This window comes from Puma concolor, chromosome A1 (assembly GCF_028749965.1).
Source record: "Puma concolor isolate L17-30 chromosome A1, mPumCon1.1.hap2, whole genome shotgun sequence".
NCBI lineage: Eukaryota > Metazoa > Chordata > Mammalia > Carnivora > Felidae > Puma > Puma concolor.
This window is the reverse complement of record NC_141667.1, coordinates 238,336,158-238,458,053: the sequence shown is the minus strand read 5'-3', so window position 1 is coordinate 238,458,053 and position 121,896 is coordinate 238,336,158. Positions and strand designations below refer to the sequence as shown.

General features: G+C 45.3%; 1 protein-coding gene across 5 annotated transcripts; it reads right to left on the bottom strand.

Annotated features, from left to right (window-relative positions):
- Positions 1-389: 389 nt before the first annotated feature.
- SACS (sacsin molecular chaperone) lies at positions 390-86,010 on the bottom strand. 5 transcript variants are annotated; one of them, XM_086715173.1, is made up of 11 exons: positions 85,897-86,010; positions 71,330-71,861; positions 41,774-41,924; positions 37,094-37,181; positions 36,120-36,205; positions 32,490-32,601; positions 27,839-27,985; positions 23,725-25,207; positions 23,012-23,103; positions 17,340-17,366; positions 390-13,303 (listed from the first exon to the last, which is right to left on the bottom strand). In XM_086715173.1, exons 2-11 carry the CDS (start codon positions 71,347-71,349, stop codon positions 1,746-1,748), a joined length of 13,764 nt encoding a protein of 4,587 aa, XP_086571299.1. In that variant the 5' UTR covers positions 71,350-71,861; positions 85,897-86,010; the 3' UTR covers positions 390-1,745. The 5 variants fall into 5 exon arrangements, with proteins under 5 accessions (XP_086571299.1, XP_086571302.1, XP_086571306.1 ...); XM_086715176.1 differs by lacking the exon at positions 85,897-86,010 and adding an exon at positions 85,674-85,771; XM_086715180.1 differs by lacking the exon at positions 17,340-17,366.
- Positions 86,011-121,896: the final 35,886 nt, after the last annotated feature.

Sequence of the window (121,896 nt, the reverse complement as noted above, 5' to 3'; positions counted from 1 at the left end):
TGTAAATTAGCCCCAGACATGCGGCCCTCTGCTGGGGCAAGGTCAATATCAATTCGGCCTCCACCTATGGAAGAACCGTATTTACTGGGTGTACTTCCAAAGATACATATGTATATATGTATATACACCCATACTGTATATGTCAGCTAATCATATTCCCTAAAAAGGAAAAATGAAGTCTTAACAAAACCAATGAGCACCTAATAAACTCAGTATATCTCAAGTACTTTATATTCAATCATAAAAAAGAGCCTACTAAAATGCTAATATAAAATGTAATAAAAAATTCTATCCTAAATATTTCCAATAAACATACATATATGCACATATCAAAAACTTTATATAGGAAGGTACTAAGTTTGCTTTTCAGGAAATACCAGTTACAATAATTTCATATGTACATTTGCTTTATTAAAAGTATGGCACTTAATATAATAGCAGAAGTAATTACATAGCTTCACATCCAGAAGCAATACAATAGTGGAGGCACAAACATTCCTTATTACCAATAAAAGTAAAAAAGTTTTAATATGTTCCATAAGCCCTTAATCGCATAAAATATTATATTTAGCATCATTTACAGCCAGCACGCTTATATAAACTAATAATTATCATTACCTCTCTTTTACATTCTGCCAAAGAAATATGCCGAAGTGAATACAATATAGGAGGACACTCAAGCATGAGAAAAATCAAATGTCAGTTCTGAATCATTCATGGGGAAAATGCAATAAACTGTCACAAGCTACTGGACATTGTCACAAGGATTTCACACTGATTTTTTAACGTCTTCAAAAGTAAAATCCAAGAAACTCCACTAAGTGCCATGTGGAAAGAAAAGCTTTGTTTTAACTGCAGCACCTTTAGACAACAAAAGATTGCATCCTGTTCAGTCACACTATATAAATTATGATATTTGTGGAAAATATGTACAAACAGAAAGTGAATGTTCTAACAGTTGACAAATGTCGTTTTGGTACGCAGTTCTTGGACGCGATATTAACATCTGGTGATGAGAACTGCCGCCGTTTTGAGTTTTCCAAACATCATCTTCATGAGATAAGGAGCCTGTAAACATAAGGTGTAAAAAAACCACTTAAAAGAAAGATGTAAAGTGCACTCAGTGCACCCTAAGGAGTACTATGTGCATACTCTTAATCAAGTAATATTCAGGATTAAAATACTGTACCATTTTTTAAATGTACTATTTACGATGTAAAATTGCAACAAATTCATAATCAGATCCAGCTGATAATGATGCATCCAAAAGAGGAACTAATTAAAGAAACGATCAGCTCCAAAGACTTGATTCCCCTTGTTTGTTGAAACCAGTGATATGTCCAGTGTTTCATAAGCTCCTTCAAAAATACCGCGTTAAAAACATAAAAGATACCTCCATCCTGATCACGGACACACACAGACTCGCATCGAACAAACCGCTAAGCTTTGGTTACATAAAGTGCAGTTCAATAACGTGCCATCCTAGCCATTCAAACACATCTAGCAATTCTGCAGCTTACCATCTGCAAAATAATTTTCTTTTAAAGTCGGCTAAGGTCCTCTGTTGATATGCATGTTGACAACAACTCCAAAGTTCTTCCCAGACAACCTGCAATGTGCTTTACCATTCTTAAATAACTAACTGGCAATGAAGCCTAAGGACGTACAGCATTCATATTTGTGCTACAACACAGTCAAGGTCTGGCTCTGCTTTTTTTTTTTTTTTTTTTTTTCCTTTAAATACCTCACACCTTCTGTTGTATAAAATTTTCAAGTTTTATGATGATACAGGCGGTACATTCCATCACCCTCATAGCAACCTCAGAAGTGAACCTGTCGTTTGGGATCTGCGGGAAAGGAAGCAGATCAGGGTATCTTGTTTTTAAACTGTCTACGCCATAGGCCTCCAGCGTGTGGACATCATTCGTCAGTCCTTCAAGCTGCTGACTGTACTCCTCTATTTTCTGTGCGAGTGCGGTGGGCTTTACGTCTTTATCGGACTTCCCTCTCACAGCGTAGTCAGCGGCGATCAAAGCTAACTTGGTAGAGAGGTGACATTTGAAGCACACCCATTCATTGGCGTTTTTATGAAGGTCATTCCTGGCTGCTGAAAAATTTGCTCTGGCCTGTCTTAACCATCTACGCGCTTCAACCGGATTGCCAACTGACTTGAAAGTGGGAGGGACAAAGAACCTCTGAGAGTAAGTCTGTCCAGCTGAAGGTGTGCTTTTTTCCTTATTTTGTTGTTGCCTTTCAGATTTATGGCTCGTTGCTTCTTGATTCCATGAAGTATAAAATCTTTGAAACGAGTACTTGTCTGACTGAAATCGGGATGCTGAGGTTGAAAATGTTCGCCTTGAGGCTCTGTCTGCATTTTGATCTAGAAAAGTCTGCTTCTCTAGCCTGTTGATTTCGTTCTGCAAATGTTTAAAAACTTCATTAGCAATGTCATGATTCTCTGGATTTTTGTCAGGGTGCCATTTCAAATACAACCGCCTAATAATCTTTTTCCTTTCCGATTCTGGAAGCTTCCAAGCTTGCTCCACCACTGATGTCACTTCTTTTAAAATTTCTGGTAAAGAATTCACCTTGAGCTTTTTGGGGGACGGATGCTTCGAGGATGAGGTCTTTTGGCTCTCTCTGCCGGAGAAAAGAGGAGGAATGGTTCGTAGACCAGGGGCTAGGAACTCGGTAGGGCTGGTCGGTGTAGAAGGGGCACTGTCTCTGCTTTGAGAGCTTTCCTCGGGCCTTGAAAACTTATAGAGATCGAGAGAGCTAACTATTTTATATTCACTGTAACCAATATCAATCTGATAGATCTTTCCCAGAAAACTAGAATTATCAGCATCTTCTCTTTCAACTTCTTGTACGATAATTGCATACGTATACGTTGGCTGGTACGATCCATAGATATCACCACCTTCAGCATCAACAAGGTACCCAACGTATTCTCCCGGGTAAAAAACATTCATTGGATCCATAAGCAGAGTATAATGGATTTCAGCAGGTATTGGAGTGCCGGGCATCGGAAGTTCAAGTTTCGATGGTTCAGAAGAGTCGTATTTTACTCCTAAACTGTCAAGTTTCTCACTGATCCTGTAAATATCATTGCAACCTAGCATAGCAATTAAATACGAAGTGTCAGAGATCAGATTGTCCGTCGCAGACTTCAGCGTCATTGCCAATGCTAACAGGAAGTTAATGTCCTTGCTGTCTGAATGCTGTATGTATAGCAGAATGACCGCGTTGCCAAATCTCTTCAAAAAAGCGAAAGTTTCACTTCTGCTGTGGGGAATAGGGTTAAAACCTTTAACTCTCAGTGTGGTTTGAAGCTTTTCAAAACAGGACACTTTCAATCCTTCTCTTAGGGCTTTGCAAAGTCTTATGGCTTTTTCTTCATTGGCCAGGAAAGCATTATCATTTTCATGCTTCATAATTCTAATCAGTCCTGTGATGAACTGTTCCGAAGACAAGAGTAGCTGCAATCTTCCCTGAAGAGAACACAATGCTCCAAACTGACAAACTTTGGGAGTCTCCTCGTCTAGCTGTTCTTCAAGTATACTGCTCAGTAAACGAGGTCTAAGTTTTTGAGGAAAGAGCATTATCAATTTAGTGTGAAAGCCATGGTCCTTCCCTAGGTAGCACTGGCTAAGGTCAACCAACATCTGCACGCCGATATTCCCCTGGATTCTACTTTTGTAATGTGGCGCGTCATCAAACACTAAGATGCTCGACTTCACCAGTCTGCCATCCTGGCTTGGAAGGTACAGCGCGAGGTCTCGGACGTTCTCGAGATCACTCCTCACCTTGACCGAATCATTTTGCAGACTCTTGAACAAGCCGGAAACTACTCTCTTAACCGTGCGCATTTCATTAGGATCTAACTGTTTTCCTTCAGAATTTTTGAATATGCGGCTCAACACTTCAACATATTGCTTGGTTGAAATAATATCTTCAGTACCTAGGTGTTTGAACAACTGGTGAAACGTGCCAAGCTCTAAAGGCAGCTTGTACAAGTAAGGTTTAAAATCGGATTCGTATTCTAGATTTATCACTACCTCCTCAGGCTTCAGGAGTTTCCAACCATCTTCCACCATTACAAAAGCAACACCCCGCAGCTGAAACCGAAACTCCCTTTTTTCTGCACTGAGAAATTCATATATGCTCCTTAAGACCTTTGCTCTAGTTTTTACCATCTCTTCATCCAATGTTGTTATGTTGCATATGTTTCTGCAGTTATTAATGACCTTATCAAGAGGAGGATCCAGGTTAACATTAAGCATACTTAAAACTTGTTCGAGCTGTTCCTGCGGACCAAGGTCACTACCTTCTTGTTCTCTGATGCTCAAGGGTGTGGCCTTCTCTGGAAGAATAGGGCAGGATGTCCATAAGAGCTGGAGCACATCACACTGCTTGAATTTGGGGTTTACTTGTGCCCCATTGAACTTTATGAGAGGAAGCGTTCCATTGACCTCTTGATATTGAGGATGAAACCTAATGAACTCTGCAGGGGCCCGCTCAGGACACAAGAACGGTATTAGAGAAAGTTCTTTCAGAAAATTGCCAGATAACAAATCCATTCGTTCTTGGAATATGTGATGGAGAAGGATATCAACTGTATTTTGCAGTGTTTCCTTAGACCAGTTTTCTGTATTAGCTCTCACGCTGATTTCCTTAGCAAACTGCAGCAACTGTTGCTGAGATAGGATGTACTTTAGTCCAATGTTTCTCAAGAATTCCACCCAGGAGGTCATAAACGTGGCTTGATTTTTGGGCTTTATAAGCTGTTCCAATTTTTTAAAGAAGTCCTTAGGAATAAACAATTTTTCAGGAAGCATAACTTCAAAAACTCGCACCGTTCTATCATAAAAATGTTTCGCTTGCTTTAGTCGACTGTTCGCATCGTGGATTATCAGTAAACTTTCCAGTTTTTCAAAAAGTTGTTCCTTGATCTCTGACAGTTCCTCAATACTTGACAGCCTATTCTTAAGATAGATCAGGTGCTCCAATTTTGCATCGTAAGAGAGATTTTCAATTTTGGGTAAGAGGTGCTTCAAATATACCTCAAGATCATCTACAGGTACACAGCCAAGCAACTCATAGAGTTCTTTTAGGTGTATTTTTTCTTCAAGAAATGCAGATGATGACGACTGTGTCCATTTTTCCACTTCAGCTGAAGGAATACTTTTTGTGAGTACATAGCACGTTCCAAATTTCGCGATGCTCATGTAGCGACCACTGATGGATTTGTAGCATGGAAGTGACTTTAAAATTTTTATGTCGTCTTGGGACATCAAGTGACTAAGATTGCAGTTGAAATACATCAGAAGTGCTTCAAAGTCATTTTCTACTAATTTTTCGGTTCTAAAGGTTGATGTTTGAACCATATAATGTACGGCCTTTAAAATGCTTGTGGGGCTCTCTATGTTTGCAGTGTGACGGGACAACAGAGGAACAAGTGCACTGTCTTTGGAGCAGATTTTGTTCAAAGCAAGCTGGATACAGCCAGCTTTCATGAGCGCGTGAAAGACTTTATCGCTCTGGGCGTTTGGAAAAACTGCAATGTGCATGAGACTCAGAGGAAGCAGAACATCACCTTCAGGGACTACAAGCTGGTTGGCTGAAACGGTGAACTTTGTTCCTGGAAGCAACGCCCAGTCTTTTAGGGTATCGACAACAATGTCAAATGTTGGTTGTGTTTCTTCTTGATCTTCTTTCACGTTTACAGCCTCGCTGATAAAATGCCACGCGTTCTTCAGCCAAGACTCACTCGCAAAATTGTCCTTCCACTTGGTACAGTTTTTGGTCTTATACTCACGAGGCAACACAGAGGATAACAAATCAGCGAAGCTGGAGATGTCAAACACTTTTGCAACCTTACAGTTCAATAAAATATTACTGTATTTCAAATATAACGTATTCATGAACAAGTCTTTGCGGGATGGAATCAACTCATGGTACGTTGTTAGAAACTTGGGTCGTTTTGCGTCAAAAGTCTGCAAAACACTGTCCAGTGTAATGAGAAGGGGCAGTCCCTCCACTTCAATCTCATTTTCTTCTGCGTCCTTGAAACAATAATCCACTAAAAGTTTCAAACTATGAAAAAGCTTTAGGTTAGTCTGCTGGAGACGACAAGGCAGCTTCCCAACGTGGCAATTAGTGTCAGGAGAAGAAAAGGTCATTAAAAAAGATCTAACATCAGCAGGGGTGACGTAACTAACAGGGATATCCGCATCTATAAGGCAGTGGTACAGATTGGCAGTTTCATCACAGTTATAAACCAAGTTGAAACCGATTTCTAAAAGGAGGTGTTTCAGTCTGTAGACATTCTCTGCCACCGTCTTGCGGGTCGTGATGTTATAATCTGCATTCTTCAGGTGTTGCAATTCATCCTGCAGTAAGTTGTCAAAAAACGGTCTGGTTTTATTTGAAGTAGACATATTAATCCAAGTAATTATAACCGCAGAGTGTAAATCCGAGCCATCGATATTTGGAGCCCGTACAACAGGTAAAAGGCGTTTCATGTCTTCGTGAATGCAGCTGTAAAGTGCTTTCACTAGACAATATAAATCTGGTTGTAGGTCAAGCCTGTTAACTGGGAAAAACGATAAAAACTTCTTTAAAGTATCCTTCACCACATGAATCGGTGTGTTCTGCAAAACCGACAGTGTTGGGTCAGAACCAGGGAAATAGCGCTTTTTTAGCTGGATTAGCAATTCAACATATGCAGGAGCTATTAATGCTGTCATTAAACTGTTATTCCAGTCACTGCGAACACCAACTCCATTATCGTCCCGCCACAGATTTCTTCTGGCTGAATCTAGAGCAAAATGGCCGTTCACGTGGAACGGCAATCCCGTCTCTAAAGAGAGGGGCAAGAAACAGAAGGCCCTGTGGGGTTTTTTGTAGTTGTGAGTAATGCAGGCAGCTACTCCGCCACGTGGAAAGAGAGTAATATCTTGGTTCTTGTGAGCCGATATAACGCTCTTAGACACTTTTTCCATACTTGAAAAACCCGACCTATTACAAATTAGCCACGTAGTAAGATTTCCTTCGGAGTCTTCAGTATCCATAGTATAGGTTATCTGTTGGACTGGTATGTCTTTGAGCTGTCTCTTTTTCGTAACACTATCGATTACAGATGCGTGAAACTGTTTCCTTTTCAGTCTGTCCCCGTCGGTGATTTTGCCCTTTACAGAATACAGCACATTCAGGGCTCCAGTACCTTTGTCTATTTCACAAATAGAAATCTTTTCCATGTGATTAAGAAACATTAAAAGTTCTGCCCCATCTGACCGCAATTTGTCCAAAAGGTTCTGGACCATTCTGTCTGATGACGGAACTGAAGAAATTTCCGAAACTTTTGCCATTTCTGCGTTACGAAGAGGAAATCTAAACATTGTGCAATTATCCAATTTAAAGTGGGTTCCCAAGTAAAGATCCAGGACATCTGAGAACTGTGTCCTAAAATCTGCATCCAAATCTCTAAACATGCGTCCAGGACTAACGGATGTGGCTCCTGGTGCGTATCTGGCATGAGGATCAAAGATACACAGGATGTCATTGCCAGAAATGAAAGAAGGGCAGTCGGTAATATGATACACAGAATTGAATCCTATTCCGTACTGCCCAGTTTTACAGGGATTTCCTTCTTTGGTGCCTTTTCCAAGGTTCTGAATTCCCCTGACGTCATCCTCCGTGAAAGGTTGGTTGTTGTACACACAGAGCGCTGGCCCTTGCAGGGGGGCCCACTTATCATCAAATATTCTGTCAACTGGATGCTGTCTAGGATCAAACACAAAACAGATTTCTGTGGCCTTTGCATCATCGGCATTCTGAAGAAGTTCTTTCAACATTTCCTTTTCTGAAGGATAGGCATTAAGGATACTCTTGATTCTGCTGGTCAGCTTCTCTTTCTGCCCAAATTCCGTGCCAAGTGTCGTGAAACAGATGTTGGAGGCGTACCTCTCCAAGGCTTTGTGTCGCTTTGGGACCGCTCCTAGTTTCACAGCTACTTCCCTGGGTATATCAGCATGACAGTATTTCACGGTGGTGTCCTTAACTTTTATCCAGGGACAATCGTTGTAGCATAAAGATTTAGCAGGGAGAAGCTTAAGATTAGTATCTGGCAGTAATATTTTGCCATAATTTTTCTCACAAAATTCTTGTTTCTTTTCTCTAATGAGACTCCATATTCCTTCACTAATTATTCGCCGGCAAAGCTGAAAATTCTCTTCTGTTATTTGCTTTGTTCCTTTCTCCTGATCAATAGATTCCAAAACAAGGGCAAAGTCCTCAACAGTAAATGACTGCCGCACGCCCACACTTTCGAAAAGCTCACGGAAATTGTTTTTGTATTTATTAGGCAGCTGATAAAGGTAGGGTGCTGCCTCGAAATTCAAGTGAAAAGACACTTTTTCTGAGTCAACATATGCATTCTCAACTAGAATGAAGCTAAAGGGCTTTAGCTTTTCAACAATTGACATCTTAGTGACCTCATTTTGCATCATTGCATCATGAAGGTATTTGTAGCAAGCATTGGTGATGTTCTCCTGGTACAATGTTATCCCATCGTCAACTGACTTTGCAACTTCTTTCAGCTGGTTCACAACCAGATCAACTGTCGGCTTCCTCAGTAATCCCAAAAACTCCTTAACAGCCAGTGACACCGAACCACACCCCCTGAAGGAATGTGAGTTTTCATTTAGAATTGGTTGCAGGAGACAAACTATATCTTGGTGCTCAGCCGTGTAGAGATCAGTTGCTGCAAACATGGTTTCGGGCTTAAAACTGTTACCTTTCCAGTCCAAAGAAAATCCTGCCGGCTTTGTCAGAAATGGAAGGAAGGGGATTGTTTGATATTTTGCAGCAAAATCCTTTGCCCTAGGATCTCTGATTTTCAGCTTTTCATCAATGAGACTTAACAGGATGCTACTTCTCAGACAAGCAGCAGCATGATCGCTTTTATTAATTTCAGCCACTGACTGTGCACGTTCTAGCATGTCGTCCCACAGAATGTCATCTTTGGCCATACCTAACTGAACCAGCTTAATCAGAATAATAGGATTAAGATAATCCTGAGTGGAGCCATAAGGAAAGCGTCCATCTTTAGTATCAAACAACTTGGCGACGCGTCCTTCAGGGTGGATTAGCCTTGATGGCAAAACCAGAGGATGCCCCTGCAAAGAGCAAGGGATACATGGGGTAACACGAAGAATTCCTGAGAACTCATCAATTTTCTCATTTAGAACAAAGTTCATTAAAGGATCTCTGAGCTCTGCTTCGATTTCTTGGATATTTGGGAAAAACACTTCAGAAAAAAACTGCTTCTCTGAAAAGGTATTTTCAAGCAGTATCTGTTTGCAGCCAGCTTCTTCAAATCCTGCTTTTACTGAAGAAGGAAGTTCAACAGCACAGAGGTTCCTTGACCCGGTCTTCTTGAGGTATTTCAAAAATATCTTGAAGGCTGCTGGGCCAACATCTTTTCTTTTAAGTATAGAGTCATCCAGAAATCTCACGTTCTTCATGGAAACCCACGTAGATCCGTCAGAGAAGACTTTGGTCAGTTCTTTCCCTTTTCCATGAGCTATATCTTCATAAAATCCTTGGCAAATGACAGAAAAATCATCATGGACTAATTCAGGATCGGGCCACACCGAGTAGTAAGTATAATCCATTAGCTCCCCATTAATAGCCAGGTCGCGTAGGACGCTGAGGGCCTCCAAGTAAGCCCGCACAATAACATGCCTCATGAAGGTGGCATTCCATCGTCCTTTCGTGTCTGTCTTCCAGATTTCTTTTCTGTTTGAAGTAACAGCGAAACACCCATTGATGTGAACCGGCAACCCTGTTTTTATTCGTAAGGGTAAATAGCAAAACACTTCTCCCACGTGTGGCTTCACAGCCCACTTCTGGTCCTGGATTTCGGACAGCAGAACCCCCACGGCCCCACAGGGAACCAGCCCTAGTCTTCGCCCACTTTCATTCAGGGAAAACTTTAGAGCCTCTCCTGTGTCCATGCAGGTGCATATCAACCATGTGGTACACTCTACTGTTTTTTGAGGCAACTCATCTGACGGCTTTTTCGACTGGCCAGACTTAGCCATCTCGAAGAGAGCCGTTAGGTCATCCTCTGGACCTCTGAAAAGCGGTGACTGCAGATCAGCAATCCTCCTGAACACATGGTGAAATTCTTCAACTGTGACCTGAAGAATGCAAGACGACTTGGGGGCATCGGCAGGAAGCTTTTTATTACTGCTGCTGCAACTCTTCATGAGCCTAGAAGCTTCTTTTAAAACACTTAAGACAGGGGCACTCACTGCTTTGGAAGAGCAGGGGCTTTTCTTAATGATCACCGTATCTTGCGCCAAGCTGGGATTGCTCTCCTCGATTTTCAAGTACTTCAAATACATGGAGTTCACACTCTGAGTGAAAATGATAAGCCTGTGACCACAGAGACTAAATTCATCCACAAGAGAGTAAATATCTGCCGTATTGTAGCAAGTACTACTAACTTCACTCACTTTGGCTTCCTGTTGCGTTCTAAAGGACAGTCGGAAAAGAGTTCCATCGTAGCTGTAAGGGGCTTCTACGGTCAGAGGTAACCGACAGCCAAATACGTCTATAAATGGTTTGAACTGATTGGGAAATTTCCGAAGTCTTTTCTGCTGTTTACTCCAATTAATCTTGATCCCAGGATTAGATTTGTCTTTAATGTGCTTACTGATGTGGTTTATGTTCGGATCGAACATTATCATGAATTCTCGACTCATAATGATGGGAATGTCGGTGATATGGTACACGGAATTAAATCCCAGACCAAATTTTCCAACTTTGTCAACCTCTTCCCTCTTTAAAGATTCTCCTAACCTAGTTATGTTCACAAAATCTGAATCGGAGAATTGAGAATTATTGAATGACCACAGAGCAGGTCCGTGGCAAGCCGCCATCCCCGGGTCTAGAAGATTCTCTCGAATGTCCATATTTCTTCGCATATCAATCATGAAACTGCATTCTGTTGCATTTGCGTCATCGGCATTTTGGAGCAGTTCTTTAAAAATATCTGACACTGATGGGTATTCTTCCAGAATATTTTTAATTCTTACAGTAAGCGGTTCTCTCTGACCTGACTGCTCAAATCCCATGTTCTCAGGATTGATCAGTCTTGTGCTGAGGCATGGAACTTTCAACCATTCTGCAGTCTTCATGGGTATGTCCTCGTGTACCAGAATGATTGGCTCCACCGAATCTTCCAGTAGATCATTGAGGTCATCAACTTTGATGTCACAGTAACAGCATTCATGAATTGGCTTCATGACAAGTTTAGAAGGGTTTTTGCTGTGATGTATAGGAACTGGTGTGTTGGGACTGGCTGGAATCTGATTGCTATACAGCCACCTGATGATATTCAACATAAGATGGAGATTTTGCTTGCTTTCCTGATCGCTGAGATCTTGGTCACTTTTGAGATATACCTTCTGAATAACTACGGAAATATGATCCGACGTCAACTCCTCTATTGAACCACAGACCTTAAACAGTTGGTGGAATTTTGCCATGGTTTTAGGCACACCGTGCAAATAGGGCTGAAGATCAAGATCATGGAATGGTTTTATCACAGCCTGGGCGAGGGGACAAAATTTCTTGCCAGTCCAAACCCACGGAAATCTTAAGGCCCTGAAAGCATCCTTCCCTTCATTTAAATGATCATGCATGAAGCCGTAAATTTCCAGCAAAATATGTTGAAACTGATAGTAGTCCTCATCACTAAAGGTTTTCGAAGTATACCAATCAACAACAATTTTAAAGTGTTTTAAGACCGCACTGATGCTAGGTTCTGTGAAGATGCCCAAAGCTTTTTCCAAGTTCACATGGACGCTCTCAACAAGAGGAAGTGACGAGCCAACCAGGATTGCATGGGCTACATCACACATGTCTGGTGGGGCACAAAGGTCGCAGACATCTCCCTTCCAGACTAACGAGCCTGGATAGTTTGGTGGCCTTTCCTTGCAAGCTGGGACCCACTTTATTTTCTTCAGGGTCATCTTTCCTTCAGATGACTGCAACAGCGTATGATTCTTGTTTAAAACAAGTAAGAGTGTTTTGGCTTTCTTTACAAGAACCTCCTGATTTGGACAAGAACTGACCTGTAAGGCTTCGATTTTTTTTGCCACTTGCACAACATCAGCTTCTTCGAGGCTGGCTTCGTTTTTTAAACCAATCTGTCTTAAAGAGTGCAGGATATCTGGTGAGGTAAAAGCTGCGGGTGGGAAACAGGTTTCTTCTTCACTATAAAAGAGATCCTTTAGTACTTCTAGATCAGGATCAAAGAGTTCGCCGGCTGACACCATCCGATCCTGCGAAATCTGAATGAATTTTAATGGCCTTAACCAATCAAGCACATTCGGATTCTCGTTTTTAAGGGAGGACAGATTCTCAAGGGTCCATAACATAAGGCGTGTCAACTCATCATGTGAATAAAATTCATTTTCAATATCTTTTAAGATGAGCTTGAAGCAACTGGTGGTCTTTAACTTCTCTATCTTCAACATGTTTGCCAAGCGAATGGTAGCTTCGTCACTACTGTCTATGACTGAGAGAGAGAGTCGCAGATCTGGTGGAAGCTTGGCGGTATGGTGCAAGACCTTACAGCCTTTTAGTTTTGTATATGAGGAAATGCCCTGACCAGACAAGTGGTTAATCCGCTTGAATATTGGCAACTCCTGAATTATTCTTTTCTCTTTTTCACTGCTATCAGTTAAGGTAGCTAAAAACTTCCTCAGGGCATCTTTGTGCGTGGGAAGTAGCGAAGCTATCTGATTACACAATTTCTGCAGCGGCATCTTCTCCATTATCTGCAGCACAGCACTTGGTAACGGCGAGTGAATGTATTTTTTAACAAGTGGATGCTGTATGGAGGCATCTAATTTCTTAAGGACAATCCCTCCAAGTTTCTGTACGATATCTGCTAAAAATTCAGGAAGCTGTGCTTCGGATTCATCATCTAAAATGACTAACGATGGAGTCCTGAGTCTAATGAGCTCCACGCACGCCTGACCATCTTCTAGCGTAGTTCTGGGGATAAGTGGCATCTCATCAAATAGAGTCAAATCCTCTGAAAAATGTATATAGAGATTCTTCCAAACCATTTTAAGCCAAGAAACAGATGGGTGATTTTTGTCTTCATCAGATGGATACCACTGAACAATCAACTCTCGGCCAGGCCAGAATGTATTCATTACTTCTTTGATAAGACGTGCAAATCGTTCTGGATTTAGAAGCTGCAGCTGGGTACACGGTCTTCCTGTAAATCATACACAGAGATGTTATAAATACATACAACCCTACTCTAACTTGTCTAGGCTTCTAGTCTTACAGATTACGTAGTACTACGAAGCCATTTTTAGAAGGTTTAAGGACACTGTAAAAATGCGAACATTCAGCATAACTGGGCTAAAATAAGTTTTAAGTAACGACAGAGAATCTGCATATGCACTTGTATTTATGGGAGAAGTGATTCTCTTTGGAGAGTGCTTATTTTAAATCAATCCATAAAATGCATTTACATGCATTTTTAAAATGATCCTGTAAGTTTCTACAAATAGAATCAACACAGAAAATAACTTTCAGTGGTTATCTGTCCACCAAAAAAAGCATCAAAGAAAATGTGGGAAAAGCTTAAACAGGTACCATTCTACTTAAGGCTAAGTAATTTATAAGGAAACGCAATACAAATTTCCTTTCTTCGTGTTTCCAGGAGCTGCGCAGGATGAAGGGAGGGGCATGATAATGGGGTCCCAGATGCAAGTGACCAGCACTCTCTGAAGCTGAGGCCGTGAGGAGTCTTCCACAGTTTCCTTCCACGTACTAACTGGATGCCTAAGGTAGGTGTCACTCAATCTTGTGGGGCCCTGAATCCTCTCATCCGGAGAGAGGACGTGGATGAGGTTCTAGGTCCCAAGACTGCTCCGTTCACATGCCCGAGTATAGACCACATTCACAACTTTTCCCGGCAGCTTTTACCTCTCTACTTCTTACTGACTACGGTGGGCTCTTTGGAGCCCTGGGATTTTGTGGAAATGCTTCGGGGAGAAACAAGTGGGGCAGCCAGGTGCTGCTGGGCAGGTGGGACTGTCCCCAGCCAAGTGGCTCTACTTCCAGGTGGTTTATAAATAAGACTCTAAGATTTTCGTCTCGGGGAAAAGACTGTTGCTGATTTTTTAACCACCGGTCCAGAAAATAACATTCGGGCTTGCCACGGCTTGTGTACTTAGCGCACAAGCATTTGCACCAAGTGCATTTAGTGCCTCAGAGTAGTTATAACACCAATGGGAAAAAAATGTTTACATAATACTGTGTACCTATAGGTATGTGTCAGCAAATAAATAAATAAATAAATGGCATTTCAAATTCAATCTTCTGGAAACCTAACAATTTTCTTCCAACGTACATACAATTTCTAGACTCTAAAAGGGTAATTTTGGGGAAAAAAATGATAAAAAAAAAAAAAAGGGCACACCTCAAGCCCCTTGAAACTCTGGTTTATCACTATTTTTTAACCGAGAAAGGACACCCTTACCTCACAGTCTTACACCTCAGGAAGATGACTTTACCTTCTACCAAGAAAAGGATCCCTCGTGTTACAAGGAGACATTTTAAAACGACTGCCACAGAAATTGAAGCCAGGGCACAGTTTTGCAACCTTTGGGAGATGTCAATACCCAAACGCTGAACACTCTCAGTTTCTACATTGTGTCATTTAGGGTAAGTCACATAGCTACACTTAAGAAATCCTAAGAGCTCGTCAGCAATTGGACCAGTATAGCCTCCTTGACCTATGGGCCCCATTAAAATAGACTTTGTATAATTAAGTTTTAACAACAATGTTCTTAAAAAAAATGTTTACTGAATTGAGCTAATAGACTACCCAAGGCAAGGATATGATTTTGCAAGGGTACAAAAAAGAGTTAGAAATTAAAATTCAGAACACTTTGAAACGAAACATTAAATATGCACCACACTGTTCTATGTTAATAGGGGCCACATGACGTGCATTTTGTAGATACTCCCATCTAGTATCCTTGCGCGCAACCGGCAACTTATAAACATATACCCACCTTCAGGAAAAGAATCTAATATTAACATATAAGTAAAATGCCAATAAAGCACCCACACCACATATAACATGCAACTAACACACCAGTCATGCTCAACTGAAAAAACGTACAAGAAAATAAAGGAGAGAGAAAATGAAGTTAAGACACAATTCTAAGTGCTTCAGATAGATTCAATCTGAAGTCCCGATTTCTATTTAGTTTGTATTTAAGCTTTTCACCCTCAAGTATGAATGTTAACGCAGAAAAACATCTTCACGCCCCGGGTCAGAAAGCCGCTGAAAGGCTGAAGCGCCTCCAGTGGGATCAGCCAAGTAAGTCTTGTGCCATTTTGATAAACCACTTGGCTTTTCTCACCTCAGCCTTTCAAATCATCAGCACTGTCAAAAGAGGTCAACTGTTCAGGACTCAAGGAGTCCCTGCAGACAGAAACGTTTCACCTAACCTGTCATCAGACAGGACTGTCTAACTCCGAAGTGACTCTTTTAAAGAGCGGTTTTTGCTTTACTGTCCATCTTTCCAAACTAGTAACATCAACCCGCTGAATCACTCTTCAAAGACTGCGCTGATTTGTGTTTATATTTGTTCACTTGTTCCCGTTCACTACTAACTTCGGGACACGTTTGTGACATGGACAAAAGGATACTATAGAGACTACTCCAACGTTTACTTTCCAAGAGACCCAGTCCTGAACGCTCTCCTCAACTGGGGGCTCACTACACTTGCGCCGACTGGTCGGAGGTGCAGCTGGCTGGCCACTCTGTGCATCGCGGCCGCGGGCACGGCGACAGCTTTCCGTGCTTCACTTGTACAGAAGGCGGCTGCGGCAGCTCTGACGGCTGATGGGTTCTAGCCACGCTCCACTGCGAAGGGACACCCAAATCTCCCTGCAAATACACATGCGAGTGAAAGTCCAATGCAACGGTAAGCTAGAGGGGGGGTCACTCCTTCCGAGAAACAAAAAGGAAGGAGGGGGAGGAAGGACCAAGTCAAGAAGGGAAAGGGAAGCGCCACGTCTGCCCACCATCACTCCATCTGGCACCGGGCACGTCTAAGTGGCAGCACCGCGGGTGCCACGGGGATCCGGGGGGTCGCTACTCTAACACGGGCCACGCCAAGGTGGCTCAAAACTCGCACTGGTGACCAAATTTCTTCCCGGGAAGTCCACGCTGACACTCTGCGGCTGCCTTCCTGGAGTTCATCTAGAAGAGGTGAGTGACCGACTGGAGAGGTCACTCGCCGGCATCACCCAGAGCGCCCCCACGGCAGGCGGAAGCCACGCCGCCTACTCCTACCGCCGTCGCGCTTTCCTCTTTGATTACACCTCAAAACTACAGGCCCCGTGAAGGCTTCAAAATATCTAGTAATAGCAGCTGTGGATGACACATCACTTACGAGCCAGAAACCAAATTTCGTATTTATGGGAATCGTCAATATAACCAATGACTTGGTTTCCCAATCAGTTTGAGCACGGGTATAGTTACTTCAAAGAACTGAGCCACTCCAAAAATAGTATTTACCATAAAAGCAATTTCCATAAAGCAAATCTTGCAACCTCTAATTTTCCAGGTGAAACGTGAACTGGGGGAAAATAATACCAGCTGGGTCAAAATATTTTTATTTAAAAAAAAAAAAAAAGACGGTCCGTAAAATGACACACTAGGCTCCGTAAGAACAATCGGCCGACTGCTCCTAAGGAGCACGGTGTCAGCCACTTTGCTTTCCTCGGGCGGGGGGGGGGGGGGGTGCCGAGGAGCGGGTGCTCTCTGCCATTGCCGGCTGCGGCACAGCGCGCCAGGCTCCACCAAGGGCGCCGTAGGGTTCCTCCCCACGGTCCCTGGTCCCAGGACTGGCTCCCTTCTAGCCTTTTTAATCGCAGACATTTATGTGTATCATGTAAGAAAGGGGTGTTCACTCTCCTACTCCCCCACTAGAAACCACAGCTTAAAATACAAATTTCAGCAGAATTCTTTCATTTGAAACTAAGTGTTCTGTGAAATGGATGTTTTCAAGTCATTTAGGTATGGTTTTACTGTCATATGTCCAACCCCCATCTATACACCTATATTGGTACAGTTTCCTCTCTCCTTTAATATTTATTGGCATCAGAAAAAAAAAAAGTTAACATAATTTCTAGCTACTTAGGTAAATGAAAAAACAAGATTCAAAGAATCAAATGAACAAAAACATCAGGCTACAAATAAACACAACATTCAGTTATCATACCTGAATATCCCCAGAGTAGTTGTTGTGCTAGAATACAATTAAATCCAGTCTTAGAAAATGCCAGAATTGTCACAATTTCACATGATGGCTACAGAAATTATTCTATATCTTAAGATAACACTGTCTATGGAATCTTACACAACATATGTAAAAGAAAAGCCATACACACAAGTCCAAATATAGCAGAATATACATTTAAGATTTAAAAACGTATTTCAATGCAAACTAAATCCAAACTACATAAAGGTGGGGAATCTTAGTTTAGAAAGAGAGCAAAGACAAGAGCGGTAGGAACTCAGTATGTATAAATTACATTTCAACCACATAAGTAAAGTCATTTGATAAGCTCCCAATGTACTTTTGTACAGATGACCATCATGTGACATTCAGATATACTAGGTAAGAATTAAAAAAGGGAAGACGTGTGATTTGTGGAGCAAATCACTCCATAAATTGGGGTGTCTCTACAAAGTAGGTACACGAGTTTTAGAGTATCTCTATGAAGTAAATAGAATTCTGACTCCACGATAAAGTAAGGGAGGCTTAATCATACATTTTCACCGCTTGCCTATGGTAACCATAAATAATTTCAAACTTCAAAGAGCTGCTCCATGGCCATCGAAGCCATGATCAAGTACGACTCCACAGCTCTGTAGATGTGTGCATATTTGGGTACCTTAGGCTACACTTGGCAGCTAACACAGAGAACACGCTCTTACCAACGGAAGTTAAGCTCTCCTAATCTGAATACCCTTCCAATTACATGAGACGCAATACTGACTGTTAGAGATGGAGAAAAAAACAAGACCTCGCGCCACGTCTCACAGTCTAATGGGGAAGGCGGACCTTAGACATGATTATAAACGATTAAGCAGGTACACGGGTATGGGTACGAGTGATACGAGGAGCTCCGTGCTCCATGGGGACACGCGGGCCATGAGACAGACGAACACGAGGGAGCCAGATGGGGGGGGCAGAGGAAACCAGGTGCGCACCTAAGGGAGGACAAGGACAGGCTGTCTCCCAGATATGAGAAAGATCAAGGGAGACAATCAAGGAGACTATTAATAATAATCACAGTGCCAGCCAACACTGATAGACCCTTTCCATGTACCAGGAATCTTTAGAACACCCAGAAAATGGAACCACATAATGCAGGGCCTCATCAGAAACGTTAAGAATTTTGGCCTTTGTTCAAAGGAAAAAGACAGAAGCCTTTGAAAGATTTTCAGAGAAGAAGTGGGAAAAACATCAGAAAGATCATCGTAGCCATACTGTTGCTGTATTAACTAGAGAGGCAAGGCCGGACGTGGGGAGACTTTGGTTATGCCGTATTCCAGGTGAAACATAACGGTGGCCAGAAGGAGGGTGAGGTGGGGTTGGGAGGCGTCCTAAGACAGGGCCCTTCTGTCCAAAAGGCAGCTGTGAAAGTAGGAACCTAGAACATCCTCACGGCACAAATCCTGCACCAAAATCTTTGGAATACTGCTGATCTATGTATCTGAGGCTGGCACCTGAAATTGCTTCTTCTGAAAAGTTCTGCATATATATACATGTATACATATGTGTATATTTGTGTGTGTATATGTATACACATATATGTATATGCATATACATACATACATACAGGACTGTCTCCACAATGAACTGTAAATCATTGCAAAGTAGTGTCAACGTGGACCAGGGGAATACACAGCCCCTCCAGACACAACGTCTGCAGTCTGTCCCCTGAACGTCTGAGATGGAACACGGGGCCAGCTCCTCCGTGAGGTCCCCCACCCACCCCGACCTGCCACGCCCTGCTTGCACCGACTCTGCTCTCAGTGTTTGACACATGACCCGTCACACTAACTGGCAGGGTTATTTGCACTGCTGTCCCCACTGGGTTGTGAGCTCCTTCACTTCTACTCTTCTTTCTGTTGCTTCCGTTCAGCATGATGCCTGGTACCCAGGGAGAAATTCAGACAAATGGTTACTGGGAGTCTTTGGTCATGGAACGGAGCAAGGCAGGAGGCCATATGTAATAAGCAAGTATGAAAGAATTTTAAATAACAAATAGGATCCTGCTGCTAACCTAACAGGCTTTCCTACCATTTGTCTGACTTAACTGCTTTTTCCCTCCTGATGTCCTCCAAAATCCATCTATCCGCTCTTCTAACTACTCTCTAAATTCTGACAGTCAAGCGTTTACTCGAGCAACGTAACACTCAAACGACTCCAATGAACACGACAATATACGGAGAGCAAGTGAGAGGACAGAAGATGTTCGTTTGAGGATGAAGTACTAAACCACGGGCACGACCCCAGGGATTCCTCTGCCGCTTCATCTTCGCGCTCCTGCCTGCTGCAACACAATCCCCAGCCCCGCATACGGAAGCGTGAACGTGTCCAAGCAGACTTGTCAAACGGGCACTGCGAGTGAAACAAAATAAGGGATCGTCCCTGCTCTCAGGGATTTTCTAGCCCAGCACGGCAAAGTTAGGACCGTGAGAAGGCCAGGGGGACTAAAGGGACCACGTCCTGAGCTCCCCGAGCAGAGGAGGGGCATCTACCCCCACTGAGCAGGGCAGGGCATGCGAGGGGCGGCCCACGCGAGGGGCGGCCTGTTGGAGACACGTGTGGGCTGAAGAGTAGGCGACGAACACAAGCCAGCGGGGCAGGTACAGGACGGGGAGGGTGTTCCAGGCAAAGGGAACGCGGTGTACAAAACCCCAGACACGACAAAACTTTCACTGGGGTAAAAGCAATTACCGAGCGGCCGCCGTGACACGGCTCTACGTGCTACGCGGCGGTGGCAAGTGTCACAGGGCACAGGGCCCTGCGCTCGCCGAGCCTCTCAACCTACAAGTGCTTGTGACGGCAAGAACAGAAGGGGGACACTGCGGGAACCAAGGCAGGACATGGCGAGGTCCCCACCACAGAAAGCCCTGTCGCCCGCACGAACCACACCAGGTCTGCCCGGGAGGAAGCGGCATCCGCTGGGGATCCCGAGCAGGGGAGGGGTGCGTTCGGTGAAGAGCGAGCCCGGGAGCAAGGGGCTCTGTGAAAAGCCGCCTCGGCTACCACGGTGGCAGCACAGGAGGCGGAAGCCGGATGGACAGAACCGGGAAGCAGGGGCAACGGATCTGGGGGAGGAGGACTCGAGTCGTGAAAATGTTGATTTCGAGACACTTGCAGACCTCCGAGTCCAACGCGGCAACGGCGGCTGTTCCGTCGGTACTCACGACGAGCCCGGGACGGTGCTGAACCGTGTGCACCGCGGACACATCACGCCGCGGTCACAGTCATGACTCCTGCGAGTGAACAGCACGGCAGAGCTCTTCTCATACGAGCCCTGCCGCGGCACCGCAAACGGAATAAAGTCCAGGTAGTACGTTGTGACTGCCTGCCTTCCCTGACCCACCCCGTGTTTGCCTGCCATTAACCTTGAAATAAAGCGATCTTGCATCGGGTATCGCTGAATCTTGAAGGCCTCAGCTACGCCCTCGTGGAAGGATGTTACTGTATTACCAGGTTACTGATCAGGAAACACAGGCTAACTTGTTCAAAGTCACACAACGGAGGAGGCAGGAGTGAGCCCAGATCTGCGTGACTCCCAAGTCCTGACACATAACCACTACGCCACACTGTCCCTCCTGGGACTGGGATGCTAACTGGAGATCAGCGGCTCTTACACACACCTGGCAGCGGGGGCCCGGGGCCGCCTCACTCAAGGACAGAGAGGAGCAAAACAGAAGAGCGCAGAGGCGCCTGGGTGGCTCAGCTGGTTAACTGTCTGACTCTTGATCTCGGCTCAGGTCATGATCTTTCAGTTCGTGAGCTCGAGCCCCGCATCTGGCTCTGCGCTGATAGCTCAGAGTCTGCTTGCGCTCGCTCTCTCTCTCTCTCCCTCTCAAAATAAGTAAACTTGAACAAAAAAAGTCAGCGCTGAGAAGAGCTCCTGAACTAGCCCATATGCGGTGGATAAACTCAGGTACAGAATTCACAAAGAATTCTGGGAAGCAGGCATAAGAACAAGGACACAGAAAGAGAATGGTGTCATAAAAGCCAAGGAGTTCAAAGAGGGTGTGAGCAACAGCATCGAAGCTTCAGGGAGATGAGGGAAAAGTGACAAAAAGTCCACCGGATTTAACAAAAAAAAAGTCATTAAAGGGTGACCTCGGCCCGGCAATTTTATCAGAATGCTAGCAGAAGCAAATGTTCATCTGCAGTGATAATGGATGATAAGGAGGTACAGACTTGATAAGCACGCCCCACTCGCTCTAGAAACTGGACCGGGACAGACTGCAAGAAAGGAAATCAAAGTCAGGCTTTGTTCTGTTTTCCCCAAGAAGGAAGAGACTGGAACACATCCACAGCTAACAGTAAAGGGGCAGTCGCAGCAAAGAGTGAAAACACAAGCAGTAACTTAACGTTTAGCTCTGGATTCTAGACGTGATACAAGTAAAACTATCAACTGAGACAGATTTTACTTGAGCTATGAAATCAGAGAAGTACACACGGCAGAGAAAAAACCCTCATGTTTTAATTCTATGCCCAGAACTTTCAAAAACGGGCAACGGATGGTTACTGAGAGTCCAGTTCCTGGTTCACAGCTTTAGATCCTGATGGTAACAGCACTGCACACTCATGGAACTTGACTCCTGGAACTTGGACTCATCTTTAGTCTGCCACCCCCATCCCAATTCCCTTCCCTTGTATTTAAATAAATACGTGTATGATCGGTAGCAACTTGTCCTTTACTCATTATCCTCAAAAACACCATATACTTTAAAAGACACATCACAAAGAATATGCTTTATACCCTTAACCAACGGGACGAATCCAGAATTTTTCAAGCCAATCTCCAACTTCGAAAAAGTTCAGGCAACAGTTCCCTAATGGAAAAGATGCTGGTGGAAGTTGAAAGGTGACCTTAAACTGAGAACCATGGTGATTTTGCCCCCGAAACCCTTCTGTCTTTTCCTAAAAAGAATTCGCAATATAAAGGACACCCATCCTTTGCCAAGACCTCAGGAGCCCCCTTTCCTGACCCTTCCATCTGTCTGCAGTCCCCGGAGCTGACAACGCACAGCTGCACACAACTCGGGAGGGCAGGGCAGTATGGGTGACATAAGGCTGGTGGGTGCGAGACCTGAGCTCTGGGCACACGGGAGCTCCTGACCTTGAACCGAACCGCTCTCTCCTTCCTCTGTGCAATCCAACCGACCACAGCTGTGCCCACTACTACACAGGCTATGAGATAGGAGACTGGGGGGGAGGGGGGGGGAGGATGGGGTGGGGGGGCAGGGGAGGGGTCACGTGACAAAGGAACTGGGAAAGCATTAAAAAGTTGTGTAAGAAATTACCATAAACGTACACCACCCGACCGTGACAGGAGAGGTTCTGAAATACGATACCTGCCACCTTTCAATTCTTTTAGATGTCAGAGTGTAGCACTGAAACACCTTAAAATATAACAATTACAACAGGCTGAACCATCTGAAATCGTGACTTAGAGATCTAGAGTGGGGAACTCCGGGCAATTTCATATTGGTTCAACTTCATAGAGAACTTTTAAAAACTTTGTATTTTTAAAAATAGGTTTATGTAAAAAAAAAAAAAAAAAAAAAAACTTTGTATTTTTAAAAACAGGCTTATATATAAAAAAAAAAAAACTAAACAATTAATACCTCGGGTTTGGGCAGCTTCCTTTAAAGCAGCTATAAGATGAGGCTTCAGGCTATCCAAAATGAACCTTCCTTCAAGACCTGGGAAAAGGGACCTAAAACGTGAAAGGAACACAGCAGAGATAACCTTCTAACAACTACCACATATTCATTTATTATGTCATTTCAAGGCAGTTAAATGTGCTAGCTTGCATAAATCACACTGCCCGCAGTGTGATCACACGGCAATACCTTTTGAGCAAATCTTAGCCAGGCTTCACTAACTTAAAATGTCGGCAGGCACCAAACCCAAGTCCAGAGGGGTCTAAACATCTCAGAATTCATTTTGTTTTCTGAAATGTCACACACACACTCAGGTACGTTGACTTCATGTACTGTTCCCATTCAATCGAATTGCCTGAAAACAATTCATCGCTAACTCCCCTTACTTCGTTATTCCTAGCACTTTAGGACCATGGCTTTCAGTGGCCCGCGCCTGCCACTCCGGAGAGCAGCAGCAGCTCGGGACACCCTCCGGCGGGCCCAGCCCCCAACGCTTTTGCACTTCAGCGGGTGCAAAGGGACCCTCCCACGAGTGCAAAGGGACCCTGCGGCACGTTAACAAATGCTTCCGCCAGAGGGCCCCTGACCGCCGCCTCCCCGCCCCCCACGCAGCCGACAGGTGGATTCCCACTAAAGGGGTCTGGGAGTCGAGGCGGGCAGGGGCGGGGCCGTACCTGGGATAGTCCTCTGAGGTAATGTAAATAACATCTTGATCTGATACAGATGACGAGAAGGGCACAAAGTTCCCGTTCTGCACGGGCAGCAGCTCCAGCCCCAGCAGCTCGCTGTAGGCCTGGTCGGAGAGCACGAACTCCAGGAGGTGGAGCTTCTCCCGGGCCCCGCCCGCGGGCGCGCTCTTCCGCAGCACCTGCCGCACCCACGCGGGCGTCACCTTGCGCACCGGCTTCGCGGGGGAGGCGGCCAGCTGCACGGCGGCCGCCAGGTTGGCCGGGACCTTGACGATGTGCTTCCCTGAGCTCTGGAGGTAGTTGAGCACGGCGGCGGTGCACTCCGCACTCTCGTCCAGCTCTGAGAAGTACGCCTGCTCCAGCCGGACCCACTGGTTGCTCGCGGAGTACAAGACCGCGTTCTGGAACAGCTCGTTGAACAGAGGCTCTAACACGGGCTGCCAGTGCACCTTGACCTTGCCGGCGTCGGGCCAAAGCCTGTAGATGAGGTCCGCTGACAGGGGGAAATCGGCGCTCCTCTCCGTCTCCAGGCGCTTGATGGAATCTAGGATGAGAGTCGCGTAGGCTTTGGGGATGACGTCCACGACCAGAAACTCGTTCCACAAGGCCGCCGGGTCTCTCCACTGGTCCAGCTCCCGCCACTTGATGCTTCGGCGATTGTCGGTCAGGCCAAAGAACCCACTGATGTGAACAGGGAGGCCCGTTTTGCTCTCCTCACCCGGCGGCAAAGGAAGAAAACAGAAGGCTTTTCCTGAGAGATCAGCTGTGGCTCCTTCTTCGTCACCGTCTCTCGATAAAGACATGGCTATTCCAATGATGGGGACAAACTTCAATTCGTCGGCTAAAGAATCAAGCTTCCCGCTGATCCCTCGCCCGCCCACACTGTTACACACCAGCCACGATGTTTTCTGGGCGTCCTTCCTATCCTCATCTTCTACAACTATATTTATATGATACGTGACACAGGTGATGCTGTTGCTTGGGACCTTCTTACAATAGTTGCTTATGGCAGTCTCCAGGATCTTCACAGAATTCGGCCGCTCATGTCTCAGGGCCTGATTCTCGCTCGCAGTCACTCTGAACACCAGTTTCTCGGTTCCGTCGGCCTCTCGGACGTGTAAGGAGACGTCCTGCACGCTTTTCAGGAAGAGCAGCACCGTGTCTGCGTCTGCCCTGAAAGAGTCGAACAGCTCGAGAACCTTCTGCTTATTGTACAGGTTACTGCTAAGCTGTGAAGGCTGGAGGCGAAGGGGGAAACGGAAAAATGTTCCCGGAAAATTGGCATTTACAAACGTTTCCTTGGTGCTTCCAAAAATGCCGATAAATGGCGCAAACTGGTCTGAAAGTTCACTCATTTCTTTGCTGTCATCTTTGAGATTCCAACACTGGCCTGATTCGTGGGGACCAAAAAGCGTTTGATGAGGATCTAACATCCCAATCTGGTCACCACTAAAGATACAGGGAACATCTGTAAAGAAAAATTCGACACTCATGAACAACTCTGAAATTTGATAGACAATTATAATTACAATGCAGACTGACTATCAAAGCATTACGTGTGGAAGAGCACAAACCATAAAGAGACTCTAATGCGGATTTATCTAAAAACAAACTAAATTTAGCTTCAGAAATTAATTTCTCTGAGCATGAAACATAATGGTTTCTCTTTTGATTCCGTAAGTATCAGGCAGGGAAACTTCTAATGATTACTGAGAAAATGTAAGATGTATCTTCAGACACCCGTTAAACGAGATATGCAACGACTACTTGGGTATTTATGCTCAATCTCCGCAGCCGCATGAGCCCAATTATGCAAAACGCAACTTCATCCCAGGCTCACAATAAAAATTTCAACCGCAGATTCTCTGAAAAGCGGGGAGAGAAAGCACAGCACAGCGACTGCCCGCCATGCTCCTCAGTGAGCAAAGGCCCCCGAGAGAGTCTGCAGTGAGCCCCGGGTTCGCCTCCACCCCCGGCCGCTCACACTGAGCACATCTCAGAACCACGCAGAACCCAAGTGCGGTGCTGCAGGAGGTGCACTGCGTGCACAGCGTGGCTCATAAAACTGGTACCAGCTGCTTCGCCTGTTTCTCAACCAAAGACGGAATGACACTTAGACACTGGCAAAACGACTAGAATGTCAGATGCTCCGTACCTACAGAAATTCTTCACCACGGTGCCCCTGTAAGGACTCCGTGAGAGTGATTTCGACACGTTTTTCCGCACACGCGGACGTTAGCACCTAACCTTCAGGCAAGACACACCTTCAGTATCAACGGTCACCAACAGCAGGCTGAGCCGTCACAAACACCGACTCCTAAGCTCTCAGGTATTTTAAGTATGAAATGTGATGTCCCCCAACCCAGCCACTAAATTGATCAACAACGTGGTCGGGTGGCACTCTTGTCTGTGCTCCCTTTACACCGTGTCCACACTCCCGTTGCTTAAATTATGTCAGGGAGACTCCTGACAGTTACAAAGCATGATGCCGGACCTTTGCAAATCCTGTGATTAGAGAATAACACTCCAGTTAATACTGTCCCACATAAACGTGCTCATTCTCAAACAGGGAACAAATCCACAGCATTTGCTGGCAGTCAGCTAGACTCTCTGACTAAACAATTCATTCCTGTACAACAGTCTCCACACTCATGCAATTCACGTCGGTGCCCCCATAAAATTGTGAAACTTCCGTATGTCAGGGACCTACGGGGTACCATGCAAATGGCTGAACACGTGAATCTTCGCATTCGTGTATAATGGTTATATAATGCTGTGATAGAGGATTTAGTGTATTATTTACTTACAAGACTATATAATAATATAAATGCAATTTAAAAAACAGGCTTAGTAAAATTGGGCTATATAGTGAGTGTGACCCTATGTCCCCCCACCTGCCAAGGGTAGTCCCAATTCAGGCCAGCTGGCCAGCTGTTTGGGAACAATACCACCCTCTTGTACTCTGACCAGTGTCCCAATGTGAACAATGAATTATATGGTCACCCTAGCGATAGCTATAGCCCTGCCCGCTCAATCCTTCCTTCTCTTTCAAGTTCAAAACGCAAACAGAGTTTTGAAACTAAGGTGCCAATTACATTAAAAACAAAAACCTTTTACCACAAACTACAGTAAATACCGAGAGCTTTGACTCTGGAAACATAGTCATCCATTCTTAGAGATGTCTACACCACAAGTTCCAAGTATTTCCTGCTCTAACTATGAACCAGAACCCTCATATTCTTTCTAGATTCAACACATGATTTCAAAGTAATCTTTAAAATACTTCGAAGCTGGGGGGCGCCTGAGTGACTCAGTCGGTTAAGCGTCCGACTTCGGCTCGGGTCACGATCTTGCGGGTTCTTGGGTTCGAGCTGGTTCGAACCGAGTTCTTGCGGTTCATCAGGCTCTGTGCTGACGGCTCGGAGCCAGGCTGCATCAGATTCTGGGTCTCCCTCTCTCCCCGCCCCTCCCCCACTCACACTCCATCTCTCTCAAAAATAAATATTTAAACAAGTGCTTTAAAAAAATAAATAGAACAAAGTAAAATACTCAGAAGTTTGAGAAGAGCAAAAGTTTTACAAGGAAAATGTAGAGAAGCCAGAATCAAAGATCTTCACTTTGGCCATCATTCAATACTGCTGGGCATTACACTTTCGTCTTTAGTCGCTTGATATTTAAAAACGTGTAAAAGAAAATCTATGAAAATCAGTTGGTCTGACTCAAAAGAGGTTCAGTGTGAAAATTCTGAGAGTAACAATTTGTGTAGGCATTTCAAGGGCTACATTTCAAACCTCACGTAAAGTGACTTAATAGATACTATCACACCGGTCCCACTGGACCGTGAGGACATTAACTTCTGGCATCACATGGTGACACTTCGGTGTGGCTACCGTGGCAACTTTAGAAAACCCAAGACACGCTGCTAGTTCACTGGCATATTTCTCGCCGCTGCCAGAGAATTCGGGAGATGCCTCTGAAACCGCTTTCATCTGGAAACGATGCCTTTAAAACAGTATCATCTCCAAAGTGAACCAAATAAATTACAAAACATAGGTGAAAATACTTGGCACTGGTGTGACAGAAAAGGCAAATACTCTACCTGTTATATGGTAGACAGAATTAAACCCGATCCCGAATCTTCCCACCTTCAGAGGGTCGTCCTTCTTCCTGCTCCTTGCGATCTCCTGAATGCCATGCCAGTCCTCGGGGGTGAAGACTGCATTGTTGTACACGTAGAGAGCCGGCCCTGCGGGGGGAATGCACGTTCAGGCGTTCAGAGAGAAGTAAGCCAGAGTGTTCGGCCCTCTCCCAGGAGCTTCCTCTACGTAAAACCACTTACTTGATGGCAAAAATGGAAAAAAGTGAAGGGGATGACGGAATTCTGCACCGTGATGCCAACATTCACGGTAAAAACAAAAACATAAGCTAACAGCAAAAATTATTAGCAGAACAAAACATTATGGCTGGTCAAAAACCCAAAAAGGAAAAATTAAGGATGTTATGATACTTAGACATCCGAACCACAGGGCACACAAGGAAATTAATCAGAGTACACTATTACTGTGCAACATTCCTTCCTAAATAGCATGTTTAAATTTTTGTTTTGTAAATGTGATAACCTGTACGTGTACGGGAGGCCTTGCTATCTACGACAACCTTGTTAATATATTATTTCGTAAGGAGGAAAATAATCCCTCAGTCATGTTAATAATCACCTTGTTTGTTTTTGTTTCCATCAGCCTTTGGATTTTTCTATTCAAGGCATTACTTGTCTAACTACTGTAATCATTAATGTGACAAATTTTAAAATCAGCACCTCAGAATAATGCTACCCTGTCTCTAAAGTAGTTCCTTTACAAAGTTCTCAAAATATTTGAATTTATAATCTGGATTTATAATTCAACATATTTTGGGGGCATCACTTTTTGAAACTTCTCTTCAGAATCTCTAACATTGTTTGAGTATGTTCAACTATAGTAATTCATCATATTTAAAAATAATTAACATTTTTCTTTTAAAAAGCTACTGAAGTAAACACACACACAGTAAAGTACAAAGACCTTACATGTGTGGCCTGGATGAACTCTGACAAAGTGAATAAGCCTGTGAAGCCTCCAACTAAATACAGAGAACATGCCAGCACCCCCCAGAAGCCTCTTCACGCGCACCTATAAATTCCAGCTCCGATACGGGGATGTTGGCCATTGCTCGCTTTACAAAAACGGCCCAACGGCTGTGTGCAAACCAGTCCAAGAAGGGAGATGACAGTTCCCAAGCTTGTCTGAGGAGGAGAAGCCCACAGCGGGTGAAGGGGACTCTGGGGCCAGGGGAGCTGGATGTCAGACCCGGATCCACCACTGCCAACTGAATCACTTCAGGCAAACTAAAGCCACTCAGGCTCAGTTTCCTCGTCAGTAAAATAAGGATGAGGACAGCACCGCACTCGCAGATGAGATCATACAAATGAAGGCCCCGGCCCAACACCTACCACAGAGGAATCACCTACACAGTCAGATATTGTTCCTGGTATGTACAAGTATTGGCGACTAACCAAACAACTGTTATAGGGATCTATAAAATAAGTATCGTACCACCCAAGAGCTCACGACAGCTGGTTTAGAATGGCATCCAGTGGGCAATGTCTGGTTCTGCCTCCTCCAAATCTCCATTAAACATACCTCTGGAGACACAGAAACGGGGACCACAAACACTGACCACACAGAACATGAGGACTGGGAGCGAGGCTCTTGCCAGAATCTAGAAAGAACGTGCGTAACCAGCAGGTCTACGGAGGGGAATTAGGAACCCAGCGGGAACACATCAGGTCACAGCGCCAGGAAGGAGGCACAGCGGGCCAGCCTGAAGGAAGACCTGCCTTCCTCCGCGCCAGCAGCCAGAAAATCCCTTGCTGCCCAGCTGCTTTTACAAAACATTTGTCAAGTTACCAAATAACAGATGCACGTTCGTACGAATTCAAGCGGAGTGCTTCACGGGAAAAGGAATTTCCTCCTCACATCCTCGATCTTCAGGGTTTACTGACACATCAGAACTGTTCTGATGCTATACATCCACAGGTGACAGACCCCCTGCACGTGGAACCGCCCTTACTCACTGGCTTCTGGAACATTCCTTCCACGAGGGCCAGTCGGTGTCTGAACGGGGTGGTGCACAGAGGAGCCCCCCCACCCCACCCTGCACAGGCAGCAGAGAACTGGGTGAGTCAGCTAGACGCATCGGTCCTCACGGGCCTCCACACCCAGCACGTATCACCCAGTTCTTTTTTCATGGTTTCGATCGAGGTGTTATCTGATCATACGCCTCCGGGACTCAGGAGGAAACTGTATGTATTCCACCTCTGTGTTCATCTTGAATCTCACCGAATCTCCGCCTCCATCATGCAGATCAATTTTAAAATACCCCAATCCGCCCTGATCAAAAGAACATCTCCTGGTTCTGAGAGTGAGATAACAAAACAATAAACCTCTTGAGAGAATTTTCTCTAACAAAAGTTGCAGTTATCTGGGAAGGAAAGGTTAGCAGCAGGCCTGCAATCTACTTTCTCCTTTTAAAAGGGAATATGGAGAGAGAAGGGGGGGCGAGGAGAGAGAGAGAGAGAGAGAGAGAGAGAGAGAGAGAGAGAGAGAACCCAGCCCAATCTCCTTGCAAACACGCTGACGACAGACCTCTGGGCAAACACACTCATGCTGTTTGCTAGCCGAGGAGTCTAGTGGAGGCTTCAGAACTCGATTATAAATAAACCTGGAATTTACAGATTTATGAGACACAACATCCTGGAAAACTCACAAGCTACTGAACTGTCAGAGAAAAACATGTACGTGTTTTATGACCGTGTAGGTGCTGGCCTTCGTGCATCATTCCGAGGCCACCTCCGCTAACTCCAGGCCCAGGTGTGCCCTAACACAGCACAAACAGACCCAGCAGGAAGAGTGGGGAGTCCGACCCTTCTCCAGCCTTCCTTCACCGTGTCTCTTAATTAACCACATCCTTGAAATCCTTACTGGTGGGACACTGGGTGAGATCTCCTCATTCTTATGCACCTGATTTGACAGAGTCTTTTGTCATCTGGTTATATAAAAATATAAGAACAAGAATAAGGTGGACTGAAAAGTTCTCATTTGCAAAACTAAGTATCGATAAAGGGGAACAAAACTAAGATCCAAGATGACACCGCCTAAGACAATATTCACATCTGAACATAAAAGACAAGCTCAAATATGCAAGAACATGTAGGGCCCTCAACAAGTATTTGTTAAATAAAGAGATCGGAGATCACCTCTACCTAGTTTTATGTGGCCAAGTTTATTTTAAATTGGCTAATCTGATAATGCTTTCAAGAGTCCATCTACGTATACAGCTGACCCTTGAACAACATGGGTTCGAACTACACAGATTATACATGGATTTTTTTTATAAGTTCTAAACATGTATTTTACTTTTCTTATCATTTTCCTTACATTTTCTTTCCTCTAGTTTACTGTAAGAATACAGTATAGAATATATATAGCATACAAAATATGTGCTAACCGACTGTTTATGTTACAGATAAGATGCTCTGGTCAACACTAGGCTATCCGTGGTTAAGTTTGGGGGGAGTCAGAAGTCATACAGGGATTTTTGACCGCACGGGGTCAACAGCCCTAACCCCCATGTCCCCCCAGAGTCAACTGTACTTGATTCGGTTAAATAATTTTTATTTCAAATACTTTTTCAAATGAGGTAAAGTCAAGGCTGGAAGCAAAAATCCTAGATGCTGGGTTGGAGTTTGAAGCAAAATACTTCTAGGATCTCCTCACACTGTCCCCTTCGTGCCTCTAAGGTACACACATAATGACTAATATCAGTGTGACACCAGCCGTAAAACGTTATCACACAGAGGAGCTCTCTTCACCCACAAAATCACTGGGAGGCAGGCCTTGTTCTTATTACCATTTCCAGGAGAGCAGACTGAATCGAAGCGGGGCCAGGCCGTCTGCTCGGTCACGGTGAGTGAGTAGGTGGATCAGAGCGGCCGCCAGGCGAACCGATGCTCAGGGGAGATGTGCCAGGGGGTGGGCCCGTGTGGGACCAGGACCTGAACCAAAGACCCTCCCTCCGATCCACGCCCGGTATCTTCCAACCACGGCTACAGGAATCAGGAATGCCAGAACCAGGACGCCTGACCCGGCAGCCGTCATCGTGAAACCGGACGACGGCAGAGGGGCCACCTGCCCCCACCACCGAGGCAGGGGCAGCCCGGTGCACACGGGCAGCCGCCAGGCATGGCAGGTCTCCTCGCGCCTCGTCACACGACACACACGTGCAACCTGCCTGTCCCAGGTCTGACCAGAGAACGATATATCAGCTCTAATAAGCGTTAACTATATAACGTTTACATAGTTAACAACAGTTTTGATCACCCTCCTAAATCCTAAAACATGTTTTCAAAAATACAGGACCTGCACCTCTTTAAAATATATTCAGGGATGTCAGAATCAATCCTTGTTATTTTCAATAACTTTCTACCATATATAGTCATATACAGTCACATATATCCTCCATCTGACTTGTAAGTTGCACTCAAAGTTATGAACGTTCTCTTGAACACAGCACGTCCCAGAGTAGGACCGAGGTATCTGGGGTCTATTGGTCACGGTTATCTTACTGTCTTACCTTTCGCTGTCCTTATTCCCTTGTCTCCTTCAAGCCCTCTTCCCACCCACATCAATCAATAACTGATTATCGATTCTTACCCTGATATTGTGCCATATCTTTTGACCAAAGAGTCTCCGTTCCATACTGAGTTTCATCGTATAAAAATTTAACTTCTGTGGCCCCTGCATCTTCTGCGTTCTGAATTAATTCCTAATCAAGAAAATACACCAAAAAATAACATTTAATAACACACAATCTATTGCCCATCTTTGAACTTCCTATACTATTTAAAAAGTAATTACATTTCAGTCACAGAAACCAACGACCGCATCATTACCTTTAAATCCGGTGGGGATATGACTGCAAGTAACTGTCACACGCATATGAGAGCACGGTTGAGAGCTCGTGAGTCCCTCTCCAATGACACACTTAACATGCAACTTTTAACTTGCCATCTCCTGTCCCCCAGTACAAATCCTGACACTGTTTACAACGCTGACTTACAATCTATACAAGCCTTCATTCAAAAGAAATGACTCCACCTCTGAAAGGTGCATGGGTGGTTCTGGTTCTGCGACGGGCAGCTTGTTCTCAAGCAGCTACCAAAGACAGACCTTTATTTACCAGTCCCTTACCAAACTCACCTTTTCTGAGAAAAAAAATGTATCGGTTTATATGTACCGCTTACTAGTCTGCATGCTTGAGAAGTTGCAATCTGACCCTGTCTTTCTCCTGCACTAAAGCTAAAAGCTTATTCGCAGTCAGGACTGACTCATTCCTTTCCCATAAAGAAGGCAGCAATGTTATTTGTTTGGCGGATTTGTTTGGTGATCACACCTCTGCAATGTAGAAAGGAAAGAGCAAACTACAAGGCTTACACACCCATCGGTAGTCCCCCCAAAATCCTTTTCCTCAACAGCCCCAATCACTCTGGCGTGCCCACCAAAAACATCTTGGGCTCTGGTCCATCTGAAGGGAGCTCTGCCAGACTCTGAAATAGGAGTCCAACTCTTAAAGCCAACACCAGCATCATGCATCTAAAGTAAGGAAAAGGCAACAGATGACAACTCCTGGATGAGCTCTGACACAGACTAAACCAAATCAACTGGCTTCATTTTTGATGGATGGGTCTTTAAAACACAGTAATTCCGTCTGTAGTATTCACCCTGAAGGAGAGGAGGGAGCAGTCAAGGATGGACGAGAAGTGAAGAGAGCTTATACTGATCCCATGGCAATGCCAACAGCAAAGCCTTTATCACGTAGGGAAGAGATACGGTGCCCACGGGACACGACACCACCATGGCCGAGTGAGGGGACACAGCAGAACTGGAGAGCTAATTCTGAGACCAGGGATGGCGTCAGGGTTCACCCAATGCACACCGAAAGGTGGGGGGGATCTTAATCCCACCTGCTGTTCAACCCCAAACACGAACATTTGAACCATGCCCTTAGCTACCTCCTTGTCATCTACAAATTCCTCCTAGTTACGCAACTGTCTATTTCTAAAAAGATTTTTAAGACCTATCCCTACCCTATTCAGTCTAAAAGAACCCCTAAAACATAGCAATCTTATTTACATTAGGAAATTATAATACAAAAGACAGAAATAAGAATAATCGGTAGCAAAATACAACGTTCACCTGCAAAACGAATAGCACTTTAGAAGCTGGATCTTGTTTCCATTTGGATTATCTGTGAGTGATTTCTGTGTATTTTAGGGAGCAGAGAGAAGGAACACTGGAGATAAAACCTGTTAAGTCCCAGGCCCCAACTAACAGTCTCAAGTTGAACAAAAAATAGGATGGGATGCTTTTTGTCAGGGGATCTCTTCCAAACTAATTCTGAGAAGAGGCAATAAATATGCCAATTTGCATATGATCTTGGGCAAGTCACTAAACTACGTCCAGATTTGTTCCAGCAAACATCACAGAGGACAGTGACCTGAGTGTAGGTAATTTCTATGATTCCTATTAATTAAATCTCTAAGTGCCGAATTCGACCACAATATCCAAAGAACAGAGATGATATTGAGCCGGCTCGCACACAAATGCACGCAGTAAGGAGAGCGAAGGACCGCGGGCTGCTTGCCAACTTTAAGGTGTACAAAGACCTCGCCCAAACCCCTGCCCTGTGTCCCCTCAGTCCCCAGTCACTTGCTTCTGAACTGACGAGCCCCTACTCCCATTACCACCAACTAAATCTTCACTTAAAGTCGCTTAGCTTTGGGGCACGTGGGTGGCCCAGTGGGTTACATGTCCGACTCTTGGTTTCGGCTCAGGTCGTGATCTCACAGTTCGTGAGTTTGAGCCCCACATCGGGCTCTGTGCTGACAGCGCGGGGCCTGCCTGTGGTTCTCTCTCTCCCTCTCTCTCTCTCTGCCCCTCCCCTGCTCACTCACTCTCTCTCTCTCTAAAAATAAATAAACTTGAAAAAAATTTTAAATGGATTCTATTCACCTCTGTCTACCCCCTGACAATCCACACTTTCCCCATACTGTCCTAGCATCCTGAAATAAAATAGTTTCCAAGCTCACTTTCTGTGAACCACTGAAGGTTCTGTGAACCTTCTGTGAACCTATGCTGAAAGATGACCTTAATTTGCTCCAACATACCGTCATTAAAATCACTAACGATGGGAGCAATCTGCAACCAGCACCTTTCCAAGAACAACTACGTAAGTTCAATTAAATACACCTAATCCTTACTTTCTAGAAACTTACCATCCAAACTAAAACATATAATGAAGACCAGGATATGAAAGGCAATAAACATTAAAATAAATTAGGGGGGAGAAAAATGCAAATAGTTGATCTACTTTTACAGTTAATTGAGCAGGTTTCTTAGGAAGCTTAAACACCAAATAATTTTTGCAGGTTCTTCTATTATGGTTGTTTGGTTTTTTGGTTTTTGGTTTTCAGTGAGTGTATTCAAACTAAAAGAATACACTGTAAATAGAAATAAACAACTAAAACCATTTTGTAGCAACGTGGATGGAACTGGAGAGTGTGATGTTAAGTGAAATAAGTCCTACAGAGAAAGACAGATACCATATGGTTTCACTCTTATGTGGATCCTGAGAAACTTAACAGAAGACCATGGGGGAGGGGAAGGAAAAAAGAAAAAAAAAGGTTAGAGAGGGAGGGAGCCAAACCATAAGAGACTCTTAACAACCAAGAACAAACTGAGGGTTGATGGGGGGTGGGAGGGAGGCGAGGGTGGGTGATGGGCATTGAAGAGGGCATCTTTTGGGATGAGCACTGGGTGTTATACGGAAACCAATCTGACAATCAATTTCATATTTAAAAAAAGAAGAAGAAGTAAACCTCTTTCTAAACCCAGGGGTCAAATGTGCTCATGGCCCCTGAATGTGGGTTTGCATTATTTTGTCCATTCGGTCAACCGGTTGGTTTGCAGCGGCCCCACACGATGTTCCACAAAAGTTGTAAAATTACATTATGTATTTACATAAGATTATTGAAAAAAGCGTTCCTAGAGCCACACTGTGCTTGACTACAGCACCCAGCAACTGAGCGGGCTCCTTTGCCTCTGAACCCTCGCGTCCTTACGACGGCCGCACTCACAGCCCGACCGAGCCAGCAGGCGTGGAGGGAAGGAAGTGCAGCTGTTCAAATCTAGACAACGTGTTTCAAAAGTCAAACGCCACCGGGACTCCCAACTCTTTTTTTTTGCCAAAGTAAATTCACACACGTATACAACACACGCCCTTACCTTAAGGATCTGTCCTCCTTCCGGATATCTTCTTAAAATGTCCTTGAGAAAATCAACAAGCGGGGGGGTTGTTTGACCAAACCGACCTAAAGCACAGAACGCACTTAAAAACTGATTTTAGAAGAAAAATCCCCCGGCTGTTGCCCACGTGCTGTTTGGTTCCAAGACCTAAGGAAACTTGGACAAGTTATGACTTCACATGAGCTGTCGCAGCTCTCGGCTCTGAACATCTACCTGGCCAGACACAGTAGGAGCAGAGCGGACTCATTTATCAAATCTCCACCTTTTTAATCAAAGTACAAAATTCGGTTTTTAAAAAAGGCTCACAAACAGACCATATATCACAAAAGATTATTCATTCAAAGACGGAGAGCATGGGGCAGGCTGTCGCCAGGCTCCAAAGCAAGCGAAGTCAATGGCAGTCTTTTGTGGGTGCTCTTGCCGCTAAGAAATAAGCCAGAGATAGTGGCGGCTACTAGGCCATGGTTGATAGTCTCAAACCCAACTGACGTTCCGATTACGCTGAAATCGGCCCAGTCACTGTCCCGATAGCTGTCCAGTTCAAATACCCTTAAGCATTTCCTCACCGAGAGATGCTTAGAATTGACTGACCCGGTGACCTTCGGAGAGCTGACAGGGAAGTATAGAGAGGACGGGGAAAGGGAAGTAACTTCTCAGATGCACAGAAAAACACACAAACAAAACTGGGCGTAAAATAGCGAAATCATCACTACAAATTTATCTCCATCGTCGGGGTGCAGCACCCAGCGGGCCCAAGCCCCGGCAGGACTCTGCTTCGCAGGGTACTATACCCCGCACGTTCTCATAGAAAATTCGCTAGCTCCGCCCACCCTGGTTTTCCAGCCTGATACAGCCTCATCACATCCCGTGGAATATACCTTCATTGCACGTTTAAAACATAACCGTTATGCAACTAAAAATGGCACAGGCTCCTGGTAAAATCAGTTCAATACCTCCCCCTTTTAAGCCTTTTGATTGAAGGTTTACAAAAAGATGACAGTTTCTGAAAGTCAGATCTCCAATCTTGATCCAGTCAGATAACTGAAAGAAAAGAAGAGAAAAGAAAACAGTGTGTATGAAGAGCAACGTTGTTCACTCAAAACTACTTCCATCGTTTTACTCACTTAAGAAATAATGCTTGTTGACCTTTCTTATTAGGAAATCAGTTACTGTGGAGAAGTGAACATTTCAAAGAACAGAAATTTAGTCAAAAAGTTTCCTTAAAACCTGACAGGACTTTTCCTTAACTAATTACAAAACAGATAAAGATACATATCTGCTTTGAAACAACATAAACTTTTAATGATAAATCGGGATCGTCAACATAAACAAAATCTTCCTTTTTACAGTTCCAAAATGTACCGCTCAGAGGCCAAGGCCAGATCAACCTTCTCCCCAGCATTCCTCAAGTGCTAAGATGGGATGACCTCTCACAGGTCAACAGCCTGCAAAAAGTCACCCAAAAGCTCACCTGCAAGAATCTTCATAACTTAACGCTCCCCGACAGGGTGCGAATGACCTCATTCACCGTATTAAAAAGTCAGTGTTTACAACTGTCTACCATCATCCCACACAGAGATTCTCCAAGGTTCCTAAAGCTCAACCCGCCAAAAGTGACCTCACTGGGTTTCCTTCCAAACCCTCCTCTGCTATCTTTTATTGTATATCTCTATTAATAGGGGCACCTTCTACCTCTGCACCTCGGAGGGAACGCGGGAGAAGCGCTCTCTCTCGCTCTCTCTCACTCTCTCTCGCTCTCTCTCACTCTCTCTGCAAACCACATGGCCAATTAACCTTCCAGGTGCTACCAGGTCCATCCCCAATTTCCCTCAGACCTAACTTGCTCTTCTCCGTTTCCAAGTGCTCATGCTCAGACTCTCAGTATTTCTTGGATTTTTATGACAATCTCTCATCTGGCCTCCTTACTTTCTGTGTATCATCATTCTAGTCCCCATTTCTAAAACACAAATACATATCATTTACATGTATTACATATTATATAGTATATATATAGTAGTATATACTATTATAGTATAGTATATATAGTATTATATACATATAATATATACAATATATGTAATACTATATGTATGGTATTATATATAATTTATATTATATATAGTATCATATATAATATACACACACACACACACACACACACACACTCCCACTGAATCTTAAAGGAAGCCTGTAAAAACTAAAAACTCCCTGCACAGGAAATATGAATAAGAATAATCCTAGCAGTACTGTTGCTAACCACAATTATTTTAGAAACAACCCCAATTCTGTAACATATTGACAGAGCGGAACATCATCCAGCAATGAAAAAATGGGTTAACTAAGCTGCACATAACTCTGGGTGAATATTCATAACATAATACTGACTTTAAAAAGATAATTCCAAGTTACCACATATAGAATAATAACCTTATAAAGTTCACAAAGAACTAAAAGTAAACAGTGTATCACTGAGGTTATAGACTTAGGTTACAGACCCACACATACACATATATGGATATATATGTTCTTAGGTATACATATGTACACACATAAATATACACACTTATGATAAAACGACTGAAACAACCAGAAAAAAGGCAACAGAATAATAAATGCAAAAGGGTAAGGGAAAAGAGGCACACGGGCTGGGGCGGAGAGGAGCACACAGGTAAATACAAACTACCAACAGTGTTCTTCTCCAGTTGGATGATGTCATCAAAGTTGTTCATTCCTTAGTTAGTTAATTAACTACTTAATTACTAAGTGAGAGCCATGCATAAACCAAGGATTACTAGTCCAATTTAGCACAGCTGAGGTTTATCTGAAGGAAGAAAGGCAGGAAGGGAGGAAGGGAGGCAATTTTTAATGCAGGAAGAAGTTTGCAGGTCTTAAAGAGGCCTTGAAAAGGAAGAAGACAGGGTAGAATCGCGTTTGTAAACACGGATGTAACTGGCTATGTGAGTCTGACAGCGAATGCTTTTGGTGCAGTGTCATCAGTGACCTGTCTACAGGGAAGTGATTCTCCCAAAGAGAAATCGAGCAGCACAGATAACTGACCTCAGCAGGGCTCTCAGCTTTCCCCTCCGGAGTCTGCCAAGATTAAGGAATTTGGCTTGGGCCTCTCTCCTTCCTAGACCCTACACCGCTCCAACCAAGCAAAGTAACATTGGTCCTACTCCTCTCCAGAGGCAATGAAATCTTAAAAGTTGCCCAGTTAAGTCTTTAGTATACAGACTTAGTATATAGACTAGTATACAGACTCCCTCAAAAACTTCAGAGATGATCATTTTCATGGACTATGAAACAACTCTTTCCAAATTACTAAGCAAACAATACGATATTAATTACAACCTGGATCTCCTGACCCTTCTTCCTTTGTTCAGTTGTCAAGGACACAAGGAGTTGTGAGACTCAAGACTCAAGAGTTGACAGAAAGGACATTTTTGATCAATTAAAAGACAGGAAAGTCAAATCATGCTTCACACCTCCTGGTTTGAGGCTCGACCACATTCGGTGCAGAGGAAACAGCTATAATGAGACAGTCTCTTCATCAGACCGGAGGCAAAGTGAAGAACTTAGAAATTCCACTTCCAGGCCAGGGAAGGCAAAAGAGGGACAAGGACAATGAAGGTGGCGGATGGCCCGGAAAGACTGAGGACTGAGAAAGTGCCTGATGCCAACTATGTCCCAAACAGACCCAAACCCGTGAGTGACAAGGAGTCGTCAACAGCTTTTGCTTCCTGCTTACCCAGACATATTTAGGATTCCATTATCTCTGGGTCTGACTCAAGGCTTGTGAACATCCCTGGCGAGACCTTCTGCCTCTCTACATCTACCCCTCTACCCTGCGCACATGCACACACGCACATCCATTTGTACCAACTGCCGTAATCATATCTTTCCAAAGCCTCCTGTATATCCTTTCCTTCTAGTTTCACTGTGACAGTCGGTCACGATCTAGAACCTCACTAGCTCAGGACAGCACAAGCTTCCTAACCAGACCCCCCCTCACCCAGCCACTCAATCTGAAACTCTCTATGCACCACGGCCACATTCACTATCCCATACCAATGCTTTGCACAGACACCTCCAAAAACACTTCTAGAGGCAAGACTGAGCCACGACTGAGCCTTAGGGTTTGACCACATGTAGGGGACAAGATGGCAAAGCAGACCCAGAGGAATAACCAAAGAAGTGGGTACAGAACCAGGAGACTATAGACAGGAAAGCTAAGAGACAGAGATGGGCCCAGAGAAAGAGGTAAGAATGACAAATATTTATAGAAGAATAAGCTTCTTAAAAAGTTCATAATTTGCTCCTCAATTCTGTCCAAAGTCCTCTAACGAGTCACATGTCTACGTGCTACCAAATACGTAAGAAGGGCTGAGCTGTGGAGGAACATAAGAACAGTTTAACTGTGAACCTGTGTCTAAGTGGTCAAGAGACCATGGTGTGGACCCAGGTACACAGACGGTCAAGATTACATTGAGGGATTGAAAAATACCAATGTTTGTACCGGATATAAATCCGATACTTGTAAGGTCATTCTGTGTGGCTCAGTATTCCTTGTATATCTGTTTAACATTTTTTTTGCTTCTTCTAAATCCTGGAAAGGCTCTTTTATCTTCTAAAAAGTGAAGGTATTTATTAGGATAAAAGAATGGGTTAATTTTCAGTAAAATGTTTCCATTTAACTCCTTTAAGAAAATTAAGTTTTTTCACAACTTAAATATATAGATCACAATATGAAATAGTCCCACCTTTCAGAGTTTTGATCGAAGCCATTCATTTGCACCCCAGAAATTTTAATGTGAAAGAATAGTTTCTATAATATAGTCTGAAGATCCTTTGCCTAAATTTCTGTGATTCAAAACTGGGGGGGGGGGGGGGGAGGGTAGGGGGGTGTGTGAAGGTAAGGATTATTCCAGTTAAGTATACAACACAATTAGAAAAATCTGGGGGCACCTGGATGGCTCAGTCGGTTAAGCCGCGGACTTCAGTTCAAGTCATGATCTCACCGTTCATGAGTTCGAGCCCGGCGTCGGGCTCTGTGCTGACAGCTCAGAGCCTGGAGCCTTCTATGGATTCTGTGTCTCCCTCTCTCTCTGCCCCTCCCCCACTCGTTCTCTCTCTCTCTCTCTCTCTCTCTCTCTCTCTCTCTCTCTCCCTCCCTCCCTCCTTCCCTCCCTCCCTCTCAAAAATAAAAGATTAAAAAAATTTTTAACACACAAAAAAAGAAAAATCTGAGTAATGGTTAAGTCACTTCAAAACAAGTAAACCAGCACAAAAACCCTCTGGCTACAATGCCCATCGAAAAAGTACCTTAATTTCAGGAAGTGAAGATTCAGACAAAACGGCGGGCAGGGGGCAGGGTGACACAAACGCTGAACCGGCAAATCAATTAAAATTGCCACTCACGAGGGGAAACCCCGTGCGCTTTTTGATCGTGTTACTCACAAAGCATCACGTCCCGGGTGATCGCTAAATCCACCTCTGCCCTCCACGACGCGAGAATGAAACCCGCCCAGTTTCTCTCTCCGCGAGCCCACTGACTTAGCAAGTGGATGCGCTACAACCCCGAGCACAGAGGCGGGCCCACCGTCCTACAGGGAGAGGGGACCGGCGCGCCGTACCTCCCTGTCGCCGAGCCACAGCCGCTGCTCCGACACCGGGAAGCCCGTCTCGGCCAAGATGCGCTCCTTGATGTCGCGCACGGTCCAGGACGCCCGGACGGCCACGGTCCTGCAGCCCACGCAGCCGGGGAGGACGGTCACCCGGAGCCACCTGTGCAAAAGGCAAAGGGACCTTCAGTGGGGGCCACGTGGGGGCCCTCCCGCGCGGGGTCTCGGGGGGCGGGGAGCCTCGCGGCCCTGGGCTCGGCTCGGCCCGGCCCGGGCGGGGTTACCTGTCCCCCATCGCGAGCGTCCCGGCCGAGCGCGGGCCCGCGTCCGCCCCAGCGCGCCGCGCCCGCTCACGGCCGCCTCCGCCGCCCCGAGAGGCCCGGGGCGGACACCGAGCGCGGGATCCTCATGGCGCAGGCGGGCGCCGCCCCGGCCCGGCTCAGCCGCAGCCCCGGGAGCGGCGGCACGAGTCGAGCTGGAAACGCGAGAGGAAGCGGCGGCCGCGGAGGCGGGGCGGGGCCGGCGGCGGCGGCGGCGGCGGCGCGCTCCCGGCCCGCGGGGCCCCAGGAGGCGCCGCCCGCGGGCACGCGCCCGCCCGCCTGGACCGTTAGCCGCGTGGGCGCCCCGCCCTGCCCGCAGGCCCCGCCCCGCCGCGCGCAGGCCCCGCCCCGCCGCCCGCGTCCGCCGAGGCGCCAAGGCCCGAGGACTTGAAACACTTAATAGACCGCGCGGAGCCCTCGCGGAGAAGGCGCGTGTGTTTTCCCCGGCGGGGTTCAACAGGACCGGGAGAGGCGGAACTAGACATTCCTGGGGCCTACGCCTCCGTGGCCTTTCATGACTTTTCATCTCTGGCAGCGTCTCCAAATAAGACTTCTGGTGGCCTCGCAGGCACAAGCTACCGCCGTGGTGGCTGCAAAAAGAAGAGCCTTTCGCGGTTTCGTGATTGTTTTTTTTTTCAACTTTTTTTTTTTTTTTTTTTTTGGGACAGAGAGAGACAGAGCATGAACGGGGGAGGGGCAGAGAGAGAGGGAGACACAGAATCGATAACAGGCTCCAGGCTCTGAGCCATCAGCCCAGAGCCTGACGCGGGGCTCGAACTCACGGACCGCGAGATCGTGACCTGGCTGAAGTCGGACGCTTAACCGACTGCGCCACCCAGGCGCCCCTTGTGATTGTTTTTAAGGCACAAAAGTAGGATCAGTGATTCAGTCTGCTGGAGGAAGGAGCAGTGAGAAAGTAATAAAAAGTAATAGATGACGATATCCATAGACATATCCTATGCCGTGTTGAAATATACGTAACTTATTTTGGCCATATTTTATGGTTGGTAGCCTGTTTTCCCATGACGCCTGCAAGCTCCTTGATATCAGAAACAGGCCTTAAGAGTCGATGGAGGGGCGTCTGGGTGGCTCAGTCGGCTAAGCGTCCAACGTCGGCTCAGGTCATGATCTCACAGCCTGTGGGTTCGAGCCCCGCAACGGGCTTTGTGCTGACAGCTCGGAGCCTGGAGCCTGCTTCCGATTCTGTGTCTCCCTCTCTCTCTTCCCTTCCCCCACGCACGCTCTGTCTCTCTCTCTCTCTGTCAAAATTAATAAACATTAAAAAAAAAATTTTTTTTAAAGAGTTGATGGAATCACCCAAGAGTAACTAATGTTGCCTTGTAATTTGAAAGCGTGCTAGCTTGACGAAGCTTCAGAACGTACCATTATTTTCCTCTGGCTTATTTCTCAGAGGTAAGGATGAGACACATCAGGAGCGGAGGGATGGGGGGGAGGCAACATCTATTGCGACAATTCAAAGGCTATGTCCTGAGGAAGTAAACTTGTGTGCTCCTTGTTTAATACCAGGAATAGAATTAAATTTTAGTGTTGGCGCAAAAAAAAAAAAATATTAATGACTGTTTTTCAGTTATCACTTTTCTCCCTCTTGCACAAAAAAATATTACTCAGAACTAGTTATCAGCAATAATAGAGTACCCATACAGAATATTCCATCCCTTCCTTCTAGCCACATTTAAAAAGGAAAGGCTGGGGTGCCTGGTAGCTCAGCCCGTTAAGGCTGGGACTCTTGATATTGGCTCTGGTCATGACCTCACCATTGGTGGGGCAGAGCCCCGCATCAGGCTCTCTGTTGAGAGTGCACAGCCTGCTTGGGATTCTCTCTCTGCCTCTCATGCGCGCGCTCTCTCTCTCTCTCTCTCTCAAAATAAATAAACATTTTAAAAAGGAAAGTCTGTAAATCATGCAGCTCTTCCCCTACTTGGACCGAGTACGCACAGTCAATCAGAGAAGAGGCCAGAAAACCCTAATGGATGAATGTTCGCTTTCTCAATCAGACAACACTGTACATGCAAATGCATTAGAATATCACCAAGGAGAAAATCTCACTGAGCTGGTGAGCACGATCCCCAGGATAAATCCTCCACGCATAAATCCTTTGATAGCCCCTGGGTCTACCTGCTTTCTTTATGGTCTCTCCTAGGGAGACAGGCAAACGTGATGTGGTACAGAGTTAAAGCCTTGAGGAAAAGAAAAGCCCCTAATGGAGGGGATTTCACAAGAAGTGAAGCAGATCTGGCTGGGAAAGGGGGCTGATCGTAAGTATCTTCGAACATCTGGAGTTCCAAGTATATTCAGGATACACTCTAAAGCGTTAGTCTGCATGGGAAATATAAATCTGGAACTCAAACAAGATGTCAAAGCTAAGGATATAGACTTAGAAATTATTTGTTTAATCATTCAGATAATATTTGTTAAACCCCTCCTCTGTGCTAGATGGACACATTTCTAAATGACGGGAATAAACAATGAACAAAACAAAGTCAACATCTCATGCTCGCATTCTAGGGAAGGAAGCCGATTAATAAATAGACAAAGGATATATGAATGCCTCCTATGGTGGCAGCCAAGTACGGATAAGTACTATTTAAAGGTGGGGGGAGGGAGTTGGGGCAGGACAAGATAAGAGAGGAAAAGAGCTAAGATGGTCGTAGAACTTTCTAAATGACATGTGAGAAGAGGCCTGAATGAAACACAGGAGAAGGAAGTTATCCAGAAGGAGGTTATATGAGAAGGAAGGGGGACAGAGCAACACTTGTAGCCCATGCATCCATCGTCTCTGACCTGGATTTGGGGTCATGCCTTCCTACTTGTTGCCTCCCTTCTATTTCTCTCCTCTCCAACCCATGCCCCAACTGGCCACAAAACCAAAGTTGGAACTGACGTCTGTTCTGTTTGCTGATAGCTTCCCAGAACCTAAAAGAGGTCCTCACACAGAATAGGTGTGCAGTAAATATGAAGAAAGGCAGGAAGTATTGAGGGAGGGAGGGAGGGAGGGAGGGAAGGAAGGAAGGAAGGAAGGAAAAACAGAAGAAGGAAGAAAGGACAGAAGGAAGGAAAGGAAGGAAGGAAGGAAGGAAGGAAGGAAGGAAGGAAGGGAGGAACGAAAAACAGAAGAAGGAAGGAAGGAAGGGAGAAAGGAAGGAAGGAAGGAAGGTAAGAAGGAATTACATAAAGGAAATGAGGGGAGAAAGAAAGGGAGGAAAAGGAATAAATAAATATCTGGAAAATACAGAAAAGTAGATAAAAGCTCAAACATTATACGTAATTCTAACACCCCAATACAAACAACATTTTTACGGCCATTAATTTAAGGGCTTTTTATATGATTACAGTAATACTATGGGTACACAGTGTTTTTCCAATTTTTATCACTGTAATAATTGTATTGCTAATAATTGATGAATTTTCCATTGAGAAGAAATATCTTAGGCTACTCAACCCTACTGATAAATACAAGGGCATTTTAATTTTTCAGAAGTGCACAGACCAATAAATATCTTTGTTCATGAACTTTCACCACTATTTAAGATGAGAAAGAAATTTGTAAAAATGATGCATTCCAGTAAATGTCTAGCTGAGCCCTAACTCATTCTGTAGGAGTATATTATAAAATTCAGAACAGCAAAAGCCAAAACCATAGTCTCTTCTTTTAGAATGAGTCCAGACACAATAAAAAAAAGGGGGGGGGGGGAGTCCTGGGACCATCCTTTCAGCCTATTTCAGTTGTAGAGACGAACAAATAAAATTATTTTATTGCACAAGCCAGATTCAGCAGGACAGAAGCAGAAAACAATGCTGTTCTCTTTCACGAGCCCTGTTTTAATTTGTCCTGGTACTTATTTCTTTCCCTTTCCCTGGATGACAGAGGACGGCAGGGCTTGGACCCTAGATTCCCCATCACTCCCGGATGATAAAAATTCTCCAGTTCCTTCCAGTCCCTAAAATGACTCATCTTAGTAATTGAAAACCCTCTCCAGGGTAACAACCAAACCACCAGTCCAATCCAATGTAAAAAATTCTGAAATAGTAACCGGGCTTTATTCCGGCTCACCAAGTCAACTGCAGTGTGGAAACGTAGCTCAAGGCTGAGCTAATTTCCCCTGAAACAACACTTTGTGGTTTTATGAAATGGAATGTGCCTGATAGCATGTCTTTGATCAGAGGGAAACAAGAAATTAGTCCCTTCTGGAGAATGTGCACCAGTTATGTAAAGACCGAAGAGTGACAAATCATTGTTCCTTTGTTTAATGAGTCAGCGTAAGGCTGTTTGGCTTGAAAATAAAAAGATGAGAATGTTGTGGATATGTGAAGTCCTAGAAAAATGAGTAAAACCTTAAGCCAAACAGAAAAAGGAAAAAATCTCTCAGGGAGAAGAAATAGGACCTCTAAAATCATGGGGTCAAAAAAACAGCAATAAAGCTGAGGCATCCCACGTAGCTTCCTATGATGGAATCCGAGGGGAGGATTCACGCAAAGGCACAGAAATGTGATCCGAGAGCACCTGCAGGGATGTCATGAAATCCTTACACTACATCTGCAGTTACATGAGAGGAATGGGAGCCACTTTTGGATTTGAATCAGGTTAGGTGATCTAATTTGCATTCTGGAAAGACTGAGGATGACTTGGAAGGAGGCAAACTTAAAATAGGAACAAAACCAAGAAAAAAATGCTATCTGTGAGATGAAAACCTTCAAGAACAGTATCAATCACGTGGATAAAGTGCCCGTAGGATTTGACAACGAGGAGGCCATTGTTGGTTGACCTCAATGCTCCAGAACCTGCAAGAATTTCCTGATGACTGTAGGATCAAGTTCAAGTTATCCTGCATGGATAAGGCCCATCACAACGGAGCCCTGGTCAACCTTCTCAAATTCCTCTGAGGCCATCCCACTGTCTGTCTCCATGACCAGATGATAGTAACACGTAAACGTTATGGAATATTTACCATGTGCCAAACACCTACTAAAATCCTTATGTGACTTAGCTCATTGGATCTTCCCCCCAAACCCTACAAAGTACATAAACCCTTAATTTCCAGGCAAGGAAAATGGAACCACACGCCTTACTTGTAGCTGCACAGCTGTTAGTGGGCGAGCCAACTCCGTGAGCCTGAGCCCTATCACTATTAAACTACAATATTCACAGAATACAATCACTTCACGTGGCCTCGCTGCCCCCTGCCTGCACTGTCCTCACCTACGTGCAGTCCCCTTCCCATCACTTTCCATCTGATAAATCTCTAAGTCGTCCTCCAAGATTGACTACTTGTCCCAGCTTCCCCCGTCTCTTCCGGGCTCCTTCTTTCTGCATAATGTGTACGCTGCGTATTCGCTGTTGGTATTATAGCACATACCATGTTTTTTAGTAACTATGACTCATTTTTATTCGTTGCAGTGGGAGCCCCATTGCACTCCTCTTGGTACCCCAAGGGCCTAGTACAGAATACTAGTCCGTGACTGTTGCTAAGATGTTTGAGACGAATGAACGGGCTGCATATAGGGAAATAGCAACTTCACTCCAAAGCCTATACCAATCAGGCTTTGTTTTGTTTTGTTTTGGGGTCTGTTCAAAATGCTTTGGGCTGCAAGTAACTGATTCCCCAACTGATAATGGTTTGTTTTTCTCACGGGTCAGGAAGTCTAGAGGAATGCCATTGTTCACCAATCTCAAGACTAGCATTCCAGTGATGTTTTGGGACTTTCCTTCCTCGTCATAGAATGGCTCATCCAGTTCTAATACTTCCATATTCAATGTAGGAGGACGGGAGAAAGGGAGAAAGGGAAGAAAACAGTTTTACCTCTTTTATCAGAAAAACAAGAATGTTCCCACAGACTTCTGCTTCTCATTGGCCACCCCTAGCTGCAAGGAAGGTGGGCAAAACCAAGCCTCTACAATAGAAGGTTCTAGAAGGAGAATAGGGATTTGCAAGTGACTGTTGGGTCAGCCTACAACACTATCTACAACATTGCTCTAGTATGCATGGCAAATGTATTTTTTCTAATGTTTATTTATCTTGAGAGAGACAGAGACAGAGAGCAAGCAAGGGAGGGGCAGAGAGAGAGGGAGACACAGAATCCGAAGCAGGTTCCAGGCTCTGAGCTGTCAGCACAGAGCCCCATGTGGGACTCGAGATCACAGACTGTGCAAGATCATGACCTGGGCTGAAATCCGACGCCCAACTGAGTCACCCAGATGTCCCGGCAAATTTATTTCCAAAGTGTCTACAGAAATATTGGAAAACGATGTAACGGGTAAGTTTTTCATAGCCTGATTAGTGACATACCAAGGCACATCTTTTGAAAGGATAGTAGGAGAAGTGTTTCATGCAACTAATCTTTCACTGCCTTGGGATGGGGATTTGGGTAAATCCTATGATTTTTCTGTTCACTTTTCTATAATGACAGTCCCTAAAGTCATTTTAAGTTACAAATTTGAGAGAAGTTACAAATGAGAGAATTTCAATTCTCTCATTGGGATAAGTTCCAGGCAAAATCATTAGATACGATTTCAACCTTCCGTCTTCATTCAAAGGTCACCTTCCTCTTTCTGTTGCCATCACCACCCCACGCTAAGTAAGACCCATTGTCAGATGCCGCCCACCTTCCAGGAGGCGAAAAGTGTGGAGCCAGGAGAAGGCAGGAGGATGGGCCGTTCGTTGGCTGTGTGGATCTGAGCCCTACGGGTCTGGCAGGTGATTAAGCTCACCATTTCTCCCGTGGGACTCTTGGGGAAGTCCTGTCACTGGGGACCCCAGCGGGAGTGGGGGGGCGGGCAATGCCTCTCTCCACTGACTGATCACTCACGACTGCTTCCACAACCTTCTGAGTCCACACCACCTCCCACCCCTTGCTGTTCTGGCCCTACCTCACGCAAACCGCATCGAAGAGGCCCCGACCTGATGCTGTCCCACATAGTTCAGGTGTGTTCTATGGAAAATTCTCTCCTATCCCTTGCCCAGCAAGCTTGGGCAGTACAGGCCAGAGACCACGATGGCCGCCTGCTGCCTCAGAGTGCTTGGTCCCCAGGCCTGAACTGGCCTTGAACCCAGTCCCAAGTTCTTCCTGTGGTTCACCAGGCTTGATGTAAAGGAGATAAACCCCTCTAATCCTGTCCACTTGGCAACATCTTTCTCCAAAGAAATCGATAGCAAACTTCTCTTCCCTCCCTATACTCTCACTAAAGGGGATCACACAACAGGTCCTGAGCCTCTTTGTAATTGTATATGAGGGCACGTCTGTCCCCCAAACACTTTCCAAACTGAGGTAGGAAGCACTTACTTTTAAGCACTTTTTTACCTTCAATACGCATCAGCCATCGGAATAATTCAAATTGCATTCACAGAGACCAACAGAAAAAAATACACGAATAGCATGTCAATCAAAAGAATATATACGCGAGACATGCATCATTATATATTCATCAATTCAAAATTCAAACACCACAGTATACCAGAACCATGGCAGTTAAACAAAACACCAGCTCCTATGAGGCTCCCATTCATAATAGGGAGGCAGAAAATAAATAAATACACAGATATATAATATGCAAAGCAGAAATAAGGCCTATGATGAAACATGGTGGGCAAGGGACGGAACATGACACGGGCTGGGATGCTGTCATCTGAGAACGGAACCGAATATGCAAAGTGAAAAAGCATAGAGAAGGAAGCCTCGGGATGAAGCTGGTGATTGAGAAAGCAACTCTTACCCAAAGGCAAAGTGTATGATCTCTTCCCCATAAAAAACAAAATTTGCTATTCTAGTTCACTCTGTTTAACTCACCTCACCTTATTCCCATAACTCTGCTTCAAATATTTTAAATTAAGAAAGTACTCATCAGAATCCTAAGTATTTCACCCACTACAAATTTCTAAATGGAGTATCTCTTCTAAAGCCAATTAAACTATTAAAATGAGGTATTCATCCAAATGATGAATATTTTGTTTCATATTGGTTTTCCCAAGCTTATTTATTAATTTTGAGAGAGAGAAAGACAGCATGCGTGCGAGTAGGGGACAGGGAGAGAGATTGGGACTCCCAAGCTAACAGCACGGAGCCTGACACGGGGCTTGGCTGCATGAACCACGAAATCATGACCTGAGCCCACATCAAGAGTTCAACCAACTGAGCCACCCAGGCGCCCTTATTTAATATTGGGTTTTTTTTTTTCATGTTTATTTATCTTTGAGGGAGAGACAGAGAGACAGAGACAGAGACAGAGTGTGAGCAGGGGAGGGGCAGAGAGAGGGAGACACAGAATCTGAAACAGGCTCCAGGCTCTGAGCTCTCAGCACAGAGCCTGATGCGGGGCTCGAACTCACGGACCGTGAGATCATGACCTGAGCTGAAGTCTGAAGCTTAACCAACTGGGCCACCCAGATGCCCCTGATATTGGTTTTATTTTTGTTTTATTTTTTAAATCTTTTTTTAATGTTTATTTTTGAGAGAGAGAGAGAGAGAGTGCAAAGTGTGGGAGGGTCAGAGGGGGGGAGACACAGCATCTGAAGCAGGCTCCAGGTTCTGAGCCATCAGCACAGAGCCCGACGGGGAGCTCGAACTCACGAACCCCAAGATCGTGACCTGAGCTAAAGTGGGACGCTCAACCGACTGAGCCACCCAGGCGCCCCTTAACATTGGTTTTAAATTCACTCAGTGAGACTTCAAGGCGAAGCACTTCGTCTTTGTCAATTTTCGTACAAGCGGCCGGTGGGTGCACCACGTTGTGTGTGCAGTGGTGAGTGTGTATGTTTGGGCGTGTGGAAGACAGCCGCTCCTGCTGTTTAACACGCCGTGAGTCGCTGTGCAACTGAATCCTAATGCACGGTCATCACTGATGGAAGCAGGACTCCCCACTGTCTGTGCCCAGAGACACTGAGCAAGCGAAGGGAGGAAACTTACCTCCCCGCTCATCTCCCGCACGACCTAAGACGCCCAGTGCGGTTATGGCAGGATGTCCCAGCAAAAAGGGGAAAGGTGGCAGGTGGCACCCAGACCCATGACATCCGGGCTAGACGGCGTTGTTGATAACGCTGTTACCTCCGCTGGCAGAAAGCCGCACGTCTGCAGGCTCCTGTCTAGACCCTTCTTCCCTCTGGAGCCTTCCTTCCTTCTTCTCTTCCTTACCCCTGTAGTTACCGACCCGGCTCGGTGTGATAAGCCCCTTCCAGCGCAGCCTTCTGTCCGATTTTGTCAGGCTGGCCCTTCAAGGTCATGGTAAGACCTTGGCCCAAGTCAGGCTCGTGGGCGTTCCCCCCGCTCTGCCTTTCTGCTTTCTTAGGGCACCCCCACCCTTCCCCCGCTACCGCCTCCGGCCCTCCCGCCACCCAGCTGCTCCGGTAGTATCATCAGCCTCCTCCTCTTCCCGCTCCTCCACCTTTCTAGAAACATCCACTCACGTACAAATTCTGTTTTGACAATTTTGCACTCAGCACGTGACTGCGCGGGAAATGACGACCCAAAGTCCGAATACAAACGTGACAGAGGATCGCAGGTGGCGGTCAGGGTCCTGGGGAAGGTGTAGCTACCGAACACAGGGGCAAAGTCCAGATAAAATGGTGGGCTGCAGACGGAAATTCCTGTACCGATGGCTTCCCACGTCACTTAAAGGTAAAGTGAGGGTCCTCGGCGAGCAAGGCCTTAGTGGTGAAGCCCCCTGTCCCGGGGCTCGTCTCCTCCTCGCTCGTTGTCCCGCTAGCCCCTGCCTCCTCTCCGTCTTGCTCATTCCACCGCAGCCCTCGGCACCCTTCAGTCCTGAACACGGAGCCACACTCCCTGCCCCAGGGTCTTTGCACTTGCTGTCCCCCCGGTTCGGCGTGATCTTCGTGCAGATGTCATTTCTTACTCCCTCACCCCCTTTCTGTCTGCACTCAAACGTCCTCTTTCTCAGGATGCCTTCCCAAACACCCTGTACAAAATAGCAACATGCCCCATGCCTCCCCCCCCACCTTGATCCCTCTCTACAGCACCCATGACCATCTGCTACATACTTAGTAGTTTATCCGTTCGGTATCTATCTCAGCCCAATGTGTTGTCCACTCCGTGAGAGCAAAGCCATCGTCGGCTGAATTCACTGCTCTCTTCCCAGCATGAGAGGGGTTCAGCCACGCCACAGGCACTCGGGAAATATTGTTGAACATACGAATGGACGAACGCTCACTCTACGGGCATCCTGGACCCCGGGCCGATGCCCGGGGTATCTGTTCCCCCACACGCCCCACCCTCGTTCCGAGCTTGGCTTCCAGCCCCTGCCCCCAGGGCTCCGGCACTGCCAGGCTCACTGCAGCCACAGCTGGGGCGTGGCTCTGACCGTGTCCTGCCTCACGCGGTGGCTGTCCCCCGGCCGCACCCCTCTGGCCAGCAGCTCTCCACCGTGCCCCAGGGAGCCCGTGACCTGCTGTCCCACACTCACTCTGCAGGTGCCAGCTGACCCCAACTCACAGGTCACTTAGCAGGACAGGTTCTGCCACTTTGGCTTCCTTCCCAGGATGCGTAACCACCAGCGGATGGGGAGGACAGGGTCACCTTCACGTTTTACTGCCTTGATGGAGATTCTCGCGTCTGCGCGAGAACCCACAGCGGAAGCATTCAGGAAACCTGTGCCTGGGGTTTAAGGTGGAGAACGTACATCCTGATGACTCTCGCTGAGGGACGTTCCTAAGAGACGCATCTCTGTAGGAGAGACCGGTTTTGTCGCACCAGACACTGCCGGCTCTTGCATCGTGCTCTCCCTAGGTCCTCCTAGGGGCCCCAGAGTCCCTTCCCGTCTGCAGACACGTCCTGTGCCTGCCCCCGTGCCAGTCCCACCGGAAGGGAGGGAGTCCCAAAGCCCCAGGGCACGTTAACAACCCCCTGCAGTGGGTGTATCACTAAACGACACTTTTCGCTCCCCAATACCGCAACGTGTACTGTCGCAGCCTCAGCTAGAGCGAGCCCTCCACCACCAGTTTGCACCCCCCACCCCCCACAGCTCCCATCTTGTGCTGAAAAATCTGTCCACTCCTGGAACACAGCATCCTCAGCGAAATGAGCCGAGCACTCAGGACCACACGTTACAGGCTTCTGTTTGTATGAAATGTCCAGAGGCAGCAAACCCACAGACACAGCAGGTTGTCAGGAGCTGGGGAGGGGGGCGGTCAGGAGTCACGGCCAACGGGCTTCTCTGGGGGATGTTGAAAATGGTCTGGAATAGTGACACATCCTGGTGAGCATCCTAGAAGCCACTGAATTGGACCCTTTCAAGTGGTGAACTGTCCGGTAGGTGAATTTCAGCTTCCGAAGAAAACTAATACGAGCATTGCAGTTGATGGAATACATCGCTGTACCACCACGTGTAGAATCCCTCTGGGCACAAAAATTCTTTAATGCAGCTACCTTGACCTTCCCGGTGGTTTATCGAACTGTCTTCTCGAGATGGTCTCCGTCGCTTTCCAGAACGGTCAGAACGGACGGCTCTGTCCCGAAGACACACACAAACAAGACACGATGCAAACTCCCTATCGGCTCATCCAAGTTCTCCTTCTCGCCCTCATCTCTCACTGGCTCCTGGTGACTTCCTCCACCTCCCACCTACCTTGCCACGCCACGCTCCAGCCTCCTCAAATGAACCCTCTGGGCCCTTCGTGTAGCCTCCTTCCCTCCTCAATGTCCACTCCACCTTCAGACCCAACCTTCTTCAGGGAGCCCGATGCTTCACAAGGCAGCACAGCCACGAGCCTGTCTTCTACCTTCTCCATCACTCACGTCATTTGCATCTCCTCCCCGAGCTCGCGAGGTCAGGGCACCGGGGTCCTGAGCTCCACTTTCAAAGCCTTATGCAGAGTAACCTCTCTAAGGGAAAAGGGGGTCTTCAGCCGGCACTGCAGGTGGCTCAGGCAGAATTTATCCAGCCCCACGTAAGACCCAACAAGCCAGACAAATGACAAAACTTCCCTTCTCTTTGTGCTAGTGTAGACACAATTGCTTGACTTCTATTTTTAGTTACATTGGACGTGCTCTGGGAAATGAGGTCATGCTTCTGAATTAACATTCCTGCCTGTTCTGCTTCCAACGAGGGTACTACGAATTCCCCAAAGTGCCATCAGAACGATGAGAAAATCGGCTTGTCCAGACTTTCTTTCCCTGATGCTTTTGCATCCATATCGCTAATGGGAATAAGGGCTAGTTGCCGGGTTGCCAAAAATCCTAGGTGATTCACAACCAGCTTTGCCAAAGCAAAATTAACCAGTAGGGGCCTTATGTGTAGTCACGCGTACACATACCCATTGACTGATCCAAACGGACGTCGCATTAGAAAGGAAAAATAAAATAAAAGGACTCGGCCCCCTGGATGTCAGAGATGACACATCTTGAGCTACATTCGCCATTTTGAGGACGACTAGAACCACATGTGAATTCCTCTCAATTCTGAATTGCTCTTCCTTTCATGGTGACCTCTGGTTAAACATCCTCTCCTGGAACATTTTGTAGAAAGCACGGAGGCAGCGTGAGCCGACTAGAGCAGTATGCACGTTAATATAAATGTGCTGCTTGTTAATAATTAGAAACTTCGAATGGAGTCTCAGCCCCAGACACGATAGCAGGAAATTCATGATACAAAGCTATCCCCTTATAAAACTAAACAAGTTGAACACAGAAAAGGAAATGGTAAGGGCAACAAATACCACAGTTCATTTCTTCCTTTTTTCTGCCTCTCCCGCCTTACGGTTCTTCTTCCGGTCAGTTGGCTTTCCTTCTTCTACTTGTCCTTTGTTTTCCCGCGTTGTTGTCCTTCACTTTCTGCCCTTCTCCATCCTCTGCCCCTTGTGTGGGGGCAGTGAATTGAGGGTGAGCCTCCCCCACCCCCCTACCTCACATCTGCCAGCCGGGGGGGATTGACACGCGTCTGAGCTCACTTTCTCATCTGCCCACTGGACTGATTGTCAGGTTACTGTCAGGTGAAATGGGGCACCTGGGAGGTGCTCATTTATTCATCTAAAAAGAAGCGTAGCATCCACGGTGCCCCGGGCACTGGTATCAGGCTAAAAGAGCACGTTCCTGCCTAGGGGGCTTGTCACCTCCCGGGAACAGCAATCAGGCAGAAATTGCAAGATGGCGGCCTCCACCCCCTTTTCTTTTTCTCACCCCCAGTCTTTCCCTTCACGCTTCTCTCTTGCTTGGGCATCTGAATGGCCAAAATCAACATTGACGGGGCTTTCCTGGACCAGCACCATGGTTCGTGAGCCAGTCAGGAAAGAGACTGCCCTCCTGGTGGATTTTATATCTGGAATGAAATCTGTTTCGTTTTGTTCTTTCTTCCCCCATTATCTTCGTGCCCACGCACACCGCAGAGTTCAGCTTCCAGGCAGATCTATCTAAGACACCGGTGGTGGCTTACGGCCCAGTTAGGGCACACTTCAGGTCCTCTACATCTTTCCTGCGCATGAACAAAGTCCCAGTCGAAGGTGGTCCTGGCATTCCCTTCCCCCGCATCCTCATTTGTCTGTGCGTGTTTGTAGAAATGATTTGTCTTTCCACCTCTTCAGACCTTCCTGAGGAAGGACAGTGCAGACAGAATAACTATCACCAGCGCACTCCCACCACTCTCAGGGGCCAGGAGCTGTCCTTTGATCACCGCTTGCTTCTTCACACGGGAGGGCAATGACAGGCTATTCCCATAGCTAACACCTCCCTCCCAAGTATATTTGTATTTTAACAGGGGATTCTTCATTTCTGCTGCTGGGTGGGAACTGGGTTTATATTGGGGAAGTTTAGTCACCCGATTCCCCCTGAAGTCGTATCTCAAGGATAGTTGTTCATTTTCAGTAGCAATGACGATGGTGAGAAACTCAAAACAAGGTCTAATAATAATCCCTGCCATTAATTAAGTACTTACCAGCCACCAAGTGCTTATTTAAATCTTCACTAAAACTCTATGAGGCATTTTTATTACTATTTTATTCCAAAGGATGATGAAAGATTCAAAAGGGTCATAACTGCCCAAGACCACACACAGGGCCAACATCTAACCCCACTCGAAGTGAACCCCAAACCTGGGTTTTTAATCACTGTCCACATCCCCATACGGGGTTGTTACTGACAGAACTAGAGATGTTTATCCTGGAGAAAAAAAAAAAAAATGACTCCCAGGGACGTCTTATGCTATCTAAATAGAGGAATGTTTTTCATGTATAAATATTTCTGTGGCTCCAGAGACAGACAAATTTGGGGTTCACTCTGATGAAACATATCCCAACAACTAGAACAATTCTCATTTTTATTCATTTACCACCAACTACCTGTCAAATCCACATTCACCATTATATTCACTCCCCCCATGTACCTACAAAGAAGACATCATCCACACTTAGAAGTCACAGAAGATAAATAATCTGCCTCAGGTTTCCTTGCAAATGCAAGTGTCAACATTGGAATTCAGGTCTCTGCTCAATTTCCCTTATTCTGTGCTGCTCTCCAGAATTGAGTGAGGAGAAAAGGCTTTGCTTGAGATTTTAAAAACCGTGCATGATCAGCATGCCCTGGAGACCTCAAGGTCCTAGGTTCTCTTCTTTAAAAAAAAAAAAAAAAAAAAAAAAAAAGTTTCTTTATTTTTGAGAGAGAGAGAAAGCACGGGGGAGGGGCAAAAAGAGAGGGTGACAGAGGATCCGAAGTGGAATCCATGCTGACAGCAGAGAGCCCAATGCCAGGCTCGAACTCACAGGCTGAGCTGTGAGATCATGACCTGAGCTGAAGTTGGACGTTCAACCAACTGAGCCACCCGGGGGCCCCTAGGTTCTCTTCTAAGAGCTGATCACAGTCTTGTATTTCAAACAGATGGCAATTTTACAGGCTGGCCAGATGTAGGCGCGTGTTAGCTCTCACACATACACACGGGGGAACAATTCTAAACATAAATTTACAAGCATGAATTACACAATGAAGATATAGACATTCGGCCAAAAAGGGGAGATTTTACAAATTAACTACGTCCTTTCAGTTAGTCATTTAAAACACACTCCGCTTTATTGAATGGTATCTCAAATAGAATCCCGAACATAATTCGATTAAACTAACATCCTGTAGTCATAAGTACGTGAGAAACAGTTTATTTATGAAACATAAATGGAAATCTTATTGATTTTTGGCCTATTTTATTTTGACTACTTCCTGTTTATATTCACTAAAGATTTTGAAAAACAAAAAAACACGTTCTTATGAATCCCATTCCTAAACATCTGGGCTCAGAGTGGTATGGCCAATGAGGAGTTCAAAGGGTGAATTATTTTATCTCTGTGCAAAGCCAATGCCATAACTTAGAAACCACACATCTGTGAATTTGTGAGAAGGAAGACTGTATTTTTTTCCCTTTGCTTTATAGTAAAAGAGGAGAGCCTGGACAGTCTTCCTCACCCAGAGGGTTTATAAATGGCCGCACACACATGCTGTCTTAGGGAACAATTATAGCGGCTGGCAGGAAGCCTCTACTGGAGGGGACACAAAGAAAATGCTAGTTAGAAATAGGTCAAGGGAGTTGTTTAAGGACAGTGACAGTGAATCCATTAAAAAACAAAACAACTGAATTTTACACGAGCGCTACAATCCAATAGAAGCTTCATCTATTAAAATTCTACATTTTGCTCATTTCCCAAACCATTTCAAATTTTCTCTTGATAGGATCTCGTTGGATGAATTAAATTGTTAGACGCTGGAAAAATGAAGATGTCTGCTTACTCACTGCTTATAAAAGTGAATATTTCTTAAGTACCAAGGACAAAATTTTTAAATAAGGAAAGCATAGATAATATTCAAATGTACATTTTTTTTCAGAAGCCACCCAAATCGGAACTTAAGTTCATCCAAAACAAACCAAATGATTGCTCACTATTTACATCCTCTTTATAAATATAATGGCTAAGTAACTGACATATAAAACTCATCAATTAGAAAACTATTTAGGGCAATTGAATATGGTTCAGAAGACGTATTTTTTTTAATTTTTTAATGTTTATTTTTGAGAGAAAGGGTAGACAGAGCATGAGTGGGGGAGAGGCAGAGGGAGAGGGAGACACAGAATCTGAAGCAGGCTCCAGGCTCTGAGTTGTCAGCACAGAGCCCGACGTGGGGCTCGAACCCGCAAACTGCAAGATCATGACCTGAGCTGAAGTCGGATGCTTAACCGACGGAGCCACCCAGGCGCCCCAGGAAATGTATTTTTAATTGCATTGGTAATTAAAATTTTATGTGTGTTTGTCTTTTAAGTCTTTGGTCACCTTCTTGTTTTCTAAACATTTTCCTTTTTTGAGTAAATAACCTGCAGATATCGTAAATATAAGACAAATATTCCAAAAAGGAAATATTGCTTATTCTCTGCAAACCCTGCACCTACGCGTCCAATCAGCTGCTACGTCTGAGTGCCCCATCACACTAGCTATCTTTGAATCCGTTCCTTCCTGGTGTTCATATTAGTTTGGGCTTTCCTCTCTCTTGCTCAGACCATGAGGTCAGGGCCCTAACTTTCCTCACTGCCCCAAATCCTTTCCCTTCAGTCAATCCTTCACAGTGCCATTGAGTTATTCTAGAATGGAGTATGACAAAGCCTCTCCCCTCCATAATGATGTTCAGTACTTCAAGTTACCCGCATGATCAAGGTCAAATGCTTCAAAGACAGGCTCACTTTCTAGCCTTGTCCCCTCCCCTCCTTCCTGAACATCCCCCCCCCAACCCCACCACCAAGAACGCTGCAGGCACGTTCACGTCTTTGTACTTGTTTTCGCACGTTTCTCGCACATTCTGTTTCCTCCCACAGCATCTGCCTCCTCCCTGCCTCTTAAACTCAGTACCCACCCTTGGTGGCCCAGCTCAAATGCCCTTCCAGTTGTGAAACTTTTCCCTCTCGACCCAACACTGCCTAAGGAAAAACAGGAATGGGGCCATGACAAATAAGGCTTTCGGGCCCTTTCTTATTCTCTTATAATAGTTTTAATACCGTATACTTACATGGCTGCGTCCCACTCTGGAGACCAGGAACCTTTTAAGAACAGAAAGCTGGTGTCAGTATCCCTCATTCACCCCCCCAGAGACTGGCACACAATCCAGCCAGTGCTTATGGAGTGAGTGAGGACCGACGAAGGTAAGCTGGGCAATTGCAAGATCTTTCTCTGAACGGCTGATGAAGAGCCAGAACCTTAGACTCGGACCGTGCATCGGGGAAGCACTGATCTTATATTGAAGCTGTTAAGTGCGTGAACGGGGGACGTTGGAAACACTCCTTCACATTTTAGGAGACAGCTATAAAACACTTGAGAGATGGGAAGAACCTGATGATCACGACTACCCAGACCCTACCCGTCCGTCAATGCCCAGCCAGCAGAGCAGGAGGCTTCCTCTAGCGGAGCCGATGAGAAGAAACCTCTGTCTTCTTGAACATCGTTAGCACTTAACTTTCATGTATGGGTGACTGGAGGAGGAATGGATTGTCTTTATTCATAAACTATGGAAACGCCTCTCGCTCACAACCTCTCCCGTGTCGTTCCATGTCCCACAACATTCACGGCTGAAAACAGGGAGCCCGAGTTTTCATATACTTGGTTGCTCATGACCATTCCCTAGAGGCACTTCCCCACCTCCATACAAAGCAAGAACTGGAAGAAAAGTGGGTTGTTCTTATCTTTTTTTTTTCTTTTCTGTAATACTCCTCTTAACGGACAGATATTAATACGTGGCACCAGAAAAAACTAGGAGCTGGTCTAACCTTTCATCGCAAACTCCATAACAGTTTCTCACAGCTTGGGGAGAGGTACACTCCTTCACGACACAGAAGTTGGGGGAAAGCAATGATTCAAAAAGAGAAAAGAAAAGCAACAGGGCCAAAGGGAAGTTGGGACTCAGCCTATGGAAGATCAGACGGTAAGGAGTTATTGGCATTTGTGCGGAGTCTAAAAAATGTTTGTGGTCAATGCTGTGAGCATTTACTGGTCACTTCCTGTACTAAGGGCTTCCTTCAGGAGCTAGAAGTCTTGTCACACATCAACTGATTGCTCTGCTTGCCCCATACACTTTAAAGTACACTCTGTGCCCAATGTGGGCCTTGAACTCATGACCCCAAGATCAAGAGTCTCATGCTCTACCAACTGAGCCAGCGAGGCACCACTAAACATTTCGTTTTTGTCTTAATATATAGGTGATACCAATCCATTTACACGTGAAAGTACCATCTGCTCGTGTAGGATGATGATCTGAGATCTGGTGACGAAGCCGCTGGGGAGGACCTCTGGAGCAGAAGACCCTCGGTGGGCCATGAAGTTCAAGTACGTAATTCCTTACTAAGTCCTTGCAACTGAATTTGTTCCTAAGACCTAAACTTCCTCAAGCTTAAAAAGTCTTTTCAAGTGTGAGAATAATGAATTTGAAAACTTCCATTTTGTAATAGATGACTACCCACGAGAAAGATATTAAATTAAACAATGTTAGTTATTCCGCTTTAATGACCTTACGGTAGAAATCAGCCACCAACCCTAGGCGTGGCTTCAACAGTCGACCGACTGGATGCAGGAGGTTCAGAAGACAACTTAATTCATGGAGAATCCACTTTACCCATGACGGGCATGAACTAAAGAACCTTAACCCTTGGAGCAGACGTCGCTAAATAAGTTTAGGTAAACTGATGACATAACTTGGAGGCACTTACTTCCAAAAAGCAAACTAACAATTGCCTGTTTCAGAATTGGAAATAAGGGTTTGTAATAAGCTCTTACTGTGACGTGACCTATGGATCCACAGAGTATGACGATAGGCACCGCTATGCAGCAAAATGGAGATATGTTTGCCTTTTACGGTGACTGGTCAGTGGGCAGAGAGAAACGATCATTTGCCTCTGCACTTAATACGATGTCTGCAAAGCACGTGTTGTCCTTGAAAACCTGTCCTCTCCTATAACTCAACCGGAGTTTTAAGCTAAGCCTTCCCTCATTAGAAAAAAAAAAAAAGGAAAACAAGACAGTAGACATGTACAAGGGGTCTGGAATGCATCCTTCTCTTTGAAGAACACGTTTGCTTTGTTCTTCTGCATGCAGGTGGAAAGAAGGGATAAATTACAGTGTCTGAACTCTTCCTTGGATTCTGCATTTAGTCACCATTTCCTTGCAACATGGCAAGGGGCAGTTCCTTTAATTCTTTTGGGGAGAAGGGAGCAATTTACTTTTATGTCAGAATGTCATGGGGCGCCTGGGGGGCTCAGTCGGTTAAGGGTCTGACTCTTGATTTCAGCTCAGGTCATGATCTCACCGTTCATGAGTTCGAGCCTCACATCGTGCTCTGTGCCGACGGGGCAGAGCTTGCTTGGGAGTCTCTCTCTCTCCCCTCTCTCTCTCGCCTCTACCCTACTTGCTCTCTCACCATAAATAAATGAACTTTAAACAAATTTTTTTAAATGTCAAGTTGTTTGGCCATGCCTACCTATGCCGGAGGTCCCAATAATATAGAACCACTTTTATACAGCTTTTCTGTTTTTCATATTTTAGAAGATCTTTCAAGGGATTTTTTTCCTATTCATTCTATAAGAGATTTTATATAGAACCTGTTACTTGGTCTAGAAGCCGCTGTAGGCTTCCGATTGTGTATGGCTCTGAAAAGAATTAATGTTTCTGTCTGCACTGTTTTTCTTATGGCTGTGGCTTTCAATCATAATAAATTAGAAAAACCAGAATAATTTATGTCAAGAATTCATATATAGAGCATTTTTCCTACTGTTTAATTAAAATTTAAGATATATAAAATAAATAAATAAATAAATAAATACATAAATAAATAAATAATAAAATAAAATTTAAGATATATATACATATATCTTCAATTTGACTCTAAGTTATCATTTCCAAATGACATTTTTGTCCCCTTAAGAGAGTCAGTAAATGAGATTATTTAAAACCCTAGTGTCTTGGGGTGCCCAGGTGGCTCAGTTGGTTAAGCGTCTGACTTCAGCTCAGGCCACAATCTCACAGTTCGTGGGTTCGAGCCCCATGACCGGCTCTGTGCTGACAGCTCAGAGCCTGGAGCCTGCTTCGGATTCTGTGTCTCCCTCTCTCTCTGCCCCTCCCCCACTTGTCTCTCGCTCTCTCAAAAATAAATAAACATTAAAAAAAATCTTTTAAAAATAAAAAAATAAATAAAACCCTAGTGTCTTATGCTGGGTAATAAATTAACTCTATATTCTTCTCAAGAAAGATCTACCAGTTGATTTTTCAGCGAAGAGTACCTTCTTAAGCAGTGTTTAAAGGGTGATGATTCCGGGACACCTGGGTGTCTCAGTCGGTTGAGCGTATGACTTCGGCTCAGGTCACGATCTCACAGTCCGTGAGTTCGAGCCCCGCGGCGGGCTCTGTGCTGACAGCTCGGAGCCTGGAGCCTGCTTCGGGTTCTGTGTCTCCCTCTCTCTCTGCCCCTCCCCACTCGTGCTCTGTCTCTCTCTGTCTCTCAAAAATAAAATAAATGTAAAAAAAAAATTAAAAATAAAGGGTGACGATTCCAATGCCTACAAACGTTAAATAACGAACGTATTTCCATCTCTGTTAATGCCCCCCCTCTCCTTCCCGATCCCTCTGGGGGATCGCAGGGAACTTCCTCTGGCACCACCCACAGAACTCCCACCTTCCAAACGCACCTGCCTGGAGTGGAGAAGCCTCGAGGGCTCTTTCGGGGTGACCCCTGCAGTTTGAGAAGGGCCACCACACAGCCGCACCCGCCGGGGCCTTGCCGTGGGGACCGACACAAAACAGAGGGCAGAACTGGCTCTAACGTGCCGAAGTAAAGAGAAAGAGGGGAAGGAACAAATTCAGCAGAACGTCAGTAAGTATTCAATCCACGTAATGAGCGTGTGGGTGTTCATCGCAATGGTGTCTTCTACCTCTACGGGTGCTGAAGAGTTTTCGGGATAATATATTTTGAGGGGGGGTCCGAGGGCCAGGCACACGACTTCTGCCAATCACGGGTAAAGAGGGTGAAGGCCCAGGCTCCATTCCACCTACACCGAATGGCCTCTGCCTCTCACGTCCACTCTCCACTTGGCTCACCTGGTCGGGACCACATCCACAGAGCCTCAGGGCACTTTCGCCGCAGGCTGAGTCCACCAACAGGAGGGTCAACGCGAGAGTGACGTCAGAGAACCCATTCCCCCAACACCCATCCCACATCCTCACCCCACGGCCTGACGGTGTCTTTCAACTAAAGGTCACCTCTCAAGGGACGTTGCTCCTTGTCCTTCAAGGTTCAGGCAACCGTTTCCGCCCTGGTCCCCCTGGCCTCGGGAGGTAACAGTGCCTCGGCCGTCAGGTTCCTCGGCATTTGCCTGTTCCTTTTCACCACTGCATGTAAACCCTTGGCTTATCCTAAGCTGACTGCGGGGACCCCGTCTGATAGAGCGCTCACCAGAGCGTGATTGCCTATTCCGTCCACGAAGGAGAAGGTGAATCCGACTTACTATTCTGAGAAGCAGCAGCGTGCCTGGCTGGCAGGGAGCCCCTGCAGACCATTCCTGAGTATGTCTGTCCCTCCTTCCCTCCCCAGATTCCTCCCCTTGCTCACTGGCGATGGATTTCGTTTTTTTTTTTTTTTAATTTTTTTTTTTTAACGTTTATTTATTTTTGAGACAGAGAGAGACAGGGCATGAACAGGGGAGGGGCAGAGAGAGAGGGAGACACAGGATCGGAAGCAGGCTCCAGGCTCTGAGCCGTCAGCCCAGAGCCCGACGCGGGGCTCGAGCTCCCGGACCGCGAGATGGTGACCCGAGCCGAAGTCGGCCGCTTACCAGACGGAGCCACCCAGGCGCCCCTGGCGATGGATTTCTTACTGCTCTGAAGCTGACAGCTCCGGATCAGCCGCAGATCAGGCACTAGGCTGCAAGTACCGCACGGAAGGGCTTAGAGCCGCACATGCAGGCTGAGGTCGCCCTCCCCCGGGAGCCAGCAAAATGGAAACCTCAGGGAAACCATGCTGGCCGTTTCGTCACCGCTCGGTGACGGCCGCCACCTGTCTCGTCCTCCGCGGCCTCCCGATGATGATGCTCTCCCTAAAGGTACCGTGTGGTCTCCACCAGGATTCTGCCCCCCGCCCCCGCCTCTTGCGTCTTGTGTTTCCCATTGGATGGCCAAAGACACTGGAGAAGCCCCTCCCCAGGCAGACCCTGGGGACACACGCGGACACACCGAGGGGATGGTAGTGGCAAGAAGGAAAATCCCTGCAACCGACCTCGAGGGGTAGGACAGACCGGCTTCCGACGGCTCCTTGGGTCAGGAGGGCAGGAGGCAGCACAACTCCTGTGACAGCTGTGTGATGGCAGAAGCCGTCGCGGAGGGCTAGATGTCATGCGACTTTCTGGATAACGGAGAGTTAGAAAGAAAACCCCGGGCCCAAACGGGCTCACTTATGTTAAGAGCATCACATCAGCAAACCAAGACTTAATACCTAACCCAACTGCAGTCTCACCCGCCTCCGAAATGTAACCTTTAACCAGTCAACAGGGAATTTCCGCTCAGCGCTAGCAAATATGCGGATAGACCCCGTCCACTCTCCTTAGGAGGGTGACCTTGCCTACACCAATGCATTCTTCGCTAATAACTTCTCTTTTTCCACTCCGTCTCTGCCTTCAAAAACCTTTCCTTTTCTAGACCTCCTTTCTATTTGCTACGTGGGATGCCGCCTGATTCGTGAATTTGATCTTTTAAATTACCCCCATTGAATTTTTGTTGCTTAATAGAAGTAATCGTAACAAGCGTTAACTTTTCTTGGGCATTCTGGGTCCCATGCTACGCTAAGTGTCTTACGCTCGTGACTTCTAACATTGTAGGCACTATGATCACCATACTAAGAAAAAGTAACGTACTCAAGGCCATGTAACTGTAAATATCAAAGCTGACACTCAAACCAAATATGTCTGACTCAAGAGTTAATACTCTTTCCGTTACACAATTTGTTTTCTCTGAAAGGAGGTGGAAGGATATCTGTTCCGAGTTTGTTTTGTTTGGGTGCAGAGGTATCTAAGGAGAAGAGAAGAGAAGAGAGAGAGAGAGAGAGAGAAAGAGAGAGAGAGAGAGGATACAGAAGAGGCAGGACAGGCCCCATCCTCCTCTCTCTGCTCATACATAAGGGACCGGTTTTGAGCCTATGAGGACGGAAACTCAGGCACAGTGCTGATGAAAAGTTGGACTGGATTAAGTCCACACAGCACTGCTTCCCCTTAGAGAACAAAATCAGCCCAGGCTTGAGGAGAAGCCACTCCTCTCCCCTCACTGCGCTGTTCCCATGTTTCAGAGTCGTTTGGGGCTCAAGGTGTCCACAGGGGATAATGTCTTACAGAAGCACCTGCCGCAGAGACCTTGACAAGTCCCCTTGACCGAGAGGCTCAAGAGGAAAGAAAGGGAGCAAATTCATTCCTGAGCCCGTATAAGACGTCACCACCCTGAGGAGGCCCCGACACGGCCAGGGAAGAATTTACACAGACAAGAGGAGCATGGGGGGGGTTAAGGTCTGATCAGACAGGTGAAGGCTTGGAGCCATGGAGATATGGATGTAAATATTAACTGACCTTATTTATACTCGTGAACTACTGGAACCGAGGAGGTGTGGAATAGTGACTAAGCCACATGTTCTTTCTTTGGACTCCTAAAACCCTGGCTCTTTGTTGGGGTCACTGCCATTAGACCCATGGCTTCAAGCCTGCGTCTGCTCCTGCCCCCTCGTGAGAACGCCAAGGTCTGGCTTGTTTTCCTGGCCCTCCGCCGCCCACCTGCTCTTTCCTTTCTCGGCTTCGTTTCATACACTAGGTCTCAGCTTCCTTGTCTGTTCTCCTGAAGACTGGACTCCACTCTCCCATCTGAATTTTTCTTACTCCTAGTGTGTTCCAGGGGGAAAAAACAAAACATGCATTTGGTTTTTGTCTCCTTGGGCCTGGGACAGAGCTTGGAAATTTCCTGAGCCACAGGGCTCATTCGTGTATGCTAATGAGATCACTTGTGGCAGAACTGTTACATAGGTTCAAGAACCAATCGTGTGATTCGCGGTTTAGAACTTTCAGCTGCCCACCCCCCCCTCCCGACCTCCAGGGAGGGGAGAGGGGCTGCAAATTGACTTCGGTCACGGATGACTTGACCAATTTTGCTTACCAAGTCAAACTTCAGTAAAACCCCCGAAACAACGAGGCTCAGGGACCTTCCAGGTGGGTGAACACACTAAGCTGACGGGAGGGCCCGGAAACTCTGCACACCCCTTCCCCCCAAGTCTTGTCCACTGCTTCTCTTCCACTTGGCTGTGACTGAGTCACTTGCGAGTGAAGTGCCGAGTTCTGAGTCGTTCTACTGAGACGCTGAACCTGAGGGAGGGCATCATGGGAATCCCTGAATTTGTAGTTGGGCAGCCTGGAGATCCCACTTGTGTCTGGCCCCTGAAGTGGGGGGCCAGACCTGTAGGGTCTGTGCTAACTCTTGGTAGTGTCGGTTGGAGAATTAGGAGACTGATTGCTTTGGGAAAAAATGGCGCAACATCCACCCTAAGTAGGTTGCTGTCGATACTCGTCTTGATTGTATTTAACGTGGTAAGGATATTCTCGCAGCCTTGGCGAGGACACTGACAAACACGTGCACGAACCACCACGGAGCCATCAGGCAAGAGCCTCCAACACCCTTCTGTCCCGCCGAGAGCCGTCATCATCTCTCGCCTGCATTGTTCCGGCAACCCATATGGGGTCTCCCCACTTCTATACCTGGCCCTCTACGCAGCAGCTAGAGGGATCCTCTAAACACGTAAATCAGAGCACATCACTTCTAAAAACGCTGCAGTGGACTCCCAGTTCCTTCACAGTGACCTGGTGCCCAGCTACCTGTTCAACCACATCATCAACTGGCCATCATTCACCTCACTCCATGCCTGTCACCTCCTTATTCTTGGAACATTCCAGGCAGCTCCCACCTAGAGGCTTCGCACGGGTTCCCCTATCTGGAACCTTCTTCCCCTAAATAGCTTGTGATTATTGCCTCCCCTCCTTCAAGTGTTTGCTCAGATTTCACCCTTCTCCACGAGGTCTGTCCCGACCTTCCTATTTAAAATTGTGACACATCTTCTCATACAACCCCTTCAGACTCACACCTCCTTGTCCCGGCCTAGCGTTCCTTTTGTTCCGTCATAGAAGATAGCATATAATTTAATCATGCATTGCATTTGTTGTTTCTTTTCCCTCTTTCCTTGCTAGAATGTAAGAGTCACAAAGTCCACATTTCCTTGCTAGAATGTAAGAGTCACAATTCTTTCCCTGATGTATTCCAAGTGCCCGGCACATGATAAATGTACAATACACGTTAGGCGAGTGGATGCTTTTAAGAACAGAGGTTTGTTTGAAGGACCCTGATGGACAGTGCTGCCCTGTAATCCCCAGGTGAGATGTGGAAGTGGCTGCATTTGGTAGACCCTGGGAGACGCTGGGAGAGGCAGGTCTAGTCACACTGGTCCGGAGCTTGCTTGAACCTGGGCTCTCTCCTTGACCAACCTTTAAAAAAGCTCCTCTGAGCCCTCTGTTCAATGAGGACTTGCCTTTGGGCTGTGACCTTGACTTGTCTAGCCCGGTTTTAACAAGAATCCACTAAGTCAGTTTAGCAAAAATCTCCCTCCCCTTAAGATGTGATTTCCCTCAATATTTAACCAAATTCCTTAACCCCTACCCCTGATACCCGGTCACCATGGCCTGCCTTCAGCAAGAATTCTGTCAAGTTGGTTTAGCAAGAATCCCCCTACACTGGATATCTTCTCTTATTAATTTTCCATACCCTGGTCCGCTCACTCTGCTCATTGGCTATAAGCCCCCAGTCGCCATTGCCGTATTTGGATTTGAGCCCAATCTCTCTCCCCTGTTGTAGTGGTCTTGACATCTCTTTCAATAGTCCTGAATAAAGTCTTCCTTACCATTTTAACAAGTGTCAGAATAAATTTTTCTTTAACCAACCCTATGAGTTTGAGCAAGTCACATAATTTCTGTGTCTCATCTGTCAGACCCATAAGAGAGGATCCCAGACATCGCCACTAGCCTGAATCAATACCAAAGATGCCAAGCTCGTTAGCACATTGTAACTAGAATTGTTTCCTAGGCATCATTGGGGGCAATTTCCCCAAATGGGGCCCACCCTTCCGTATCCTGGAATCTGCTTCTACGCTGTCACACACTGAAGCTCCAGAAGCTTCCTGACGGGAATAGAGAGAGAACCAATCCCAAAGTAGCCTTCAACAAGTGAGATCAAGTCTCAACTTTTAGTTCAAATATTCATATGGCACATTCAACGATACATCTGCCTTAATTTTAGCATAACACTTGATATTGCTTATTAGATAGACAATGTAACTAACTTCTTTTCCCAAAACATTTACATAAATCTAGTACCTTAGGAAGGGCCTGACTTGTCGACACTGTGACCGCATGACCCCCCACCACACACACACACACACACACACACACACACACACCCCTGGGGATTCGTGATACAACCCCCCACCCCCAGAGCTCAAGAAGCCCAGACTAGATCTTTTTCAGCTTTAAAAATTATCTTGCCCCAGGAACAAGGAGACCAGGCAATCAAGTTTTATAGCTTAATGGTCTTAATAAGACAGGTTTTAAATGCCTTAATAAAAGTGTGTACTTATAAAGATGACCTTAAGATAGATATGTTGACCCTCAACTCATGTACTCCACTCTATGTATTCATACATGTTGCTATATCCAGTCACTGACGTTTTGGCTTTAAAAAAAATTTTTTTTAATGTTTAGTTTTGAGAGAGAGAGACAGAGTGTGAGTGGGGAAAGAGCAGAGAGAGAGAGACAGAGAGGGACACAGAATCCGAAGGAGGCTCCAGGCTCTGAGCTGTCAGCACAGATCCCGACGTGGGGCTCGAACCCACGAACCACGAGATCATGACCTGAGCTGAGGTCGGATGCTCAACTGACTGAGCCACCCAGGCACCCCCAACATTTTGGCTTTAAGTAAATAAGTAAATAAGCTTCAAGTAAATAAATACATCAGTTGTGAGGAAATTCTAAAGCACCCAAAGCCTACATAATCTGCAAAGATATACCCAAAGTTAATATACTTTTTGCTAGCTATAAATAGAATTTATCAGCCAATGACTACAAAGACAATTGAACATGTTGTTTTCTCAACATCTGTCAGATGCTTTCAAATCAATCATGACTGTTGAAAAGTTGGACTTCAGTATAACTGTACAGCATTAATGCTTTATTTTAAAATAAACTTATAAGGGAGCGTGGGGGGCTCAGACAGTTAAGTGTCCAACTTCAGCTCAGGTCACGATCTCCTGGTTTGTGAGTTCGAGCCCCACATCGGGCTCTGTGCGGACAGCTCAGAACCTGGAGCCTGCCTTGGATTCTGCATCTCCCTCTCTCTCTGCCCCTCTCCCATGCACACTCTGTCTCTCTCTCTCTCAAAAATAAATAAACATTAAAAAAATAAAATAAATTTACAAATGAAATTATTTTTAACCAATCAGTCAACTGGTAAGTTGAATGAAAATGAATTCACCTTTAGTTTGAAAGGCAACGACTTTCATAACTAAGAAGACATTATACAGAAGCACTTTAAAAGGTAAAAAAGAGGGGCACTTGGGTGGTTCAGTCAGTTAAGCACCCACTCTTGATTCCCACTCAGGTCATGATCACAGAGTGATAAGATCGAGCCCTGCATCAGGCTCTGCACTGAGGACAGAGCCTGCTTAAGATTCTCTCTCCCGGGGCGCCTGGGTGGCTCAGTCGGTTGAGCATCCAACTTCAGCTCAGGTCATGATCTCCCGGTCCGTGAGTTCGAGCCCCGCGTCGGGCTCTGTGCTGACAGCTTAGAGCCTGGAGCCTGTTTCGGATTCTGTGTCTCCCTCTCTCTGACCCTCCCCCATTCATGCTCTGTCTCTCTCTGTCTCAAAAATAAATAAACGTTAAAAAAAATAAAAAAAATAAATAGATTCTCTCTCCCTCTCTCTCCAGCCCTCCCCCACTGGCATACGTGTGCAGGCGCGTGCGTGAGTGCACCTGCACACACGCGCGCTCTCTCTCCCTCTACTAAAAGAAAAGAAAAAAAAAAAAGAAAAAAGTCAGAACTACTGTGAGAAAACACGTACAGTGATACATAAGTATATTTCTCTCACGTCTAAGCAATTTAGTATCAGTAAGGGTCCGAAAATCCATCTTACATGGCTTCTTATTACATTAAAAAATTCAGAAAATAGTCAGATATTCCAATTGGGCAATAAAAATCAAAACCATGATGTAGTCTCAATTCGTGTGTACATTCACATATTTAGGTAACAAGCAGTCGCAAAATTAATCCTGATTTGCTAGAAGGCAAGTACTATTGAAAAAGTTACACTTACCTCCACGGCCTAATGAATAAAACACTTAAGAATTTTTATTTTGGAAAAATTTGAAAGAGAAAAACAAATACTGGGCTTCTTCAACGGTAAGCCAAGTTTGAAAGCCAACTTGGAAAAGCCTTCCATCCACAGATATCATTAGGTTATAAGATGTGAAGCCTTACGTGGTCCCTGTGGCACGAAAATTTTATTTATTGAACATAACTGTTTGAATACAGCATTCAAAATCAATGAAAGAATGTTTTGCTATATGCTTAAGAAAAAAAAGAATACATGGAAATTTAAGGGGTAATTACAAATATTATATTTTTGCATAAATCCTCAAGCCTGCAAAAGAAGCATATGTTCTCATAAAATAGCAATTAAATTTGAGGAAAGGAGTGAATTTTGTTGTTATCATAGTTCCCAAAGTCAATGCAGACTGTGCTCCCTCTCTCTCTCCCTCTCTCTCTCTCTTTCCTGGGTTATCTGATAAAATTTCAGGTACTTCACAGTTTTTTATTTAACATTTTCTGAATAATCGTATGGCCAGTAAGAGGCACTAACATATACACTTGAAGAAGGAGAGAACGGGGTAGATCCAATCAACTGTCCCTTACAGCAGCCACACCAGAAGACAGAAAATCAAAAACCATCTGGACGAAGGTAAGGAATGATTTTCAACCCTTGGCTTGAACTTTTACACAGGTGATTCCAGTTAGAACTAAAGTACCTATAGTTGATTCACTTTCATCTCTAGAAAGCTTTCACCTGTTTTTGCCTACCTACGTTTCACTTGGGAAAACCCAATAAACCTTGAAATATCAGTGCAAATTGTCGTAATTGAAAACATGAGCTCGTTTACCTATTATCCTTGGCCTCCATTATCACTTCCGGAATATGTGTCGGTGAAAATCATGAAACTCTTCTTCTGTCTTCGAAGTCTTTCGTTTGTGTTTCCTTTGAATGTATACTCCAAGCTCGGCTCTGCCTGGCCGGTAAAAAGCCCGTGTTCCCCTCAGTGTCCATTCATCATCTGACGCCCGGAAGCATGGTTGCGTTTTGTGGTGTCCCCTCACGTGTGGCTCTCCCGACTGAAAGTTGAAAGTGGTTGCCTCGTTGGGTTATGCGCCTGATCGAGCAACCCACAGAAGTTCTTCAGGTAAAATAGTACTGGTTGGGCAATGGTTTTTGGCTATTCCCCACAGCACAAATGAGCTATTTTCATCTGAGAATCTTCTGTACTTTCTTCACGAAGGTGGTGAGGAAAAATGTCACAGAAGCTTTGGGGCTCGGTGTTCCTCCCCCTCATCTCAGCAGATGTGAAATGCTCACGGGCGAGAGCCTTTCTTCTTGCTCTGGTGATGATACCTGCTTTTCCACGTCACTTTTGGACCCTGAGAGAAAAATCAAGGAAGGTTAAAGGAAGGAGTAAGGAAAAGTACGCGGAGTAAAATGCAATGAAAATGTAATTCCTCATGGAAGACAGCCACGGTTCTTATTTCCAGCGACTTTCTAATTATAAACTGCTGGTTGCACTGTGGCCCTGCCAAACAGCATGGCATTTATCCCTCCCTCACAACCAACAGACACACATGGCGGCCTCGGTAAATTTAAGAAAAAAAACCTACTTAATTTAGTTTCCTGTTCTCACTCCCTATGCATTTCTTCTCATTTCTCTATTTCTCTGGCTTCTTTCAAGTGAAATATGTGCTTCACATGATGTACCTTTTGCCGGGTACAGTACCATTAAATCCAAAGCTGCGACTTTACATATAACACAACTCACGTTTGAAAGTAAAACATCTACATCAGAAAAAGAAAAGAAAATGTGTCTTTCAGAAAGCCTTTCTTTCTAGTATAGTCTCAATAACCACTAGTACCTGCCAGCAGTCTAACATCTTAAGAAACAAACTAGGAAAAAAAAAAAAATGACTAACTTTGACAACGGTGATAAGCCAGAGGGACACATGAGACTGAATTTTCTACCCGTTCATACAACTCTCTTGAGTATAAATGCTTGATAATTTTAGACAGTACCACACTTCAACAGTTCTTTGGAGCAGACAGAAGAGAGGTAGAATTGCTAAGATGTTTAATATGTTAACGAAACTTGAATGCAGAAAGGTAAGTAACTGTGTTCAAGCTCACTCAACCAGGAACTGATAAACCAGAAACTGGAAAACCAGCTCCCGGACTCCTATTCTACTTTTTGTTAGCTGACAATATTTCGTTGCGGACAAAAGTCATTTAGAGAGAGTAATCTAAGCTATGCTTATAATACTATAGATTCTTGACTTCATGAAAACCAAAGAACTCAAAACTCACTGTAAACTATTTCCCGAAAACACTTCCCCAATAACTTGTTATAATAAAAATATTACCAGGCATCATGAGTGAGATTAATTGAAACAAACCAAACCAAATCTTAATGACGCTTTCATATAAAAACGTGTATAATGAAATTTGAATGCCATGTGTCAAGAATTAGAGAAATTTTGTATTTAAATTTTTAATTAAAGAATTAAAATTAAATTAAGAATTTATAGGGTGCCTGGGTGACTCAGTCGGTTGAGTGTCCGACTCTTAATTTCGGCTCAGGTCGTGATCTCAGGGTCGTGAGACTGAGCCCTGCATCGGACTCCGCACTGGGCATGGAACCTGCTTGGGATTCTCTCCCTCTCTCTCTCTGCCCCTCACCCCTGTGCATTCTCTCTCTCTCTCTTTCTCTTTCTCTCTCTCTCTCCGAAAAAGAAAAAAAAAAGGAAATTACATAACAAGAAGATGAAACCCTTTTGTATGACAATGGATTTCAGAAATTAGACTCTTCAATTTGAAATGTTCAGTTTAAGAGAAGTTATGTGTAATAAAGTGGAAGATTAGAATCAGTTTCTTTACCTGTAAAACAAGGAGCTGGAGTAAGTGTTGTAACTTATTAACACCTGTGAAATTCTGCAATTCGTTCTATGATTTAACTTATAACAATTCTGAGCATAGGAATTAATCCAGATATGTCTTCTGACTAAAAACGATTTTGTCAATTAAAATGTCATGTTAAATATAAACATAAAATATAAATGTACTGTAGAACAGACACAGGTTTTATATAAATGTTTATGATAAAATATGAAATTCCAAGGGAAATCTGGAATCACTTATACTCAAATAGAGGCCTTCAGCCGCACGTTTTATGTGCTCATGGTGTTCTGCCTCTGTGGGAGCGTTAGAGAAAAACAGAAGTATTGACTTAAGTGTTAACACTGCAAGTTCATGCTTATTAGCCTCACTGAAGGAGTTTCCAGCTCTAATTCCAGTTTGTCAATATCTTTTGAAAAACATATTCTGAGATCTGAAATTTTAATTAGCTTTATATCACCTGGCACATTTTGCAAAATTGCAATACAACGTAGGAGAACCCTGTGGCAAATTATCAGAACGTTCCTCCAGAGGGACAATGATACGTTGATGACAAAAAAAGAAGAAAAACCGATCTCTGAATAGTTTTTACTACACAACTCTGAGCCCTAATGAAAGTCCCATCATTGAGCACATCAAGCTATCAATATTAGCAAGATACAACAGCTTTGCCCAGTGTATCACCAAGGCCAAGGTACAGTCTTTCTGCTGACCCCTCCACGGTGCTGCCAGTCTAAAAATGTTGTCAAAGGGGACATTGACATGACGTGTTCTTGATGAACCCATGCTGGGTCCCAGGGATAACCGTGCCCTTGTCTAACAGCCCCTTAATTCTCTTTCAATGCAATCAATTTTAATATGACTGCTATAATTAACATCTAGCCTACAAGTTAGAATTCTAACAACTATTGTTCCTTTTTGGACACCGGAACATTGGTACGTGTGCATCTCCCCAGGACTTGTCTTTTTTCTCCAATTGTTCAGAACTTACCCCCTGTGAAAAGGCACAGCATAGGCAATACGGTCAATGATACTGTCATAGTATTGTATGATGAGGGGGGGGAGCTACTTTTTGGTGGACAGAGCAGAATGTATAAACTTGTTGAATCGCTATGCTCTACACCCAAAACTAATGTAACATTGTATGTCAACTACCCTCAAATTTTAAATTTTTTTAAAAAAATTTAGAAAGAAATTACCCCCCGATGATATAACAATTGTATACGCATATTGATGAGAGAAGACAGCGTGTTACCTGGAAACACCAGTTGCCCGAACTGTAGTCATGGATGAGTCACCCTTATGGTTTTTTTCATATTTGAGGATCTGTGGCCTAATTGGGTACCATCTATTTGTCACTTACTTAATAATTTTTAAAGTTACTCTGTGCTTACATAAATGTATTATGAAAGGAAACTCTCTATTCACAACATACATGGAAACCCAGTCCTACGTGCCACAAATAGAGGGCAACTCTAAAGATAAATAAGATGAATACAAAACAAAAGGAATCTTTCTAAATTCTGGTTGGTCTCTGTTCATTAAAAAGGGGGTTAGTAAATGGATGGGGACATTTAGAGCCTTTAATGATTTCATTTAGAAAGAAGAAAGACTGAAAATTAAGTATCCACTTCAAGAACTTAGAAAAAGGTAATGGGACAAACCCAAAGAAAACAGGAAATAGTGATGAGAGCAGAACTGATGAAGTGGAAAACAAAGACACAGAAGAAAATATCAGCAAAGACAAAAGTGAGTTTTTTTAAAAGACACACTGGCAAACTTGGGGCAAGTCTGATCAAGATAAAAGCAAAGTCATTCACACAAAGATAGTGCTGGGAATGAAACAGGAGGTGCATCAGAGATTAAAAAGATAAGAGATGATACAACCTTTCGGGTAATGAATTTTTAAATTTTGAAAACGGACAAATTCCTGGAAGAATATAAAGCACCAAAACGAATTCAAGAACTAAGTCAATCCAGGAAATAGATTCGATCACTGATACTTAAAATCTTTTCACAGAGAACACATGAGGCTGGACAGTTTCACTGGTGAGCCGTACCAAATGTTCGATAAGCAGATTAACTCTAATATCTTATAGATTCTACCAGAGAACATGAAAACAGACAATATGTCCAAGTAATTTCATGAGGCTGATAATATTCCCAATTAAATGATCTACACCAAACCGGGACAATTATGAAAAAGAAAAAGTAATGGCCAATCTCACTCATGCAAAAATTTGAAATATCTATTAGCAAGTTGAGTCCAGCAGTGTGTAATAAGCATAATACCTTATGATTAAGCTGATCAGAGAATAAAATTCAGTATCCATTAATAACCAAAAAAAAAAAAAAATTAAAAGGAAAGAACACAAAAAACTTTAGGTCAATGAGAAGTAGGTGAGAACTTCATTAAAGGGCAAACATACCCTCCTGTCTTAATTTCTATTCCCCATTTTATGGGAGGTGCCAGCCAGTGAAAGACAGAAAAGGGCGGAGAAGAATGAGAAACGAGGGGTGCAAGAGAGGAAGCAAAGCTGTCACTATTCACAGAGGGAATATTAAAAAAAAGAAACTTAGGCAAATTACCAAAATTAATAGTAGAGTGAATCAAGATTATTGACAAGTTCAACTGCCTTTCTACATACCAACAAGAGTTTGTGGATTTTTTTAAGGTGTTCTTTCAAACGATAGCCATTTATAATAGCCCGGGGGGCGGGGGGAAGGAGTTACCTTGGAATAGTTATAACGAAAGAACTTGTATAAAACTTCTAGGAAAAAAATCTGTCAACTTGAACAAAAAAACATTAAAGAGGCCCTTTTAAAAATGGAGATAATGCATGTAATGCCATGTCAGCTCTCCTCAAATTGATCTTTTCATTCAGAGGAATTCCCACTAAAATCCCAGTAAGTTTTTAAAATAAAACTTGACAAGCTGATTCTCAGAGTTTTAGGGAAGAACAAAGGGACAAGAATTTTTTTAAAAAGACTCCTTCAGAAAGCTTTTCTAGATGTTGAATCTTAATGTAAAACTATTATAACTAAGTTGGTATGGCATTCACACAGGAACAATCAGAATAAAAAGCTTAGCAACAGGGCCCTGCATTCATGGAAACTTGATACATAACAGAGGTGTTTGTAGAATTTGGTGGAGAAAGCAGACCATTCGGAAAATGTTACTGGGACAAGCGGTTATCTACGTGGAAACAAAATGTATCTGTACCTCCCACTGTGCACAAATACCAACACAAACTCTCATGAGCGAGAAGATCAAACCTTAAGCTTTTTAGAAAGAAATAGAACACAATATCTTAATGACTTCAGAGTAAAGAAGAATTCTCCAAAGAACAAATAGAAGCCACGGATTGTAAGACAAAAGATTGTTACAGTCAAACCATATTAAAACTAAGAACTTCTGTTCACCTAAGGTAAGCTACAAAAATCAGGAGAACGCATTTGCCGCACAGATAATTGACAGTTTTGTGTCCAGAATAAAGAACTCTTGAAAATAAAAAAGAAACAGCCCCCCAAAAAGTACGCAAAATTCTCTAATTTATATATACTCTTTCGTATGCATAGTATTTTCATTTAAAAAATAATAAAAATTATGGGGCACCATAATAAAAATTATGGGGTGGCTCAGTCGGTTGGGCGTACGACTTCCGCTCATGTCATGATCTCGTGGTTCATGGGTTCGAGCCCCGCATCAGGCTCTGTGCTGACAGCTTGGACCCTGGAGCCTGCTTCGGATTCTGTGTCTCCTTCTCTCTATCTCTGCCCCTCCCCTGCTCGCTCTCTCTCTCTTTCTCAAAAGTAAACATTAATTTAAAATAAATAAATAAATAAATAAATAAATAAATAAATAAATAAATAAAAATAATAAAAACTAAACGTGTACTATAAATTGTGTCTTGTGCAGGGGATAATATTAAAAATAGGTTTATAACATGACGGAGGGCATATAATGACATCTTTGCTTAAGACAGTCTTTAATATCTTCCATTTATTGCTAGAACAGCTGTTAATTAAGAATGAGGTTCTGATGGAAAAATAGAGTCTACGTAATAAGGTTTTTACAGGAAGAAGGAAGGAGAGGAAGAAAAGAAGAGGGAGGGGAGGCAAGGAGAGAAGGAACTTGCAAAAGGGGTCATATCCTCACTGAATAATCTCATTTTTTTTGATGCCTATTTGAGTCACATCACATCCCCTCATTTCCCCAACACCGACCATTCCCTCCGTGATCAGGGCATGTGGCCTCCACGTTGTGAAACGCTCTGTGAGAACCTGTTCCCGCAGCATTCCAAAGTTTTCCTCAGAGTTGCGAAGATCCACGTGGTGCCCATGAGCCCTTCTGAATTAATATGAAATTCTGCATGTGGCATTTAAACGTCAGCACCTTACCCGTGTAGTCCCTTACAATCGCATCCATGGTTTCACACAATCCTCAAGCCTACTTGAGGAAAGAGGGAGACCAGCTGGTTTCCCCATTTTACAGGTTAAGGGACCAAAGCTCAAAACACGTTATGGCATGTGCCCACGCCACAAGGGGATATAGAAGGGAACGAGGTGACACACGTCCCCAGGGCCAGTCTATGGCAGATGTTGTCCATGTGAGTTTATAAATATGAAAACGTTCGTTTGCGAAGGCGTTAATCTTCGTGAAATGTAGCTCTGCAGGGGCAGGGTTAGAAGGGGAGACACTGCGCCTGCCATCACAGGGTCCCGTGGGCCACGAGGGCACTACAAAGGTCACACCGAGGAGGTGACAGAGCCCCAACACCAGCTCTAGCCCCTTCGTTCAAGAGCTTCTCCGATAAACCCAACTGCTTCCCATATAATGATATCGAAATGTCTGCAGCTCACCAACATTCACAAAGCACTTATTGTATATTCTTCTCTTTATTCTCATGATTATTTTGTACTAATCCAAGATCAAAATATATAGGCAAAGGAAACATTAAAATGTCTTTTTTATTCCCAACTCATGATGGCGCACACACACACACACACACACACACACACCTTTACTCAAGTCAACAAACATCTATTTCTTGGTGTGTGATAATTTCACATTGTAAAATAATTTTTTTAATGTGTATTTATTTTTGAGAGAGAGAGACAGAGCATGAGCAGGGGAGGGGCAGAGAGAGAGGGAGACACAGAATCCGAAGCAGGTTCCGGGCTCTGAGCTGTCAGCACAGAGCCCGATGTGGGGCTCGAACTCACAAACCGCGAGATCATGACCTAAGCTGTAGTCCGGATGCTCAACCAACTGAGCCACCCAGGTGCCCCGATAATTTCACATTTTAAATAAGCCTATATAGGAACACATCTCTGCTTGTGATTATGTATTTAGTTCTATTTCATGTTCATTATTTTAAACTCAGAAATGCTTTTTGTGCCTTACTGATGGTAACATTACGTGGGATTTTTATACTTCTATGTTTAACGCTTCTCTTGCATATAAATCTTCACCTGATAATGCATCCATTTTTGAGTGCTCCATTTACTTCTACAAATCCTTAACAATGACATCACACAGAAGACAGAAGCCTTTTTTATGGCATCAGCCATGAATGAACAGCAGTCCAATGCGATTTAAGACAGCTTTTCAGGACGACCAAATTAACCATGAAGTGTTAACTCTGGTGTTTTTTACTGCTTTCATAATGTTGTGTTAACGTAGCTCATTAGCATAGCCAAGAAAATCAGTATATCCTACATTTTGTGTGCCGTTGAAATGTTATTGATAGTAAAATTATAATGCAGTATAGTAGGAGTGTCTTGCAAAGATAAAGTATCTTTTTTTAATTTTTTTTATGTTTATTTACTTTTCAGAGAGAGACAGAGACAGAGTGTGAGCAGGGGAGGGGCAGAGAGAGAGGGAGACACAGAATCCGAAGCAGGCTCCAGGCTCTGAGCCATCAGCATGGAGCCCAACGCAGGGCTCGAACCCACAGACCGCGAGATCGTGACCTGAGCTGAAGTCAGGGGCTTAACTGACTGAGCCACCCAGACGCCCCAAGATAAAGTATCTTTAATTCATTGAAGTGACTCCATAGATATTATCTTTTTGCAGTTTCATAACAGCCTGGTAATTCGGTAGAAAATTGCTAATTCTGTTTCACACCTAAGGAAATTGGTGCACAGAAAGTCAAGCGACATCCGACCCTGGGACTCAAACACGGGGTCTTCAACTTCTAGCTCTTACCTTATTCACCAAACACAACATCTGTTCTCAAATATGATTTCCTTCTCTCCCATTGCTTCTTCCCCCAAAGGAAAGAAAGCCGCTTCCATCACATCAAGTCCGGGGTGGGGGGTGGGAGGGGTTAGGAGCGCAGGAGGAAGGCCAAGGCTGGAGAATCTCGTCATCTCTCTGCGCCTCATCTGGCCTGCCCCCTCCCTGTGCAGGTTCATCAGAAAGACCACCCAGAACTATGTCTAAAAGTACTCAACAGACTGCAGATGACGTTTGCCAATCTTGGATGTCCCTCTTCATGTTCGTGTAATATTCTCCAACACATGCGGGGCCAGGAAACGCACGCATGATACCCTCTGCCGCCTGACTCAGGCCCTCGTCCCGGGCGTCGGGCCCGAACAGTTGGCTCTCTGAACTTGCTACTTGGGAACGGGGATTTGGACATCCATCCCGCCAGCTGTGGAATCCGTTCGTCTGGCTCTGAAAGCTGAGGCCGCTGCCCACGGCTGAGAGAGGCACGGCGTGCCGTTCAGTGACCTCTCCGCCTTCCCGGCAAAAATACCCTGTTCTGGCAATCAGGGTTTTCCCCACAGCGGGTGAATTTGGCACCATCTACGGTCTCCTTTAAGGAGGAGGAAAGACATATGCCAGCCCCGCTAACTCACGGAGGTGAAGCTCCCTTCGAGTTGCTCTGCACGAAGCAGAAACGGCCCAGAGACTCGGGGCGGAAATCATGGCCCCGGTGGAGACAAGTGGTGACGTCCCCTCGGCCCAAAGCCGTCCTTTGGTGGGTAGGCGGGGAGGAGCAAGGGAAGACGAGGGGATTTCTAAGGTAGACTTCGCCAGAAAGCAAGAGGACAGAACAGACTTCCCAGGAGCTAGAACACACACACCCAGCTGCCACCCGTGGGAATGAAAAGAAAGGTCTTTCCTGCAGGGAACGAGATAGAAATATCAACAGGACCTACCCCTTGGACTTCATCCCTAGGATGATGTCCCTTCTCTTTGGCTTAGCGTGTCCATTAAATACAGAACCACATGGGCTCGGAACTAGTAAAAGCCCCTCTTCATGGAGGGAGAGGAAGTGGCCTGTGGCCCCGAGGAAGCGAGGACATCTCGGGTGACCTCTCCCCCTTTCCACCGTTGGCCGTGCTGCCATATTCACAGGCATCGCGCTCTGCGGCTTTACTTATCAGAATAACGTTGGCTTCCCCAGAAATGGTCCTTCAACCCACCTACAGCAAACAACAGGGTCAGAGCTGCCCGTGGTGACCTCCTGAGAACGGCATCCACGTTCATCTAAAACTGGGAACTAACAACCCACATTACTGTGTATCGCATCTGACCAAAGCCACTGGTAGCGAAATCCTCCGGCATGCGGTGAAAATTCACCCTTGACAGTCCCTCACGTCACGAGAACGGGGAGCCAGCCACGGACAGACTTCGGGCCCGCAGAAAGCCTCGACTGGCACTGCCCTCGGAATAATTGCCTGGCCCTCCTTAATGTCAGAACAAAACAGGAGTCAGCAGAAGACTTTAAAATGGCATCTTTGCAAAATGGAGAAATCAGATTCATTCGCCCTGTACATGAATGGAGCAAACTTAAGATTTTAAGACGTAGCAACTCTTTTGAGTGTCGCTAATGACAGGATTGTATCGGCACAATCTGTTGCAGAAAAGGCCACGGTCACTAGTCATCATCTGACCTCAAACGCGCATCCCTGTGATTGAAGGTGTCCGTAAATGCACTTTGTGGAGCACCAAAAGCAAAGTGAAAGGTGGGCGATAAGTAACTGGTTGGTTGTGTGCATGTGTGCGTCATTGAAGATGTCTGTGTACAATGCGTAACAGAAAAGATACTGTATTTCAAATGGAATAAGAAAAAACTATGAACTACTCCCTCAGATTCCGAATCTCCTCTGTGTTACACAAATCTTCCTCCCCTACTTTGCTGAACACGCCTCAAGAGTGTTTTCTTCGTCGTTGACTCTCTCACTCAGTGAGATCTGGGGCCATGGATACGTAAGGCATTCAACAGAGATTGAATAATTTAGTCACTTTGGCCAATTTCCAGCTAATAAAAATACACATACTTTTATAGCGTATCTTGGATCGAATTGAGGAGCCTCTGTTTTCAGTCTTGTCAACTAATGGAGCAGATTGTCTGAGGCAGGAGTCTGGGGAGGGCTGGTACTGGAACGGGACCTCCTCAGAGTCTTGGGTTTATCTTTGGATCAATGTTATCAAAGATAACGTTTCACCCCAAAATAAGAGACCATATAGACGAATTATATGGCATAGGAATTAGATCTCCATAAAGCTTTTAAAAAATAATGCATGAAAAATAGACTGTATGATTAAAATACATCTCATTTCATATTATCTGACTAATATTATCATCTGGGTTTTTTGCAGGGAAAAAGAATATTCATTCATTCCCTTAAAAAAACTAAGGGAGCTTGCCATGGAAATCCACACCAGAGGCTTTACTCACCTGTCATCTGACCTCTGAGGTGGTGATTGTTAGCCTATTATCAGTGTCACTTAAGGAGGAGGAAACTGAGGCACGCCCGAGTAGCTCAGGTCATGATCTCACGGTCTGTGGGTTCGAGCCCTGCGTGGGGCTCTGTGCTGACAGCTCAGAGCCTGGAGCCTGCTTCGGACTCTGTGTCTCCCTCTCTCTCTGCCCCTCCCCTGCTCACACTCTGTCTGTCTCTCTCTCTCTCTCTCTCAAAAAATAAATAAACATTTAAAAAACAAAAAAAAAAGAAGGAGGAAACTGAGATTCCAAGAGATGGAAGGTATCAGGTCTAGTATGATGTAGAGTCAGTTTGCAAAACCAAGTTTGACTCCAAATAAATATATTTAAAATCTTGGGTATTTTTTTTTTTTCCATTCAGTAGCAAGGCCTCTGGGGAATATGAGGTGAGTTGGACATAATACGGTCTTCAGGATCAGGATTTTCTTAGAATGGTCACTTATTACACATTTAATAAACAAAAGCATTAATAAACAAAACTAGTGAGATGCTTGCATATTATGAGAAACTGATAAAGGTTGGATTTAATGTATGTTTTAAGCTTTAAAAACCTAACATTAATATCTTTATGCTCAAAGTAAATGACTCTCTAATTTATCAGTTAAGGTTCTGTTTATCTAGGGTTCCTAGATTTAGCAAATAGAAATGTGCCTAGTTAAGTTTGAATTTCAAATAAACAACAAGCAATTTTTTAGTGTATGTTTACCTTAGGCCATATTTCCGGTAATGGATCTGGTGACCCTATTAGTCATTTATTAATGGTCCTAAGAATTAATAACGACCCTAATCATTTCTTAATGATTAAATTGATCACTGCATTAAAAACAAGGAGAAAGAGCTAAGCCTTCACTGCTAGAAGTAAAGTCGTGCACAAATTCTAGATACCTGAAAAATGCAAATACATGCGGCTGTCTAGCACTTGGTACTTAGATGAAACAAGGAGATCTATGAAGTGTAAGTGATCACCCACAACATTATTTGGGTCTTTGACTTATTATAATGTGTTGTAGTTTCAGGACACATGAAAAGGAAAATGGGGATTACATTGCCCTCATTTTCTAATTTTCTAACCCGGAGCAGAATATTTAAATCAAATCTTTGGACACGATGTCACTGTAACCAGACCATCGATGCCCCCTTACAAAAGCGAGAACCGGTGTGCATTGGATTTCAGGCCGCTGTAAGCTCTAAGTGCTGTGAGAGGGGACACGGGGGTACAGGGGCCAGAGCTCAGCGTTTGCAGGCTAAGGACTCACCGACGTCTAGCGAGAAAAGCCAACTTGGATACCGCCTGGTCGACCTCCCCTTTTCACAAATGAGAAATCGTTGGGGTTCTCTTCTCCCTTGGTCTTACGTTTTATCATCAGCAAAACAGGCCGGCTCTTCCTCGAGGCTATTGTGTCGAGGACAACGGACAATGGAGGTGAAAGCACGTGACTTGATCAAGTAACTGTTATACACCAAGAGTACCCCGAAGACAGGGTGTATTAATTGTGCACCCAGGACTTGAAGGAAACTTAAAGAGTATCTATGTCGTGCCTCTGATCGCAGAGGTGAAGTCAAATGACTTTCCGGTTAGCGCAAAGAGAAACCAAGGCCTCGGAGCTAGCACCACACCCCTCGATTCCCGCCCAGTACTTCCCAGTTCACCACCACGGTGGCTCCGTCCTAGGCTCTAACGTCAGACGCGATGCGCGACGCGTAGAGTTTAAGGAAAGAAAAGGTGGCAAGGAGGAAGGAGAAAAGCACATACGAACAGAAACTAAACTAGCGACAGGCTGGCAATACGAAAAGCAAACTGCTGCTCAGGTTGTCCAAGGTCAGAAGAGCAACGGGATCTGTTCTGGTTTCCAATTTGGCACTGCTCGCATCAGTCCCATCTAGCGGTCCTCACTTGGACAGTCAATATCATCATCACCTCTGCCATCGTCAAGGCTTTAACAGGAGCTGTACAAAGACACTTGGCCTTCCCTCCTCCAATGAACACTCTTGTGGCAGCGTGGAAACGTCACCATTACGCTTACAGGCAAGAGATCCTAAGCAAGTACCGGGTATGTTCCTTATATCTACTTAGAGCTGATTAAGATGCACTTGATCAAAAGATCATTTCAGAGTCCCTTCCTTTAAGGAAATGCTATGAGAAACCACGGTAGCCTGCTTCCCCACGGATCGGGGAATAGGAAGGTGGGTAGACCGAATGGGAAAAGTCAGAACTCCCGCTAAACAACAATACGGTGCACATTCGGTGCTGATGCCCTCATGTGCATGACCTCATTCGAACCCGGGGACAGTTGTGTGAAAAACAACGGCCCACATCTCTAATATAGGAAGGTACTGAGACCCACAGAAGTTAAGTGCGTTTTCGGCGATCAGAGCTACAACGAAGCGTGGCTGAGATAAATACCTGAAGCTCCTGAGAACCAATCCAGCATAAACAACAATACACCAGATACTCCCGATGGAAGGGAATCTTGGTCTTTCAAAGAGCGTGACTGGGCTTTTCCTCTTATCATGGGAAGCATAGAAAACACCATCTTCATCATGGAAAGAATCTCAGAAACCAAGCAAGGCACGAGGGAAAGACGGGAACGTGGAACATGTGGCTTGGCGTGTTTGAAAGGGAGACTGAAGGAGCCTCGAACGCCAGAGACAAGAAGGGGGGAAATCGGCCAGCCAAACAGCCAGAGAAGGTACGGGAAGGATGAGTAAGACTTTGAGGCAGGGTTAGGGAAAGGAGGCTGGTTAGTCATAAGCAAAACCACCGGGGCACCATGGTCACATACTGACCTGGTGCGTACCTGGTTATCAATGGGCAGCTTGAAAAAAGACCAATATAGGAGATTTACTTCCCACGTGACAAATACAATGGGATTACGCGTCGATTACTTTTCTCTGCTTTGGAGGAGAAATAAAGAGCTGCCCTTGCATGGAACTCGAGGGCGGTTCGCGCTGGGGAAACGCGTGGAACGAACCTGCTTTCGCCTTCCACTTACACAGAGCAGGATGAAACGAAAGCCCGGACCAGTGGCATGTTAGAAACCAATCCGGCGGTCTGTCCTGAGGTTATTAACCTTGTTTCAAGAGAAAGAACAAGACGGAGAGGTTTCCTCCTTGTTAAAACTGGGATACTCTTTCTAAGAATGTGACGATCACTCGCTGGAAGAAAATGGAATGACTTGGTAAAATGCTGCTCAGTAAAAGCAGGATTTTCAAATCCCGTTATGTAAGGTAAGGATAATATGTGGAATCACGCAAGGGCGTGCTGTTTAAAATGAGGACAGCCAGTGTAAATTCCACCAGAAGCCGCTCTGAGAATCCCACTTGGTATTCAACAGGGCTCTTGACCCCCACACCCCGTTTTATAGCAAAGGACCCATTGTGACCAAACACTGCAAGCCCAGGGTGGAAATTAAAATGACAAAGCCGGGTGGTCTGAGCACGGGGACCACCGTGGATGTCTCTAGTAACGCGGCCGGCTGGCGTCTCTCCCCGCCCCCAAACCCGCAGGCTGCCAGCCCCAACGGCACGTTTTAAAAAGAGCCCATTACTCACAGGTGCACGACCCACGAAAGAAGATTCTCTGCCTTCCACGGAAGGCAGTGTCTTAGGAGAGTGGTCAGTGCTGTCCGAAAACAACTGCAGTGACTGACCGACCTGGTTCCAGCCCAGCTCTCGGAGGACCCAAGAACCAATCACACCGTGGGCTCGCCGATTTCTACAAGCTTCTTCCCTTTCCCTTCCCGTTCCTTATCTAACCGGATCCTCAGCCACTTACCGGTGGCCGTCAGCGTCCATCTCAGCGCCTTTGTTTTCCTTTTGTCACATCAGCAGGCTCCAGCGTGACTGCCACCGCAGCCGCACTGGGTCCAGGGGACTGGATGCCGCAGTCAGCGGGCCCCCCGCCCCCACCCAGCAGACTTTTTTTTTCTTTTTAAAGAGATAGGACCATCATCAACCTTAGGCTTTAATAATGCTGCAGAACGCAGCGCGGGTGCTCACGCTGGTCGTGCAAAATTACAAGGGCAGTTTCTATTCTCACCAAATTGCCCAGATTAATTTTCGGACATAGGCACGGCTGACAAAAGCCCGCTCTGTTAAACGCGAGCCGAGTGGCCTTAGACAAGTCATTCGTGGGTCTCATTTAGCTCATGGAAAATGAGGAGTTGCGACCAGGTGATAGTCTGGAAATGCTATCATTTACTAACATCAAATACAAAACAGCAGCCACATACTCGCATATAAAAGACAATAACACGCTACGTTGGCCTTGCAGGTTATGGCTTACAAAGCGCTTTTCTTATTTTATTTGGATTTGGCTGTGAAGTTCCAAGGGTTAAAAAAAAAAAAAAAGAGCATTTACCCAAAATGCTTTGTAAATTAGGAAATGTTGCCCAGCTATAAAATGGTCTAAGTTTTCACTGGTAATGTCAGTGTAGTAATAAAAATATGGTAAGAATAAATTTAAAAAGAGCTCTATCTTCTTGCTTCCTAAAACGGGGGTTGAAATACCGAGAGAGCCTGTTTTTGTAAATAGCTCTCCCCCACGACCCTTGGGTGCACCATATTCCTCATTATAGCCTCCTCGTACAACCGCCTACATCAGTAGAAATCTAGAATAGAGGCTTACCTAGAACCACTTGAGCTTTGAAAGTCTGGGTCGCTTGACGTCTGAGCAAAATACCTGACTCCACTCAGCAAACTCCAGACCTGAAAAGGCTAAACTCTTACCTCTCCTGCGAAGACCAACTGAGGCCCAAAACAGCATCCACTCCAGAAGCAGCGTCACTGTCTGCAGCAGGGGCCTCCGCAGGGCCGCCGCTGAAGACACCAAATCTAATTTCCTTTGTGTCCTAGAGTCACAGATTCAGGTATAGAGCATGCCCAGGAAGTAGCAGGGCAATGTCTTATTCCAATAAAATCACTGTGTACCAACAAGGGAGAAATAGTGTCCTGACGGCCTTTTGTCTGACCCTCACCACAGCGCTTTGTGGGCCGCCAACAGTCTGGTCCTCAGGGGTATTACCTCCCGTGGGGGTGAGCTTCTCCCCTCCAAGGATGCCTCAGTTCCAGCAGCGCCATCTTGGATGTCATCAAATTAACTCAGGGCACATCTGTGGAGCACTGCCACATAGTTAGGTACAGGGGGCTGCGAGACGAATCTTCAAGTTTCTTGACGTAATGTGATCATCTACATACTCCCATCGTTGAGCTCCTGGAGCCCCGTGGGCGCCAAAGTTATAAATTATCAGTATTTATAATTCCCGGTTCCTCCACCTTCCAAGGAAAATGGGTCCCTAAGGAGATCATTTTGTTTGGTTCAGTTGCCACGCTGCTGGGATGTAACAGAAACAAAGCGATAATGACTGTTACTGTTTTATGCTAATTAGAAAGACCGCATGTGATTCTCTTAGAAAATAGGAGACATGGAGCCCAAAATCCTACCATCTGAAGCAACCACTTTTCATCTTTTGGTATTTGATATATACACATTATATACATATTTTATACATATATATACATATATCTGGCTTTCCCGCTTAACATTGTATTGAAAACATTTTCCTCTTTCACTCTTTGAGGACATACTTTCTAACGCCTGCATGATAACACTTCTTACAGTTGTACCGTAGTGTATTCAGCCGATTCCCTATTGTTGGTCTCTTAGGTTGATATGTGCTTCTCTCAGAAAGGTTAGGCCGTTTTGCCCACCTACTCAACACTGAATGAAAGTGCCCAGTGATACACTGGTTGTGCAGAAATGACCAAGTGACGCAGAGGTTGGAACTTCAGGACCCCCACGTGCACTGCACCTGACATGCCTTTCGCTGTCGAGAGGATGTGCCCCTGTGTGTGTGGTGGGGGGGTGGTTCCACGTGCACTCTGAAGGCGGTTTCACGTGAAGGACAGCCCTTGACCTCGCCCCAGTCCAGACACACTAGTGCACTCAGTAAACCACACGAGCCACTTAAAGTTGTGGTACGATTCATGGTCTTGAACACTGTGGTCAAAAGATTGAGGCTTCGTCCTAAACATGGTAAGGAGCCAAAGGTTTCTAGATAATCCGTGGATCGCAAATCCCGCATGTTCTGGTCAAAGATGGACTGTTGACACATGCGGTTTAGAGGTCAGCACATCTTTCCTCGCCTTAAGCTCACTCTGGCAAGAGGCATATGAAAACGTCGTCTAGTACCTCCCTTGCCCAGAACCACGAAGACTTAGCCAGAGGGAGAAGTCTTTGCCACTTTTCTAGGGCTTTTAAAGAGCTGGCACCAAGTCTCTGGCCTCTTCTCCCGGACGACTCCCAGCCATGGCTCTCGCCATGGCCCACTCTTCCTTTCTGGCCACATCACGTGGCCTGGAGTCCACGGGGCCTTTGTGTCCCTCTTCCATAAAGCCGTAAGGGTGTCAGATGTTTATCAGCTCAGAAACAGCCATTGTTCCACCTGAGAGATGTTAGCTCAACCCCGACATCCACTCCTAATTCTAGAATCTTAGCCTTAGTATCTTTGTCACAGATTCTGTTAACTCGTGCATGTATGATGCCAGTACTCTCTCAATCTCACTAACTGCGTTTAGCAGCTCAGTAGGCCAACCATGGATTCGATCCCTATAAACCAGTACATGTCCACGCAAAAAGCACGTATGCTTTTTGACCTTCTGTTTCTCCTTCTGTGAAATGGCAATATTAACTCTCCAATATGGGGATACACAGTTCTTGGCAGGTAATAGGGATCCAAATTAAAGAAGCTATTAGTTAGTTTTTTATCTTATTTTTTTCTGCTTTAAGTCACTTTCTCAAATCGAGAAGTATAATTTTGGAACTGAGAGCCAGACACTTGCCCTTAAAAGATATCTATGTAACCTCAGCTCAAGGCTTTCAGAAAATTCCCAGCTACATTTCTAATCCCAGCAGCAATGTGACCCCATGACATGTTCTAAGAAGGACACACAGACTCTAAGTTATGAAAATATGGAGGGCATCAGATGACAGAAATATGATCCCATAAGCATCATGGCTCCCAAGTACAACCACACGGCCATGGTAAAGGCACCCGCCATTTTGTAGATTTCTTAAAAATCCCCACAGCTTCTAGTCCAGGGTAGGCATGTAGTAGACGTGTGGCCAATGTTAGCCGAGCAGAGAACTTGGGGGCAGAGCCCGCTTCTTCCTTGGGCCAATTTTATTCTCATGTCTCACTATCAAATTTAGGGGACCAGAATATGTCATCCTAAAATACTCCACTTTGTCACAAGGATTATTTTGCACTGAAAACAACTGAGAAGCAGCAGACACAGAAAAAAGCTCTTCATCCCTGCGTTAATCACCAGGGAGGAGCCCAGAGGAACATACATATCTTGCTACAACCCCCCTTACCAGCCATTAGTTTTCCCACAATTTGCCACCCCTAAAAGCCTGAGTCCCTTCTCCTTTGTCTTGTCTCATCTCTACAAACTTACCGTTCTTTGCGAAGACCCTAGATGGAGCCCCAAGTTCTAACCACCCCTTTGAGTCACTGCTCAGCGTTGAGTTCCTCCAGTGTTACTGCACATCGCACACACTGTTAAACTTTGTGTGCTTTTCCCTTGTTCGCCTGTCTTGTGTCGGTTTGACTTCCCAGCCCCACTTGTAGAACACGGAAGGAGGGAGGAAAGGGGTGTCTACTTCCCTGCCTACAGTTACAGACTCACGACTGGCTCCCTGAACTAGTTTCCAAGAAGTCAGTCCCTAGAGCTTAGCCCTGACAACCTTCCCTGCAGTTTTCTAGTCCTGTGATGTTCCAGGAAAACCCAGGCCTCTTGAGGCGCGGCCACACAGACAGGTAGACCAAGACCACAGTGCACAGCTTCCTTACAAGTAGCTTTCTGTACACAGCCAAGGTGGTGTTCCTTTGTCCCTTCTTCACCCCTTACAACATTGCAATGAAACCTTGCAGACTCCGTGCTTCTTAATTACAGCGTGCCCCGTTCTGCCACAGGATGCGGTGGAGGCAAAATCACAATCAATTTTTAAGGTCAATGATTAAAGTCATCCTGGTCACCTAAAAAAAAAAAAAAGAAAAGAAAAGAAACTGCACACCAATTTACAGGATCATCAACTCACTGGAAAAGGATACTATCGTCAACAACCCACACCTCACTGAGACCACAGAACAGAGTCTCAGCAAGCAGAAGTGGTCTCAGATGAGCCCCCCCTGCTCCCACATTTAAAAAAGAAAACTTCAGGGGCCCCTGGGCGGCTCAGGCGGTGGAGCGCCCGACTTCGGCTCAGGTCACGATCTCAGGGCTCGTGGGTTTAAGCCCCGCATCGGGCTCCATGTTGACAGCTTGGAGCCTGGAGCCTGCTTTAGATTCTGGGTCTCCCTCTCTCTCTGCCCCTCCCCCTGCTCACGATATCTCTCTCTCTCCCTCTCTTTCTCTTAAAAATAAATAAACATTAAAAAATTTTTTTAATTAAAAAAAAAAGAAACCTTCATTTAAATATGCAAAAATCAACCATCCTACCACTCAGAAAAAAACACTCTTGGTACTTTAGTGGGTCTAACTCATTCCACGTTATTTCCCGGGCATGTGTGTGCACCGCCACCAAGTTATTAAGGCACCGTGTGGCTTCCAGGTGCAAGGCCCTTTTACACCTGCTGCTACAGTCAACAAATGGCGGAAAACCAAATAGGCAAGGGCCCTCCCATGGGGAGCTTGTACTGCAGTGGGGAGAGACCAAATAAAATAAACATGCATATGCCAAGTGGTAAAAAAAATAAATGAATAAATAAATAAATAAAAAGGAAATTAAGCACCGTGAAAAGGTGTTGTACAGGCGCTATTTTAGATGGAGAAGGAACTCAATCAAGTTATCTACCTCAGGGGCACCTGTGCGGCTCAGTCGGTTAAGCTTCCAATTCTTGATTTCGGCTCAGGTCATGATCTCCAGTCGGGGGATTGAACCCTGCACTGAACTCCACACTGACAGCGTGAAGCCTGCTTGGGATTCTCTCTCTCTCTCTCTCTCTCTCTCTCTCTCTCAAAAATACAGAAACATTTATTTTTTTATATTAAATATAATTTATGGTCAAATTGGTTTCCATACAACACCCAGTGCTCATCCCAACAGGTGCCCTCCTCAACGCCCATCACCATAAGAGACTCTTAAACAAATTTAATACTTAATTTAGTACATTTAATACTTAACATGTTAGTTTATTTTTAATTGCACAAGTCACGTATAATTGGGTTTTTCTTGGACATGATCGGAACCCCGCGGCTAGAACGAACTTTCTATTATAAAGCCCATCCTCTGTTTCTCATCTCAGAATAAGTAACCATCGTCATACGTCTCCTTTCAGAGTAAATCGTCTCAATAATGCATATGCTCATGCAGACATACTGACAGCATGTTGCAGTGAATCTTCCAAAGGACATAAATTCTACTTTCCTTTCTGCAACTTGCTTTTCTCACCTAACAATCTGCCAGGAAATATTCTTCTATTTCCATGCCAGTGCCCCATTCTTTCTTTCCCTTTAAGTAGGCTTCACTCCCATTGTGGAGCCCAATGTGGGGCTTAAACTCACAGCCTTGGGTTCATGACCTGAGCTGAAATCAAAAGACAGACGCTCACCCGACTGAGCCACCCAGGGGCCCCAGCACCCCATTCTTTCTAGCTATTGCGTGGTATTCCATGGTTAGGACACATCATATTGTATTCAACCCTTCCATTTTGATAGATACTAAGGTGACTTCCAACTTGCATCATCAAAAAATAAAACCGTAGGGGCGCCTGGGTGGCTCAGTTGGTTAAGTGTCCCACTCTTGGTTTCGGCTCAGGTCATGATCTCACAATCCAAGATCGAGCCCCAAGTCGGGCTCTGGAGTGACAGCTGGGAGCCTGCTTGGGATCCTCTCTCTCTTCTCTCTCCACCTCTCCCCCTCTCACACTCCCTTGTGCTCTCTCTTTCTCTCAAAATAAATAAACATTAAAAAAAGAAGAAAATGAAACCTGCCTGTTTATGTCCATGTGACTCAGGCAGGTAATATGGAGTGGAATGGCTGGATCATAGGATTTGAGTTTTAATACCATACTGCCTGATGACTCTATCCATTTAAAGTGCTTGTGTTGGTTTAAAATTCTACCCGAGGTGTACCCTTTGCAAAATTAGAGCCACAACATACCTACTGTTTAAGACTGTATTTTCTCCCATGTAACGAAATACCATGAACATCTTTCTATGTATTTGTCTTTTATTTTAAAATTTTTTAATGTTTATTTTTTTTTGACAGAGAGGGAGAGAGACAGAGCATAAGCGGGGGAGGGGCAGAGAGAGAGGGAGACACTGAAGCCGAAGCGGGCTCCAGGCTCCGAGCCGTCAGCACAGAGCCCGACGCGGGGCTCGAACTCACAGACCACGAGATCATGACCTGAGCCGAAGTCGGACGCTCAACTGAGCCACCCAGGCGCCCCTCAAGTGTCTTTTTAAAAGACAATTTTTAGTGGAGGCACATTATTCTATCTCGGTTGTATTAAACTGTTTGTTTTAAATCAGTTTCCTTACTGTTGAGTATTTCAGATATGTCCCACTGCAGCTATAATCTTTGTATGCATTTGGGATCGTTTCTTTATGGGACGTTCTTTGACGTTAACCCTGGACCAAAGACGACTCAAAGACACGTTTAGAGCATCTTACCCAGGAGTGGCCAAATTACCCTCCAGGAAGACTTCACCAGTCGACATTCCCACCAGCAGGCGGTCGGGGTTAACCCATTTATGTTCAGATGCACAGTCCAGGTGTTGCTCGGGATTTACAGGGCCTGAGGAAGTCCCGAAGGACTTTACGAAAGTGCTGACCTGCCCGCGATGGACGGGTCCCGCACCGCAGTGTGGGGCAACGTGGCAGAATGGGCAAGCGAACGTGCCAACCGTGTCCAAGCCCCGGCTTCCCGCTTCCCACCGTGGGCCCTGGAAACACAACCTGATGTCTTCATGCCTCAGCTTCCTCACACGTGAAACAGGAATGTTAACAACACCCCAGTGGGTGTTTGTGTGCAATAAACGAAGTCCATGGATGTAAAGCTTTTCGCACAGCACCCGGTTCGGCTCTCTCCTCGGTACCCGCAGGAAGTCACCAGAGCTTTGCTGTTTTCCACGGTGTTCGATGTCAGCAGCGTTAACATCCGCTATTCACTCGTTCAACATATTCATTGAGTCCCTCCTGTGAACCAGACACAGTGATAAGCAAGTCTCTTTGACCATGTGACAAATCTATTTGAAACATGAGGAAGACTGTCCGCTGGAAGAAACACTGTCTCTTGTGAGCGGTGCAATTCTATATGCACATGCGTTTGCCTTTTTACCTTTGCTCTTGGGAAGTTGAGAGGGAATTATAATGCTCTGTTATGATAATACTGACCCCATTTGTCTCTGTATTTAGCATGTTAATGCTTTCTCGTTCTGACACTTTCCTTTTCACTCTCCATTTTCCACACTCATCGGCCTTGCTTTGAGTAGCTTTTATATAGATATAGAACCATATACTTTTACTTAAACACCTGGACGTTCTGGGGCGCCTGGGTGGCTCAATCAGTTAAGCATCCGACTCCACGTCAGGTCATGATCTCACAGCACGAGTTGGAGCCCCGCGTCGGGCTCTGTGCTGACAGCTCGGAGCCTGGAGCCTGCTTCGGATTCTGCGTCTCCCTCTCTCTCTCTGCCCCTCGCCTGCTCACACCTTCTCTCAAAAATAAATAAAACATCACAAAAATAAAAACCATTCTAAGTTATGAGTACGGAAGCTTTTCATTTAAACAGATATAGAGGTTCCCCAAAAAAGGCCAAAGTGTAGCAAGGTACAAACTACAAAAAATACTAAATAAAAGGACTGATCTTTGTGATGTGTATCTATTCGGAACAGTTCAGAAAAGACAAAAAAAAAACTGGGATGAGGGGCCTTGAAACTCCTGACCTTTGGTTTCCTGGGTACCTGAGCCAGGAAGGGCTAGAAACTGCCTTTAAGGAGAAATGGAAACTAACATTTATTTCGCAATCTACAGAGCTCCAGGCACCACGTTGGTTCCTCTCATGCTTGGTCTTCGCAAAATAGTCCTGCGGGGTAGGTATCATCCCCCCTCTAGATGCAGAAGCTGGTGTCTAGAGTGATTCATTCCCAGATCTTGGTTAATTACCGCCCCCATTCTCAGTAAGGAGCAACATGCTGGCATCCCCAGGGTTGGGTGAGAAGGAAGACAAGGGTAGGGCTCTCTTCAGGAGCCCTAACGCTGAGTAATCGTCTTACTGGTCTAAAAGAAGGAGGATGTGTAGTACTTTTTAATAAGGAATAGGGAGAAACGTTGATATCATATCAGAATATAGTAATATGAGACATAAAAATGTACATGCCATGGTCCATCAAACCCACAGCTAGAAATTATCCCGATTAATTTAACAAAACAAGATTCTCCACGCATAAAGATAGTTTTGCAACATTGTCTGTATGCAATACAGCTTAAATGAACATAGAGTGAATTATGAAATAACAGTCATAAAAGCAAAATAAAGAGAACCTAGGGCCAGCTATGTAATTTGCCAGTCCCACCACCAAATGAAAAACATTAGTCGGGGCGCCTGGGTGGCTCAGTCGGTTAAGCATCCGGCTTTGGCTCAGGTCATGATCTCGCGGTTCGTGAGTTGGAGCCCCGCGTCGGGCTCTGGGCTGACGGCTCGGAGCCTGGAGCCTGCTTCGGATTCTGTGTCTCCTTCTCCCTCTGCCCCTCCCCTGCTCATGCTCTGTCTCTCTCTCTCTCTCAAAAATAAATAAAACATTAAAAAAAATTAGTCACCTTGTTCAACATTATTAAGAATTTCAACATGTTGACAACTGGTCATTAAAGCAAGTACAGGACCCTTCTGAGCACGGGATCCCGTGGTCCTTCATGAAGCTGACCTTGACAGAAACGTAGAAAATGTTTACAATGTGTTACACAGGAAACAATACGTGAAGCAAACACGCCATGATTATAGTTAGATAGAACACATCTGCACGGGCAAAAAAAATCTGGGAATTAACTCCAAATAACCCAAACAGTTGTTAAGGAGGTAAGGTCACAGGGAAAAACCTTCCGTAATATTTCCATCATATGATTTGGGGGATAGAAAATGTTTTAAATAAAGCAGCTAGGTTAGAAATTCTACATAAACAGAAATTCTACGTAAAAAATCTATAGAAACAGGATAATGAGTGATGAGGCCCACAGCCTCTGCAGGACTGTGTGCCTCCTCTGACAGATTTCCTGCCGTCCCCACTCAGGTCACTCCAGCGGGGCCCGAGGTCACGTGAAGAGACCGCCTGTGCCTGCCATTCCGCATATGACTGCCAGAATGGTCCGGGGCCGTCTTGGCTGGTCATCGGGAGCCTACCTGGCCCAGGTTCCTATCTGATGCTACCTGAAGGGCGGCACTCAGGGCCAGTGAGACAACAACCAAAAAAAAAAAAAAAAAAATGGCGGAGAATGGTTAGGCGCAAAGTATCACATCAACTAAGCTGGTTTATAAGATACAAACTCGATGCCTCCAGAAAACATCTCGGTCCTGGTCCTTACCTCCTCTGAGCCTGCCTTGTACCATCTGTGTCCACACGTCTGTGGTCACCACCCAGCATTTGCCCTTTGGTGTCTGAGGTTGTACAACGCCCACCAGTAGAGAGCCTGGCGGTGTGTCCCCGGCCGGGCAACCCGTGACCCGTGACCGGGTGACCCGGGTGGGCAGACCCGTCGCCATATGCAGGATGTGGGTGGCTCCGGGAGCCTGTCAGGCTACTTACCCAGAACATTCCCCAAGCCCGAGCAGAGCCAGGAAGGCAACACAGACACACGGTGTGTCGGGAGGGTGGTGAAACCAGACCAAGTGGCGCACGAGGCGGTGGGGGCACGTATTTTTGCCAGGCGGCAAGGCCAGGACCCCGGGGGGTTCATCGGCAAGGTCTCCCGTACAGGGTGAGTGGGGTCAGCATTTCAGGCCAGCCCGGCTGGAGCATTCTGCAGGCCGGCTTCCTCCCCGGATGTTGGCCTCTCTGTGCTCGAAGAAGAGCCTGAAAAGATAGGGACTGCCAACAGCTGCATCGTGGGAGCCTTCGGATTTTGCGGGCGATTTCGTTTCCTCCACGAGACACTTCACAAGGTGAGCGCAACACGACCAAAAGCGTGCAGCCGCTTCCCAGCGGCTGACGGTGGGTGCACAGCTTCTGTTCCATCCCTTCCAGTCGCGAGCCTGCCCGGTTTGTAAGAGCACGCGGAGCCAGAGCTCAGACCTTCCTCGGTGCAGACCACGTCCACCCCAATCAGCCGCCATCTCTGTCCGCTGGCGGACGTTGTGTCGCCTCTCGGTGCACAGCCTCAAGCTCTCCGCTAATGATTGTGTACGGAATCCCCCCCCCCATTCTTTTGCCCTGCAGTGAGCACCCCGTAGAAGCGAGGCATTCAAGCTGTCTTAGGCGGTCAAGATCTCTTGCCTCCCCGCTGCTGACACCCGTCCGGCTGACCCGACTGAGTCACCGCAGGCTGCACCGCCATCACGGCTGACCGGCTCCTTTCAGGGCCTCTCTCTCCCACTGTCCTCTCTTGTGGTATGTGGGTGGCCCTCCCTGGCCAACCTGGCCGGCTATTCCTGGAAGCCACTTCCAGATTCCACGGCCATGTAGTAAACACTTCCCGCTTCATCCAGAGTTGGGTCTGAGGTCACGTAAATCAGGCATTGCACCTTTCGTTGAGAAACCTGCTGGTGGAGAAACAGGATACCTTTCCACTGCGTGTGCTTGAGAAATCTTTAAATATCTTACTTTAGGCTTCTCCGGGCTCATTACTGTAGGACCGTAGGATCGAACACCTTCTAACTTTATGGACATGAAAACGAGGCACAGAGAGGTCAAGTGACTTCAAGGGTAACACAGTTAATAAGTGTTGAATAATAGGTCTCCAGAGAGCCCCAATCAGAACCTGTACCTTGTGATTCCCAATCCAGAACATTTTTCTTTTATTCCTCCCACCCCTGCCCCTGACACCATCAAGCACTGACATAGACAATGTTAGGCATCCACTGCAACCTCTATTGTCCAGATTTACCTGAAACACACGAAAGGATTTCTTTTGTTGTTGGTTTTACACTGAGCTGACCCTTCCGGTCATGAACGTTGCCAAACATAATTGCATTGGGTTTTGCAAAACAGTTTCCATAATTTGCAAAAATTTTTTCCGTGTCCTTGTTTATGAGTAGCTTCTAATGACTAGTTTGTAATTATGTTATATAGTGGTGGTTTGGACAAGGTAGAAAATCAAAGACGACAAATGATCTTGGAAACTCACTTGTGAGTAAATGGTCACTGATGACACAGAATAACAGTAGGGGACAGGCTCTGGGGGCTGCAAGATGTAAATAGTGGAAGGGGCACCGACAGCTTTCCTAGGGTTGGAACTGGGTGTTTTGTTTCCGCCTTGTTGCTTTTCACTTGTTCACTGTTGGTGGTTCAGTCGGGTAAGCATCCGACTTCGGCTCAGGTCATGATCTCAAGGCTCATGGGTTCGAGCCCCACGTCGGGCTCTGTGCTGACCGCTCAGACCCTGGACCCTGCTTCAGATTCTGTGTCTCCCTCTCTCCCTCTCAGCTCCTCCCTCACGCTCTGTCTCTCTCTCTCTCTCTCTCTCAAAAATAAATAAACATTAAAAAAAATTTTTTTAAGAAAAAAAAGAACCAGACAGTAGGCTGTCTGCTGTAAGAAATTGATAAATTAGATCTCTTCTCCATTTTTCAGGGAAATGGTGTCCCTGCTGTGCGGGGGAGAGGGGAAAGCAGGGAAGCTAATGGAAGAACCTAGTAATACCTGCAGACATCTCCTACTGCCGTATTGCAAAACCATAATGGTTAATGAAAGATCCATATCCTACACACACAGGCTCAGATCCCTCAAAAAACGAAGGTGTGAATGACTCAAAGGAGGAAAGAACCCCAGCTGTCAAGATGCTCGCTGAAGACAAAGGGGATCCAGAATGAGCAGCAAAGAAGGAAACTCTCAAATACGAGTTCTAGCCTCGGGAGCGTTTGCAGAAACGGGGACCATCACCCACCCATGTTTAGTATTAACATATGGGATGTTGGTGGTAATGGAACTTGCAATCAGATCCACAAGTTACAGATCATAACCTGAGTCTCAGAGAACTTATAAAAGAAAGCAGATCAGTCAGACATACAGGACCTGGGTCTGAGTGAGCATATGAGGGTTTGGTTTGTCTCCCTCTACAAAAGGTGTCGCTTTGGTCAGAAGACCAATAGGAGCATCATACAAGGAGAAAACGTTTCTTTTCACAGACTGTAAATATGGAAAGAAGGGAGCATGCGTCAGTTACCTATTGCTGTGTAACAAATTATCTCCAAACTTAGAGGCTCGGAATGACAAACCTTTATTATCTCACGGTTTCTGGAAGTCAGGAATCTAGGCGTGGTCTGGGTGGCTGTGGTTCAGGGTCTCTCGTGAGGTTCTAGTCAAGATGGATACCGAAGCTGCCGTCTTCTAAGCCCTCCACGCGGGCTCTTTTCACATGCTGTGGGCTGGAGACCCCATTCCTGCCCACGTGGACCTCTCCATAAGGCAGTTTGGGGGTCCCTCCGTGCATGCGGCTGGCTTCTCCCAGAACAAGCAATCCAAGAAAGAGAATAAGGAAGAAGCCACAATGCCTTTGGCGTCCTAACCATCATGATCATTCTGTGCGTTAGACACGAACCACCAAATACAGCCCACACTGAGTGCAGTGGCTTGCCCCAGCCATCCTTGGTTCCCACCCGTTCTCCAAGTCTTCCCAGCAGTGCAACGAGCTACCAGTACCTTCCAATAATTTTCTTTTCTGCCCGTTGGTCAGACTCAGCTGGTCTTGCCTGGCACCTGCTCTTGACAAATACAAATATATTGAAGTCCCAGCAACATGGTCTACTCAGAACCCGCAATGAAATGCCTCCATACACTTCCCGCTACACCTTGTCTATGTATCTGTTTACTTGCATGTTCTGCATAACCATCCGAATGGCAGCTCTATAAGAGCATCTCATCCATTTTATATCTTCCCATCTTTTAAAAAATAACTTTAGGGGCACCTGGGTGGCTCAGTCGGTTAAGCATCTGACTCTTGATATCGGCTCAGGTCACGATCGTGCAGTTTGTGACTTCAAGCCCCCTATTGGGCTCCAGGCTGACAGCATAGAGTGTGCTTGAAATTCTCTCTCTCTCCCTCTCTCTCTGCCCCTCCCCTGCTGACACACACACACACTCTCTAAATAAATAAATAAATAAATAAATAAATCTTAAAGAAATTTTTTAAAAATAACCCCGGGGGGGCTCACTCTTCATTTCAGCTCAGGTCATGATCTCATGGTTCATGGGATCAAGCCCTGCATCAGGTTCTGCGCTGACAGAGCAGAGCCTGCTTGGGATTCTCTCTCGTCCTCTCTCTCCACCCCTCCCCTGCTGACACACTCACACACACACACACATACATACACATGCACACACACACTTTAAATAAATAAATACATACACTCTAAACAAGAAAAGAAAAATAACTTTATATTTTGAACTCGTTTGTGAATCACAAGAAGCTGCAGAAAATGCTAGAGAGAGTTCCTGTTTACACTTTGCCTGCTTCCCCAGGGATAGCATCTGCATATGTATGTGGCACATACTCAAAACCAAGTAATATGACATTGATATCATTGGTATTGTACTACAAACTCAAATGCAAATATTTTTCTTCTTTTAATTTTTTTAATTGAAATATAAGTGACATAGTGCTACATTAGTCTCAGGTGTACAATATAGTGAGTCAACAATTCTACATACTTACTCAGTGTTCATCAGGATAACTGTACTCTTTTTTTTTAATGTTTTTATTTATTTCTGAGACAGAACAGGAGCAGGGGAGGGGCAGAGAGAGAGGGAGACACAGAATCCGAAGCAGGCTCCAGGCTCCGAGCCCTCAGCACAGAGCCCGACGCAAGGCTCGAACTCACAGAGTGTGAGAGCATGACCTGAGCTGAAGTCGGACGCTTAACCGACTGAGCCACCCAGGGGCCCCAGGATAACTGTACTCTTAATCTCCTCTACCTATTTCCCCATCCTCCCATCCACCTCCCCTCTCGTTTGTTCTCTGTATTGAAGTCTGTTTTTTGTCTCTTTTGTCTTTGTTTTTTTTTAATTGCACATATGAGTGAAACCACATGGTATTTGTCTTTCTCTGACTTATTTCACTTATTTCCCTTCTAGATCCATCCATGTCATTGCAAACAGCAAGATTTCATACTTTTTTTTCTCTGAGCAATATTCCACTGTATATATATACCGCACTAATCAGAGAAATGCAAATAGAGACCACAACAAGATATCACCTTACACCTGTCAGAAAGGCTAGAATCAAAAAGCCTAGAAATACCAAGTGCCGATGAGGTTGTGGGGAAAAGGGAACCCTTGGGCACTCTTGCTGGGAATCTAGTGCAGCTAGTGTAGAGAACGGTATGGAGGTTCCTCAAAAGATTAAAAATGGAATTATCGTATGATTCAGTAATTCCACTACTAGGTATTTATCTACCTAAAGAAAACAAAAACACTGGGGCGCCTGGGTGGCTCAGTCGGTTGAGCGTCCGACTTTGGCTCAGGTCATGATCTCACAGTTTGTGAGTTTGAGCCCCGTATCGGGCTCTGTGCTAATGGCTCAGAGCCTGGAGCCTGCTTCAGATTCTGTGTCTCCTCTCTCTGCCCCTCCCCTACTCGTGCTCTGTCTGTCTCTCTCTCTCTCTCAAAAATAAACATTTAAAAATGTCTTTAAAAAAAAGAAAATGAAAACACTAATTCAAAAAGATATATGCATCCCTGTGTTTATTGCAGCATTATTCACAATAGCCAACATGTGAAAGCAGCCCAAGTGTCCATTAATAGATGAATGGATAAAGAAAGTACAGTCTGGTATCTTCAGGACCCAGGTAATAGTGCTTGGCACATGGTAAACACCCAACCAATTCTTGCTGAATGAACAAACGGGTGAATAAGTGAATCAATTATAGCAGTACTCAGTGAAATAAAGGGAACACTTTTAATCCCAGGCTGTGGGATGTGACCTCACATGGAGAAAGAGAAAGGGAAAGAAAGAAGAATGTGGGAGGGGGGGTCCTGGAATGTAAGGGAGTTGAGACAAGAAGTGAGATTTTTGAACAGCCTCCAAAGGGACTGATAAATTTTAAGGATGTTTTCCTATCAGATGCACTGTAGAAATCCTATTTAAAAAAGAAAAAACCTACACTAACATTCTACGTTACACTTTGAAGTCATATTTGACATTGAAGGCTCTAAAGTCATATTTGAATTTCATTTAAGCGCATCAAGTGGAGATGATCCTGAAGGCACTGCAGATATATCCGGAATATGCTAACTTACTCAACACTATAACCTCGTTGGAGGAGGAAAAGATCGGTAACGTCCAACATACACTGATGTACTGGACTGTTATGGAGGGAAGTAGGGCACTACTGTACTGGAAGGGGAGGACTCCCCCAGCTCACCCTCATCAGTGGAGGCCTGTGAGGGTAGCAGCAGGACACAAGGGGACCCCCAAGAGACACCTAAAGACTGCAGATCATAATCAACCATCACCTTACGTCATTGGTGAAGTAAGCTGGGACCCATGGAAGAACAGAGAAGAGTTTGGAACTGGGAAGAACAGAATGAAGTTAAAATTAGGTTGATTAAGTCACCGATATTATATTCCATTCTTTTTTTTTTTAATGTTTATTTTTTAATTTTGAGAGAGAGAGAAAGAGAGCATGCGCACGCACGAGCCGGGGAGAGGGAGAGAGAGAATCCCAAGCAGGCTCCGCACCGTCACGAACTGTGAGATCATGACCCAAGCCAGAATCGAGAGCTGGATACTTAACTGACTGAGCCACACAGGCACCGTGAGAGTCCATTATTTTTACAGCTGCAGACCCACTAGGAAATTATCCCAAACTGAAAACTGCATATAGTGAGTTGAACGTTAGCTCCCGTCCCCCCAAAAACTGTATTCTCCAGAATCTGTGAATGTAAACTTATTTGGAAAAGGGGTCTTACAGATATAATTTAGGATCTTGAGATGAGATCACCCTGGATGATTTAGGTGGACACTACATCCAATGACAAGTGTCCTTACAAGAGACAGAAGAGGAGGTGACACGGACACAGAGGAAAAGGCCAGGGGAAGACAAAAGCGAAGATGGAAGAGATGATCTACAAGGACGGCACACCTAGGGCCACCAGCAGCTGGAAAGGGCAAGGAAGGTGTCCCCCAGAGCCTGCGGAGGGGTACGTCTCTGCCGACGCCCAGATACGGAACTTTTGGCCTTCACGCGGCCTCCACATAAATGTCACAAAGTCTGTGGTAATTTGTAATGGCTGCCCCAGGAAACAAATATGCTGCCTAAGGACACACAGTGTCAGATTTGAAAATGTGGGCTAGTATAGCTTTCAAGACATGGAGTAACAGCGTCTGTATCTGTCAGGGTTCAACCAGTCCCGTAGGAGATAATGGGATTTGTTGGAACGAATGGCTTATGCAATCGCCGGGGCTGGCTGGGACGGTCTGAAATGCGGAGGGCAGGCTGGAGCCCTTGGCACAGGCTGACACCGCTGTCCTCAGGCTGACTTCCTTCTTCCTCTTAAAGCCTTTTCACTGGTTGATCGGCCCACCCAGGTTACCCAGGATAATACACTCTTGTTTCAGGTCAGCTGACTTTGGACCTTTATCACATCTACAAAGTACCCTGGGAGCATCACCTAGATTGGCATTTGGCTGAGTAACTGGGGGTGGCCTCCTCCCCAAGTGGACACATCGACAAGACCACCGCGACGCCCCTGAGCTACTACTCTATGCGCTGACGTGCTGGAAGTCTGCACCCTCAAGTTGTTCCTGCACGTTCTGGCCCAGAAGTGACTGCTCCCACCAAAAGGTCTGGCCATAACCTCATCACTCATTGTCCCCAGAGCAGAAGACCTAGAATCCAAGACAGAGCAAAAACTCAGTTAAGAATAGAGTTGGCCAAAAATGAACTACTGGAACCTCAGCAAAATAAAAAGCTTCTGCACAGCAAAGGAAACAATCTGCAAAACTAAGAGGCAACTGACAGAATGGGAGAAGATATTTGCAAACGACATATCAGACAAAGGGTTAATATCTAAAATCTATAAAGAACTTATCAAACTCAACACCCAAAAAAACAAATAATCCAGTGAAGAAATGGGCAAAAGGCATGAATAGACACTTCTCCAAAGAAGACATCCAGATGGCCGACCGACACGTGAAAAAATGCTCCACATCCCTCATCATCAGGGAAATACAAATCAAAACCACAATGAGATACCACCTGACACCTGTCAGAATGGCTAACATTAACAACTCAGGCAACAACAGATGTTGGCGAGGATGTGGAGAAAGAGGATCTCTTTTGCACTGCTGGTGGGAATGCAAGCTGGTGCAGCCACTCGGGAAAACAGTATGGAAGTTCCTCAAAAAACTAAAAATAGAACTACCCTACGACCCAGCAATTGCCCTACTCGGCATTTATCCAAGGGATACAGGTGTGCCGTTTCGAAGGGGCACATGCACCCCAGTGTTTATAGCAGCACTAGCAACAATAGCCAAAGTATGGAAAGAGCCCAAATGTCCATCGATGGATGAATGGATAAAGATGTGACATATATATACAATGGAGTATTACTCGGCAATCAAAAAGAATGAAAGCTTGCCATTTGCAAGTACGTGCATGGAACTAGAGGGTATTATGCTAAGTGAAATTAGAGAAAGACAAAAATCATATGACTTCACTCCTATGAGGACTTTAAGAGATAAAACAGATAAACATAAGGGAGGGGAAACAAAAATAATATAAAAACAGGGAGGGGGACAAAACAGAAGAGACTCATAAATATGGAGAACAAACTGAGGGTTACTGGAGGGGTTGTGGGAGGGGGGATGGGCTAAGTGGGTAAGGGGCACTAAGGAATCTACTCCTGAAATCATTGTTGCACTATATGCTAACTAACTTGGATGTAAATTTTTTTTTAACAAAATTAATTAAAAAAAAGAAGAAGAATGGAGATGCTGTGGGGCGCCTGGATGGCTCAGTCGGTTAAGTGTCCAACTTTGGCTCAGGTCACGATCTCGCGGTTCATGGGTTCAAGCCCAGCGTCGGGCTCTGTGCTGACAACTCGGGGCCTGGAGCCTGCTTCAGACTCTGTGTCTCCCTCTCTCTCTACCCCTTGCCTGCTCATGCTCTTTTTCTCTCCCTCTCAAAAATAAACAAAAAAAATTTTTTTTTGATAGAAAAAGGAATGGAGTATGACGTATTAAGAAAAACCTGACAAAGCCGTGAATCGAAAAGTGAATGTAGAAACAAACCTCTAGTTCTTCTCACCCCCACCCCCACTAGGGTGTGCTTTTCAACTAAAAAATGAAAAGATAATTTCTCCTCTTTCACCTTTCCCTCACAGGGAAAACAGTCTTGTATAACTGATACCATGAAACTATGGACAACATAACATTTTTATTTCCAGAGCTAACCGTAAAGAGTTGTTGCCCAGGAGGGTAGGGTCAGACAGAGCCGATTCCTGCCAGGGTTTTCTGTGTAGAATTTAGACAAGAGGTTGCAAGTTGGCAATAAGGCTGGTGACAGGAGCCAAGCCAGCAAGGAAGGCAGAGCAGCAAGCTGGAGACAGCCAGGCACCGAATGGTGTCACTGAACAACCGAACCAATGCCAACCACAGCCTAGACCTCTGCTTATGTGGGAAAAACATTGAGATCTTAACCGGGCAGGCCTATATCTGTGTCTTTCCTTTTATTTGCAGAGCAAGAAATGTGGCTGATCTGACAAAAACAACACTTAACGCAAAGTCTGCCCTGCCTGCCTCAGCAGGTTGGTATCTGAATTAAATGAGCTAATGCGTCTATAGACACGACAGTAAGATAAGGTGTTTTAATACAGTGCCCAGCCCGCGACAGCTGCCCAAGAAATGTGTGTTGATTTGACACACAACTCCCATGAAGCCAATGGTTTGCTTGCGAGTTTTTGTTTGTGTTTTTTTTTTTTAAATAAAAGCAAATGAAAAAAAAAGGATTGGAAATCAAAATATTTCTATTTTTCAATCCAGGGAAACAATAGCACATTTTATTTTTCACAAAGAGGAGAGAATATTATTGTTTGTGAATTCGCAACTTTCATCTAGATGTCAATTTCCATGTCCTGACACATTTTGGAAGAGGGATTAAGCAAGTCGAGGAGGTGTTCCCAATGCCATGCTGGCCCACATAACTCGGGGAAGGCTGAAGTCCCTTTGATCAGCTCATTTGCTGCCTCCCTTTGTGTCAACCAGGAGGAAGCTACGGGTCCATGAGGATCCGTGGAAATGAGAAAAAATTATGTCAGGCGCCCAGTGAACCTTGGAAGGTCATCAATGACCATCTCTGTGCCTCAGGCCAGCCAAAATCTAAACCATCCGTGGGGCATGAGGACTCGCCTGGGTTGTCAAACCACCTGCTACCCATTAATCAGGATGACATCTGGAGTCAAACGTACCCTCTTGAATTCTGGAAAGCATTCTGGTGCGTGATGACGGCATTTCTCCTTGGATCATGGAAGTGAAGTGTATTTAGTCAAGTTGCAATAGTAACGATGCCTTCATGTGAACCTTGGAGAGCTGCCCCCATTCTCTGTAAGGCCATAATATAGGGGGCAGGTGAAATAAATGAAGGGGCTTACAAAGGGGATTGAACTTCCAGTTATAAAATAAGTAAGTCATGGGCATGTAATGCACAGCACAGGGAATAGAGGGTTTTGTTTTTTTTTAATTTTATTTTTAAGTAATCTCTATACCCAGCGTGGGGCTCAAACCTACAACCCTGTGATCAAGAGTTGCGTCCTCCACTGACTAAGCCAGCCAGACGCTCCACGAGAAGAGCGTTACTATTGTAATAACTTTGTGTGGCGAGATGATAACTAGACTTATTGTGGGAATCCTTTCATAGTATATACAAATATTGAACCACTCTGATATACACCTGAAACGTGTAGGAGCATGTCAATTATATTTCGATTAAAAATTAAAACAAAACAAGACACTTCAAAATTCCTCCCCCCAAAACCTTTACTGGTTTATGAAGAACTGTTTGCCGTAATCAGTGAAGTGAACCCTTTCACTTCACCACTTTTAAAAAGGTCCACCTTAACTGGAGAGAGTTATCACAGTGGCTAAGCCCAAAGACTGTCCCTCGACTGAATGTCTAACTTCATCATTTAGCTGTGTGGTCTTAATGCAAATTACTTACCCTCTCTGTCAAAAGGGATATATTAATCCTGCTTTTTATTTTGTATGTTTTAGGATACTTTAACGTTTTGGGGGCCTGGCTGGCCAGAGGCGTGACCACCCCTTCCTGGGTTAGCTAATTCCTAGAGATAGCAAGCTGCTTCCCTCAGAGTACGACTTTCCTATGCAAACCAACCAATCCAGAGCCCATATTCCCCAACACCTCCTTTATCCGACTCTGTCACACCAAGCCAGTATTTCCTTGGCCCCACATCACCCAAGAGCCAGGTGCTGGACGACTAGAGACGCCCTCTATAGACAAAGCCGATCAAAATTATTCAAGGTATCCAATCCACATCTGCTCAAACTGGCCTCCTCTGCCTTACCCATTCCTTCTCATCCCCATAAAAACCATTGTAAAGACTCTGGGCCTTCACACCTTCTTCCCGTTGACCCTGGGACTTCTCTTTGTGGGCCTCTGTGGTGTGGCGTGCCCCTCCTCTTGGAAACTGTGAGAAATAAAACTTCTTTCAATGGCATCGATCTGTGCTGTCGCTTGAACACCTCTATCAGTTAAGCCCTGGGCACAAATGAAACAGGGAACGTTGAAGGTTCCCACCTCTAGGGCCAGTATGAGCATTAAGCAACTGAAAGCCTGTAGAGCGTCCAGAGCGATGCTGGTGCTTCGTATGCCTGTCATGGGTTAGCTGTTACTAACTGGGCCCACGCTGCTCCCTGGATGGAGTCTAGCAAGACTCCTCACTACCCCTGCCCGGGTCCAGGCTCCTCTCCATCCCTGTCTTATGATTGCAATCTCCCTGCCTCCAACATCATGTCTTGCTGCACTGTCTTCCTTACAATAACCTTCTTCCTCCTCTCTGATTCCCAGACTCCTAAAAGCCTGCTGTCTGGTAGACCAAGGCCAAGAATGCACACTTCTTCCCGAGAGAGCCTGGGCTGGCCCAGGCACCCACCTCCTCCTCTGCCCAGCACACGCACCTGTCCCAAGGTGCCTTGAGGATTCAGTCACACACCTCTCCAAGATACCAACAGAGGTATTGAATAGACTACTCCCCACGGCACATTTGGACACAATCGCCACAACAGCCGCCAATAATATGGATGCGTCTCCTGGGAGCCAGCGCTTGGCTCACTTTCATTGAGATTTTCCTTCTTAGTACAACTCCTGACCCCGGTACCATTTTACAAGTTAGACAACCATTGTACGGAGAATTTAAGTCATCTACCAAAAGTCCTGACCGCTGGGGGGGCCGAGCCATATTTCCAACCCAGAGCTACCCGACTCTTAGCCGTGCCCCTATCACATTACTTACATGAGCCGCTTTTGATATTGTTGGGATACTGTTGACCATTACTGTTACTCGTGTGGTTCTTATCGCTATTGCTGCTTCTAGATTACTGGCCAACATCACAGAGGTACGTTTTTTATCATTCCAGGTATCCTTCCCACCAACAAAGAATCAGACTTCTAGCATAAGCAACAAAGGCCACCTCCATGTGGAATGCTAGCAAGTTAGAGTTTTCTTGCGAAGACTGGTTTCATAATTTACCTCACCTCTAGCTTGTACCGTTTATTGTAGAATCACTCATGCTTCAATACCATTTTTTTTTTCCACTGAGAGAATAATTCTGGAAGTGAAACAGCAACGACTCTCCATGTATGAACCAGATGGAGGACTGTTAGCCAGTTCCCAAGGAAAAAAAAAAAAAACCTTCCCATTCTGTCATAATATTTTCCAGTTAATTATCCAGTTCAATTATCAATCGATAAATATCAGTTATCCAGTTAATTGTGGAAATTGAATGGCCTGATTTACTAATTAAATTTTCTAGGCAAAAATATAAAACTCTATGGGTTTTCTAGGAGCAACTACTCATCTTGTGTAAGCGTAAAAATTATTTCATAACAAGACTGTAAGCTGATAAAAGCATTTTCACATGCGGCCAGGGTTGGATTCCGGCCTTTGTTGAAGCAATTTATTTTATTTAGAAAATTGTTCTTTCCATACGGGCATTCAGGACCTCCTCTGACTCAAGCCAAAGCACTGAAAGATGATGCCTGGAAAGGCAGCACGCCACAAATAAGCAGTTAAAATTCTAAGATAAGCTGTAAAGACTAATTACGGTTAGAAAGCTCGGCTCAGTCGGTCAAGCGTCCACCTCTTGATTTTGGCTCAGGTCACCGTCTCTCAGTCCAGAGATGGAGCCCCACGTGGGGCTCCACGCTGAGTGTGGCGCTTACTTGGGATTCTCTCTCTTCTCTCTCTCTGCCCCACACCTGCTCGTGCTCTCTCTCTCTCAAAATAAATACATAAACATTTAAAAAGAAAGCTCATAGATCTCTAACTGATAGGGCAATTTCTTTAATCCGTTTTTCCAAGGGAATAAACCAGGCTCAGACGTGATGTGTTGTAAAGCTCATGGCCAGATGATGCAGACAACACATTTTTTGTTTTAAGTTTATTTATTTTGAGAGAGAGATAGGGAGGGGCAGCGGGAAGGAGACAGAGGATCCCAAGCAGGCTCTGCACTGACAGTGGGGCTCCAACTCATAGACCATGAGATCATGACCTGAGCTGAAATCAAGAGTCAGACGTTCAACTGACTGAGCCACCCAGGTGCCCCCAGCCAACATGTTGTTATAATGCTTAGCACGAACCCTGCTTGAACGGCAAAATTCACCCAACGTTTCTTATGGCCTTCAATATGCCAAGTGCTGTATCAAGCCTTAGGGTGAGTGAGAGGAGAAACACATTGCTATGTTCAAAGGTTTACAGTCTAGTGGGGGAGCTGAGCATGTAACAGTCTAAAATACAAGGTGATCATGATATATATGATGGAGGGACCATTGGGGTGCCTGCCGTGGGGCTATAGGCAGGGACCTAATTCAATGTGAGTGGCTGAGAACTATCACCAGGGCAATTCTTACCCATCGATGGGCCTACAGACCGTTTGGAGACAGGATGATGCATTTTCCTTCTCATGTGTATACAATCCCCACCCTGCACGCTGTTTAATGTGCCTCTCCAGCCTCAACTCTGAGCACGCTCACTTGCTTACGTCCTGCCACGCTGACCTCTTCTCCTGCCCCAAACACCCTGCCCGGCCTCTCTTAGGCAAGTTTCCTCACACCTACTGTCTTCCTTCTATGCCCCTCTTACCCGATCTTTTTCTCACCTGCAGGTCTTTGCCAATGTCACTCCCACATGATGTGTTGGGCCACACATCAACCCTCACAGGAACAAAGGGGTCTCTGGACATCCTTGGCCTGGGAAGCCATCGCTGGCTCAGCCAAGACCACATGGGTGCCCTCTCTCTGCTTCCTTAGCTGCTCAGTGACCCAGCCCTCTCTTTTCTGCCCCAGCCCAGGGGTGGATTCAGGGACCATGCCACCAGTGCCCAGGATAGATTCACTGTAGACATGCAACAAGTAGTAATAAAGGCAGCTTTTCAAAAATTTATATAAAAATTCCATTTCCACTTAAACAATTATACAAACAGAATGGCATGTCCCTTGAACTCCCATAATTCTTTATCGAAAATGCACACTGCCAGGGGTTCAGGTTTATTCACATCTGTAAACTATAAGATGCTAAAACCCCCAAGTTTCCAAGCACAGGGTGACTCTCAGAATATTCAACGGGTTTTATGTCTCTAAAGAACTTTTGTGCAATGGGGTGACCGAGTGGCTCAGTCGGTTAAGTGTCCGACTCTTGGTTTTGGCTCAGGTCACGATCTCGTGGTTTGTGAGCTTGAGCCCCATGTTGGGCTCCTCCTCTCTCTCTCTGCCCCTCCCTCTCTCTCTCTCTCAAAATAAAAAAGAAAAAAAAAACACTTTGTTCTATATTGGGTATAGCATATGTACAAGGCATTCAGATATTAACCAACCTTTTTATATGATGGTAGTAATGATTATGAAGTGGGACAAAATGTACTTGTCAATTGTGAATCAGTACACAAAAGTGAGGGACCATGAGCATCAGGACTCTGCCAGGCCTAGGACCCCTTGGATGTCCTGCCATGTCCGGTTAATCTCAGACTATCGTCCCTCCCTCTCTCCAGGCCTAGGACCCCTCGGATGCCCCCCTGTGCCCAGTTAATTTAAGACTATTGTCCCTCCTTCTCCCCAGGCCAAGCCTAACCTAGCTGAACACCTTGCAGTGCCCAAGAAAAATCCCCCCAAGCCAAGAATGGCTCTAAGTTCAGCAACAAACAACAATTAAGACAAGCATCAAGGCCACTGTAAAGCTTGACATGCTCTCGCCTTTCCCAGCTTGGTGATTGCTTCTATTTGGGACTTCCCGGCAAGCCCACCACCACCACTGATGAGCTAGAAATGTGTGCTCCCAACATAAGGGGGGAAGGGCGGGGGGCACCGTGTTCGTCATCCTCATCAAACACTAGAGCACAGAGAGGTGGTTCAGACCCTGGGAGGAGCTTGCTTTATGGCCAACTGCCTGAGCTGACTCCAGACGCTGCCTCTTCCCAGCTGTGTGAACTTGAACATGTATACTAGCATGGCTTCGATTCTTCTTCTGAAAGATTCAACAACAATAAAACTTCCTTTGTGAGACTTTTTGTGAACCCTAAGGGGGCTAACAGTTTTCTGGATCAGAAAAGTGCCTAGTGTGCAGAAACCGTTCAGTACATTTGCTCTCATTACCAGCACCATCATCAATCAGCTGGTTTTCAGGAAACTAACTCAGACTAGTGTAGGCACAAACTTGGGCCTCAGGAGTATAGAAACCAGAGCTGGAAATGCCACAAGGACTCTCTCTTCGTCTTTCGTCTTTGCCCCTCTCTTTGGCCGAGCTAATTCTCTTCGAGTGAGACACTCCCCACTTGGGCTCCTGGGTTTGCTCCGGCCAGTCCCCATGGACAGAACATGGCATTGAGGACGACGGCAACTCTCACTCAAACCTGAAATAAAGGAGCCTCTTGAAAAGGGACCCTCTTGCACGCAGATGAGTCAGTTACTACACTCACTGCCGGCTTCTACAGAAGCATTTCTATAGGAGACAACCCCTTCCCCTTCTGGAACACTCTTCTTTCTCATTCATTCGCCTTCACATCTGTCTGTTACCCTCCTATCTATTTAAACAAATATTTAATCACATTTCTGCAAGGTGCCAGGTGCTGTGCTTCGAGGTGGAATCGGAGATGAAAAAGACATAGCCTCTCAAGACTCTAGATTTCCTTTTCTCTTTATAGACGACTTGGCCAGAACACATCCATTGGTTGATAAGAGAGAAACTGCTTCTGCCCAAAGATTGATGCCTGGCCATGCTCCCTCTGAAACAATGAAGACAGCAGCTGTTGCCCCACAGAGGCCACCTTGTCCATCAGACAGTGACTTCCGAAGGCCCGGGAGCAGCTGCCTCCACTCACGGGTGACATGTGACATAATTCAGGGAATCCTACAAACGACGACGGGGCAAGTGTTGGTGTAACCTCACCATGAATGAGTGTTTAGAATGTGGTGAAAACATGAAGCCTAGGTCTGTGACATACAAACAGCTGCAGAATCATATGAGCCTGAGAGAAGCATGTGAGAGGTCAGACTGGAGAGCCAGAGTGAGGCCAACCCCTGACCCCCTTCTACAGCCTGCCCCAAGTTCATCCTGGGCCATTTCCTTCCCTCACCTCAGCCTTCTCCCCTCTGTGTATCACTCTGGTGAACACTTCTGGAGGTCCCCTGCTCCGGACTGAATGTTTGTGTCTTGCAAAATCCGTACGTCGAAGCCCTAATCCCCTCCATGTGATGCTATTTGGGGGAGGATGATATTTGGTGGCTTTTGAGAAGTGATTAGGTCATGAGAGCTCCGCCCTCAGGAATTAGAGCCCTTACAAGAAGAAATGCATCAGAAATTATCTCTCTCTCTCCACCAGGTAAGAGCACAGAACGAAGGCTGCCATCCCCAAACCGGGAGCAGACCTGGCATCCTGATCCCAGACTTCTAGCCTCCGTCACTGAGAAACACATTTCTGTTGTTGAAGCCTCCAGCGTGTGGCATCTGTTACAGCAGCCCACTCTGACTAAGACATGTCCCTCTAGTGCCGAGGCTGAGGTGGGTGCTGGGGTAGAAAGAAAAGCAAGAATGGCCTCCTGCCCCAGACCAGCATGGATCACCCCTCAGGAGAGGCACACAGCCTGAAAGATGGTGTGGAATTCAGAAGAGTGGCTTTTGCACCTCAAAATATGACTCAACTGTGATGTTCATTTTTAAAATTAATGTTTCATTAAAGTCACAAATTTTAAAATTTAATTTTCCTTTAGTTTTTGTGGGTTTTTTTTTTTGCAAGTATTCTGTTCTTTTTTAAGTTTACTTATTTATTTTCGAAAAAGAGAGAGAGACAGAGAGGGAGAGAGAGAATCCCAAGCAGGCTCTGTGCTGTCAGTGTGGAGCCTGACATGGGGCTCGATCTCGAGGACCATGAGATCATGACCTGAGCCAAAATCAAGAGTCGGGCACTTACCCAATTTTCCTTTAGTTTTTTTTTTTTATTTAAAAATTTTTTTTTCAACGTTTTTATTTATTTTTGGGACAGAGAGAGACAGAGCATGAACGGGGGAGGGGCAGAGAGAGAGGGAGACACAGAATCGGAAACAGGCTCCAGGCTCTGAGCCATCAGCCCAGAGCCTGACGCGGGGCTCGAACTCACGGACCGCGAGATCGTGACCTGGCTGAAGTCGGACGCTTAACCGACTGCGCCACCCAGGCGCCCCATCCTTTAGTTTTTAATCCAACTTCCAAATCTTATTATTCTACAGTCATGAGTGACATGACTCTAGCAAAGCAAACTCTGACATCTCATTGAGATCACCATAAATAGTTCAAACTTAATTATAAATGGGAAATATTCACTTTTTTAAGTGCTACAATAAACAAAATCTTCTTATTTAAATAGCTCCTACAAATCTTATAAATGTAATGATTCCTAAGGTATCATAACTGTCTATCATGTTAGTAAGACTTCAGTATAAAACAGCAAGTCAGAGTGAACCAGTCAATGGCAAATTTTTAATAGAATCATAAAGCTAATCCATTGCTTTGGGACGCCAAGCTCTTTCAAACATTACAAATCCTTAAAATGTCAAATATACACAATTAATTTTCCAAAGGTCAACTACAAATACCACATGGTTGATGCATTTCACCTCCTTAAATATTTCTGTATGTCACACAACTTTCTCAGGATTAAGAGATGCTTATCCCCTAAGAAGGCAATGGTTATCAACCCAACATTTTGGATGTAACTCTTCTGCTTGCTGAGGGTGCATAACAAAGGAGATGTGAGCTAAGCCTGAGCCCAGAGGATTCACAGGTCTATTTTTCTAAGATCTTGAGTACCAGGCTGAGCCATACAAAATGAACTCTACACCTCAAAGAAAGGGTGTTCAGGAAACCCACATTCTTGGATCTGCGTTTGACGCATCCACTTACCTTTACTTTTAATCGCTCATGGAAGTCTACAACTGCCAATCAGGATGCTACGCTACCTAATTAGATTTTGTGTCCGATTTCCTAATTGGTTAAGGTTATATCTTTCACGTCTGGTAGAATAACAAACACTAAGAAAGCCTTGTGGAGAGAGAGGGACCTGAGCTATGTTTAGAGAAACCTCCTCACGCCATTTTCTGGTGCCTCATGCCTGCTTGATGTCTGCTCACTGTCCAAGACCCCACCGTGGTGGCCCAGGGGGATGCTAGAAGCAGCCGTATACATCCCCTCCTAGTGCTGTGCTCAGCAATATCACATTGGTAGCTTTAAATCAGCCACAGTGAAAGTGTTTACTCCATGAAAATAGGCAGATGCTTCAGGAAGCTAGTTGTCACTTACCTATTGTGTCATACAATAGGCAGATGCTATAGTACAGATACATGGGGTAAGAAAGCTGAAGGGCAAGGAAGTTGACTGTGATGCTATTAAAATTATCCCATAGGTACTAAGAAACCTAAGACCTGTGGTTGCCCAAATGATTTAGGAAAAGCTCCAAAAATTTTTAAGAATCTTTTTACCCACACTGAAATGGTGTCAGCTCATAGATTGACATCAATATGTAGTACACCCCTGGGCCAGCTCTGAATAATCTGAGCTCCACTCTCTTCAAAATATAATAGTAGGTTTGGAAATTGGGAAAAAAGGTTTATCACCTTTCCTCACGCAAATTGTACCCACATGCACCTAGAAAAAGCTTCTGTAGCTCCTTTCTCAACATAATAGGATAGTTAGCCTTTCTAGCTCCAAACTCGTAACCTCACACTAATCGTCCCACAAAATTATACCCATACAATATTACCAAATATGGACAAGAGAGAACACCCACAGGTAAAACTTAAAAAAAAACAACAAAAAAAAAAACAGAGGCATCTAGGAACATGAACTAGCCTTTCTTGGAGTGCTTTGCCTTATGTTTTTTTCAGGGAACAGATGATGCTATGATGTAGCTAAACCACCGATGAGGTTAGGGACTTAAAGTTTTACTATTTATTTAGTATTATTTAGAAATGATCACGGGCCCATGTAATTCAAAGGTTAGTTCTGGGAAAATGGGATATCAGGTGTGTAAAAGCATTTACTTACATTTTAAGCAATTTACAAATAAAATGATTTCCTTTTGCTAGAAGGTCAAGTAAGGGAAAAGGTCTAGTGACCAGAACAGGCTGAAATCTCACAGACTTGGATTCAAATTCTATTTACTTGACCCTGAGAAAGTTCCTCACTGCTCTGCACTTGGGTTTCCTCATCTGTATTACAGTATTACTGGTATATTATGTATTTCATCAAAGTTAAATGTATCCTGTATGAATAATGCCTTCCTCACCAAGTTAATGAGAAGATTCAATAGGACTTGTGATGTGTCTGCAATGAATGTGGTCTAGCAGTGGTAAAAAAAAGGGGGGGGGAGCACTTTCCAAGTGGTCTTGCTCAGAGGTTTGATCATTCTTTCTGCTACTCCCCTAGTTTCATTTGACCTTCATATTTTTTGGCCAGCACGGTGTTTAATAAGGAATTGCCACATTGACAAAACATTGTCAACATTCAAACGTTGGAAGGCTTCGCTTACAGTCCAGATTCCTGGCTTCTCTTGACAACTGGAAGATCTGTGAACACACTGACCCATATTCTCGAATGGCCGATGGTCAACAATGGGCGCAGGCTGGGAAGCAGGGGCTCCTCTTTAAATGGGTTATGTTGGCTTTAGCGCATCACAGTGCTGATCTGACCTATTTCTCTCTCACTTACATTTACTGCCCGGAACGGGTCTTGGAAATAAAGATAACGTTTCGAGCAGAGTGGCAGGCCGATGGATGTTTTTCTGACATAATGCGGGCCTTCCTGAGGGGAGTGTTGACACCCTCTAATAACACAACGCGTTGCCTGGATGATAAAACTACAGCCCTTTCTAAAACTATTCACTCCAATGTCCTGAATCTCCAGGCCAGGCCACAGATTAGATCAGCATGCACACAGTGCTTTCTCTTAGACAGAATCACAGACTCCCTGGGGTAAGAGGAACCTTCGTGATAATCTGGCCGAGGATCCACGTACTGCTTGAAACCTCTCTTCAAACATCCTTGCCAGAGACTCCCAGGGATCTTCAAGCAGCTGAGATGGTATCATCACCTCCAAAGGTAGCTCTTGTGACTCCCGAGACCCTCTTCATAAACTGGACAGAAATCTGATGTCCCTGTTATCTCACCAAACTTGTACAGCGGTACAATCTGCAGAGTTCAACCACAAATGAACTCTCTTCAATGAGAGTCCTCTGCAGGACTGCATTATTATTTCTATCGTTGCTTCTTTACAGATGGGGACGTAGAGGCTCAGAGAAGTTGCGTGGCTTAGCTCAAGTCACAGAACGATGACAAGTAGTGGTAAGAGGTGGTTTCCTGATTCAAATGTCGATACTGTTGCCGTAGAACCATCAGTCTAAGTCGCTTTCCTATGAAATGATACTGCACCTCTAATTTCTCTTTTCCGTGATACACCTTCATATGTTTGAACGCAGGTAGGATGTCTCCCATGAGCAGCTCCTGCTTCTAGGTAAATAGCCCACTTCCCCTCAATCCAGACTCATGCGACAAAGTTTCTACACTCCTCACCATTCTCATTTCCCTTCCAAACACGATTGTGATGATTACATTGATAGGTCAACTTGACCAGGCTGAGGGATGCCCAGATAGCCAGAAACATGATTCCCAAGTGCGTGTGAAGGCGTTTCCAGAAGAGATTAGCATTCAAACTGGTAGTCTGAGTAAAGAAGATGTGGAAGAAGAGGTGGACGGGCCCACCTCGCCACCTCACCAAGGTCGAAGGGTGTCATCCAATCTGTTGAGGGCCGCAAGGGAACACTGTAGGCAGAAGAGGGGTGAATTTGCCCTCTGCAGACATTTCTCTGGTCTTGCCCTCAGACATTAGTGTTCTTGGTTCTCAAGCCATTGGTCAAACACCTGGACTTACCCAATAGGCCCCTTGCTCCTGAGGCCTTCAGACTCCGAATAAATTACACCACTGGCTTTCCTGATTCTCTGGCTTCCCAACTGCAGATAGTGGACTTTTCAGCCTCTGTATTGGATGACGATCCAATAAGCCAACTCGTATAATAAATAAATGTACATGTCCATCCTACTGCTTCTATTTCCCTGGAGAAACCCGACCAATACAACAACCAATTAGTTTTGAAGTTCAGATGTGAACACACTACTCCAGAGGCGGCCAGACCAGCACAAAGGAGAGTAGAGCTATCTTTTTCATCTTTCTGAGTATTACACATGTGGTAAGTCAGCCGAAGTGTACCTCAGGGTTTGGACTCCCATATCAATATGTTAAGCTACATGTACAGTGATCATGGGTCGTGTTTTACCCAGGACAGTCCCTGATTCTGCTTATTGTCCTAAATTATCAAGACTGCCCCTTTTTACTCTCAACTGCCCCACTTTGGGTGATTAATTGTATTGTCGCCTTATCTGTATGAAACATGGCGGCAACTACATCTTTCCTAGATGCCGTTTCCAGATGCCGTTGCTCAGGCCTGTCTTCCTGGGATAAAATTTGAACCCAAGTTACAATAAATTTATCCGTGATACATTTCATCTCAATGGATTCAACCTATCTAGATTGTGCCAGAGGTCCCAATTCTTTAGCGTTCTTTGTGCCTTTTACCACGTGACTTTGCAGGGCCCTTACCTTATGGGCTTGCCATCATTCTCAGACCCTCAGCTTGGCCATGCAGTTTGCTTTGGTCAATGGCATGTGAACCCGACACGAGAACAACGGCGTCTTGCAAAGCGTTCCTGTGACCAGGCTTGCATGCTTCTGCATCTGGCATCGCTGTGAAGTGACTGCGTCCCAGGTGGCTGCCGGTCCCAAGAGAATGAGAAACACGTGGAACACAGCTGCCCCAATCCAACGACCCCAGCCTTGAGCTGTGGCCAGCGGACATTAAGTGAGTGTTAGCTCAAGCCACTGAGTTCTGGTGGCTTTTCAATGCAGCTGTGCATCTACGGTCCAGGACCTGACTCTCACGTGGTATATTTGCTTCTCCTCAGCTAAGGAGCTGTCACCCAAGAGTATGCACATCATTCACATCCTCACTCGTGTCGCTTTTACGTTGTTGAATAGGACGCAACTTAGAATTCTGTAGCCCTCTAAAAACAACATTTCAGGGGTGCTGAGGCGGCTCAGTGGGTTAAGTGTCTGACTTCGGCTCAAGTCATGATCTCACACGGTTCATGGGTTCCAGCCCCACATCTAGCTCCGCACGGACAGTGCGGAGCCTGCTTGGGATTCTTTCTCTCCCCATCTCTTTCTGCCCCACCCCCAGCTGCACTTTCTCTCACTCTCAAAATAAATAAATAAACTTTAAAAATAAATAAATAAATAAAAACAATGTTCCAGGTTCATATTGATAATTTAATCCATATCCTTTGGGCAGACCATTGATTTATTATACATACTAATAATAACTACCTTTTATTGAACATTTGCCATTTGTATGTCTTAAGCATTTTATATGTATTATCTCCTTTAATCCTCTCAATTCTGTTTTAGGACAAAGACACTGATGAACCCATACGTCAAGGAGCATTTCCAAAGTCGTACTGCTGGGAGTAAAGCCCAGATCCCCCTTCTCCCCCCAGCAGCACTCTCACTCACAGGTACCTCCTCTTACAGTCTCTTGGCTACTAACCCCCCACATTATGATCAGATTACAGGAGATCTTGGCAAACGGGGTTTGGGGGAGTTGGGAAATACATTTCTGAAATCTTAGTGGGAGATCACTCACCTAAAAGTAGTCATGGTGAACTAAAATAAAAGAACACACTCTTTGGAGGTAGCCAGACAGATGCAGGCTGAGGCCTGAGCTCCCACCAACTGTCTAACCTGCGGGCCACCTATTTGATCACTCCGAGCCTTGGTTTTCTCACCAGGGAAATGAAGATAAAAATGCGAACTTCCCACGGCTGTTGAGAGTGCATGAAGCCCCTAGCTTCAGAGATATTTGCACTCTTCCCCCTCTTAGGTGGAGAATGAGGTTGGTCTGCAACCTGCCACGTGGTCTGTGAGCAAGGTGGGTTCTGCACTCATGCCCACACTTGCTTGCTGGAGACCTGTTTTGTGTTCACGACATCCCCTCTTTTTCTCACCACTGCTGAGTTTTACTCTGACCATTCAGCTCGTCACTTACTCCAAAAAGGACAATGCAATCCTCTTTTTGAGCTAGCTAAGTGACTAAAAAACAAAATCTGGAGAAGTGAGAACCAAAAGAAAAATCAGCAAAAGTCATTTCAAGAATTCTAATTATGATAAGAGATGGAAAACTCACTCTCCAATTTTGGAAAATCCTCCATCATTTGAACCTAAGTATAGAAACGAACTCATCACTTTGGCATGCTGCACAGAACTCTGCCATGGTAGGTTCTGAGTAGCCGCATTCCGACCAGATATCAGTAGAGGCGAAGATCACCGTCCCAGGTGTTAGTCCTGAAAATTCCAAAGCGGCTTACTGGCTGTGGAACCTCAGCTACTCAACCCATCTCTGCTCTAGTTTTCTCATCCATAAAATGGAAATCACAACAATGCCACATGTCCAATGGCAGTGAGGATTCAAGTACCTGCAGAAACCTTAGCACATAGTAAACTCTCAAAAAAATCAGTGGGGATTTACACTGCAAAGAAGATTTTATTCAATTAAATGTGTCTCTGGAACACATTTTAAATTACGTGTGAGCATTACTACAGCAATCCAAGGCAATGCTATAAGAAATGGAAGAATCTAGGAGCACCTGGGTGGCTCAGTTGGTTGAGCGTCCGACTTCAGCTCAGGTCATGATCTCACAGTCTGTGAGTCCGAGCCCCGCGTAGGGCTCTGTGCCGACAGCTCAGAACCTGGAGCCTGCTTCAAATTCTGTGTCTCCCCCCTCTCTGTCGCTCCCCTGCTCATGCTCTGTCTCTCTTTGTCTCAAAAATAAATAAAAACATTTTAAAAATTTTTTAAAAAGAAAAGAAATGGAAGAATCTAGAAATGGAAGTCATCGATCCCTACCTGCAACAATTCCTACTAGACACCATAAAATGCTCTAAACTCCCTTTCCCTGTCCACCTCCTCTCTTTCCACTTTTCCTTCTCTCTCGCCACTGAAACAGGAGTCTAACCGGCTATTAAGGAAGGTCCACATGGAGGTGACAAAGAATAGGACATTGACATAAATGTCAAATATCTCTCCCCAAACACTCATCAAATACAAAGTGCAAAAAGTCATGATAAAGTCATGGAGGAACTGGGCAGACACCCACTGGGCCATTTCATCAATATTAGCATCATACAAGTGGATCAAGGTGACCTCTAAGAGGAACACGGCATAACTTCTGATTCCTCCCAAGTCTGGTCGTGCGAAAACATCAGAGAGAACCAAGTCGGCGTCATCCTACACAGAAGACCTATACTTTTTTGTTATTACTCTCCAGATATAATTGACAGAGAACATCGTTTTAGCTTCAGGTAAACAGCATAATGATTTGACATACATATCTACCGCAACACGATTCCTACAATAAATTTATAATTATTGTACCACCGCACGCAGTTACTCTTTCTTGTGGTGAGAACTTCCAGGATCTACTTCAGGTCTGTACTTTTTACCCTCTCAAGGACCCTGTTATGAGCTGAATTGTGCTTCCCCCCTCCAAAAACATCACATTGAAGTCCCAGCCCCCGGTACCACAAAATGTGACTGCGTTTGAAGACAGATCCTCATCCAATCTGACTGAACGTATAAGAGGAGGAGATCAGGACACAGACTCCTACGGAGGAAAACAACACAAGAAGACGACCGCCTGAAAGCCAAAGGGAAACGCATCGGAAAAACCCACTCTGCCAACGCCTTGATTTCAGATTTCTGGCCTCCGGAACTGGGAGGAAGGAAGTTGTTGTTTCAGCCACCCGGGCCGTGGTACTTTGTTATGCTGGTGCTAGAAAGCTAATCCAGACAAGAGAGGGAAAAACTGAGCGTGTTCCAGAAGGAAACTAACCACATGTGACAACCAGGGGCCACCCACGATCCTGATCCTGGACCAAAAAGGACAAAGAGAAATACACTGGTGAAAGAGAATGGTTCCTCCGTCCCAAGAGGATAAATGTCCTATGATTCCTCTTACATGAGGTTCCTAGAGTAGTCATACCTCTCAGAGACACTGAGGGCTACCAAATTACGCCACCCCCAAAATACGCCCCCCTGGCAATGGACCCTTTTGAGCTTAAAGGCCGTTGCGAACCGGCAGATGCAAGGAAAGGCTCTAAAACCAGGGGACCAATTTTCCTTTTGGGAAGCGAATGTGCGTCTATAAAGGACATTTCCATTTGTAAAAGGTATCCCCCTTCAGAGAGCAGGGAGGAGGACTATGAACAAATCTCATCAATGGACCAAGTAAGATCTGTACCACAGGCCAGACCAAACACCCTTCTTTGCCACACTTCCTGGCTACCTTCCCATAACCCGCCTCCCCCACCAGGAAGCCCCAAACCCCTTTCCCTTTGCTTGGCCTATGATGGGGTCAAAGCCCAAGCTCTCGCCATCGCTTTGGTTACACACTGCTGGGCTTTGCCCTGTGTCCGTGCGTGATGCACATGCTAATAAACTTGTGTTTTTCTCCGTTCATCTGTGTTTATAGGGCTCCGGCTGGAAAATGTAAGTGAAAGTGGACCTCAACCACCTCCATGTTGACCTCCAACTTTCTCATTGATTCTTTCCAGCTTGTTTTTTAACTCAGGCAACAGACCCTGTGGGCATGACCCCGTGACTGACCTCAAGCCAATGAGGACTTGACCTTCCCTGCCCACCTGCACGTACTCACTAACCTTTATCCCACATTTCCCTCACATAAACCTGGACATATTTTCG

What these genes read in the sequence shown, in the direction of transcription:
- SACS (XM_086715173.1), bottom strand. Translation starts at nt 71,349, where the DNA reads ATGGAGGCCAAGGATAATAG. An exon ending in AAAAGGCTTAAAAGGGGGAG is followed by an intron (nt 36,206 to 37,093) that starts GTATTGAACTGA and finishes TCTGTGCTTTAG; the next exon opens with GTCGGTTTGGTCAAACAACC. An exon ending in TTCTGTCTACCATATAACAG is followed by an intron (nt 25,208 to 27,838) that starts GTAGAGTATTTG and finishes TTTTCTTTACAG; the next exon opens with ATGTTCCCTGTATCTTTAGT.